We start from the raw sequence: 142,578 nt of genomic DNA on the forward strand, positions 1-142,578 counted from the left end.
GTCCTGAACCACTTCTTTCTCCACAGAGGGCTGGTCATCTCCTCCCCATACCGTGCTGCCCAGTGCAGTAGTCTGGGAGCTGACCTTGTTTGTGAAGAGACAAAAAAAGCATTGAGTACATTAGCTTTTTCCACATCTTCTGTCGCTTGGTTGCCTTCCCCATTCAGTAAGGGGCCCACACTTTCCCTGACCTTCTTCTTGTTGCTAACATTCCTGTAGAAACCCTTCTTGTTACTCTTAACATCCCTTGCTAGCTGCGACTCCAAGTGTGATTTGGCCTTCCTGATTTCACTCCTGCATGCCTGAGCAATATTTTTATACTCCTCCATGGTCATTTGTCCAATCTTCCACTTCTTGTAAGCTTCTTTTTTGTGTTTAAGATCAGCAAGGATTTCACTGTTAAGCCAAGCTGGTCGCCTGCCATATTTACTATTCTTTCTACACATCAGGATGGTTTGTTCCTGCAACCTCAATAAGGATTCTTTAAAATACAGCCAGCTCTCCTGGACTCCTTTCCCCCTCATGTTATTCTCCCAGGGCATCCTGCCCATCAGTTCCCTGAGGGAGTCAAAAGTCTGCTTTTCTGAAGTCCAGGGTCTGTATTCTGCTGCTCTCCTTACTTCCTTGTGTCAGGATCCTGAACTCGACCATCTCATGGTCACTGCCTCCCAGGTTCCCATCCACTTTTGCTTCCCCTACTAATTCTTCCCAGTTAGTGAGCAGCAGGTCAAGAAGAGCTCTGCCCCTATTTGGTTCCTCCAGCACTTGCACCAGGAAATTGTCCCCTACACTTTCCAAAAACTTCCTGGATTGTCTGTGCACTGCTGTATTGCTCTCCCAGCAGATATCGGGGTGATTATAAAACCTAAACCTAATTTCCCCAATATTAATTTCCCCCTACTGTTACTCACACCTTCTTGCCAACTGTCTGAAATGGGCCACTCTCATTACGACTTCAAAAGTTATTTTTCCTTGCACCTCAAACTCCTTTATCCTTCTTCCCAGAGCCACATAGTCTGCAGTGATCCGCTCAAGGTCATTCTTGGCAGTATCATTGGTGCCCACGTGGAGAAGCAGAAAGGGGTAGCGATCCGAGGGCTCGATGAGTCTCAGCAGTCTCTCCGTCACATCGTGAATCCTAGCTCCTGGCAAGCAGCACACCTCTCGGTTTTCTCAGTTGGGACGGCAGATAGATGACTCAGTCCCCCTTAGGAGGGAGACCCCGACCACCACCACCCGCCTCCTTCTCTTGGGAGCGGTGGTCGTGGAACCCCCATCCCTAGGACAATGCATCTCATGCCTTCCAATCGGTGGAGTCTCCTTCTGCTCCCTTCCCTCAGATGTATCATCTAGTCCATTATCCGCATTAGTACCTGTGGAGAGAACATGAAAACGGTTGCTCACCTGTATCTGCATTGCTGGTACATGGATGCTCCTCTCTTCTTCTGGAGGTCACATGCTGCCAATTTTCTTCACCGTCCTGTCCCCGCTGCGCAGCCTGCTCTGATTCTTCAGGATGTTGTGCCCGTAGAAGCACATCCTGACGTCTGTCCAGGAAATCTTCATTTTCTCTTATGCAATGCAGGGTTGATACTTGTTTCTCCAGACCTCGAACCTTCTCTTCCAATATGGAGACCAGCTTGCACTTTGTACAGACAAAGGCGCTTCTGTCCTGTGGAAGAAAGACAAACATGACACAGCCTGAGCGCTCACCATCCATATCACCTTCCTTCTAAGAGCTTCCTCAGCTGTTGCAGGAACTACTCAGAGAAGCCTGCAAGATGAAAGCCTCAGTGGGCTCTCTTCCTATATCTCTTCCTACACCTGGCAGTTAGTGCTTGGCTTATGCCCTGAAGCAGGAGGGTTGGAACCCTGACCCCCAGGTTATTTATCCTGGCTCTGGGAGAAGAGTGGGGATTGTTACCTGCTCCTGCAAACCCGGCAGCTTTTCAGTTTGAAACTTTTGTTTCTCCGCTCTCTTAGGACCAAGTCCCAGGACCTGTCTCTTAAGGAGGCCTCTTAACTGCTTCTGCCTCCAAACCCTGTTGTACCCAGTTATCTTTAACTGCCCCCGACTCCAATCCACAATCCTTCAGCAGCCCTTAAGCTGCTGGAGCAGCACCAAACCTGAAAGCCCACGGACAGTCTCCCACAATGCTCCATTTACATTAAACAAGTGGACTGAAGTGCCTCCTTTCCCTGGAAGGAATCCTGTCCCCACAGGCATCTTCTTCCGCTCCCTGTGTACCAAGGAGGGTGGGCTCCTCAGCCATCCCCCATCCCTCTGGGTCCACTAATGCTGCCCCCATTTCCTTCTTAATCTCATCCAAGATTAATATCCCAGTAACTGCAATGGGCCCTGATTCTTCCGTATCCCTTAATCCAAAAAATCCATTACCCCGGCTTGCCAGAACCCACAACTACCATCACGAGAGTCTGCCATAATAACCCCCTCCAAGCAGCTGTGCGCACTGTTGGGGAGAGGGATTTACAGGCTGCCACCCACCTGTCCGACGCAATGCATGTGAGTCATGACACCAAGATGTTCGAGGGTTTATCCCTTCACCCTCCGACTCCCTGGTTCTTCTCACGTAAACAGAGAGCTGCAAAACTAGAAGTCCGAAGATTCAGACAATTTGATGTTTATTGGGCTTAGATTCCAGCAAGCAATGATTCCAGTTTCCTTTTGTCTTTTTCCCTCAACCTACTTCCTGTTTGCCCCCAATTTATATAGTAATAGTCTCAGCTATACCTTAACCAATCATGTTACGGAAATTTAACTAACCAATCCTAACATATTGTAACATGATTATCTAACCAATTATATCCCATCACCTTCATTGGTTTACACCCAGCAAAATTAATTCTACAACAGACAGAAACAATCAAAGAAGCAGACAGATTCCATACAGATTAACAATGGAGAAGTGGGGACCATAAAGACAAAATAACAAGGAGTGAGGGTTTCACAAATACAACTATTGATAGGTGAGTTCTTGCCAGACAGGATGCTGTGAAATTAAATTTTCTTTAACCATCTTAAGATTTGTCTCTTTACCTGGCGGTGATGGGCACTATCGGGACAGAATCGCCTTTCTAACAGCCCAATACCCCCTTATTTCAATGGGAGCGGCTGCGCGGCGCTAAATAGTCTGCGGCCGCGCAGCTTACAGGGAACTGAGATGTGCAGTGGCGCAGAATTCCCTCAGGAGTAAAGTTCGTACTGCTGGTTTTTCTGGTGCCACCACAGTTTCTGTTGGGCAAATGGTGGAACTGCAGCACTTCTCAGCCAGAATGTATTTTCTGTGGGGGGAAAATTGGGTGCCAGACATGAATTCTGCATGAATTCCCCCAGGAGTAGATGGAGGGGTGTCCAGGGGTCAAGACCCACAGGATGGGCCGTGCTCTAGGCTCTGCTGGAGCCATCGTGACACAGAGGGTTGGTGGACAGCAGAGTATCACAGAGCTGTAGATTCTGCCCTGCACTCTGTGGTTCTCAACCTGGGGCCTAGGGGCCGCTTCCGGCCCAATCAGCACAGGTGCGGCCCACGTGACATCCTCAGAGACATACAAGTCGTAGATATATTGTGTGGGTGTGGCCCACGTAACACACAGAGAGCTGCATATGCACCCACAATGGCAAATAGGTTGAGAACCACTGCTATAGCCAAAGTAACAAGTGAAGGGGGCTGACCTGGATGTCTCCCTTTCTCAGTGTCTTCTGAGCTGGAATTGATTTTCCACAGGGCAAGATGAATGGCTGAAGCCATTTGCTTAAAGAAAAGAGATGCTGCTCCAGGTAAGACTTGAACTCACAACGTCAGCATCACTCTACTCAACACTGCTTTATAAGTACTATGTGTTAATCCCAGCTATAGCTGATTGACGTGCTGGCCTTCTTGTCTCATAGATGGATTTTGGGGAAGGAGACATCCATGTTAATGCCCCTAGGAAGGCAGGAAGAGGTGGCCAGCCTTCAGTGATCAAGCTGGTTCCTGCCACCAGCTGTTAATGGGAAGGTGGGTGATTTAAGCTCACCCAGCACTGGAACTTCTCAAGGGTGAGCTTAAGGTGTCTCTTAAGAAGAGGAGGAGGAAGTGTCTCTTCCATTCCTGTCTAGCCCCACCTGTCTCTTGTCCTCCTTCAGCCTCTCTCCTTCCCTGCTGGGGCGATGCAGAGACAAGCCCCCATCTGGGGGAGTCACAGAGAGGCTGTAGCCAATGGAGTGTGTGTGGGACACGGAGAGGGTTGTGACTCTGTGTGTGTGTGTGGAGGGGCTGTCAGGGAATGAGTGATGGAAAACAAAGGGGAAGTGAAAGTGAGGCCCCTGTCTGAGTATTATGACCCTGTGTGGCGCTGCCATTCCCCTTCCAGAACCTCCCCGACCTCATCTGTCATTGAACCCAGCGTTTGTAACCTGTCCTCATCACAGATGTGCTGCGTAGCTATGCCTCAGATAGCGAGTGTCCCTCTGAGACAGCAGAAGCAGATCACAGACTCACGTAGGAGCGATGGGCAGATCCCCTGTCAGAGCCGCATTCATCTGGAAGGTGCTTCACAAAACACAACACTTCCCCTGTGTAAGAGAAACACCCTCCGCACACACACCCCTCACTGCCTCCACCTTACTTTGCGCTCCGTGGGGCTGTTTGTCCTGTGGGATCTGGCTCTTTCTGGGAGGCCCAGGGTCAGTCCTAAAAGAACATTTGGGGAACAGGAGTCATCCCCATGGAAATCGCTTCACTTCTTTCTCAGGGTCACATTCTTAGCCTTGGCTTTGGGTTTGGTTTTAGCCTTGCTCCCTCCTGTCTTGCTTTCCGGGGGGCTCTTGACCACCTTCTGGGGTTTGGCAGCTTTGACCTTTGCGGGGGGGGGGGGGGTTCTTCCTTTTTTTGTCCCTACTGCAGCCACCACTTTCTTAGGACTATTCCTGGACATGGGCATGGTGGCCTTTCTGGGGATCCTGGCAGCTCTAGCCAGCTTCTTGGTGGCTATTTTCCGGCTCAGAGCCACTGGCTGGTTCTTGTGGCTTGTCCTGGGGCCCCGCTACTGCTGGCTGACTGTGAAAGAGCCAAGGTGCTGGTGATCTCTGCTAACTCCTGAGCCCCAACTGGATGTGGTTCTTGTTCTTCTGCACAGCATCGCTCGTGGAGAACAAGGACCTGCAAATGTACATTCATACTCTATCGTTGTTTGAACAAGGAGGAGTCCTGTGGCACCTTAAAGACTAACACATTGATTTGGGCATAAGCTTTCATGGGCTGGAACCCACTTCATCAGATTTGTTAGTCTTTAAGGTGCCACAGGACTCCTCGTTGTTTTTGCTGAAACAGACTAACACGGCTCCCCCTCTGAAACTTATCTTTGTTTAATCGATGAAAGCAAACTAGAGCCTCAGAGTTCCGGAACTGATTTTAGACGATGGACAGGTTTGCTCGGCGTTTGTAAATTTCAACAGGGAAAATGTTGAATGATTAAATTCATTTCACATCCCCATTCAGTGGAACTTCTGAACATACAGGAGATGGATATGAAAATATATTTCAATTAAAAAAAACACATTTAAGAGAGCACTGGGATTTGAACCAGCAACCACTTTATCTGTTGTCAAATGCGCTACCCCGGGGCTCTATGAGACGGTAGAGTATTACAGCCAGTGATCTTGACGAGTGTGAAGGAGACACTTATTTCAAAGAGCTTCTCTTACAGTCCCAGATATGGGTGGTTTTAAAAATGGGGTTTCATTACATTTTCTATCTGCATGTAAACACCACAGCTTGCACAATCCCCACAACTGCTCAGTCTCACCAGAGCACAAGTTTGGAGGGCCCACACCCAGCTCTGCGGCCTTTAACCTCTTCAGCATTTTTCCAATGCCTTAAAGCCACAGGGCACATCATGTAACTTGAACCCCATAATCTCTATATCATTCATGACTGAATTCCCAAAGAATTCCCTTCTGGCCAGAAGCAGAGAGCGCCTGGGAGTGTCGGCCACACCCCTGTGCCCTGGAGCAGAGGGGCTCTGGCAGGGGCAGGGCCCATAGTGCACAATCACTTTGTTCTAGTTTGCACACTTGCTGGGTCTGTGGGAGAATTCTTGTCTCCCATACAGCAGGCCTGGGCTTAATTCATGGCCAGTGCAGACCTGAGTTTTATGCTTAGATGTAGAAATTGCAGAATTTAAGCTTGAAAGACAGGCCAGTTCCCTCCCCTGCCCCCATAGCATTTCACATCTTTACAGCCAAACTCGAGGACTTTCTGAGTGATCTGTCCTAGTTCAACCGTACGGTGCTGGGGTCCATGTAGGACTCACTGGGTAAAATTCTCTGGACTGTTATGGCAGGTCAAGTAGGGAGAGGGAGGGGCCCACTGGAGGCACTTAGCCCCCTGCCTGGCAGTGCTTTTAAAAGGAAGGACGAGGATGGGAACCCCCTGCCACTGGAGAATGTGGCCATTGATCCCACTGCCTCTCGCACGTGAAGCGAGCGCTCAACCACTTGAGCTAATTCCACTGGACACAAGCAACTGTCCTCAGCCCCTCCTCTCATTCCAGAGGCCACAACCACCCTGCGGCTGCCCACGGCTCCTTTCCTAAAGGGCCGCTTGTCAGGCTGGTTTCTGTGAGCCAGCTAGCTCAGCTGGTGAGAGCGTGGTGGTAATAACACCCTAGGATGGCAGGTTTGTAGAAATGTTGGTGGTGACAAGAACCTGCCCCTCCAAATTCCCCCCCACACCACCCTAAGGCTTTGGGTTTGGGTGAGGGTCTGGGGTGCAGGCTCTGGGCTGGGGCAGGGGATTGGGGTGCAGGAGGGGTGCACGGTGTAGGCTCTGGGAGGGAGTTTGGGTGCAGGGGGCTGAGGGGTCAGGCTCTGGGAGGGAGATTCGGTGGGGGAGGGTGTCTGAGGTGCATGCTCTGGGAGGGAGTTTGGGTGCAGGCTCTAGGCTGGGCAGGGGATTGGGGTGCAGGAGGGGTGAGGGGTGCAGGCTCTGGGAGGGAGTTTGGGTGGGGGAGGGTGTCTGGGGTGCAGGCTCTGGGAGGGAGTTTGGGTGCTGGATGCAGACTCTGGGCTGGGGTAGAGGGTGGGTGTGGAGGAGGGGGTGAGGGGTGCAGGCTCTGGGAGGGAGTTTGGGGGCTAGAGGGGGTGGGTGTGCAGGAGGGAATTTGGGGACAGGAGGGTGTGTGTGGGGAGGGGGTGTGGGTGCAGGCTCTGGAAGGGGTCGGAGGGTTCGGTGCTTACCTGGGGTACCCATCCGGCAGTGGTTCCTAGGCGGGGCGGGCCAGGAGGTCTCCATGCGCTCCTGTCCCCTTCGCCCCCTCAGCGTCCCATTGGCTGCAGGTGCGTTCGGGGCAGGGCAGCGTGCGGAGACACAGTCCCGACCCCCTACCACAGGGATGTGCCGGCAGACACGTGGAGCGAGCGCGCAAGAAGCCTCTCAGGCCTGTTGTACTGCCGGTGGTGGCAGTGGGGCCATTTTCAATCGCCCGGGGGCAGCAGGTGGGGCTGGAGGATGCGCAGGGGCGGCAGGCGGGACCAGGGGAGAGACCTGGCCCCAAACTTTGCTGGAGCCAGGCCCCTGGGCCAGGGATATTCCTGGTGCCCAGCACCACGGGACCATATAACTCGCCACCTATGGCCCAGGGTCTGGGGCGTTTGGAGCTGACAGACCAAAGGTCTCTTCCCCTCCCCTGAGGGATGTCTCTAGTAACTGGGTCTGGCGGCTGCAGCCTGTGGGTTTGTTCCAAGGGGAAGTCAAACTGCAGCACGACAAGGACAATGTGGCCTCACACAATAGGCCCCTGGAAGAGGACGGGGCGTCTGCTCCCCAACTTGTGATGGCACTGGGCAAACCCCACCCCCTTTCTAGGACTCCAACAAGGATCTGCTCAGGCAATCGCTGGGTGTGTCCTGCCCGGCTCCCCTCTCAGACACTCCTGGGCCAGCCAGGTAGACAGGGACAGGAGCGAGGTCTCCAGAGACAAAACCCTGCAGTAACTCACCCCCCCGGGGAGTCTTTTCATGCCATGGAGCAGTGGATGGCCCATTGGAAAGGCTCCAAGCCAGGCCCTTGAAAGCCGTCCTCTCCCACTGGATGGACGAGGAAGTCTAGGAGCTGAAAATAAGGAGCAGGATCTTGGCCAGTCTCCAGGATGCAGCTTTCCATATTAACCAACCAGCCGGTGCACACGGGTCCAGAAGCTGGCGATTTCTCCTGTGGCTGCTAGATGGCCCAGTTTGGGGCGCCCCACGACAGAAAGGATGGCCTGCCCTGCTCAAAGGCCATCAGGACTCAGTGGCCAGGAGGGGCGCTTGGGGACAGGAGCTCTCTGTTGCTGCAGGAGAAGGAGACCCACAGCCTGTTAAACTCCCGAAGGTGTCAGGGAAGCTGAAGGTGTCAAAAGGGGAGAGCTTTAGACACAAGCTCAGCCAATCAGCACTGAGACTCTGAGGGGTGGGAAACTGATATTTCCCCCAGATGGCCCAGGGATGGCTCAGGTCACCTGTGGGGATCACTCTCCGAGCAGCCTTCCTGCCCCATCTCTTTGGGAGGGCTTCCCACAATGCAATGAGGGCTAGAGAGCAGTGGAGGGAGGGAAGCAGGGAAAAGAGAAACCAAAAATGATGAACCCCAATGTCCCCAGTAATTCTGAGGGACAATGGCCTAAGATGTGCGGGGGAAATTCTCATACCTTAACCTAGTGTTTTCCGTGCCTTGAATTTGCCCAGCACCAGATGGGTCAGGCTGCCTAGGTACCAAACCTCTCTGGGGCTCTTACCTGCTCCACAGGGACGTCTGTCTTCTCGCTAAATTAGCAGTGGGAAAGGGGAAAACTCCAGAGAGGCTCCTCCTCATGCTCACAGACATGACCCAGAATTCTCTCTCAGTCCTCGAGGGGAGACCTTGAGTAGGAGACTCCCTGCAGCAAAGCCATTGCCCCCACCCTGCAGCCTCTTTTACCTGCCCGTTGTCATAGACTCTCTGTGAGGTCACCGCCTCCCAACCTCCTGTGACCAATCAGCTGAGGTCCTGCAAAAGGCTATTGTGATGTCACTGCCCTGGCCAGCCCCTTTGCATGTTTGAGCTGCTCCCGCTGTGTCACACCCCCACCCCCAATCATTCAGTGTTAGTGCTGGGATCAAGCAGGCGACACATGGAAACATCAGCGGCTGCTCAATGTGCCACACTCAGCTTTGCAGAGATTTGGAGACGTTAAGGCAAGACGAGACCTTTGGATCATCCAATCATGGAATCATAGGTCTGGAAGGGACCTCAAGAGGTCATCGAGTCCAATCGCCTGCACTCAAGGCAAGACTAAGTACTATATAGATCATCTCTGACAGGTGTTTGTCTAACCTGCTCTCAAGAAGGACTGGGCCAAAAGAGCTGATTTTCAGTGGCACTCACACTGCCTGGGTCCTGGCCACCAGTCCGGCTCTGCGTTTTATTTTAATTTTAAATGAAGCGTCTTAAACATTTTTAAAACCTTATTTACTTTACATACAACAATAGTTTAGTTATATATTATAAACTTATAGAAAAAGACCTTTTAAAAACGTTAAAATGTATGACTGGCATGCGAAACCTTAAATTAGAGTGAATAAATGAAGACTCGGCACTCCTGAAAGGTTGCCGACCCCTGACCTAGGGGTTACAGTGGATGAGAAGCTGGATATGAGTCAGCAGTGTGCCCTTGTTGCCATGAAGGCTAATGGCATATTGGGCTGCATTAGTAGGCGCACTGCCAGCAGATTCAGGGAGTTATTATTCCCCTCTATTCGGCACTGGTGAGGCCACACTTGGAGTATTGCATCCAGTTTTGGGCCCCACACTACAGAATGGATATGGACAAATTGGAGAGTCCAGGGGAAGGAAACAAAAATGTTTGGGGGGGAGGGGGGCTGGAGCACATGACCTATGAGGAGAGGCTGAGGGAACTGGGCTTATTTAGTCTGCAGAAGAGAAGAGTGAGGGGGGATTGGATAGCAGCCTTCAACTACCTGAAGGGGGGTTCCAAAGAGGATGGAGCTCGGCTGTTCTCAGTGGTGGCAGATGACAGAACAAGGAGCAATGGTCTCAAGTTGCAGTGGGGGAGGTCTAGGTTGGATATTAGGAAACACTATTTCACTAGGAGGGTGGTGAAGCCCTGGAATGGGTTCCCTAGGGAGGTGGTGGAATCTCCTTCCTTAGAGGTTTTTAAGGTCAGGCTTGACAAAGCCCTGGCTGGGATGATTTAGTTGGGGTTGGTCCTGCTTTGGGCAGGGGGTTGGACTAGATACCTCCTGAGGTCCCTTCCAACCCTGATCTTCTATGATCCTAAGTCAGTCTCCTGAGGGTTGGAAAAGAAAGTGTCAGACGTGGGAGTGGGCAGGGAATTCCCACTGAACCTCAAAGCACAGAGTGACCTGTCCAATCTTATAGCCCTGGTTCCAGCTATTGAGAAAATTGCTTCTGGGCTTTTTCTAGGCTAGTTCAGATCATTTGTAGATGTGTCGTTTGGGTTATTTTTTCCCCTCTCTCTCTCTTTCTTTTAGTATAGTGATGCTAAAACTTTTGTAACTAATACAGCCAAATAATGAGATGAATAGTGAAGCAGGTTTAGCTACTTCATAAGAAAATGGGTAAATTTATTTCCCTGATTTTGAGTTTGACAGGATGTAGCTCAGATTTATTGAGGACTTCACGAGACAAACGATCATTTGCCTGAAGAGCCTTTTTTAAATTGTATTTCACTTCAACCTTTGTCTAACCCTGTGTCATGAGATTGTTTGAACAATGGCAATTCTCGATCTCTCTCAGCAGAAACGCTGAGCGTGCGAGCTAGATTCTCACTCCCAGAGGCAGAGGCTGAGACAGGGAATGAAGTTGCTGCCTGAGGCCTGCAGAGCTGTGAGATCCGGTCAGGAGTGGGGGAAGGGCTGGGAGACGGCCAGGTTTGCTCTTCAGAGCCAGACAGCTGAGGCTGAGCACTGTGAGCTCCCTGCATCAGAGCCAGAGACGAGACCTGGCCTAGGAGTGTCATGTGATCACTCCCCGAGCTCGAAAGGGGCAGGAATGACCCCCAAGAAGAATGATGGGGGGAGGGGCAGCGTCTCCCGACTGCTGTGATGACTAGGTCGGGCACAGTCAAGTGAGCCAGGGATGTCAGAGGCCACAGAGAGATAAGGAGCCCTAAAGCCCGGCTCATCACCTCTCCCCCCCACATCCACCTCACTGTCCTGTGTGGGGACGAGAGAGGCTCTCTCTGCCCCACTCACCCCACACTGTATCCCTTCAGCCTGAGCGCTTTGGGTTTCCTGCTCGCGGAGTGTCTGCTCTGACTGAACAGTCATTGTTCCTCTTGCTAGCAGGATTCTTGTTAACACAGTAGCAGCCAGAGTCTGTAGGGCCGTCCCAAGCTATTTTGGTGCCCTACAGGGGCACCAAAGCCCCCCCACCCCAGGCCTCCATGGGGAACGGAGTCTGGCCACGTTCTGCGGGAAGTGGAGTGACCCGGCCCCAGCCTGCTCTGCTCCCCTGACTCCCAAGCTTGGGGGACGGGGGGGGGGAACCGCCCCCCCCCAGCACTCTCCAGCGGTGCGGCTGGGAGTCGGGGAGCGGAGCAGGCTGGGGCCGGGTCGCTCTACTTATGGGTGAGGGCAGGCCCGACCGCTTCTGGAGTCCTCAGGGCAGTGGGGGCGGAGCAGGGGCGGGGGCTGGGGAAGAGCTGGAGCAGGGGCTGGTGCCCCACACAGCTGCGCACTTTGCGTATGGGTAAGGACGGCCCTGAGAGGCTGCACCCAAGACTGAGGCTCTATTGCGCTCGGTGTCGTATTAGACACACACATCGTGAGAGGCAGCTCCTAGGGGAAGGAGCTTCAAGTCTAACTGTACAAAGCAGACGCAAGGAGGAGTGTGTGGGTGTCGGGAGCGTCTCCGTGCTTAAGGCCGTGCTTGTAAACCAAGTTTTCAACTTCCAATATATGTGAAAAAACAACAACAGATTTTTCTTCCTCCAAATAACAGCACTTACACTTACAGTACAGGACAAGTAGCCCGAGTTCCCTGTAAGCTGCACAGCCGCGCAGCCACCCAGCAGCCTCCTTAGCGCCGCATGGGCCCTCAGACAACCCACCCGGGGGCCTGCCATGGCCGGGGAGGGGCACCCTTCCCTGAGCCCCAATCTCTCCCGGCCTCCAACCTGCGCCAATCCAGCTGAGCCTGAGCTGCCCTTGCCCAGGCCTGAACCCAGCCCTGGCCTTGCCGCGGAGAGGCGCCTATCCTGTGGGCCTGGCCCTGCAGCTGATACAGGGGGGAAGGGGGGCGCCCCCCCCCCAAGCCTAGGTGCTGCTGCGGGGAGAGACAGCTGGGAAGAGGCCTCTCTCCCGGCCGGAGCACCCGCCTGCACCATTGGAATTCCCCACCCATGTCCCCAAAGATGGGACACTTTCATCTCCAGCTCTAATGAGTTGGATACAGGATCAAATTGATACTAAGTGCAGAGACTCTCTGCGGGGGCGGGGGGGACGACGACAAAAAACAGGTAGATAAACTCCACTGTGCCTCAGACACAGGCCAGCGCTGCCGGAGTCAGCAGATATAGTGACGGTGATGGGGAAGGAGGGAATCCCTCCGACTCGCCCCATTGCCTTCCGGCCTCGCAGAGGCTGAAATGATCCATCTGTCCCACTCCTGCTCCTCCTTGTTACATGGAAATGTATTTTAAATAAGGAAAATGGTAAAAAAGTAAAATACCTGCTGCCCAGCACCACCTGGACCAGCGTGAGCACAACTGGGAAGGAGACATTTTGTCAGCAAAGGGGGAACTTGGTGACTAACAATCACTCTGCTACTGGGGTGACAGTATAAACGTGATGCTCAGGGATTGTCCAGACCAGGAAAATGGGTGTCCATTAGGACAGGCGAAAGGGGAAGGTGCCAGCTAACCCCAACCCCTGTGCCCGGGCTATGTCAGCACTGCAAACATAGCGGTGTTTACATCAGGATAGCTACCTCCAGCACGCCGACGCCCAGGGAAATCCTAGATTAGAAGACAAACCCCATGTCCATTTTCACTCAGTGAGGCGACTTGTGGTCACCCCAACTTCCCCCACTTGGGGCTGATGGAAACTCCTTGCTGGAAGGACACACACTCCAATGACTCACAGGAGAAAGGGGCATGGGACTCACCCCAGAAAAGGGCGACCTGTAAAAGGCACAAGTGGACAACACACGAGGCTGCTGAGAGAACTGAGTGACACAAATGGTGCAAACAAACCACAAGGTCACTATGTGGGAATTAGCAAATGTGTTTTTAAAAAAAGTCTTTTCTCTGCCCTACACAACGTTTCTACGCTGCGTCGCTGTCCTGTGAACACCCTGATGTCTTGTAAGGGGTGGGCCCCGGGTGAAATTTTTCCCGCACTCACAGCATCTATAAGGTCTCTCTCCCGTGTGAATTCTCTGATGTACAATGAGGTCTGAGCTCACACTGAAGCCTTTCCCGCACTCACAGCACTGATAGGGTCTCTCTCCTGTATGCCTTGCCTGATGTGTAATTAGGGTTGATTTCTGACAGAACAGTTTCCCGCATTCACGGCATTCATAGGGGCGCTCTCCCGTGTGGATCCTCTGATGTGTAATTAGAGCTGAACTCTGTGTGAATGTTTTTCCACACTCAGAGCACTGATGAGGTATCTTTCCCTTGTGGATATTCTGATGTCCAATAAGGTCTGAGTTGACAGTGAAGCTTTTCCCACACTCACTGCATCCATAGGGCCTCTCTCCAGTGTGGATTATCTGATGTTTTAAAAGGCCTGAGTGGCTAGTGAAATGTTTTCCACACTCAGTGCATGTGTTTTTTCTCTCTCCTGTGGGTATTCTCGGCTGGGCTGTGGTTTCCAGGAGGTCCTGGTGAATTCCCTGACAATTAATGGAGTTACCCACTTTCTCCGCTGGCTGGTTTCTCTGCTCCCTCTCTGGCCTCTGCTGACTCTCACAGGCTTTGCCCTGCACACGATGCCGGGACACATTCCCTCTGGAGCCGTGCGATAATCCCCCATGTGGTGCCACTTGCTCAGAATCTTCCTGCTGAGGATTCTGCTTCTTCTCCTCACTCACCATCCCAGCACCTGCTGGGACAGAGAGAGAAACCTCAGACACAGGGATGGAAAAGGGGGAAACAAACCAAAATTAGAGCTGGAGAGACAGAAAAGAAACCTAGTAGGTGGATTCTCCACAACTCTTCCCCATAGGGGAGAGAGGAGGGGAACAATTCTGCCTCCACATCCCCTCAGGGAGGGAGCTCTGCCAGGTGTCAGTCAGGATGCACAGGAAGCCATGAGCGACAGCTGCCCTGAGGATACACGGCCTCCTGGGGATACTCCTGAACCCCGAGAGCTCACAAGGCTTTTAGGGACTTCCAGCTGTTTCCTTCGGGCTTTGAGTTGGTTTAATGATCCCTCACCTGTGCAGGCACCTCTGGGGATCTCTCCTTCCTCACAGACCTGGAGATCCGGGACCCACGGCTCCTCCCCTCGTTCCAGCTGGGAGATCACATCAGGTTTGGAAACTGGACACCCTGCTCAGGGGAAAGAAAACAAGGGAGATCAGGGAATTCATGGGACGTTTTGATTACTTTAACCCCAGCCCATTTTACAGCAGGGAAATGCTGGGGGGCAGCTCCCCAGATGCAGGAGACTCTGCGTATGAGGGATTTAACTCTCCCCATCTCTGCTGGGAACACACACAGCCAGACACTGCTCAGCAAAGGGGCTCCTAAAACAAAGACAGGAATTCCACGTTCCAGGAAGTTAAGGCCCCAGCAAGAGGGGAAGTTACCCTGGACCTGCTTCTTCATCCCAGAGAGAAACCCCGAGAGAATGGGGGAGTTGTAGGAGAGCTGGGACCGGTGAGCATGGGCTGGTGAGATTCAGCGCAGTGAGGAATAGGAGGGACGGGGGGTGTCACCGAATGTCGTATCTCAGGATGTGTCTACACTTGAGACACCATGACTGGACTGCTGTAGTGGGTCAGTGTAGATACTCAGCAAAGGGAAGGTTCTGCTGTCGGGGTAGGTCATCCACCTCCCCAGGAGGCAATAGCTAGTCCACAGAAGCATCATTTTCACATAAAAACCAACTATTCTAACTACCCTACATTCCACAGGTGCATTCAGATGGCCTTGAAATGTGCTGGTTTCTATGGTCATTCATGGACGGGTTACTGGTCCCAGTATGGGGTGACTGGTTAAAGATGTTCCTGAGATTCAGCCCCACTACCCTAGGCAGCTTTTGACAAAATCATCTTGGTCTTGAAATGTTTTCTGCACACAGCTGGGGCTGAAACTGTGGTTCTAATTGTCCCTGGACAGATCACAGTCACTTGGCATCGATCTGTTAATACAGGACACCCCTGTCTTCTGCAGGAAACCAGCTCTGAAAGCCAATAGCTGCAGAATCTGGAATCTCAGAGCAGCACAAGCCAAACTGAGCAGTCGCTGACATGGAAATGCACACGTGCTGCCAGACTACATCCCTATGAACTGCGCGAGGGTTGCCAGCAATCTGCTGGCCCCGGGAAAGGTTTGCTCAAGGGGATGGGCTGTGGCCACTGAACCTGAACGACACCCATGAACTGGAGCCTGAGCCCGAGCTCCGATAGCTTTCACACAACGTGTGTTGTGCATTTTTCTTGCATCCGGCAGAAGTTCCTCTTGGAAGCTTTGCCCTTTTATACCAAAATGTTTGTGTTAAGATTAATAGTTTAAAGTTCTCTGAACTAAAAAACCCACTTTATTGCCCAGTCTGCACTTAAACTTTTTGCTAGCCTAGCTCTGTGTGATGGGGGTGTGAAAAATCACACCGCTGAGCAAAACAGCTATGCTGGGAAAAGCTCTAGGGTAGATATAGTTATGGGGGGGGGGGGGAAATCAATTAAAAAATGAAAGGTAATTAAATACCCATAAACTACATCCATGCAGAGGTCAAGAACATGCCACAATTGCAACACAACCTTAACTCTGCCCCTTCCCTAACCCTGGAGCTGGCAATAGCCACTGGAAATGGTTCAGTAAGGCTGGTGCAAAGGTTTACAAACTACCAATGGAAGTGGGGGCTCGTCCATCTCAGGAAGTCTTCCAGTGAAGACTGGATGCCTTTGTGGAGGCTGATTAGTCAAATACAAGGTATTGAGCTCAGTACAGCTGTAAGTGGATGAAATTCCTGGCCTGTGTTGTAGATAGTCCTTTCTGGCCATAGAAAGCTACAGCTATGAAGAACGACTAAGAAGAACATGCCACCGTTTGTGTTGTGTTCCACGGATCGGAATACCAGCATTTTCCTGCATGTGTGTCAGCTGTGGATGATTGGGAGCAGCTTGGCAGAGATGTGACTGTGATATGAAGAGACGTGCATGTAAAACTTGGGGGACTAGTCTGCCTCATGCCCGTGCTAAGGGCTGGAGGCTGGGTCTGTGAAGGTGCACAGGGGTGAGGTCTTGTCACCGAGATTGTCAGCATCCTGGTGACATATGTGCTAGTGATCCTCAGGGCTCAGTGAGAGCTAAGCGAAGTCTGTGACTCAGGAGGAATCCTCGGGGCGAGGGAAAGGGGTGATCTCACTTTGCAGGTCTGAGCTGGTTTGTGTGGAGTGGGATCAGTGTGTGAGTGCCGGCCAGGGGTCGGAAGTTTCTGTTTGTCACATTGGACCTAAATCCAAGTTTTGCTCTAGCAAAGAGAAGATGTCAGACTTCGTGCTGTGCTGCCCCTGTGCGCTGTTCCCAGAGCGTCCTGTAGCAGGGGAGGGCAGAGCGCTAGGGTGTGTGTCACTGGCTTGTTGGGGTGTTGCTAAAACAGGGCAGAGTAGAGGTTGCATTGTGGGGATGCCATAAGCCTTAACTCTGCATTTCCCCTCCTAAGAACCGAGGGGACAGGAACCCTTACCCAGCGAGGTCACGTTCTCATAGTTCTCCTGCATGACGTCTCTGTAGAGGGCTCTCTGAGCGGGGTCCAGCAGAGCCCCCTGCCCCGCGGTGAAATACACAGCCACCTCCTCGAAGCTCACCGGCCCCTGAAACAACAGGTGCCCCCCACTCAGTGCCTACTGCCCCAGCCACAACTCCACTATTCATGGGGGAAAGGAGCCAATCAAATGGAAGCTCTGAGGGGCTCGCAGTCAGAGGCCAACCCCCAAACCACTCATAAGAACGGCCAGCCTGAGTCAGACCAAAGGTCCATCTAGCCCAGTATCCTGTCTGCCGACAGTGGCCAGTGCCAGACGCCTCAGAGGGAATGAACAGAACAGGGAATCATCAAGTGATTCACCCGTCGCCTATTCCCAGTTTCTGGCAAACAGAGACTAGGGACACCATCCCTGCCCATCCCGGCTAATAGCCATCGATGGACCTGCCCTCCATGAATCTATCTAGTACCAGAGCATCCAGGAAACACCCAGGTGAGGGGACGAAGAGAGAGCCCCTGGTCTCTCCCAGCAGATCCATCACACACCTACTAGCCAGGGGCTGATACAGGAGATGGAGCCCTGGCAGGGTCCAGGGACAATTCCCTGGTAGATACCAACACCCTCCTCATTGCGAGGAGCTGGATATGAAGGGAGGGGCAGGGCCCCTAAGCTGCCCCTTTCATATTTCGCAGCTGCCATTGGTCAGTCGGGTCAGGCTCCAGCACTGGGAGCCTGGTCAGTGTTTCCTAACCTCACCTAGGTGGGTTGTTTCCTCTCCCACAAATTAGAGCATTTCCCCTCCGAACCGCATGGCTTTGATCCTAGAATCCAGAGCACTTAATAAAGAAGTCCCAGCAGGTTTGCCACCCCCTGGCCTCCTCCCTTTCTCCACCCTGCGAATTTCCTGCCCCGCTCCCACCTCCAAACCAGACCCAAACCTTCCCACCCCCCTGTGTATTGCTGCCCCCTCCCTCCTGCAGCAACCCACCAGCCACCCCCCAATAACCCCTACCTGAACTGGCTCCGTTGCAGCCATTTCTCTGCCCTGTGCCAAGGGCTGGAGCGAAACGTGGGCGTCGTTCTGCAGCCTGGCAGGGCGAGAAGGGCAGTTGTGGAGGTGGGAGAACAGGCTTTAGGTACGTTCACATCACGATTCCCCAGGTTCTTTCCCTGCAGACAGACCCCGAGATTCTGCCACGCTGGGCGATACGTGACAAGGAGAGAAAAGGGGATGAACTGGAGGGAATTTCTACAGACAGGGAAAGCGCAGGCGGGGGATGAAGCTTCCCTGGGTGGGGGGAAGGGGAGACTAGCTCCCTGCCCCACCTCTGCAGCCCGAGACTCCGCCCACACTCCGCCCCCCACTTGCCCCCTCCTGCTGCTCCCCAGGGTCTCTCCTCCGCCCCCTCCCCCATAGGACAGCGGGGTGAGGGGGGAGCAGAGAGGTAGGGAGATGACTGGCAGGGAGGGGGTGGCGAGGAGGGACCCGGCAGGTGGGGGGGGGAAATGAGGAGGCACGGGCGGCGAGTTGTAGGGGCTCGTGGTGCCTGGGCACCAGGAATATTCCTGGCCTGGGGCCTGGCTCCACCAATGTTCGAGGCCGGGTCTCTCCCGCGACCCCGCCTGCCGCCCCCACGCGTCCCCCAGTCCCTCCTGCCACTCCCGCACCCTCCTTCCCCTCCCCCCCACCTGCCGCCCCCACACACTCTCCCCCCCCCCCCCGCCGTGCGGCCCCCGGTCCCACCTGCCTCCCCCAGGCGATTTTAAAAGGCTCGTCCCTGCGCTGCGGCCCCGGGGGGGAGAGGGGGGCAGCAGCGCGCGGAGACCCCCTGGCCTACGCCGCCTAGGAGCCGCTGCCCGGGGGGGGGGTGCCCCAGGTAAATGCTGCATCCTCCACTCACTCCAAGAGCCTGCACCCCACCGCGTCCCCCCACACCCCTTTCCGCCCCCAAACTCCCTCCCAGGGCCTGCACCCTCTCACCCCTCCTGCACCCCACCCGTGCCCCAGCCCAGAGCCTGCATCCAGCACCCACACTCCATCCCAGAGCTGGCACCTCACACCCCCTCCCACACCCCCATTTCCTCCAAGAGCCTGCACGCCCACCCCCTCACCCAAACTCCCCCCCCCAGAGCCTGCACCCTGCACCCCTCCTGCACCCAAACTCCCTCCCAGAACCTGCAACCCTCACCCCTCCTGCACCCCCACCACTGCCCCAGCCGATCCTGCATCCAGCACCCCCTCCCACATCCTCATTTCCTCCCAGAGCCTGCACCCCTCCCCCTCCTGCATCCAAACTCCCTCCCACATCCCGCACCCAAACTCCCTCCTACACCCCCACCCCTGCCCCAGCCCAGAGCGGGGAAGGGCAGAGCAGGGGCTGGCAGAGACACGTGTTCACAGTTCCGGTCAGTGGCTCTCAGCCCCCCCGCATCTCCCCCCCCCCCCATCTCCCGGCTGCACAGACAGTTCAACCCCCGCCCCACCCCTCCACTGACCTTCCCCCCCCCCCCGCAACTCCGGCTCCCCCCTCCCCGACATCGCCCCACAGGGGACCCCCCCGGCCCCCAGCTGTGCCGGGGCCGCTCCCAGGCGCCCTTGTGCGGAGTCACTTTCCCCGGGGTCTCCCCCCAGCCCCAGGGGTTACCCCGTGTCCGATCTCTGGGGCTGTCCGCCCCACTTCCCCCCCACAGCTCCCGAGCCCGGCCCCTTCCTGTGCGTCCGGCCGGGCTGCAGCCAGCGCCCGCCCCGGGATCGCTGGGAGACGGAGCGTCCCAGGCAGCGGGGCCGGGCCCAGATCTCCGGCCGGGAGGGGACTGGGAGAAGGGGCGTGACCCACAGCCCCCTGCACCCCCGCCCCACATTGCCATCTTCTCCCTGCCCCCCATTGCCAGCCTCTCCCTGCCCCCCTGCCCCCCATTGCCACCCTCTGGCTGCAACCCCTGCCCCCCATTGCCAGCCTGTGGCTGCACCCCTTACCCCTCCCATTGCCAGGCTCTCCCTGCACCCCCCGCCTCCCCATTGCCAGCCTCTCCCTGCCCCCTACCCCCCATTGCCATCCTCTGGCTGCACCCCCTGCCCCCCATTGCCATCCTATCCCTGCACCCCCCTGCCCCCATTGCCAGCCTCTCCCTGCATCCCCCGGCCCCCCATTGCCAGCCTCTACCTGCACCCCACCCGCCCCCCATTGCCATCCTCTCCCTGCCCCCCATTGCCATCCTCTCCCTGCATTCCCCACCCCCCATTGCCATCCTCTCCCTGCCCCCCATTGCCATCCTCTCCCTGCATCCCCCACCCCCCATTGCCATCCTCTCCCCACCCCCCATTGCCAGCCTCTCCCTGCCCCCCCGCCTCCCCATTGCCACCCTCTGGCTGCACCCCCCTACCCCCCATTGCCACCCTCTGGCTGCTCCCCCTGCCCCCCATTGCCAGCCTCTGGCTGCACCCCCTGCCCCCATTGCCATCCTATCCCTGCACCCCCCTGCCCCCATTACCAGCCTCTCCCTGCACCCCCTGCTCCCCATTGCCAGCCTCTGGCTGCACCCCCCGCCCCCATTGCCAGCCTCTCCCTGCCCCCCCTGCTCCCCATTGCCAGCCCCCCCTGCCCCCCATTGCCAGCCTCCGGCTGCAAACACGCCCGGTGAGGGGCGTTTGAACCCTAACAACCGCCTGGTTCCTAATGTCCTGGGGAGCGTGTGGAGCAGCATCGCCCAGACAGTTCGGGAAGCCCCTTGTGTGATGTTACGTGTTCAAAACCAGGGACCCTCCATAGGCCACAGTTGTGACCCAGCTCTGCCGGGCTGTCCTCTGAGAGAGGAACCCGCTCCAGATCCGGCTGGGGTCAAGGGGCACTGGGGTGACGGGACAGCCCGTGTCTCTGGGACAGGCTCGTCTGGGGCTGGCTGGACCAGGGAGGAGCAGTGCAGAGGGATTGCTGCACAAGTGAGCCTGTGTCAGGCGTGTTTGTGCCCATTGCACATCCGGCACCGACCCCTGGTGCTGCTGGGTCTTGCTCAGAGACAGCGGCCTTGTCCTCCTGCCCCCAGGATCACGCACAGACAAGGCGGCTGCGCATTTTTTGTGTCATTTCCTATATTTGTACAGCTCCCAACCTCAACATCCTGGGGAGCCAAACCGACCCCCCCCACACTCATCATCAGACCAAGGCCCTTTGATCCACCAGACGCAGACCTCTGCCCCTTGAGCTGCAGCGTAACCGAGAGCAGTAGCTGTTCCCCTGCACGTGGCCCAGGCACCAGAGGGGGTGACTAGTGCCTCTGGGCAGTCAATATCGCCTAGACGAAAGAAAGTTTAGCCCAAACAGGGACGTTAGCTGGTTCAATGGGACATGAGGGTGACAGGGATGTTGTCGCGGGGCAATCAGGTTGGTCAGGCATGACTTGCCCTTGGTGAATCCATGTTGACTGTTCCTGATCACTTTCCTCTCCTCCAAGTGCTTCAAAATGGATTCCTTGAGGACCTGGTCCATGACTTTGCCAGGGACTGAGGTGAGGCGGACCGGTCTGTAGTTCCCAGGGTTCTCTTTCTTCCCTTTTTTAAATATGGGCATTATATTTGCCTTTTTTCCAATCGTCTGGGACCTCCCCCGATCATAGAATCATAGAAGATCAGGGTTGGAAGGGACCTCAGGAGGTATCTAGTCCAACCCCCAGCTCAAAGCAGGACCAACCCCAACTAAATCATCCCAGCCAGGGCTTTGTCAAGCCTGACCTTAAAAACCTCTCAGGATGGAGATTGCACCACCTCCCTAGGTAACCCATTCCAGTGCTTCACCACCCTCCTAGTGAAAAAGTTTTTCCTAATATCCAACCTAAACCTCCCCCACTGTAACTTGAGACCATTGCTCCTTGTTCTGTCATCTGGTACCACTGAGAACAGTCTAGATCCATCCTCTTTGCAACCCCCTTTCAGGTAGTTGAAAGCAGCTATCAAATCCCCCCTCATTCTTCTCTTCTGCAGACTAAACAATCCCAGTTCCCTCAGCCTCTCCTCATAAGTCATGTGCTCCTGCCCCCTAATAATTTTTGTTGCCCTCCGCTGGACTCTTTCCAATTTGTCCACATCCTTTCTGTAGTGTGGGGCCCAAAACTGGACACAGTACTCCAGATGAGGCCTTATGAATACCAAATAGAGGGGAATAACAACATCCCTCGATCTGCTGGCAATGCCCCTACTTCTACAGCCCAAAATGCCGTTAGCCTTCTTGGCAACAAGGGCACACTGTTGATTCATATCCAGCTTCTCGTCCACTGTAACCCCTAGGGCCTGGGGCCTTTTCTGCAGAACTGCTGCCTAGCCACTCGGCTAACTCCAGTGCATGCTTCTGGGACTCCCTCTGGATCTCCGTAGCCCTCTGGTGGTCAGCCTCTTTCTTGGCCCTTTCTGCTTCAACCCTTGCCTTTTCAATTTCCAAAGCTCTTTCGTGGGCAGTTGCCTCTGCCTCCCTTTTTGCTGTTTCTTCAGCCTCAAATTTGGCCATCTGTCTATTGTGTTCTTTTGCTTTTTCTTCAGCCTCAAAAATGGCCAATTCTAGCTTCTTTTGTGTGTCCCTTTCTGTCATCTCCCCCCCACCCCCAGTAAGAAAGAAACAAGAAAAAACGGTTTTGTGACTTCTTTTCCAAATGTTAATTATCTGCTAGCTATCACAGCTGGACCTTCTTCTAACAAAGCCCTTGTTAGAAAAACTTAACCTGTTTGCCTTCAGGTGAAGAGAGATAAGATCTGTATCTCTCTTCACTGCTTCCCCAGCAGTTCAAAGGAGAGAAAAAAAATCTACTGGCTTTTGGTTCCTTTGAATCCCACCTCTAACACCATGTTATAGGTTTCACCCCCACTCTGAACTTTAGGGTACAGATGTAGGGACCTGCATGAGAACCCCTAAGCTTAATTACCAGCTTAGATCAGTATACTGCCACCACCAAATTGTTTAAACAACCATTTATGAGTTATTTGGGAACTTTGTCTTCCCCCCAAAATATCTCCCTCCCAAGTACTATAACCCTTCCCTGGGTAGCCTTGAGAGACTTCTCCACCAATTTTCTGGTGAACACCGATCCAAACCCCTTGGATCTTAAAACAAGGAAAAATCAATCAGGTTTTAAAGAACAGACTTTTAATTAAAGAAAAAGGGTGAAAGGAAAACCTCTGTGAGATTAGCATGCCAGCTATTCTCACAGACAACAGATTCAAAAACACAGAGGATTTTCCTCTGGGCAAAAACCTTAGTTACACAAAAGAAAAACCCAATTTAATTCCCCCTCTTATGCAAAACGAAGTTACAAAAGGAAATATACATAAGCTAATTTATTCCTTCTCTAATACTCACTACCCTGGTTGATTCCTGGATCTTTTCACTCCGGCACAGAACTTAATGATGAGAACAAATGAAAAACTTCCCTCCTTCCTCTTGAAAAATCTTGTCCCAGCATTGGTTCCTCTGGTCAGGTGTCAGCTAGGCTAGGTGAACTTCTTAACCCTTTACAGGTAAGAGAGGCATTAACCCTTAACTGTCTGTTTATGACAACCACCTTCTGGGTTTGTCAGCAGTGACCTTTGCGGGGCTTTACTCTGCCTTTTTTGGTCCCTGCTGCAGCCACCACTTTCTTAGGACTATTCCTGGACATGGGCATGGTGGCCTTTCTGGGGATCCTGGCAGCTCTAGCCAGCTTCTTGGTGGCTATTTTCCTGCTCAGAGCCACTGGCTGGTTCTTGTGCCTTGTCCTGGGGCCCAGCTACTGCTGGCCGACTGTGAAGGAGCCAAGGTGCTGGTGATCTCTGCTAACTCCTGAGCCCCAACTGGATGTGGTTCTTGTTCTTCTGCACAGCATCGCTCGTGGAGAACAAAGACCTACAAATGTACATTCATATTCTATCGTTGTTTGAAGAAGGAGGAGTCCTGTGCCACCTTAAAGACTAACACATTGATTTGGGCATAAGCTTTCATGGGCTGGAACCCACCTTGTCAGATTTGTTAGTCTTTAAGGTGCCACAGGACTCCTCGTTTTTGCTGAAACAGACTAACACGGCTCCGCCTCTGAAACGTATCTTTGTTTAATCGATGAAAGCAAACTAGAGCCTCAGAGGAACGGAACTGATTTTAGACGATGGACAGGTTTGCTCGGCATTTGTACATTTCAACAGGAAAAATGTTGATGTTTAAATTCCTTTCACATCCTCATTCAGCAGAACTCCTGAACATACAGGAGATGCTGCTATCGAAAGCTGCTATCAAATCCCCCCTCACTCTTCTCTTCTGCAGACTAAATAAGCCCAGTTCCCTCAGCCTCTCCTTGTACATCATGTGCCCCAGCCCCCTAATAATTTTCCTTGCCCTCCGCTGGAATCTCTCCAATTGTCCACTTCCTTTCTCTACTGAGGGGACCAAAACTGGACGCAGTACTCCAGGTGTGGCCTCACCAGCGCCGAATAGAGGGGAATAATCACTTCCCTCGATCTGCTGGCAATGCTCGTACTAGTGCAGCCCAATATGACGTTAGCCTTCTTGGCAACAAGGCACACTGCTGACTCAAATCCAGCTTCTCATCCACTGTAATCCCCAGGTCCCTTTCTGCAGAACTGCCGCTTAGCCAGTCGGTCCCCAGCCAGTAGCAGTGCATGGGATTCTTCCGTCCGAAGTGCAGGACTCTGCACTTGTCCTTGTTGAACATCTGGCTGGGCCTGAGCCCCCTTCCGGGGGGCAATGGGGTTAGGCAGGTCTGTGCTGTGTCCCCTCCTGAGGGTGAGGGAGGACGGTGAGCGAGATCCCTGTGTGCAGACGATCTCCTCGCACGGTGACTGCCAGCGCTCTAGCCCAGCACTGAGTGTCCCAGAGAGGAGCGAGAAGGCCAGGCCGGGTTGGGATTTTAGAGGAGTGATGTGATGGGTGTGGAGGGCAGTTCAGGTCTCCGGATGGCGGGGCTGCTCTGCACCTCTGACGTCACAGGTGCCTTGTCACTAGTGTGCCCCTCTCCCGTCTGCACTAGCCCCTGGAGGGCCGTGAGCGCAGGAGTCAGAGCGGGTCCCTGAGGGTTGGTAGCCTCCTGCCCTGAGCCTCAGAAACCCTTTCTACCACAGAGGCGGCTGGACATTTCATCTCCGTGCTCCCCTCTGGTTGCTAGCTGATGCCCCTGCACTAGCATGATCCGCTCTCTGTCCTGTGGGACCCCTCTCGCAGGCGGAGTCTCCAGAGCCCCGTGCTAAGGGGCTGATCTGCTGTCCTAGGCAGAGGGACACGCCATCCAGGTGAGCCGATGGGCGTTGAGCTCGGTGACCAGGAATGTGCCCTGCACTGAGCTGCCGGCATGGCATGGGCTGGCCTGTGGGGGCAGGTGGGCTGCTCTGTCTCACACTCCGGCCCCTCTGCAGCTTCCTGACTGGGAAAGTGACTTTAAAAGAGCATCTCGATGGCCGTGGGGCTGATTGCTGAGGGGAAGCTGCCCGGCCCACCCCTCCTCGCACCGTCCCTGCAGCGCGGCCTGGCGTAGTTCATTGGTGCAGGGACAGAGCCCTGCTGCACTGGGGAGTGTCACGGACGAACGGCTAGACGCCACCGTTGCCAAGGAAAACAAGTGTCCTGTTAACCGCACAGTGCCCTGAGCTGAGCGAAGGAGACCCTGTGCCCCCGCCCTGCTGCCACTGACCTACCCCTGCCGGCCCCTCCCAGAGAGTAATGGGGCCATGTGCTTTCATCTGAGGTTATCCAACCCCGTGACATACGTGGGTCAATGTTGTTCCTGCCCCTGTCCCCGCACCTGCTGCTGTTGCAAACAGGCCCCGTTGCGGGGGGCAGGCGAGGGAGGGGAAAGGGAACAGGTCATGTGGGGGAGGGGAGCAATGGGTGGGCAGTACATTGAATCAGCGCAGGCTGTGAGTTTACTTTCTGCACTGTGCCCCGAGCTGCCGAGGGGCCAGATGACGCCCAGCGCCACTGTGAATACTGGCTGAATGCTGGTAACAGTCCCCCTCACACAGATCAGGAGAGTCCTTTTATCCCCCTTTTGTGACAATCGAGCACAAACCCCTGCTGGCTGACGGGGCACATGCAGCGGAGCCGGGCGGCGTTGGCGAGGAGCGGTACCGCAGCGCCGGCCCTTGGAGACGTTTTCTGCTTAGGACAGTGCACGGTGTGAGCTCTCACCGTGCAGCCTCCACGCTGGAGTAGTTACTCTCAGGAATCGCAGCCCTGATGGAATTACATGGCACAGCCCTGGAGGGAGAACTGCCAAAGAAACCCACCGCAGAAGCATTCAACTCAGAAAGGAACTGCACAGACGTGAGGGGGCTCGTTAAATGGAAATTAAAAGCAACACGCCAGGGTGAAATGCCAGCAAAGCGCACGGAGACTGTTTAAAAACACCATGCTAGAGGCTCACACTACATGTATCCCGCAAATAAAAAACAAACCAGTGCGAGGATAAAAAAAATGCCCCCACGGCTAAACAGCCGAGTGAAAGAGGCACTTTGGAAGTCAAATCCTAGTGAGGAAAATACAAAGAAGCATAAACTCTGGCAAGTCAAATGAAAAGTATAATAAGGCCAGAAAAGAATGTGAAGAGCAACTAGCTAAGGCACAACAACTAACAGCAAAGTATTGGTTAAGTCCATGGGATGCAGGAAGTCTGCCAAACAGTCAGCAAAGCCACTAGGCGATCAAGGTGCTAAAGGAGCACTCCAGGAAGACCAGGCCATTGCGGAGAAACTTCTGTCTTCAGTGCAGAGGATGCGGAGGAAATCCATACGCGTCAGCCCTTCTTTTTAGGTGAGAGATGCTAGAATCAAAGAATTATAGACCCATCGGGTTAGAAGGGACTGCAAGGTTCAGGGAGGGTGTTTGGGTTGTAGGCTCTGGGAGGGGGTCTGGGTGCTGGGTGTAGGCTCTGGGCTGGGACAGAGGGTTGGGGTGCGGGAGGGGGTGTGGGATGGAGTTTGGGTGCTGGGTGCAGGCTCTGGGGTGGGGCACGGGGTTGGGGTGCAGAAGGGGGTGCAGGCTCTGGGATGGAGTTTGGGTGCTGGGTGCAGGCTCTGGGCTGGGACAGGGAGTAGGGGTGCAGGAGGGGGTACGGGAAGGGGTTTGGGGGCTGGGTGTCAGAGGGGGTTTGGGAGCTGGGTGCAGGATCTGGGCTGCGACAGGGCGTTGGGGTGCGGGAGGGGGTTTGGGTGCTGGGTGCAGGCTCTGGGCTTGGACGGGGGTTGGGGTGCAGGAGGGGGTGCGGGAGGCGGTTTGGGGGCTGGGTGCAGGCCCTGGGCTGGGACAGGGGGTTGGGGTGCAGGAGGGGGTTCAGGAGGGGGTTTGGGTGCTGGGTGCAGGCTCTGCGCTGGGACAGGGTGTTGTGGTGTGGGAGGGGGTTTGGGGGCTGGGTGCAGGCTCTGGGCTGGGACAGGGCGTTGGGGTGCGGGAGGGGGTGCAGGGGGTGGGGCTCGGCCAGGGATTAGGAGTTTGGGGTGCAGCAGGCAGGCTGCCCTGGGGCTGGAGTGGGGACCAGAGGGGAGGATCCCCCCAGGGACAAGACACTCACCCAAGCCCCGCCAGGCTGCTGCTCAGGAGGTCCTGCCAGAATAAGCCCCCGGCTCCCTCGGATTCGACTCAGAATCACTTGCCGCGGGGGGAGAGGGGAGGCTGCCATGCGCCTCCTCCCTCCGCAGGGGCAGCAGCTGCCTCAGCCTGCCCCTGGCACCGCTCCCTTGTAGCCCACAGTGGCAGCGGCTGGCCAGGGAGCGCAGGGCGGAGCTGCAGGGGGCAGGCAGAGATGCTCGGGGGAGGCGTGTGGGGGCTGCAGGCAGGGCTGGGGGAGAAACCCTGCCCTGAACATTGGTGGAGCCAGACCCCCTGGGCCCTGAATTTGCTGGAGCCCGGGCACCACGGGCCCATATAACTCACCGCCCCTGGCAAGGTTCATCTAGTCTAACCCCTACCAAGATGCAGGACTTTGTGTGTCTAACCCACCCATCTTCTCTCTTCCGGCTGGGATCCCTTGACTGCAGCAGCTCCCCAGATGTCCTAGCTCTTCTCTTTCCCTTACATCCTTCACTTCTCTGGCCATTGGTTTGCTGCATCTCTGAGTCCTCTCTCTATATGCCCTGGCCCAGCAGCTAGTTACCCAGGCTACACTCCCGTTGCCATCCGTGGGGGTATCCTGGGCTGTCAGGGCTGCAGGTTTTGGCCCATGGTCAATGCAGGCGCTACGGCTGCTGCACACCTACGTGGTGACTCCTGCAGCCCATCGCCAAACTGCGGGGCCATATTCTGCAGGGTGGCCTCACTGGCTGAGATTCTGGGAACAGAGAAACCCTGGGTTCGAGAAGGAAAATGACCCCACCAGAACACTCTGGAAATGGCTCCCAGAGATGTCCCAGTGACACCCGACTGTGCAACCCGGGGGTTCTCTGGCAGGAGTTCTCCTGCTTCTTCATTGTCACCGTGGGCAAGAGTCTGGCAGTGGGAATGGAGAAGGGGTGTCTGCCGGCAGAGCCTTCCATGGCTTTCTGAATTGGAGCCTGACAGAGCTTGTGCCCATGGTGGTGAAGGGTCCAGATTCAATCCCCACCCGTGCCCATGGGGTCTCTGTGTGGCCATGGGTTCCCTTACCCATCACTGCAGGCTGTGCAGGAGGTGGAGGAGAACTTGGCCATGGAGGAGGCAGCATCTCTGGGTCTGAGCAGCACCGGAGCTGGGGGAGCCGGGCGGGAGCTTCTGGTACGGGAGGTTTCACTTGCAGTCCATGGAGCTGGAGAGGACAGAGCTGGGCCCAGAGTCCTGGGGCAGCTCCTCAGTTAGTTCCTGTAAGACCCAAAGGAGAAGGTCAGATTCAGGCCCCACTGACCCCAGGGCACTTCCCAGAGAGGCTGCCCAGACACAGCCAGCAGGATCCTCTGGCAACACAGCTGGGCCCTGTCCTCCCGATTCCTTCCTTCCCTTCCAACTTGGCCCTTGCCCAGCCTCTCGCAGCTGCCCCTTACCTTTCTACCCCCAGCCTCAGCTTACCCTCCAGTCCCACGATTCCCCACCTGCCCCCAGCGCTTACGGCCAGAATTTCCTCTTGGCGGTGCCCAGTCCTCAGCCCCAGGAATCCCTGCTCTCTGCTGTCCCCTCCAGTGCCCTGCCCAGGGGAGCCCCCTCCTTGTCCGAGGTCTCCTGCCCTCCCGCCAGGTCCCCACAGCCGTCTCTCACTCACCGCTGTCTTCTCCACCAGGGCCGCTTTGGAGCAGGGCCATTCCAGGCTGGCCGGCCACCCTTCTGTGCGGTGAAGCACATCGGAGCGGGGGGTGGAGGGGTGGGGGGAGGTGATGCTTCATAGAGTTTCATATAGCTTAAGGCCAGAAGGCACCATTGGATCATCTCATCTGACCTCCTGAATGTTCCAGGCCATTAAATTTCACCCACCTACAGTCTGAGTCTCTCACTGTAGGTCATTTTCTCCAGCTCTCAGATCATTTGTGTGACTCTTTTCTGCACCCTCTCCAATATAACACCATCCTTTAAAACACGGACACCAGAACTGGCTGTCACTATTCCATTATCTCTCTCACCAATGCTATAGAGAGAGGTAAGATCCCCTCCCTGCTCCTACTCATTACTGCCCTATTTACGCATCTGGGCAAGGGGGACCTGGCCATGGAGGTGGAGGAGGACTTGGCCTTGCCCTCCTTCTCCTCCTCCTCCTCCTCCTCCTCATCCAAGTCATCCTCTTCCGCTTTCTTGTCCATGACCACGTGCTCCATTCCTATGGCCAGGTCCTCCCCCTCCTCTTCTTCCTCCCCCTGCATTCCTGGGTCCTCCTAGTCTATAGCCAGGTCCTCTACCTCCTCTTCTGCCTCTTCTTCTTCCCCCTGCATGGCCACATCCTCCTCCTTCTCCTCTGTGGCCAGGTCCTCTTCCTCCTGCTCCTTCTCCGTGGCCAGGTTCTCCTCGTCCTTTTCCTCCTTCTTGTCCTCTCTGGCCAGGTCGTCCCCCTCCTCCACTTCCTCCTCTATGGCCAGGTCCTCCCTCTCCTTTTCCGTGGCCAGGTTCTCCTCCTCCTTTTCCTCCTTCTCGTTTTCCTCTCTGGCCAGGTCCTCTTGCTCCTCCTCCTCCATGGCCAGGTCCACCTCCTTCTCTTCTTCCCCCTGCATCGGCACATCCTCGTCCTCCTCCATTCCTGGGTCCTCCTAGTCTATAGCCAGGTCCTCTACCTCCTCTTCTTCTTCCCCCTGTATGGCCACATCCTCCTCCTCCTCCTCTGTGGCCAAGTCCTCTTCCTCCTGCTCCTTCTCTGTGGCCAAGTCCTAATCCTCTTCCACTTCTTTTTCCTCCATAGCCAGTACCTCCTCTTCCTTCTCCTGCATGACCACATCCTCGTCCTCTTCCATTACCGGGTCCTCTTCCTTCTCCTCCTCCTGGTCCAGGTCCTCCTTGTCCTCCTCTGTGGCCTGGGCCTTCTCCGTGGCCAGGTCCTCCTCTTCCTCCTCTGTAGCCAGGTCCTCCTCCTCTTCCACCTGCTCCATGGCCAAGTGCTCCACTCCCATGGCCAGGTCCTCCTCCTCTTCCTCCATAGGCAGGTGCTCCTCTTCCTCCTCTTCCTGCTCCATGGCCAGGTCCTTCTCTTCTTCCTTTTGCTCCATGATCAGGTGTTCCTCCAACAGGGCAACGTCCTTCTCTTCCTCTTCCTTTACCTTCTTCTTCCTCCTCCTTCTCTGTGGTCAAGTCCTCTTCCTCTTCTATGGAGAGCTCCTCCTCCTCGTCTTCTGCTGACAAGTTCTCCTCCTCCTCTGCAGACAGGTTCTCCTCCTCCTCCTCTTCTGCAGACATGTTCTCCTCCTCCTCCTCTTCTTCCTCTTCTGCAGACACGTTCTCCTCCTCCTCTTCTGCAGACACGTTCTCCTCCCCCCCTCCTCCTCTTCTTCCTCTTCTGCAGACATGTTCTCCGCCTCCTCCTCCTCCTCCTCCTCCTCTTCTTCAGACACATTCTCCTCCTCCTCCTCTTCTTCCTCTTCTGCAGACAGGTTCTCCTCCTCCTCCTTCTCCACTGTGTCCAGGTCTTCCTCCTCCTCCTCTTTTATGGCTAGGTCCTCCACCTCCTCCTCTTTTATGGCTAGGTCCTCCAACTCCTCCTCTTTTTCTGTGGTCAGGACTTCCTCTTCCTGCTTCTCCTCCTCCTCTGTCTCTAGGTCTTCTTCCTCTTCCTCTCCTTCTGTGGCCAGATCTTCATCCTCCTCTGCCTTTTCCTCAGGGGCAAGGTCCTTCTTCTCTGACTGGTCCGTGGGGATCTCTGCGTCAGAGAGACAAGGGCAGAGGGTGACTCTTGCTGGGGAGGGGGGAAGAGGAAGGACAGGGGTGTGAAGGGATGGGGAGAGAAAATTTAATGTTTCCCCCTCCCATGTAAGCACCAAAAGGCAGAGAGATCCCCACACTGCCCCTCTCACAGACCCCTCAGTCCCAGGGCCCCATGGCATAGAGATCCCCACGCTGTCCCTCCCACAGACCCCTCAGCCCCAGGGCCCCAGGGCAGACAGATCCCCACACTGCCCCTCCCAGAGACCCTCAGCCCTATGGCTCCATGACAGATGGGGCCCTTCACTGTCTCATCCTTCCTGGGAGTTGCCCCAAAGCATCAGGGACCCACTTCCCAGCAGCTCCCCCCTGCCCCACTGCAGGGGGTGGTTCTGCGACTCCCGCTGACATCATTGGGCTCACGTGGCTCAGGCCAGACCCCTGGGCTGGGATCCCCCCATGACTCTGACAGAGTGACTGGGTGTTAATGGCCCCTTGCTCCTCCCCATGCCCAGGGGGTCTCCTCACCTGCAGTGGAGGAGCACTCGGCCTCCGTGTTGCAGGGAGCCTCCAGGGAGCGGCTGCTCTCCCCTCCGGCACCAGTTGAGCTGCTGGGGCAGCGATCCCCCAGCTTCTGCCCTGGGGATGCCTCCTGCTGGCCCACGCGGCTGGGCTGAGGGCTGGCCTTCCAGCAGAAGCAAACCCAGAGCTGCATTGCCTGGCTCCTCCCATGGGCTGTGTCCTGCCTGCCCAGACTGAACTTGGGCCACCTCCATCTCGGCCTGGAAGTCGTCTCTCTCCGCTCGGCACCAGCCCTGGGAGCTGGTTTCCTCCTGATGAGCAAGGCCGAGCAGGTCCATCTCCTGGGGTGGCCGGGAGCTTCTTCCCATGCCATGGGGATGGAGGGGCAGCTCTCTGTCTGGGGATGCTGGCAGCTGCCCCCCTCTGGCTCCGGGGCCACCTGCGGAGCCTTTCTCTTGAGAATCCTCCTCAGCACGTCCATCCTGGAACTGAGCAGGGAGCAGCCGTGAGTCTGGGGCAACGCAGCCTCTCGCCAATGGGCCTGTCTGCCCCCCAGCTGGGGCGACTCCCTCTCCTACCCCTGCCCTCCGGGGGCACCTGGACTGGGCTCTGCACACACTGGCAGGGCTCACCCTGCAGGCTGCTCCCGAAGCTCCCCCGGTGTTGGGACCCCCAGGGAATCTCATCCCTTAGAGCAATGGGGTCAGTGACAGAGACCTGTAGTCAGTCTGGACAGGCATCGTCCTCCTGTAGCCCCAGGCCACACCCCCTCCCCGGCCTGAGAAGGCAGAGAACCCAGGTGTCCAGGCTTCACTCCTAAGCCACTGGCAACAGCAGACAGGTGCCCCCGTTCCCCAACCCCAGCTCAGCAGCTACCAGATCGGGGACACCCCGACATCAGCCCCCCACTCCTACCCCCGCTCTGCATAGCAGACAGTGGGCAGGCAGCTTGCTCAGGGCAGCTCCATGGGGGCGGGGGCCAGGAGGTGGGAGCAGCAGTGGAGCAGCATGGTGGGGGGAGTGGCACCCTTGCCCCAGAGGCACACAGTGGCGCCCCCCTGAGCACGGTGCCCTGGTGTGCGATTAATTCTCGTTACAAAAAATAATGCAGTAATTTGGTTTGAGCTAATCACATGCATTAACTGCAATTAATTGATAGCCCTAATTATTATTTTTGATTACAAATATTTGCACTGTAAAAAAAACCTGATAGTGCAATCTACAAGTTGAAGCATGAAGGGGCATACAAATGTTTAGCATAACTGGCACGTAAATTCCTTGCAACGCCGGCTACACTAGTGCCATGCAAATGCCTGTTCTCGCTGTCAGGTGATATTGTCAATAAGAAGTGGGCAGCATTATCTCCTGGAAATGTAAACAAACTTGTTGGTCCTGAACAAGAAGTAGGACTGAGTGGACTTGTAGGCTCTAAAGTTTTACATTGGTTTGTTTACGAGTGCAGTTATGTAAAAAAAAAAAAAAGTCTACATTAGTATGTGGCACTTTCACGATAAAGAGATTGCAGTACAGTACTTGTATGAGGTGAATCGAAAAATACTATTTCTTTTATCTTTTTTACGGTGTAAATATTTGTAATCAAAAATAATAATATCTAGTGAGCACTGTACACGTTGTATTCTGTTTCAGAGTAGCAGCCGTGTTAGTCTGTATCCGCAAAAACAATGAGGAGTCCTTGTGGCACCTTAGAGACTAACAAATTCATTTGGGTTTTAGCCCACGGAAGCTTATCCCACATAAATGTGTTAGTCTCTAAGGTGCCACAAGGACTCCTCGTTGTTTTTGTATTCGGTGTTGTAATTGAAATCAATATATTTTAAAATATAAAAAAATCCATAAAAATATAGATAATACATTTAAATTGCAATTGACAGCCCTAGTTATTGGCTTTGGATGGAGCCCAATGGGAAATCAGTAGGAGTTCTTTCCCAAACACCCACCCACTGTCCTTCTGAGCTCAGAGGGTTTAACGTTCATTGTCTGATCCGGACTCACTACTGCCAGGAGTTTGAGAAGTGTCTATCCCTTCACTGGACAGACGGGGAAACTGAGGTACAGAGACGGGAAGTGACCTGCCCAGGGCCCCACAGCAGGGCAGTGGCAGAGCCAGAAAGAGAAGCCAAAGCCCTGCAACCCCTGCTCTGAGGCCTGGCTCAAGGCTTTGCCCTGTTGCCTGCTGCTCAGTGGAGCTTCTTCCCTCAGGGGGATAGAACATGGGTCCTTAGAATCATAGAAGATTAGGGTTGGAAGAGACCTAAATCATCCTAGAAAGGGCTTTGTCAAGCCAGGCCTTAAAAACCTCTAAGGATGGAGATTCCACCACCTCCCTAGGGAACCCATTCCAGTGCTTCACCACCCTCCTAGTGAAACAATGTTTCCTAATATCCAACCTAGACCTCCCCCACTGCAACTTGAGACCATTGCTTCTTGTTCTGTCATCTGCCACCACTGAGAACAGCCGAGCTCCATCCTCTTTGGAACCCCCCTTCAGGTAGTTGAAGGCTGCTATCAAATCCCCCCTCACTTTTCTCTTCTGCAGACTAAATAAGCCCAGTTCCCTCAGCCTCTCCTCATAAGTCATGTGCCCCAGACCCCTGATGTGGCCTCACCAATGTCGAATAGAGGGGAATGATCACGTTCCTCGATCTGCTGGCAGTGCTCCTACTAGTGCAGCCCAATATGCCATTAGCCTTCTTGGCAACAAGGGCACACTGCTGACTCAAATCCAGCTTCTCGTCCACTGTAATCCCCAGGTCCTTTTCTGCAGAACTGCTGCTTAGCCAGTCGGTCCCCAGCCTGTAGTGGTGCATGGGATTCTTCCGTCTGAAGTGCAGGACTCTCTTGGCACCTGCTGACTCCACCCCAAGGGGCCCCTCCTAGCGCCTCAGTCACAAGTGCTGCTGTGCCCTGGGTAAGTGTTTAGTGCCCAATAACAGACTAGGATCGTCGTCCAGGCACAGGGGGTACAAATCTATCACAATCCCCCCAGTAACAACACAACAAGTGAGGGAGCTTATTGGGCAGAGGGAAGAAAGGCCTGGGGCTAAGGAAAGAACAGGAGCAACTAGACTAATAACCCATCAACAATAACAGCATTTACAAGGGGCCCGACCCCCCCACAACCAGCTCCCTCCCAGCCCCTGCGCAGCAGAATGGGAGTTGAGTATCAGTTCTCTAGGGGCTGATGCCGCCCTGTACTCCTTGGCCGGCTTGAAATTCACAAGGAAAACAAGCAAACGTGGGGATTCTTACCAGGTCTTCGGTCTCAGTGTCAATGGGCACCTCCCAGGCTGTGCTGCGTCTCCCTCGGCTCCACTCCACCAACAGCCAACAACCGAATGTAAACCGAGCCCTTTGTCTCCGAGCGCTGGCTTCTGATTGGCTCTGGTGGTCGCTCCCCGTGTGTTCCGTCTCCGCCCGGCATTCCGGGCATTCTGGGCAGCGGGATCCTGAGCTCCACAGCCATTGCAGTGGTGGATTAACGCACAGGGGGCCCATGCCCAGGGGCCTCGGGCAACTTGGGGGGCCCTGGGAAAATCTCATGATGCTCGGGCAGGATGATTTCGCTGCTGATTTTCCCCACAGAAATGTTTGTAATCAAAATCACTATATATATGGGGTTTCTACTAGAAGTTAACTTGACTGCGTTCGATTATACAAAATGGGAATGTAATCAGGATAGAGTATTATAAAAAAATAATTAGAGCAGTGCAAGGGATATTAGGCAAAAAAGAATTTGCGTGTGTAAATATCTGTGTGTAATTATGTAAGGTTTAAGGACCTAAACCACACTCATGGTTTGTAAAATCCTGTTTGTAGTTTTGACATAAATTAGGTTTGTTTTGTTCTGTTTTTAAATAAAAAAATAATGGCACTAAAACTCCATTTCAATCTCACATCCAAAGTTCCCTGCTGCAGCTCCGCAGGCTGGAGCCTGCACCTCCCGTGACAGGCAGGGGCTGGTGCAGAGCGTGGCAGGGCAGGGAGACGACATCTCCCATAACGGCTGGGCCCTTTCACAGCAAGGGCGGCACCTCCCCACGGTAGCACGGACCCCACCTACTCCTCCTGCTTTCTCCTGACAACAGCACCACCCTTCCCGGCACCAACTCATGGCAACTTCTGCTTCCGGACTCGCTCCAGAAATGGGAAGTCTGGGCCGAGCCTTGCAGTGGCTGACAGGACATGGAGGCAGGAGACACAACCACTCCCATGGTGCCATGGGCCTCACAGTGGCTGATCGGAGATGGAGGCAGGAGACACCACATCTCCCATGGTGTCACGGGGCCCAGCGTGGCTGAGGGGAGATAGAGCCCCGGTGAGACGCTACATCAATATCTTCATCAACGATGTAGATCATGGCATAGAGAGTGCACTTATAAAGCTTGCGGACGATACCAAGCTGGGAGGGGTTGCAAGTGCTTTGGAGGATAAGATTAAACTTCAAAATGATCTGGACAAACTGGAGAAATGGTCTGAAGTAAACAGGATGGAATTCAATAAGGACAAATGCAAAGTGCTACACTTAGGAAGGAACAATCAGTTGCACACATACAGAATGGGAAATGACTGCCTAGGAAGGAGTACTGCGGAAAGGGATCTCGGGGGGTCATAGTGGATCACAAGCTAAATATGAGTTAACAGTGTAACGCTGTTGCAAAAAAAGCGAACATCAGTCTGGGATGTATTAGCAGGAGTGTTGTAAGCAAGACACGAGAAGTAATTCTTCCGCACTGATTCTGCCTCAACTGGAGCATTGTGTCCAATTCTGGGTGCCACATTGCAGGAAAGATGTGGACAAATTGGCGAAAGTCCAGAGAAGAGCAACAAAAATGATTAAAGGTCTAGAAAACATGAGTTTTGAGGGAAGATTGAAAAAACTGGGTTTGTTTAGTCTGGAGAAGAGAAGACTGAGAGGTGACATAACAACAGTTTTCAAGTACCTAAAAGGTGGTTACAAGGAGGAGGGAGAAAAATTGTTCTTCTTAACCTCTGAGGATAGGACAAGAAGCAAGGGGCTTAAACTGCAGCAAGGGAGGTTTAGGTTGGACATTAGGAAAAACTTTCTAACAGTCAGAGTGATTAAGCACTGGAATAAATTGCCCAGGGAGGTTGTGGAATCTCCATCCTTGGGGAGTTTGAAGAGCGGGCTGGACAAACACCTGTCAGGGCTGGTCTAGATAATACTTCGTCCTGCCTTGAGTGCAGGGGACTGGACTAGAGACCTCTCGAGGTCCCTTCCAGTTTTACGATTCTATCTCCCAGCATGCATTGCTTCACTCTTCTCTCCCCTCCCACCCCGCTTCTCCTTGCAGGGGCAGCCTCAACCCCGTGACTGAGTTTGTGGCCCCAGGAGTCTCCTCCCCGCCTCGGAGCAGGCCCCCCAGGCTCCATAGGGTTTGCAGGTGGGGAGCCCCCCCAGGGTTGGGGTCGGGCTCAGGGTCCAGGGGAGGTTTGGCAGGTGAAGGGACCTGGGGGGTGTTGCCTGAGGGAGTTGGAGAACAGCAGCGAAGGGGAAGTTGGACACTTGCAGAATACCAGGGAGACAAGGCAGGTGAGGTGATACCTGTTACTGGACCAGCTTTGGAGCCACACAGGGTCTTCTTCACGTCGGGGAAAGGTGCTCAGAGCGTCACACGTACATACAAGGTGGAGCGCTCAGCCCCGAGTCCCAGTCATTCCCCTACTTCCTGGAACAGAAGGGGCCTGTCCCCACTGGCCTATAAACAGCCCCACTGTGTAACCCAGAGGTGGCTGCATCTTAGCACCAAGACACCAGCGGTCACTGCTCCAGTGGAGATGGTACACACAGACCACTGCCCCACGTGGCTACCAGAGGTCACACACTGGGCCCTGGTTGGGGGGATACATGCAGGGCACTGCCGCACCTGGCCACCAGGGGTCACTGCTGCAATGGTGGTGGTAGGGGAATGAAACAGGCCACTGCCTGAAGTGGCCACTACCACAATGGTGTGTGGGGGGGGGCTGGGAGATACCAATAGGGCACTGCCACACCAGGCCACCACCAGGAGGTCACTGCTCCAATCACTAGAGATACACATCGGGTAGTGCCCCAACTGGCCAACAGGGGGCACTGTGTCAGACAGAGAGAGAGAGGGAGGGAGGGGTGTGTGTGTGTGTGCAGAGAAGAGGAAATCAAAGGCCACTGCCTCACTTAGCCCCCCAGGGGTCACTACCCAAATAGGGGACACAGACACACACAGGGCACTGCCCCAGCTGGCCAGCAGGGGTCACTGCCCCAGTTGGGGGATACACAGAGGGTACTGCCGCACGGGGATGCAGGGATCAGTGCCTGCCATACCTGGCACAGAGGGGGAGGGGGGGTTACACACAGGGCACTGCCCCACGTGGCCACCAGGGCACATCCCTAGTGGGGAGTGACGCACACCAGGAGCAGGGCTCACGGCCACAAGGGGGTTGGAAGATACCCAGGCACTGCCTGACACCCAGGCCCCTGCCCCCTTGGGGGAGGTGAAGAACATACCTAGGGCACCGACTCCTCTGGCTACCAGTGGTCACTGCCCCAGTGCAGGGGCTGGGGTGTGTAAATACACACAGGGGACGGCCCCGCCTGGGCAACACGCGTCACCGAGATGAGTGTGGGATACGCAGAGGGCACTGCCCCAATGGCTGATATACATACAGGGCCCTGCCTCACACAGCCACCAACCCTCACAGGCGCAATGGTAGTGGTGGGGTCACATAGGCAACTGCCATCAGTGGCCACCAGGGGTCGCTGCAGCAACAATAGGGGGAATACATGCCAGGCATTGCCGCACCTGGCCACCAGGGGTCACTGCTCCAACAAGGAGGCACTGACAGGGCACTCCCGTGCCTGGCCAGCAGGGATCACTATCACAGTGTTGGGGGGGAGATACACATAGGGCAGCAGGGGGCACTGCACCCTGACACCTACCCACACATACCCCCGGTGAGCAGGTGGGTGCCTGGGTCTTATTCTGCACTTTCAGAAATGAGGCAAAGGCTAATTTTACTAAAATTTCTGCTGAAGAAAGCTCTAAGTTACAGCCCTACCTTGCCAAGCACCTGCCCAAAGCCAGAGCAGTGTCCCTGCTGCCAGCAGAGACCCCAGAACACACAGACCCAAAGGGGAAGCAGCTTTTAGGTCAAGCAGTGACAGACTCTGGGGAGGGGCTATGGGGAACCAGAGAAAGAGCAACTAACCGCAGTGGGGAAAATCATAATCTACCGGGGAGAAAGAACGGACTCTGCTAGGACATCGCACCAACTCCAGCCAGGCTGGATACCAGCAATTCGGGGCTGGAGCAGCTCCAGCCAGGCTGGGCGGGGGCAGGTGACCTCGGTCTCTGTGCTGGGCAGGCTGCTTTGGCTGCAAGGAGGGACAAGGAACCCCCCGGCCAGGGTCTTGCTGCCCAAGGGGGATGGGATCTGTGGCAATCTCTGGAGTAGCTGGTTCAGCAGCCGTGAGCCCCACGCTTGTCCCTGCCCGAGCTCTCCAGGAGCACATTATGCCCAGGTGTACGCACTGGATGTAGGCACCAGTGTAACGCTACAGAGCCACACGCTGCTGAGTGCTGCCTGCGAGAGACGGGGCGGAGTCAGACGGGGGCAGCAGATGACAGGCCCAGCCCCCACTGTATGCCACACACCCCGCTTCATCCATCTGCCTGCCTCACACACTCATCGATCTCCACATCATCCCGCTGCCCCTCCGATTGTCCATGCACTGCCGAGCACAAGGAGGCGTGGACAGGGCCCGATTAACCTTTTGTAGGGCCGGCGCCAAACAGATTTGTGGGCTCCCATGGGGGAATGGGGCATGGCACGAGGGGGGTTGATCCCCAGAGTGAGGGGCTGGCCAGGGGCAAGGCGTGGGGGGATAGGGGAGGTACAGCCACGGTCCACGCAGCCCCGCCAGAGGCTACTGGCACACCCAGCCCTGCGCTGCCAGCGTGCTCTGCCATACTACCCTCCGCCCATTACCCCCACCCCCTTATGCCTGGCAGTTCCCATGCCCAGTGCCCCTCTGGCCTGCAGAGCCCTATAACCAGCACCCCCCACTGCCTAGTGCCCCTCTCACAGCCCCCCCACAACTGCCCAGCACTCCATATTCCTGAGGGAATTCAGCACCAAATCATTAAAAATTCTGTGCACTATTTTAAAATTCTGCAAATTTTATTTGTCAATAAATAAACGTGGAAGCTGCAGCCTGGCAGGGGGAGCCCAGGCCACTGGCTGCATGGAGGTGGGAGATCACCCTGCAGCCTCCCCACTCCCTTCCCAGGATAGGGACTAGACAGTGAGGCTGCACCCGACCCTGACACATTGTAAGGGATGGGCCTGCCCCAGAAAAACCTTTGGGCACTGCCCCTCTGCGCCAGGTGCACCAGGTGTGGGAGGCAGGCTCAGCCCAGCAGGATCCAAGTGTGGAGGGGCTCAGTGTGGGGGATCCAGGTGGGGCTACCAGGGTTCTGGGTGGAGCAGTCGGGTGCAGGTGGCTCAGTGGGGGATCTGGATGCACAGGGGCTCTTTGGGGGTTGATGGGGCAGTGGGACTCTGTAGAGGGGTCCAGGTGAAGGTGCTTGGGGCTCAGCAGGTGGTGTCTAGGTGTGGGGAGCTCAGCGGGAGGGAGGGTGCAGGGGAGGTGGGGCTCATTGGGGTGGGGGTCCAAGTGCAGCTGGCTGGGGCTCTGTGGGCTGGGTGTCCGGGGGCTCATCGGGGTGGTACAGGGGAGGTAGGGCTAGTCAGGGGGGGGGGTTTCGATGGGGCTGCTTAACGGGCGAGCCTCAGCTGCTGCCAAGGGGATGCTGCATGCCGGGCTCCCGGTTTTCCCCTGCCCCCGTATCCCCCATTCCCTTCTCTTTCCCATCCCATGCCCCTTCCCCACTGCCCATCTCCTCCCCATACCACCCCCTTCCTTCCCTACTGCTTATTTCCCCCAGCCCCCCGCCCCAGCACATGCACTCCCTGCTGTACAGAGAACAGGATGGCCCCTCCCAGCACACAGACGGGGAGCACCACCAGCACTAGGATCCAAAAGGCTGCGTCCAGCTGCAAAGTCAGCAGAACTGAACAACCCCCTCTTTCCGCCGGGCAGTTCTGTGGGGACTCCCCAGACCCAGCTCCTACAGCCAATCCATCAGCACTGAACAAATACTGCAAGACTAATATCTCACAGGCCCGATTGCAGCAGAGAGCCTCTAAGCCTCACCGCGGGGAGCTTCCCCCCACCAACCCTGAACAGAATATCGCTGCCAGCCTCCAGCTCAGGGCTGAGCCTTCACTTCCTCCCATGCAGCTCTGGGAGAAAGAGCTCCTTAGGCACCCTGAAGGGGAAAAGCCACAAACAAATCTTCACGTGGCTCTCACACCTCTAGGGGCCCAGGCCAGCCAGGTATCAATCCCAGCCCATGTAGGGTGAGGAGTTCCTGCTGCTCCCTGCTGAGATACACCGACCTTGCGCAGCACTGGGGGGCTGGGGGGGCTGTCCCCTTTTGCAAGCACATACTTCCTGTTTCTGGGAAGGAAGAACTACTGCCCTAGTGTTAACTGCCTGCTGCACTGTGCCTGCATCACAATGCCAGAGCCTCCCCAGGCAGGAGACTCCTTTGTCAGCCACCTGGCCACAGGAGCAGGCTCATGTCCACAAGACACAGGTCATTCGGAGAGACTGGGCAGAGGAAGGAGCCCCATGTCCTGAGCTAGGAGAGCTAGTGCCCGAGAAGAGAGCCTCACCCTTATAGTGTTCACCACCCACGGCGGACAGGAGCGAGCAGTGGCAGTGGGTGGGGGGCAGGGGGCGGAGAGGAGCCCTGGGCCTGGCTGGCCGAGAGGAGCGAGCAGGGGACGGGGGAGGGTAGAGGGGAGAGGAGCCAGCAGGCAGGGGGGCCTCAGGGTGCATCACAAGTGGAGAGGGCTGGGCCAGGGCCCCATCGGAAACCCGGTACTGGGCGTGGCCCCTGAGCAAGGCTTTTGGGTGCTGCAGTAATGGAGCTAGGAGGTGATAAGGGGGGTTCCAGGCATCTCTAATCCCAGCCCCACTTCTCCTGTGCCCAAAGCCATGAGCCTGAGCCCACCCCTCTCAGTCTCAGACCCCACAGCCCCAAAGACATGACTGGCCACTCACGCTGTGCCCCAGTTACAGCTAGGAAGGCTCTCTAGAAAGATAGGAGTGGGAAGAGCAACCCCCTTAGCCTGGCAGGCAGTACGCATCCTTCCCAGTATGGCAGAGACCATGCCTCAAGTGGAGTGCCCCAAGGGTCGGTCCTCGGCCGGTTTTCTTCAATGTCTTCATTCATGATCTGGAGGATGGCATGGGCTGCACCCTCAGCAAGTTTGCGGATGACACTAAACTGGGAGGAGTGGTAGATACACTGGAGGGTAGAGATAGGATACAGAGGGACCTAGACAAGTTAGAGGATTGGGCCAAAAGAAATCTGATGAGGTTCCACAAGAACAAGTGCAGAGTCCTGCACTTAGGACAGAAGAATCCCATGCACTGCTACAGACTAGGGACCAAGTGGCTAGGCAGCAGTTCTGCAGAAAAGGACCTAGGGGTTACAGTGGACGAGAAGCTGGATATGAGTCAGCAGTGTGCCCTTGTTGCCAAGAAGATTAACGGCATTTTGGGCTGTATAAGTAGGGGCATTGCCAGCAGATCGAGGGACGTGATCATTCCCCTCTATTCGGCATTGGTGAGGCCTCATCTGGAGTACTGTGTCCAGTTTTGGGCCCCACACTACAAGAAGGATGTGGAAAAATTGGAAAGAGTCCAGTGGAGGGCAACAAAAATGAATAGGGGGCTGGAGCACATGACTTATGAGGAGAGGCTGAGGGAACTGGGATTGTTTAGTCTGCAGAAGAGAAGAATGAGGGGGGATTTGATAGCTGCTTTCAACTACCTGAAAGGGGGTTGCAAAGAGGATGGATCTAGAGTGTTCTCAGTGGTACCAGATGACAGAACAAGGAGCAATGGTCTCAAGTTGCAGTGGGGAAGGTTTAGGTTGGATATTAGGAAAAACTTTTTCACTAGGAGGGTGGTGAAGCACTGGAATGGGTTACCTAGGGAGGTGGTGCAATCTCCTTCCTTAGAGGTTTTTAAGGTCAGGGTTGACAAAGCCCTGGCTGGAATGATTTAGTTGAGGATTGGTCCTGATTTAGGCAGGTGGTTGGACTAGATACCTCGTGAGGGCACTTCCAACCCTGATATTCTATGATTCTATGATAGGCAGATAGACCCAGACTAGCCCATAGGAGACTGGGGGAGAGTGGGGGGGGAGGAGGCGCAGAGGAAGAGGATGCAGGCAACTGAACATGACAGGTGTTCATGAAAGGAGAGAGAGAGAGAGTTTGAGTGTGAGTTGGCCAACACAGAGAAGAGAGAGAGAGAGAGAAACCTAGGAAGAAGGAACAAAACTCAGAACAAGGAGTCACCCTCATGGACCCAACCTACTGCTAGGGAGCAAACACCACTGCTGGCCAGAGAGATGAACAGCCCCCGCAAATGGCAACATCATCTCCCTTGAATCCACAGCTAGTCAGGAAACCCTTTTTCTTGTTTTTTTGTTTAAACAAACCCACATCCAGCTAACGGGAAGTCCCTGCCTGGAGCCAGGGGGGCTGTGACCAGAGCCCTCACCAAACCAGACACTGATCTCACAGACAGTGACAACTGCTCCGCTCCCAGCTGGACAGGTCTTGCCTGGCATCAACAACGCTTGCGTTCTCGCTCGCTTTCCATCTCACCACCGAGACGGACTCTGTCCCCCACCCCCACCACACACTTCTTTTCCCTTGGTGCCAAACACAACACAAGAAGGAAAAACAAAAGTTATCACAATCTGCCGTGATGGCCAGGCTCTCCTTCTCGCATCTCCCACACCCCAGGGCTCTACCCTGAACCCCCTTCCCATGATGTTGTCAGAGCTACAATTAGAAAGCACCCCACTGCACCTGCACCCAACATAGTCAATCTGCACAGGAGACTCTTGTCCCTTCCACTAGTCTTAACCCCGCAGAGCCCCAGGCCCAGCTAGGATGCACCTTATTTTTCTTTAGTACTGGGGCTCTCGTCCTCTCCTTCCTATCCCTCTTGGACTCCATCTGTGAGAGAGGACAGGGAAGTGTTACAGACACAGAGACCCTCCCCCAGCTCTGTCTGTGCCCTGGGCTCACACCTGGTTGTCTCCCCAGTCCTTGGCGCTGTCCAGCATGTCTCCCTCCACAGAAGTCACCCGGTGTCATCTTAGACTCCATCTTCATATAGCTCTTCTCCTTCCCAGAACTCCTGCTCTGCTCCTCAGACCTGTCTGTCCTCAGCTCTGCAGGCAGAGGGGAAGGGGCATCATGGAAACACACACGCCCCATTCCAGACACCACAAGGCATCTACAGGGCTACCAAACCATGTCACCTTGTGCCAAAAACCACACCCGACCCCAAGGGAGCAAAACGCCTTTGTGAGCCCAGCACACACATACACATCAAGCCCAGCCAAATTGGGAGCTTCCCCCCCCTTCCCGGGCCTCATGGATGGAGAAGTTTGGTGGGCAGTGGGGGCCCCGAGGGACTGGCTCAGCGTGTGAATGAGGACTGGGATATATGTGGGGGCAGGACTGTGGGGTTGGGGTGTCCAGGAGGACCCAAGGTGAGGGACTAGGGGGATTAGGGGTAGAGGAGAGTAGGGTTACCAAGGTGCACTGTAGGACTGGAGGATTTAGAGAGCCCAGAGAGGACAGGTGGGGCAGGTTGGAGGGCCCCACGGGGGCTGAAAAGGGGAATCCGGCAGGTTGGGGGGTAGCAGAGAGTGGAGATGAGGGACTCGCACACTGGGGATGGAGGAGGCAATGGGGTGACAGGGACGTGGGGCCCAGCACTGGAGAAATGAGCTGGAGTCGATTGGGGTGGGGTGGGAGGACGACGCTGGGGGAGGCAGCACATTGGCAGGGCAAAGGGAAAGGCCATGGAGAGGGGACAGGGTGGGGGAGGGGAGCGCTGAGGGATGACGGGGGGCTGGGGGTGAACTAGGGGGAGTTTTGGGGGGAGGACTGAGGGGTCCCCATGGGCGCAGGCCAGGGCTGGGGGTGGATGGGGGGCTGGGGAGGCTCAGGGATGGGACAGGTTGGGGGGCTGAAGGGAATTTCAGGGCCCTACAGAGCAGGGAGCGGGAGGGATGCGGGGGCTGAGGGGGATGAAGGGGCTCTAGGGAGCAGGTGGGGGAGGGGATGAGGGCTGAGGGGGATGTCGGGGCTCCAGGGAGCAGGGAGCGGGTGGGGGAGGGGATGGCGGGCTGAGGGGGCCCCACGGGCGCAGACTCGGGCGGGGGGGCGGGGCCGGGCTGCTTGTGGCGCGCGGAAGCGCGAGGGCGACACCTGACTGAGACCAGCAGAGAGTCGCTGGGAGGGAGGAGGAATCCCACAATGCACCGGGGCTGGCAGGAGCCGCGCAGAATGGTCCCGCCCCACCCTCTGGCGCCTCTGACCTTCTCCTAATGGCGTCCTGAGCGCCGCACTCACTTCCACTTCCGGCCTCGCCCTGGGTAGAGGAGTTTCAGGGGCGGGGGCGCTGGGGAGGCGAAAGGGGGTCGCAGTGGGCGGGGCATGTGGGGGCCTGGGCGGGGCCGAGCAGTCAGGGCTGAGGCCAGACACCCGGGGGAGGCGGGGCTGGGGGCGGAGCAGGGGCGAAACTGGAGGCGGGGGCGGGGCCGGAGCAGGGGCCAGGGCTGGGGGCGGGGCCGGAGCAGGGGGCGGGGCTGGGGCAGAGCGGGGTGCCCGTCCCCCGTGGAGGTTGGCCCGGCCCCGCGCACCCCGGGGCGCACCGCACCGCACCGCCCGGCTCGGGGGCCCCGGGGCGCTCAGCCGCGGTGCCCGGTCAGGTCTAAGTGGCACTTTCAGCCCCAGGACATCGCCGCCCGGCCCCGGGCCGTCGCTGTGCTCGGTCCCGGTCCCCACGCTGCACCCGGGGCCGGTGCGCTCACGGGGGGGGTGGAGCATCCGCTTCTCCCCGAGACGCTCCCCACGGCCACGGGAGACAGAGCTCGGCCCGCCCCTGCGCGGGGATTGTGGCTGGGTCAGTCTGGGCCCCCAAGAGCGAGATGTCAACACTGGGCTTCAGCGCCAAAGGGTTTGACCCAAGCCCCGCTCCAGCCGCAGCTCCAGAGCCAGGACAAGCGAGGGCACGTTGGGGGGGAGATGTTACAGGTGCTGCCGGCGACCTTTACATCCAAAGCCATCTGTCCTCATGGGACTGGCCTCTCCTTGCACCCCACACAATGCTCCTGAAACCAGATTAGTAAATGGAACGAATTTCCATTCAGACAGAACCAAGGGCTTAGACCTCAACTGCCTTCAGTGAAGATAACAACTCTTAATTGCTCACCTCAGGGTGGACTGATTTAAATTAAAGCCTTTATAATCAACACACAGAAAACCTTGCTTTGAATCCTCTATTGGAATTGTGTTTGGCATTCATACTTCAGTCATTTTCCTAAAGACGGGGTAACTTTCCTTGGTGGGGAACCATCACAATGTCGATTTACGTCTAAATATAATCTGGACATGAAATGTGCTGCTTTGTTTGTTTGCTAACCAGGAGGATACGTCCTTCCTCAGATACTAAATCTTTTCAGCCGGCACCAGCCAGAAAACAAGTAGGCAAACATTTGACAGAACAGACAGAGAAGCCTCACTGGACGCTGTCCACATGCATGTGTGAACCAGCAGGGAGCTCTTACTGAAAAGTTCCCTCTTTAGCTGGGCATCTCGGGGGAATGGTGACTATTTTCTGCTTCCGCTCCGCGATTACAGTCAAAACCTGTGCCTAGGTTACAAAGAAGAGAAGAGCATTTCAGTCATTAAAAACTGAACAGAAAACCTGACCCTGCCACACATTCACCTGGGATCTTGCTGTCAGGGCACTACAGAATGGAAGTGCTGAGGAGAATAATGCACTCCCCAGAGTCTGTCCTGGTCCAACCGTGAAAAGACCTTTTAGTCTTACCTCACCAGAGCCAGACCATAGGAAAGGACCAGTTCATGCGGTCTCATGTTTCCAGAGGTATCCAGGATTTACAGCCAATCAGATCTGCAGTGCAATCCACAGCTAAAGGCATTCTGTGTCCAGGCCTATGTAAGCGGGGGAATGGTCCCGCTATCGTGGGGACCTTTCCTGGTTCATACACTACCCCTGTGGAATTGGCTGGCGAAAGGATCTGAGTCCTCGCTCCCACTCCCTTCACCCAGAGCCCCACCTGACTCCAGGACACACCCCTTCTACTCTCATGTGGCAGAGTCCTCGTAAGCCGGACAAGGCTGGGCCCAGGATTCCTGGGACTCGACCCCCAGTCTGGTTGTTGTACTTAGGACAGGGCTCGGGTGTCTCCACTCCGGGGTACTCTCTCTGCTCCGGACGCTTCCCTGACCCACTGATCATCGCATATAGTTCAAAGCAAACACAAGTTATTAAACAGCAAGTCATTAAAAATAAGGAGAAACTGGGGAAGGTGAAAGGAAAAGTCGTCACCCTGCTCTGTGGCACGGGGGACCCCAAACAGCTGTGGCTGGAATGTCAGGGCAGTTCACAGTCTGTTCCTCACACGTCCCAGGCCCCTGGCCAGGCCCTGGCTGTGCTGCAGGGACGCCACGGGTCGGACACTCGCTCTGGCGGTGGCCACACGCCCTCAGGGTCTAGGTGGCAGGGCCCCTCCCCCCCGTGGGGGTTACAATACCCCTCCCAGTGCGGCCTGCAAGGCCTCTTGACTGGTGGGGTCTCCCTGTGCTGGGCCCGCTGCCCAGGGACCCCCTCACTCTGCCCAGCTGCTCCCCACACCTGGCTCCAGAGGGCTCCAGCCCCAGCCCCACTCTGCCCCCACACGGCTGCTGCTGCTCTGCCCCCCGCGCGGCTCCCTGGGCTGCTCCTCTCCCCTCAGCTCAGCCCTGCTCAGGCAGCTCCAGCTCACGCGGAGGACGGGACCCCCGGCCTCCTGATTGCCCCAACACACACAGTCACCCTCACCTCCACTGCCCCCACAAACTTCCACCCCCACCGGCACCCACACACTCACCTCCACTGCCCCCACAAACTTCCACCCACCCACACCGGCACCCACACACTCACCTCCACTGCCCCCACCAACTTCCACCCACCCCCACCCACACACTCACCTCCTCTGCCCCCACAAACTTCCACCCACCCACATCCCCACCCACACACTCACCTCCATTGCCCCCACAAACTTCCACCCACCCCCACCCACACACTCACCTCCACTGCCCCCACAAACTTCCACACACACACACACTCACCTCCACTGCCCCCACAAACTTCCACCCACCCCCACCGCCACCCACACACTCACCTCTACTGCCCCCACAAACTTCCACCCACCCCCACCCCCACCCACACACTCACCTCCACTGCCCCCACAAACTTCCACCCACCCACACACTCACCTCCACTGCCCCCACAAACTTCCACCCACCCCCACCGCCACCCACACATTCACCTCCACTGCCCCCACAAACTTCCACCCACCCCCACCCACACACTCACCTCCACTGCCCCCACAAACTTCCACCCACACACACACTCACCTCCACTGCCCCCACAAACTTCCACCCACCCCCACCGCCACCCACACATTCATCTCCACTGCCCCCACAAACTTCCACCCACCCCCACCCACACACTCACCTCCACTGCCCCCACAAACTTCCACCCACCCCCACCCACACACTCACCTCCACTGCCCCCACAAAGTTCCACCCACACACACACTCACCTCCACTGCCCCCACAAACTTCCACCCACCCCCACCGCCACCCACACATTCATCTCCACTGCCCCCACAAACTTCCACCCACCCCCACCGCCACCCACACATTCATCTCCACTGCCCCCACAAACTTCCACCCACCCCCACCCACACACTCACCTCCACTGCCCCCACAAACTTCCACCCACACACACCCCCACCCACACACTCATCTCCACTGCCCCCCACAAACTTCCACCCACACACACCCCCACCCACACACTCACCTCCACTGCCCCCACAAACTTCCACCCACACAAACCCCCACCCACACACTCACCTCCAGTGCCCCCACAAACTTCCACCCACACACTCCCCCCACCAACACACTCACCTCCACTGCTCCCCACAAACTTCCACCCACACACTCACCTCCACTGCCCCCACGAACTTCCACCCACACACTCACCTCCACTGCCCCCACGAACTTCCACCCACACACTCCCCCAACACACACACTCACCTCCACTGCCCCCACAAACTTCCACCCCCCCACCCCGCACACACTCACCTCCACTGCGCCCCATAAACTTCCACCCACACACTCACACTCCTCCCCCACTCCCGAACACACCCATACATACTCTCCCCCAACACACACACACTCCACTCCCCCCACAACCTCCCTCCCCCATGCACACACACACTGCTGTGGACTGTAGTGTCACTGTTCAGCAATGTCAGTTGGTCGTGTTACTGACGGCTACTTTAAAAGGTGAGTTAAAAATGTCACCTTTACCGTACACTGTGCATCTGTTTACATTTTAGGATTGTACCATCTTCTGAAACAACTCCCGGGGGTGGGGATGGGCTCAGGGCTCCAGGCTTGATCGATGGAGGGGGAGCTCTGGGTTTGGGGCTCTGGTCTCCCACAACTGGGTAGAGACTCCAGGAACCGGGCTATAGCACCCAGGGCGGAGCGGGGGAGGGAGGACTCCGGGCTTGTGGTCCAGGCTCAAGCCACCAAGAGAGATGAAGGGAAGAGACCTGGTCTTCGGCTGCCATGTGGGGGGATCAGGGCTCCAAGCTTCAGCTGCTGGGGAGGTGGAGGGGAGTGGGGGTCTGGGCTGTGTGACTCATCCACAGGAGGGCAGGGTGGGAGGTTGGGGCTCTGGATTTCAGCCACAAGAGGGGTGAGGGGGTCAGTGCTCCGGGCTTCAGCCACTGGGGTGACAGCCCCTCCCCCAATGCACTGGCCCCCAGGCCCTCTCACCTGCTCCACCAGAGCGAAACCCAGTCCAGCGCGTCCGGCTGCAGCTCGCAGACCCCTCAGTACAGCCCCACCATCACCTGGTCCTGCTTGGGGCAGCTGTCAGGCTCCTTGAATTCAAGTTTGTAAACTACTTTGTGACCCCCCAGGTACAATGTGATATATTCTGTACATGCAAAGTATCAGTCCTTTGTGCATCCCCTCCCAGAAATCAAAATTCCTAGAGACTTTTGGTTGAGTCTCTCAGGGTACGTCTACACTTACCGGAGGGTCCGGCGGCAGGCAATCGATGTTCTGGGATCGATCCCGGAAGTGATCGCCGTCGACGCCGGTACTCCAGCTCGGTGAGAGGAGTACGCGGCATCGATGGGGGAGCCTGCCTGCAGCGTCTGGACCCGCGGTAAGTTCGGACTAAGGTATTTCAAATTCAGCTACAGTTATTAACGTAGCTGAATTTGCGTACCTTAGTCCGAAGTGGGGGCTTAGTGGGGACCAGGCCTCAGTGTTGCTAATGGTACCAGCCTCTGTCTGTATGTCTATGTGTGTGTGTGTGTATGCATAAGTTTATTGTGATGTCATGTGTGACAAGAGCAAAGACCGTTCTGGTTCAGCATTCTTGCCCTGCCTTCAGTCTGCCAACTTGCTTGGTTGACAACGGCTGGTGAACCCAGGAGCTGATAGACGTGTACTATCCATCTGTCAACAACTTCTTGAATCAGCTATTTCCACAGGTTTTCAGAAGAAGATGAGATTTTACAAAAGGTAATTCCCAGATTCTTTTCCTGCTCCTTAGATCACACATGACAGGTTGGTGCCTCCTTCATAGATTTATAGATTCTAGGACTGGAAGGGACCTCGAGAGGTCATTGAGTCCAGTCCCCTGCCCTCATGGCAGGACCAAATACTGTCTAGACCATCCCGGATAGATATTTATCTAACCTACTCTTAAATATCTCCAGAGATGGAGATTCCACAACCTCCCTAGGCAGTTTATTTCAGTGTTTACTGAACAAGTTTTCTCCCTCCTCCTTATGACACCCTTTTAGATACCTGAAAACTGCTATCATGTCCCCTCTCAGTCTTCTCTTTTCCAAACTAAACAAACCCAATTCTTTCAGCCTTCCTTCATAGGTCATGTTCTCAAGACCTTTAATCATTCTTGTTGCTCTTCTCTGGACCCTCTCCAATTTCTCCACATCTTCCTTGAAATGTGGTGCCCAGAACTGGACACAATACTCCAGTTGAGGCCTAACCAGCGCAGAGTAGAGCGCAAGAATGACTTCTCACGTCTTGCTCACAACACACCTGTTAATGCATCCCAGAATCATGTTTGCTTTTTTTGCAACAGCATCACACTGTTGACTCATATTTAGCTTGTGGTCCACTATAACGCCTAGATCCCTTTCTGCCGTACTCCTTCCTAGACAGTCTCTTCCCATTCTGTATGTGTGAAACTGATTGTTCCTTCCTAAGTGGAGCACTTTGCATTTGTCTTTGTTAAACTTCATCCTGTTTACCTCAGACCATTTCTCCAATTTGTCCAGATCATTTTGAATTATGACCCTATCCTCCAAAGCAGTTGCAATCCCTCCCAGTTTGGTATCATCTGCAAATTTAATAAGCGTACTTTCTATGCCAATATCTAAGTCGTCGATGAAGATATTGAACAGAGCCGGTCCCAAAACAGACCCGTGCGGAACCCCACTTGTTATACCTTTCCAGCAGGATTGGGAACCATTAATAACTACTCTCTGAGTACGGTTATCCAGCCAGTTATGCACCCACCTTATAGTAACCCCATCTACCTTGTATTTGCCTAGTTTATCGATAAGAATATCATGCGAGACCCTATCAAATGCCTTACTAAAGTCTAGGTATACCACATCCACCGCTTCTCCCTTATCCACAAGACTCATTATCCTATCAAAGAAAGTTATCAGATTGGTTTGACACGATTTGTTCTTTACAAATCCATGCTGGCTATTCCCTGTCACCTTACCACCTTCCAAGTGTTTGCAGATGATTTCCTTGATTACTTGCTCCATTATCTTCCCTGGCACAGAAGTTAAACTAACTGGTCTGTAGTTTCCTGGCTTGTTTTTATTTCCCTTTTTATAGATGGGCACTATATTTGCCCTTTTCCAGTCCTCTGGAATCTCTCCTGTCTCCCATGATTTTCCAAAGATAATAGCTAGAGGCTCAGATACCTCCTCTATTAGCTCCTTGAGTATTCTAGGATGCATTTCATCAGGCCCTGGTGACTTGCAGGCATCTAGCTTTTCTAAGTGATTTTTAACTTGTTCTTTTTTTAGTTTATCTTCTAAACCTACCCCCTTCCCATTAGCATTCACTATGTTAGTCATTCCTTCAGACTTCTTGGTGAAGACCAGAACAAAGAAGTCATTAAGCATCTCTGCCATTTCCAAGTTTCCTGTTACTGTTTCTCCCTCCTCACTGAGCAGTGGGCCTACCCTGTCCTTGGTCTTCCTCTTGCTTCTAATGTATTGTGGAAGCAGAGAAAGAACGGACAGGAAGGGGATTGCAATGCATGACAGTTTGTTAGCAAGAGTTAGGCTAACTGTAACCCTAATAACGCGAGATTTGTAGAAGCGAGGATTGTGTGAGGCGAGTGGGAAAGAACTGTGTGAGAAGTTGTTGCGTCCTTGTGTAGATAATGTGTAGATAATATTGTATGTGGACTAGAGTCTAAACAAGTGAGGAAAATAAGATATCAAGATGACCTATGTATAAACAAAATGCAGCTGTTGCTCATTATTGTCTGTAACAAAAGGTATAAATGCTTGCTGTAATTGTTTACCTGGGAGAGACCTGCCTAGGAGGGGGAGACCCTGTGTCCTAGTGCACTTTCTCCCTCTATGCAATTGATAGAGAGAGAATAAAGTATCTGACTTTGCTGTACCCAACCAAAGAGTGAGAACTGTGTTTTTCTCCAACAGTATTGATAAAAAGTCTTCTTGTTTCCCTTTATTCCCGTAGCCAGTTTGAGCTCATTTTGTGCCTTTGTCTTTCGAATCTCGCCCCTGCATTCCTGTGTTGTTTGCCTATATTTATCCTTTGTAATCTGTCCTAGTTTCCATTTTTTATATGATTCCTTTTATTTTTTAGATCATGCAAGATCTTGTGGTTAAGCCAAGGAGGTCTTTTGCCACATTTCCTATCTTTCCTACTCAGCGGAATAGCTTGCTTTCGGGCCCTTAATAGTGTCCCTTTGAAAAACTGCCAACTCTCCTCAGTTGTTTTTCCCCTCAGTTTTGATTCCCATGGGACCTTACCTATCAGCTCTCTGAACTTACCAAAATCCGCCTTCCTGAAATCCATTGTCTCTATTTTGCTGTACTCCCTTCTACCCTTCCTTAGAACTGTGAACTCTATGATTTCATGACCCTCCCCCTCTACAACAACCCTCCCCAGCAGCTCCCCCCAAATCCCCTACCTGAGCTGGATCCACCACAGCCATTTCCTTTCCCCGGCCTCTAGGAAGATGGGTTGATCTGGAGCAAAACGGGGTCGTTATTCTGCAGCCTGTCAGGGCAAGAAGGGAAGTTTGTGAGGTTTCTGAATGAGTGTTAGTCCATTTCACACCCCGATTCCCCCAGGCTCTGTCCTTGCAGACAGACACTCTAGACTCTGCCAAGCTGGGAGAAGCCTCAGTGACGTTATTACAGCACAGACCCGACCTCTCCCCCGGGACTAAACCCACCAGACGCTATTACACTCTCCCAGGAACAGAGTCTCTGAGCCAAACGCCAGAAAAGAGCAGAATGAAAGGAGCCGCTGTCAAGGCTGTATCCCCACTTTGAACTTTAGGGTACAAATGTAGGGGCCTGCATGAAAACTTCTAAGCTTATCTACCAGCTTAGCTCTGGTCCGCTGCCACCATCTTAAGAATTCCCTCCCTGGGAAGCCTTGAGAAACCTTTCACCAATTCCCTGGTGAATACAGATCCAAACTCCTTGGATCTTAAACAAGGAGAAATTGACCCTTCCCCCCTCCTTCCTTTCACCAACTCCTGGTGAATACAGATCCAAACCCCCTTTGGATCTTAAAACAAGGAGAAATCAATCAGGTTCTTAAAAAGAAGGCTTTTAATTAAAGCAAAAGGTAAAAATCATCTCTGCAAAATCAGTATGGAAAATAACTTTACAGGGTAATCAAACTTAAAGAGCTCAGAGGAATCCCCTCTGTCTTAGGTTCAAAGTATAGCAAACAAGATAAGCACTCTGGTAAAAGGTACATTTACAAGTTGAGAAAACAAAGTAAATCTAAGACGCCTTGCCTGGCTTTTACTTACAATTTTGAAATAAGAGAGACTTGTTTAGAAAGATGGGGAGAACCTGGATTGATGTCTGGTCCCTCTCAGTCCCAAGAGCGAACCACCCCTTAAACAAAGGACACACACAAAAGCCTTTCCCCCCCCAAGATTTGAAAGTATCTTGTCCCCTTATTGGTCCTTGGGGTCAGGTGTCAGCCAGGTTACCCGAGCTTCTTAACCCTTTACAGGTAAAAGGATTTGGAGTCTCTGGCTAGGAGGGATTCCATAGCACTGTACACAGGAGAGCTGTCACCCTTCCCTTTATAGTTATGACAGCCGCTTTGGGGGATCCCCCGACATTGTCCCCAGAACAGCCCATTCCCTCAGCAGTGCAGGGACCAGGCAGAGGCAGGAACTGGCTTTTCCTCTCTCCGCCCCTCACCTCTCCCAGGAAAGTCACTGCCCCGGGGGGCTGCAGGGAATGGAGCTGGGCAAGGCTGGGTGCCCGGAACCTCCCTCCCCACTGATTGCTCCAGCTGCCCCGTCCAGTCTCTCCCCTCTCCCTCCTGCACGAAGAGCCGGTCACAGTCCTGCATTCCCGTGGGCGTTTCCTCGCCAATAGCTACAGCCACTGCTAACGGGGTGAGCCTGGGGGCGCTGGGGCAGGAGCTCTGAGCCGTGGAGAAACTCCGGGGCAGGGATGGGGCGAGCAGGAGCCATTTCTGCAGAGTCACTTTCCAGCCTGGGCCCAGCACGTACCCCAGATCTCTCGTATCACCTGCAGTCTCTGGCTCAGGAGCTGATACCAGCAGAGCCCAGGGGGGTGGGGGGGAGGGTGTAAACTATTTCCCTGAATCAAGTCTCCTTCGGCAGCTCAGTCACTATTTCAGCTAGAGCAGAGCTGCTGTACCTGGGCACTGGGCCACCCGGGGCCTTTAACACCACAGCCCTGGGGAGGGGGTGCTGAGATGGACCATCCAGTGAGGAACACAAGTCCTTCTACCCTCCACCACACCCTAGTTTGGAACTGCTGCTGACGGCTCCCCCCATCCGTGGTAACTTTTATCCCCTCTGCCTCCCTCTATCTGGGGGTTTTCCCTTCTGCACCTACCTGGCAGGGCAGCCCCACCCCAGTCTGAACCCCTGATCCTGTCCCAGTTTTGTCCCCTCTGCCCATCCCTCCCCTCCGATTTCCCCCCTTCAGGGGGATTTTCCCTGCCTTTGATTGCAGGGAGCAGATTCTGATGGCGCGTGAGGGCAGCAACTTGCAGATGTTACTGAGCATGTGAGAAGAACATTAGAAGATAAGAACGGCCAGACTGGGTCAGACCAAAGGTGCATCTAGCCCAGTGTACTGTCTGCCAACAGTGGCCAGTGCCAGGTGCCCCAGAGGGAATGAACAGACAGGAATCATCCAGTGACCCATCCCCTGTCGCCCAATTCCCAGCTTCTGACAGACAGAGGCTAGGGACACATCCCTGCCCATCCCGGCTAACAGCCATTGATGGACCTGTCCTCCATGAACCCATCTAGTTCCCCTTTGATCACAGGACCCTGCTCAGGAACAGTGAAGTTGCAAGTTCTAATAGGAAACAGCTTCTGATACAAGGGCCGCTCCTCTTCCTCCTCCCCTCCCGTGGGGATGAGCAGCCCCCCCAACTGCCACTCTGCCCCTGGCCTCCTTCAACCCATTGCCCCCTTCAGCCTCCCCCCAAATGTCCCTTTCCCCCATCGCCCCCTTCAGCCTCCTCCAACTGCCCCCCATCGCCCCGTTCAGCCTCCCCCAACTGTTCCCTTCCCCCCACCGCACCTGGTCACCTTCAGCCCCCCATTGCCTTCTTCAGCCTCCCGCAACTTCCCCCCACTGCCCTGGCTCCACCACTCTCAGGTTCCCTTCCCCACAACCATCTGCTTCCTTACCATGGGTAACAGGGGCAGAAAATGCTTTTGAAAAAACCTTTTGTAAAGTAAAAATAAAACAAGCCAAGCAACCCCCTCCCTTGCTTTGTGCTGGGTGCCCAGCTGTGGGCTTGTGTGTGTGTGTGGGGGGGGAGGGGGTGTTGTTCTGAGCACACTCTGTTCAGGGAAGGGGTGGAGTTGGCCAAAGGGGCAGGTTGAATCTTTAGCAGAGAATTCCTTTCTCCATTCTGTTAGCTAAGCATTGCTGTTAAATGTCAGCCGACTAATGCAGCATTTGAAGCAATCTGACTATAAATCCCCTGCCCTCTCGGTGGCTCTAATTCTCACACCCTCTGCTCTTGTGATGTCACCACATGACATGGTGTCTTATTCCCATAGCGTCTTGTATATTAGACAGGAACTAAGTTTATAAGGTAAAAACTGAAGCATAACTCCTTCCCTTCCCCCTTTGGACTTAGGAAAAATAAATCCTGTCCCCTCCCCCAGCCCCAGCCCAGCCCCACCAGAGCTGCTGCGGCCAGGAGACAGGTGCTCGCTCACCTGGCCCTGAGCTGCTGTGGTGAGAGAGGGCTGGGGGGAGTCCTCTCTCCCTGGGGCAACCTGCTCCCCAAACCCCTCATTCCAAGCCCCAGCCCAGAGCCTGCACCCCCAGCCGGAGCCATCACCCCCCTGCACTCCAACCCTCTGCCCCAGCCCTGAGCCCCTCATTCCCAGCCCCACCCCAGAGCCCGCACCCCCAGCCGGAGCCCTTAACCCCTGCACCCCAACCCTCTGCCCTAGCCCTGAGCCCCTCATTCCCAGCCCCACCCCAGAGCCCGCACCCCCAGCCGGAGCCCTTAACCCCTGCACCCCAACCCTCTGCCCTAGCCCTGAGCCCCTCATTCCCAGCCCCCCCCCAAAGCCCACACCCCGAGCCGGAGCCTTCAACCCCCTGCACCCCAACCCTCTGCCCTAGCCCTGAACCCCTCATTCCCAGCCCCATCCCTGAGCCCATACCTCCAGCCAGAGCCCTAACCCCCCTGCACCCCAACCCTCTGCCCTAGCCCTGAGCCCCTCATTCCCAGCCCCACCCCAGAGCCCACACCTCCAGCCGGAGCCCTCAGCCCCCTGCACCCCAACCCTCTGCCCTAGCCCTGAGCCCCTCATTCCTAGCCCCACCCCAGAGCCCACACCCCCAGCCAGAGCCCTTAACCCCTGTACCCCAACCCTCTGCCCTAGCCCTGAGCCCCTCATTCCCAGCCCAACCCCAGAGCCCACACCCCGAGTCAGAGCCCTCAACCCCCTGCACCCCAACCCTCTGCCCTAGCCCTGAACCCCTCATTCCCAGCCCCATCCCTGAGCCCATACCTCCAGCCGGATCCCTCACCCCCTGCACCCCAACCCTCTGCCCTAGCCCTGAGCCCCTCATTCCTAGCCCCAACCCAGAGCCCACACCCCCAGCCAGAGCCCTAACCCCCCTGCACCCCAACCCTCTGCCCTAGCCCTGAGCCCCTCATTCCCAGCCCCACCCCAGAGCCCACACCTCCAGCTGGAGCCCTCAGCCCCCTGATCTGTGACATCTTGAATTTCATACAGTGACTGATCAGAATAAAGTGCTCTCAAGTGAGCTACAGACCAACAGTGGTTCATAGTAATTATTCAGCAAGTATTTTAGAAGACCTCAACCATTAGAGGAAATCATGACCTGCTAAGAGACAATTAATGGAGAGAAGCAGCAAGATTAATCCCATACATTGGATTGGTTGTGACTTATTTGCCTGATTTGAAAAGAGGCCAAAAGGACCTGAGTCTCCTCGCTGGTGATAGCCCCCTGCTCAGCCAATCAGCACTGAGACTCTGAGGGGCGGGAGGCTGAGAGGTCTCACCAGATGTCCCAAAGGACGGCCCAGGTCACCATCAGAGGGGATCATTCTCAGATCCAGCCCCACCTCTTTGTGAGGACCTCCCGCAATGAGAGCACTCCCCACCCCATCCACACACCACACACCACACACACACCTTCTTGGTAGAGGGAGGGAAGCCGGGAAAAGGGGAAAAAGAAGCAAGAGAAGAGGAGAAAGGAGGGAGGAAAGAGGAAAAGGGAAACCAAAAAGGATAAACCCCAATGTCCCCAGGGCTTCCAAGCGTCAAAGTCCTAGGCAGGAAATCAAATTTGCCCACCTTAAGCCACTGTTTTCTGGGCCTAGAATGCTGCCTGCACCAGGGGGATCAGACTGAACAGGTTCCAAACCTCTCTGGGCCTCTTACCTTGGAAAAGGGAAGTTTGTTTTTGGCAAAATCAGTGGTAGGAAAGGAGAAAACTCCACAGAGGTTCCTCCTCATGCTCACATCCGTGAATTCTAATTCTCTCTCAGTCCTTGAGGAGAGACCTCGCGAAGGAGACTTGCGGCAGCAAAGCTGGGGAGGTCTCAGAGACTGGCCTGGCCCTGCACCTTTGTCCTGCCCAGCTGATGTCAGGGTCTCTCTGTGAGGTCACCCCCTCCCCACCACCTTTGCCCAATAGGCCGAGTTCCTGCAACAGGCCTTTGTGATGTCAGTGCCACCCCCACCGCTCCCCTCCCCTCCAGTCCACTCCACTCCACTCCAAGCTGATGTCCTGCCCCTGGCCAGCCTCGTTGGGTGTTTGTTTCCCCTGGGCTGGATCTAGGGTTGCCAACTTTCTGACCCAACAAAACTGACCACCCTTGTCCCGCCCCATCAAGGACGGAACGCAAGGCTGAGTTCACTCACCAACCCCCTGAAACATGTCAGTGCCCCAGAGAAAACCGGACCTGCTATCTCCGGAGATGCTGGAGATCTGAATGGGAAAGGGACTGTCTGAATTGTCAAGATGGGGAACGAACAACAATCTACAGCAATGTCATTAACACAAACACACTCCAATCCTGCTCCAGCCAGAAGGGAAATGGGCAGGAATTCCTGCTGTCCAGCAATGGACACACTTACAGCCCCGCACAGCAGTGAGTGGGCTGGGGAGGCTGGTCTGAGCAAACAATGTGAAGTGATAATTCACTGAGAAGAGAATCATAGTGTAGGGAAGCCAGGGGCCATTAGGTAGTTGTGGCTGAGGGGTTAAGGTGCTGGACTAGAAATCCCTTGGGGCCTTCCCGTGTAGATTTGAATCTTGCCAACTCCGAAAGCATTGAACTGTTGTCATTACTGTAATCTCAGTGCTGGCACATCCCTAGTGTCAACTGGAGGTAGATCTCGTCTCCCTCTCAGGCTGTCTTCACTTAAAATGCTCCTGTAGTACTTTGGAGTATACAGTTGCTACAGTGAGTGGTGAGGTTTTCCTATTGCTCTAGCTGCACTGACAGAACAGAGACTGAATTCCCACCCCTCCTGCACAGGAGCTCTCAGCAGTTTAATTGTTCTGCAGCCAGCTTCCCATTAGAAATGCTGTTGTGGGACATTCCCAGACCTGGACATTTACCAAGGACAGAATTTGAAGAGCAAACCTGGCTCCTCCCACCGGGAGGGATTGGAGTGTTTTGTCCCTTGTGATGGGTTGGATCACAGAAAGCCCCTTGGGAGCTGCCAACCGATGTGCCAAAACTACTTCTGCCCTTGCTTTCCTGCCCTGGCAGCTTGGGACCACAGGGCCTTAGAACATTTTCAACGTGTTTCTGGGTCTCCGAATCTTTTAATAAAATCACGTCTCTGGGTGAGTTACGGCTTTGCTCCTCCCCCACCCACTGGGAGCGTCCTGAATGCAGCCAAACAGCTGTTTGTTGTGGCAGGCAGAAGGCCCTGCGAGGGAGGGGGCGGAGTTGGTTAGCGGGAGATGGGCTGGGGGGAGGGTAGAGCTTGGCTGCCAGTGGGTGCTAAGCACCCGCTAATTTTTCCCCATGGGTGCTCCAACCCTGGAGCACCCATGCAGTCAGCACCTATGATCCCCTCCCCCAAAACAAAATTCCTAGAGATCTTGGGTGCATCTCTCAATGTTGTAAATGTTACTAGCTTCTGTGGGTGCGTGTCTCTCTGGGTGGGTGTCCAGGTGTGTTTATGTATAAGTTTATTGTGATGTCACGTATCCCAACAGCAAAGAATGTTCTGCTTCAGCATTCTTGCCCTGCCTTCAGTCTGCCAACTGGCTTGGTTGACAACAGCTGGTAACCCAAGGAGCTGCTGATAGACGCGTACTATCCATCTGTCAACAACTTCTTGAATCAGTAAAAAGCAACAGAGGGTCCTGTGGCACCTTTAAGACTAACAGAAGTTAGTCTTAAAGGTGCCACAGGACCCTCTGTTGCTTTTTACAGATTCAGACTAACACGGCTACGCCTCTGATTCTTGAATCAGCTATTTCCACAGGTTTTCGAAAGAAGATGAGATTTTACAAAAGGTAATTCCCAGATTCTTTTCCTGCTCCTTAGATCACACATGACAGGTTGGTGCCTCCTTCATAGATTCATACCTGAAGAAACCCTTCTTGTTACTCTTAACATCTCTTGCTAGCTGCAACTCCAAGAGTGATTTGGCCTTCCTGATTTCACTCCTGCATGCCTGAGCAATATTTTTATACTCCTCCCTGGTCATTTGTCCAATCTTCTACTTCTTGTAAGATCTGTGTTGTATATCGACCTGGGTATGTGGCTGGTCCTTTAGCATCTGAAGAACTCTTTTGTTTGATGAAATTGGCTTCAAATAACCACTCAGCAGTAAATTCAGTGTTTTTGGTGGCAATAAAAGGACTGGCATGCCTAAGGAGACTGCTTTTCTGACTTCTTGTTAGCCAGTGGGGTGAAACAGAAGTTTACTTTGGTTGCTGGTTTGGTATCTCTTATCAGAGAATGACCACTGCTTTTTGGGGGTGCCTGCCCCATTTCTCAGCACTTTGTCCTGAATTTACTATTCTCAGTTGTGACCCACTAAGGGCTTCTCTACACTACGCAGCTCTTAGCGACAAGACTGGGTCGAAACTGTCTTGTCGCTAAATGTCAGTGTGTGTGAACGCTCTTTGCAGTATTTTGTTGGCGTTTTTGCCGACAAAATACTTCCAGCCCCGCGAGCGGCATAAGCTTTTTTGGCAGGAGAGCGCTCCTGCCGACAAAGCCGCGTTCACACCGCCGCTTGTGTCGGCAAAACGTTTGTCTTTCACGTGGGGCCTTTTTTAAGTACCCGCAAAAGAGAAAAGTTTTGTCGACAACCGTGCAGCGTAGACATACCCTTAGGCACAGCGAGAGATGGGTTTTGCTCTTTTGCGTACTGCTAATGACAGGGAGCTAACACAGGAGAAAGAAGAGGCAGGCAGGCTGACTACAGTGGCCAGGAGGAAGTGAGAAGAAACAACAGATGAGAGGTTGGAGAATGTGGGCATCAATCCTGCTACCTCTTGCATGCAAAGCACAAGCTCTACCGCTTGAGCTAATTCCCCACCTCTGGTTTGTGGGTAAGGCACCCACCAGGCAAAGTGAGGGCTCTGCGGTCTGAAGTGGAACAGAGCGTCAGATGGGGGGACGCTTATAGTTGGGGAAGGGGTCCCGAGTCCTGGATCCTAGCCACACACCTCAGCACAAAGACCAATGGTCCCTGCAGGACGTGTGTCACGGGGATAAGAGTTAGTAATAAGGATAAGCAACACACTTAAGAAGAGAACATAACTTTTATCTAACCCAACATAGCCAGGAGCAGACCCAGCTCAGGATCCTCAACCGGACTCACCCCAACTCCCGGGCACAGCGTCCAGTTAACAGCCCTCCCTTGGCCTGGCTGGACACCCACAGACACATGGCCACACGCAGCCCTTCCCTGCTTTGGCTCACTCCAAGCTGTCTGTACGCCTCGATCAGGCTGCGCTCAGGAGGCCGTGTGGGAGACCAGTTTGCAGTCCCCTGACAGAGAACTACAGTTCACATCAAAAGCTGACCTAACAATGATCCCGGGTGAATAAGTGAGCTCACCCTCCCTGGACACAATAAAAAGACATGATCCTACTGGGGTCTCTTCTATATAACCTTAGAGACTAACAAATGTATTTGAGCATAAGCTTTCATGGGCTACAGCCCACTTCATCGGATGCATGTAGTGGAAAATACAGTAGGAAGAGATATATATATATACACAGAGAACATGAAACAATGGGTGTTACCATACACAACATAAGGAGAGTGATCAGTTAAGGTGTATATGGGGAGGGGGTAGCGAAGGGCTGTGTACGGGTAGGGGGTAGCTCAGGGTGCAGGGAGGGGGTAGCTAGGGGCTGTGTGCAGGCAGGGGAGTAGCTCAGGGTGCAGGGAGGGGGTAGCTAGGGGCTGTGTACGGGCAGGGGGTAGCTCAGGGTGCAGGGACGGGGTAGCTAGGGGCTGTGTAGTGGCAGGGGGGCTCCCGGTGGAACTCCCAGCTTCAGGGGGCGAGGCCTTGGGGCTCCTGGCTTCAGCCTCCCTGCTGCTCCTGGCTTGGGGGGAGGGAAGTTTGCTGGCTTGAGTCCCGCGCCGCTCCTGGCTTCAGCGCTGGGTCTTGCTGCACCAGGTTTCAGCCGCGGGGCTCCCTGGCCCCCCTGAAAGGGCTCGCGGCCCTGGACCCCCGGCTGAAAACCACTGATCTAAACAAAACAATGTTGGTAAAACCACGGGTCCAAACAGCAATGGCCGAGTCTTGGGGTTAGTCCTCCAGCCCCAGGGGAAAAGCTTCAGCCGGCCCCTGCTGCTCCCCTCCCAACTGCACCTGTGTGGCAAGGCAAACATGGATGATCAGTGCCGCTGGCTCCAAGCCTCCCTCCCCACCCACTTCCACCGTGGCTCTTTGCCCACACTGTGCCCCATGGGGGAAGCCGGCCATGCTGCCCAAGCCTGAGCTCCATCTTCACCCCCACCTGCCAGGCTGGCTGAATGCAGAGCCATGTGGCCAATGGCAGGCAGAGATGGTGACTGGGCTCCTTCCCCTGCAAGCCAAGCCCAGCTGCCGGTGTCCTGAGAGCCCCCCTCACACGCTCCAGCAACAGCCACGAGCCGATCGGGGGCAGCGCTGGGCTGGACTAGAACACGGTTCAACAAAGAACGAGATGGGTTCCTGGAGGAGAGGTCCGGGAATGGCTGTTAGCCAGGCTGGGCAGGGAGGGGGCCCCTCGTCTCTGCTAGCCAGAGGCCGGGAATGGGCGACAGGGGACGGGTCACTGGCCGATCCCTGTTCTGCTCAGTCCCGCTGGGGTCCCCGGCACTGGCCGCTGTCGGCCGACAGGACACGGGGCCAGATGGACCCTTGGTCTGACCCAGCCCGGCCGTTCCTACGTTCTATGGGCAGGGGCTTGTGGGGCTGCAGCCCCCTAACTGTGTATCCCCCCGCCCCATAGCCAGCAGCCAGCGCAAAGCTCACACCCGCCACAGCAGCAGGGGGCGCTGCTGGTCTGGGGCTGCTCCCACAACCTGCTCCAACCCCCCCACCCCGGGGCCGGACATGACCTGGGGGCGTAGCCAGGAGCCCAGGACTCTCCGCCACATGGGGCAGCCTAGCACAGATGGGAAGTTCCGGGTCTGGCCTCCAATCACAGCCCCAGTTGCTCTCTGCACGGGCCAATCAGCGACCAAGGAACGCACATTTAACCGCCCTGCCTGGGAGGGAGACGGCTCAAATACAATGGGGGAGAAGGGGCGTTTTCGCACCAATCAGAAGCTGGAGAGATGTGATAGGCATGTGGGAGCGCCAATCAGACACCAGCGAGGAGCTGAGTGTGTCTGTGGGCGGAGCTGGCTGCACGGGGGAGGGGAATCTCCAGCCGGGCCCTTCCCGCTGCTCCCCGGGAGCCTCCCCCAGGGCAGAGCCCCCGGCCAGGCCCCGCCCTCCCGGCCCCGCCCCCGGCCCCGCCCCAGGGCGGCCCCGCTTGGGGGGAAGGGGAGAGACCCCGCCCAGGGAGCGGTGCCCCGGGCTTCGGGGGGCGGGGCCGGCGCACGGGGGCGGGGCTAGACAGGGCCTGGGGGTGGGGGGGTGGAACATGTCGCCTGCAAGAGCCCGGCCCCGCCCCTCCCTAATGTGAAAATTCCACTTCCGCCCGAATCTGGCGTCATTTCCGCCCCGCTTCCGGTGCTAGGGGCTCGCTGGGTCTGGCCCCGTCACACCCCGAGCCTGGGGCTGGACAAGCAGGTGGGGAGCAGCCTGTGGGGCAGGACTGGGGGCCAGAGCTGGGGGGCTGGACTAGCAGGTCCCAGGGCTGGACTAGCAGGTGAGGAGCAGCCTGTGGGGCAGGACTTAGTAGGCATCAGAAAACTCACACAGGCGAGAGGCCATATAAATGTTTGGATGGTGGGAAAAGCTTGAGTCGGAGATCACAGCTTATTACAGATCAGAGACTGCACACTGGAGAGAGGCCAGAGAAATGCCGTGAGTGTGGGAAAGGTTCCCCTGAGCGATCAGCCCTTACTGCCCAGGAGAGACCCACACGGGAAAGAAACCCTGTACAGGCCTCGACTGTGGGAAAAGCTTCAGTGACCACTCAACACTTACTAGAAATCGGAGAATCCACAGCGGTCAACATCAGCCAATCTCACAGGGAAGAAACCTCTTAGATTTCATTAGCTGGTGTGTAAAACACTAATATTAGAGCTTGGACATCAGAGACTCCCCCACACCAGAGGGAAATTCTCTCAATGCCCTGACGAGGGCGGCCATAGTAAGAACTCCGTTTCCTCATTCCCACGCTCAGGTGAGTGGCATTTGGCTCCCAGGGATCCAGCTGTCCAGCGCTGGGGGGAGGACACAGCAGCACCAGAGCATCAGCTGGTCAGTGACTCTCGCTCTGCCTGGTCTAAGCAAACCCCAGACAGAGGAGAGGACCCCCAATCAGCACCTCCTGCCGGCTGAGCTGATGGGCCAAAGGGGGGAGAAGGAAGAGACAGAAACTCTCCAGACACTCCCTGTCCCTGGCTCAAATTCCCCCTCCCTTCCCAGACCAGATCCCCCTTCCATGGAGATTAAGAGAGGGAAACTTGGGTCAGGCCCCACCTTCCCTTTAGACACCTGTCCCCACCCCCTATCTTCCATCAGCCCTGGGCTGGGCTCCCCCACTGACCTGGAGCTGTTCCCTGGAAGGGGAGTGTCCAGGAAAACTGGTAACTCCGCCCCTCCGTAAATCCCTCAGGGCTGGGATCTGCTAGATCTGATATTGAGGGAGCAGGAGGAGGGTTTGTGGAGAAACGGTGGATGGAATGGTTGGGGCTGGTGGAGTTGGGACGCAGAGCGAGCTGGGGGCTGGGGCTATCGAGTGTTTGGGGATCATGCGATAAGAGGAGAGGGAAATCACTGGGGGTGCGGGGGGGAGAGGTGCTGCCTCTGGTCATTCATTCCCTCTCTACCTTTTCCCTGCCCCCTCTGCATTCAGAAAGCACCAAGGAGAGGAGCTAATTTCCCCAGGGGCTTTTACGGGAGGCCCAGAGATCCCACCTGTGCCTCCACAGCATCATCCTCGGAGGTTCCCTCTGTGGTAGGAAATGTGGTCGGGATGAGCCAGCACATCCCTGTGACGCTCCACCAGATTTCCTAGTGGAAACTGACGCTGAGCATCTCATGTGTTCTCACCCCCCCGTTAGCAGAGTGAATGCTAGTGCCTGAATTCCCCCTTTGGGGCCGGATTGTCTCAGTCCCAGAGATTGTCACATTGCTCCAGGCCGTGGGGAAAAGCATTTATTATTTGTACACTTTCTACCTTATGGACCAAAATTAACTAGATGATAAAATAGTGGGACAGTAAAATGTGGTGCTTTCCCTCCAGTGCTATTGGAGGGTGATGGGGTGAGTCCGAGGGATTCCCTCCTTCCCCCTTCACCATCACCCTCCATCCTGACACAGCAACCTCTGTCCAGCAATGGAGAATTTTATCCTCTCCTCATCCTACCTCTCCACCTCCCAAAGGGTCACTTGCCACAGGGGTTTTTCTCTCTTTGGGACGGCCGCTTAGTCGCACACTCCCATATTAGTTTAGTTTGACAGGAGGTAGCTCAGATTTGTTGAGGACTTCATGAGACCAATGATCATTTGCCGGAAGAGACTTTTCTTTAATTTTTTTTTTAAATTTTTGTCTAACCCTTTGTCATGAGATTTGTGGTGTTTGAACAATGACTGTGATCGATCTCTCAGCACAGACACCGCGAGTGCGAGCTGGAGTCACGCTCCGAGGGGCAGAGACTGAGACAGGGAATGAAGTTACTGCCTGATACAGTCAGGAGTGGGGAAGTGGGGGACAGAGCTGGGAAACTGCTGGGTTTGCTCTTCAGAGCCAGAACGAGCCGAGGCTCAGAGCTGTGAACTCCCTGTGTCAAAGCCTGAGAGACTAGAAGCCGACACTAAACTCTAAAGGGTCATGAATGACACTCCAAGAAGAATGACGCAAGGAGGGGGCAGCGTCTCCCGATTGCTGAGATGACAAGGAGGGGCACAGGCAGGAGGGTGCTGGGATGTCAGCAGTCGGAGCCAGCCTTGAAGCCAGGCCCTCCCATGTCACTGAGGCCAGAGGAAAAGGAGGATCTTAAAGCCCCGCTGGTCGCCCCCTCCTCATCTACCCCCGTGTCCTCCTGTGTCAGGACAAGAGAGACTCCCTCTGCCCACTCACCCCACATTCACCCCTCTCAGCTGAGTTCCTTGGATTCCCTGCCGTCAGCGTGTGGCTTTTGTTCCTGGGTCCCAGCACCGCTCATGGCTTCTCTGCACTTTTCTACCCATTTATAAATGCTGCTGTCGCTGGGGCCGCAGCAGTGGGGGCAGCAGTGGACTGGGATGGGGATGGGGGTGGGGAAAGGAGTCTGTCTTTGTCCTTTGAAATAATAAAGTAGAATTGAGTTTCTACCACTCCCAGTGTCCTTTGATTTGCATTAACTGGCTACCAACTCCTGAGTTACACAACGCAAACATGGTCTGCAGTGGATGGAAATGCACAGAATAGAATCATAGAATATCAGGGTTGGAAGGGACCTCAGGAGGTATCTAGTCCAACCCCCTGCTCATGGCAGGACCAATCCCCAACTAAATCATCCCAGCCAGGGCTTTGTCAAGCCTGACCTTAAAAACCTCTAAGGAAGGAGATTCCACCACCTCCCTAGGGAACCCATTCCAGTGCTTCACCACCCTCCTAGTGAAAAAGTGTTTCCTAATATCCAACCTAAATCTCCCCCACTACAATTTGAGACCATTACATCCTCAACACCCCCTTCTCTTTCTCTCCAGACTATTCTTTTAACCATTTGGTGTCCCTTTTAATCTCTAGGCTCCCAGCAGTGACAAAACAGCTGTGATGGTACTGCCTGGGGCCTGGAAGTGAGCCACTGTTTTGGACTTGTTCCCAAAATGATTTGTTGGGAGGCTGCTTATGTATAGCTACCACTGAGAACAGTCTAGATCCATCCTCTTTGGAACCTCCTTTCAGGTAGTTGAAAGCAGTTATCAAATCCCCCCTCACTCTTCTCTTCTGCAGACTAAACAATCCCAGTTCCCTCAGCCTCTCCTCATAAGTCATGTGCTCCAGATCTCTAATCATTTTTGTTGCCCTCCGCCATACTCTTTCCAATTTTTCCACATCCTTCTTGTAATGTGGGGCCCAAAACTGGACACAGTACTCCAGATGAGGCCTCACCAATGTCGAATAGAGGGGAACAATCACGTCCGTCGATCTGCTGGCAATGCTCCTACTTCTACAGCCCAAAATGCCGTTAGCCTTCCTGGCAACAAGGGCACACTGTTGACTCATATCCTGCTTCTCGTCCACTGTAACCCCTAGGTACTTTTCTGCAGAACTGCTCCCTAGACACTCGGTCCCTAGTCTGTAGCAGCGCATGGGATTCTTCTGTCCTAAGTGCAGGACTCTGCACTTGTCCTTGTTGAACCTCATCAGATTACTTTTGGCCCAATCCTCTAATTTGTCTAGGTCCCTCTGTATCCTATCCCTACCCTCCAGCGTATCTACCACTCCTCCCAGTTTAGTGTCATCAGCAAACTTGCTGAGAGTGCAATCCATCCCATCATCCAGATCATTAATGAAGATATTGAACAACACCGGCCCCAGGACCAACCCCTGGGGCACTCCGCTTGATACCGGCTGCCAACTAGACATGGAGCCATTGATCTCTACCCGTTGAGCCCGATGATCTAGACAGCTTTCTATCCACCTTATAGTCCATTCATCCAGCCCATAGTTCTTTAACTTGCTGGCAAGAATACTATGGGAGACCGTATCAAAAGCTTTGCTAAAGTCAAGGAATAACACGTTCACTGCTTTCCCCTCATCCACAGAGTCAGTTATCTCGTCATAGAAGGCAATTCGGCTAGTCAGGCAAGCCCTTGGTGAATCCATGCTGACTGTTCCTGATCACTTTTCTTTCCTGTACGTGCTTCAGAATTGATTCCTTGAGGACCTGCTCCATGATTTTTCCAGGGACTGAGGTGAGGCTGACTGGACTGTAGTTCCCCAGATCCTCCTCCTTCCCTTTTTTAAAGATGGGCACTACATTAGCCTTTTTCCAGTCATCCGGGACCTCCCCTGATCGCCTTGAGTTTTCAAAGATAATGGCCAACGGCTCTGCAATCAAATCAGCCACCAACTCGTTTAGCACCCTTGGATGCTTTGCATCCGGCCCCATGGACGTGTGCTCGTCCAGCTTTTCTAAATACACCTCTACCCCAATATAATGCTGTCCTCGGGAGCCAAAAAGATCTTACTGCGTTATAGGTGAAACCGCGTTATATCGAACTTGCTTTGATGCTTTGATCCGCCGGAGCGTGCAGCCCCGCCCCACCCCCCCCAGAGCGCTGCTTTACCGCGTTACATCCGAATTCGTGTTCTATCGGGTCGCGTTATATCGGGGTAGAGGTGTAGTCCTGAACCACTTCTTTCTCCACAGGGGGCTGGTCATCTCCTCCCCATACCGTGCTGCCCAGTGCAGTAGTCTGGGAGCTGACCTTGTTTGTGAAGAGGCAAAAAAAGCATTGAGTACCTTAGCTTTTTCCACATCTTCTGTCGCTTGGTTGCCTTCCCCATTCAGTAAGGGGCCCACACTTTCCCTGACCACCTTCTTGTTGCTAACATTCCTGTAGAAACCCTTCTTGTTACTCTTAACATCCCTTGCTAGCTGCGACTCCAAGTGTGATTTGACCTTCCTGATTTCACTCCTGCATGCCTGAGCAATATTTTTATACTCCTCCATGGTCATTTGTCCAATCTTCCACTTCTTGTAAGCTTCTTTTTTGTGTTTAAGATCAGCAAGGATTTCACAGTTAAGCCAAGCTGGTCGCCTGCCATATTTACTATTCTTTCTACACATCGGGATGGTTTGTTCCTGCAACCTCAATAAGGATTCTTTAAAATACAGCCAGCTCTCCTGGACTCCTTTCCCCCTCATGTTATTCTCCCAGGGGATCCTGCCCATCAGTTCCCGGAGGGAGTCAAAAGTCTGCTTTTCTGAAGTCCAGGGTCTGTATTCTGCTGCTCTCCTTACTTCCTTGTGTCAGGATCCTGAACTCGACCATCTCATGGTCCCTGCCTCCCATCCACTTTTGCTTCCCCTACTAATTCTTCCCAGTTTGTGAGCAGCAGGTCAAGAAGAGCTCTGCCCCTATTTGGTTCCTCCAGCACTTGTACCAGGAAATTGTCCCCTACACTTTCCAAAAACTTCCTGGATTGTCTGTGCACTGCTGTATTGCTCTCCCAGCAGATATCGGGGTGATTATAAAACCTAAACCTAATTTCCCCAATATTAATTTCCCCCTACTGTTACTCACACCTTCTTGCCAACTGTCTGAAATGGGCCACTCTTATTACGACTTCAAAAGTTATTTTTCCTTGCGCCTCAAACTCCTTTATCCTTCTTCCCAGAGCCACGTAGTCTGCAGTGATCCGCTCAAGGTCATTCTTGGCAGTATCATTTGTGCCCACGTGGAGAAGCAGAAAGGGGTAGCGATACGAGGGCTTGATGAGTCTCGGCAGTCTCTCCGTCACATTGTGAATCCTAGCTCCCAGCAAGCAGCACACCTCTCGGTTTTCTCGGTCGGGACGGCAGATAGATGACTCAGTCCCCCTTAGGAGGGAGACCCCGACCACCACCACCCGCCTCCTTCTCTTGGGAGCGGTGGTCGTGGAACCCCCATCCCTAGGACAATGCATCTCATGCCTTCCAATCGGTGGAGTCTCCTTCTGCTCCCTTCCCTCAGATGTATCATCTAGTCCATTATCCGCATTAGTACCTGTGGAGAGAACATGAAAACGGTTGCTCACCTGTATCTGCATTGCTGGTACATGGATGCTCCTCTCTTCTTCTGGAGGTCACATGCTGCCAATTTTCTTCACCGTCCTGTCCCCGCTGCGCAGCCTGCTCTGATTCTTCAGAACCTTGTGCCTGTAGAAGCACATCCTGACGTCTGTCCAGGAAATCTTCATTTTCTCTTATGCAATGCAGGGTTGATAGTTGTTTCTCCAGACCTCGAACCTTCTCTTCCAATATGGAGACCAGCTTGCACTTTGTACAGACAAAGGCGCTTCTGTCCTGTGGAAGAAAGACAAACATGACACAACCTGAGCGCTCACCATCCATATCACCTTCCTTCTAAGAGCTTCCTCAGCTGTTGCAGGAACTACTCAGAGAAGCCTCAGTGGGCTCCAGGACCGGCTCCAGCATTTCTGCCGCCCCAAGCAAAAAAAATAAAATAAAATAAAAAAGCCGCGATCGGCGGCGGCAGTTCAGCGGCAGGTCCTTCGCTCCTAGAGGGAGTGAGGGACCTGCCGCCCCCGAATTGCCGCAGGTGCCGCCGCAGGTGCCGCCCCCCTCCCTTGGCCGCCCCAAGCACCTGCTTGTTAAGCTGGTGCCTGGAGCCGGCCCTGGTGGGCTCTCTTCCTATATCTCTTCCTACACCTGGCACTTAGTGCTTGGCTTATGCCCTGAAGCAGGAGGGTTGGAACCCTGATCCCCAGGTCATTTATCCTGTCTCTGGGAGAAGAGTCGGGGTTGTTACCTGCTCCTGCAAACCTGGCAGCTTTTCAGTTTGAAACTTTTGTTTCTCTGCTCTCCTAGGACCAAGCCCCAGTACCTGTCTCTTAAGGAGGCCTGTTAACTGCTTCTGCCTCCAAACCCTATTATACCCAGTTATCTTTAACTGTCCCCAACTCAGCCACCCCCCATCCCTCCAGGTCCCCTAATGCTGCCCCCATTTTCTTCTTAATCTCATCCCAGATTGACCCCTTAACTGGAATGGGTCCTGATTCTTCCGTATCCCTTAATCCAAAAAATCCATTACCCCTGCTTGCCAGAACCCACAACTACCATCACGAGAGTCTGCCATAATAACCTCCTCCAAGCAGCTGTGCGCACTGTTGGGGAGAGGGACTTACAGGCTGCCACCCACCTGTCCGATGCAATGCATGTGAGTCATGACACCAAGATGTTTGAGGGTTTATCCCTTCACCCTCCACTCCCTGGTTCTTCTCGCGTAAACAGAGAGCTGCAAAACTAGAAGTCCGAAGGTGCAGACAATTTGATGTTTATTGGGCTTAGATTCCAGCAAGCAATGATTACAGTTTCCTTTTGTCTTTTTCCCTCGACCTACTTCCTGTTTGCCCCCAATTTATATAGTAATAGTCTCAGCTATACCTTAACCAATCATGTTACGGAAATTTAACTAACCAATCCTAACATATTGTAACATGATTATCTAACCAATTATATCCCACCACCTTGATTGGTTTACACCCAGCAAAATTAATTCTACAGCAGACAGAAACAATCAAAGAACCAGACAGATTCCATACAGATTAACAATGGAGAAGTGGGGACCATAAAGACAAAATAACAAGGAGTGAGGGTTTCACAGTCACAACTATTGATGGGTGAGTTCTTGCCAGACAGGATGCTGTGAAATTAAATTTTCTTTAACCATCTTAAGATTTGTCTCTTTACCTGGCGGTGATGGGCACTATCGGGACAGAATCGCCTTTCTAACAGCCCAATACCCCCTTATTTCAATGGGAGCGGCTGCGCGGCGCTAAATAGGCTGCGGCCATGCAGCTTACAGGGAACTGAGATGTGCAGTGGCGCAGAATTCCCCCAGGAGTAAAGTTCGTATTGCTGGCTTTGCTGGCGCCACCACAGTTTTTGTTAGGCAAATGGTGGAACTGCAGCACTTCTCGGCCAGAATGTATTTTCTGTGGGGAAAAAATTGGGTGCCAGACATGAATTCTGCATGAATTCCCCCAGGAGTAGATGGAGGGGTGTCCAGGGGTAAAGACTCACAGGATGGGCCGTGCTCTAGGCTCTGCTGGAGCCATCGTGACACAGAGGGTTGGTGGACAGCAGAGTATCACAGAGCTGTAGATTCTGCCCTGCACTCTGTGGTTCTCAACCTGAGGCCCAGGGGCCGCTTGCGGCCCAATCAGCACAGGTGCGGCCCACGTGACATCCTCAGAGACATACAAGTCGTAGATATATTGTGTGGGTGTGGCCCACGTAACACACAGAGAGCTGCATATGCACCCCACAATGGCAAATAGGTTGAGAACCACTGCTGTAGCCAAAGTAACAAGTGAAGAGGGCTGACCTGGATGTCTCCCTTTCTCAGTGGCTTCTGAGCTGGAATTGATTTTCCACAGGGCAAGATGAATGGCTGAAGCCATTTGCTTAAAGAAAAGAGATGCTGCTCCAGGTAAGACTTGAACTCACAACGTCAGCATCACTCTACTCAACACTGCTTTATAAGTACTACGTGTTAATCCCACTATAGCTGATTGACATGCTGGCCTTCTTGTCTCATAGATGGATTTTGGGGAAGGAGAAATCCATGTTAATGCCCCTAGGAAGGCAGGCAGAGGTGGCCAGCCTTCAGTGATCAAGCTGGTTCCTGCCACCAGCTGTTAATGGGAAGGTGGGTGATTTAAGCTCACCCAGCACTGGAACTTCTCAAGGGTGAGCTTAAAGTGTCTCTTAAGAAGAGGAGGAGGAAGTGTCTCTTCCATTCCTGTCTAGCCCCACCTGTCTCTTGTCCTCCTTCAGCCTCTCTCCTTCCCTGCTGGGGCGATGCAGAGACAAGCCCCCATCTGGGGGAGTCACAGGGAGCCTGTAGCCAATGAAGTGTGGGACACGGAGACGGTTGTGACTCTGTGTGTGTGTGTGGAGGGGCTGTCAGGGAATGAGTGATGGAAACCAAAGGGGAAGTGAAAGTGAGGCCCCTGTCTGAGTATTATGACCCTGTGTGGCGCTGCCATTCCCCTTCCAGAACCTCCCCGACCTCATCTGTCATTGAACCCAGCGTTTGTAACCTGTCCTCATCACAGATGTGCTGCGTAGCTATGCCTCAGATAGCGAGTGTCCCTCTCAGACAGCAGAAGCAGATCACAGACTCACATAGGAGCGATGGGCAGATCCCCTGTCAGAGCCGCATTCATCTGGAAGATGCTTCACAAAACACAACACTTCCCCTGTGTAAGGGAAACACCCTCCGCGCCCACACCCTCACTGCCACCACCTTACTTTGCGCTCTGTGGGGCTGTTTGTCCTGTGGGATCTGGCTCTTTCTGGGAGGCCCAGTGTCAGTCTTAAAAGAACATTTGAGGAACAGGAGTCATCCCCCGTGGAAATCACTTCACTTCTTTCTCAGGGCCACCTTCTTAGCCTTGGCTTTGGGTTTGGTTTTAGCCTTGCTCCCTCCTGTCTTGCTTTCCGGGGGGCTCTTGTCCACCTTCTGGGGTTTGGCAGCTTTGATCTTTGCGGGTTTTTTCTCTTCCTTTTTTTGTCCCTACTGCAGCCGTCACTTTCTTAGGACTATTCCTGGACATGGGCATGGTGGCCTTTCTGGGGATCCCGGCAGCTCTAGCCAGCTTCTTGGTGGCTATTTTCCTGCTCAGAGCCACTGGCTGGTTCTTGTGGCTTGTTCTGGGGCTCAGCTACTGCTGGCTGACTGTGAAGGAGCCAAGGTGCTGGTGATTTCTGCTAACTCCTGAGCCCCAACTGGATGTGGTTCTTGTTCTTCTGCACAGCATCGCTCGTGGAGATCAAGGCCCTGCAAATGTACATTCATATTCTATCATTGTTTGAACAAGGAGGAGTCCTGTGGCACCTTAAAGACTAACACATTGATTTGGGCATAAGCTTTCATGGGCTGGAACCCACTTCATCAGATTTGTTAGTCTTTAAGGTGCCACAGGACTCCTCGTTGTTTTTGCTGAAACAGACTAACACAGCTCCCCCTCTGAAACGTATCTTTGTTTAATCGATGAAAGCAAACTAGAGCCTCAGAGGACCGGAACTGATTTTAGACGATGGACAGGTTTGTTCAGCGTTTGTACATTTTAACAGGGAAAATGTTGAATGATTAAATTCATTTCACATCCCCATTCAGTGGATCTCCTGAACATACAGGAGATGGATATGAAAATATATTTCAATTAAAAAAGAACACATTTAAGAGAGCTCCTAGATTTGAATCAGCAACCACTTTATCTGTTGTCAAATGCGCTACCCCGGGGCTCTTTGAGGCAGTAGAGTATTAGAGCCAGTGATCTTGAAGAGTGTGAAGGAGACACTTATTTCAAAGAGCTTCTCTTACATTCCCAGACATGGGTGGTTTTAAAAATGGGGTTTCATTACATTTTCTATCTGCATGTAAACACCACAGCTTGCACAATCCCCACAACTGCTCAGTCTCACCAGAGCACAAGTTTGGAGGGCCCACACCCAGCTACCCAGCTCTGCTTCCTTTAACCTCTTCAGCATTTCTCCAATGCCTTAAAGCCACAGGGCACATCATGTAACTCGAACCCCTTAATCTCTATATCATTCATGACTGAATTCCCAAAGAATTCCCTTCTGGCCAGAAGCAGAGAGCTCCTGGGAGTGTCGGCCACACCCCTGTGCCCTGGAGCAGAGGGGCTCTGGCAGGGGCAGGGCCCATAGTGCACAATCACTTTGTTCTAGTTTGCACACTTGCTGGGTCTGCGGGAGAATTCTTGTCTCCCATACAGCAGGCCTGGGCTTAATTCATGGCCAGTGCAGACCTGAGCTTTATGCTTAGATGTAGAAATTGCAGAATTTAAGCTTGAAAGACAGGCCAGTTCCCTCCCCTGCCCCCATAGCATTTCACATCTTTACAGCCAAACTCGAGGACTTTCTGAGTGATCTGTCCTAATTCAACCGTACGGTGCTGGGGTCCATGTAGGACTCACTGGGTAAAATTCTCTGGACTGTTATGGCAGGTCAAGTAGGGAGAGGGAGGGGCCCACTGGAGGCACTTAGCCCCCTGCCTGGCAGTGCTTTTAAAAGGAAGGCAGAGGATGGGAACCCCCCTGCCACTGGAGAATGTGGCCATTGATCCCACTGCCTCTCGCATGTGAAGCGAGCGCTCAACCACTTGAGCTAATTCCACTGGACACAAGCAGCTGTCCTCAGCGCCCCCCCCCCCCCCCCCCCCATTCCAGAGGCCACAACCACCCAGCGGCTGCCCATGGCTCCTTTCCGAAAGGGCCGCTTCTCAGGCTGGTTCTGTGGGCCGGCTAGCTCAGCTGGTGAGAGTGTGGTGCTAATAACACCCTAGGATGGCAGGTTTGTAGAAATGTTGGTGGTGCCCAGAACCTGCCCCTCCAAATTCCCCCCCACACCTCCCTAAGGCTTTGGGTTTGGGTGAGGGTCTGGGGTGCAGGCTCTTGGAGGGAGTTTGGGTGCAGGCTCTAGGCTGGGCAGGGGATTGGGGTGCAGGAGGGGTGCAGGGTGTAGGCTCTGGGAGGGAGTTTCAGTGGGGAAGGGTGTCTGGGGTGCAGGCTCTGGGAGGGAGTTTGGGTGCTGGATGCAGGCTCTGGGCTGGGGCAGGGGGTGTGTGTGAGGAGGGGGTGAGGGGTGCAGGCTCTGGGAGGGGGCTGGGGAATCCCTCTGGCAGCGGCTCCTAGGCGGGGCAGGCCAGGAGGTCTCCATGCGCTCCTGTCCCCATCGCCCCCGCACTGTCCCATTGGCTGCAGGGGCGTTCGGGGCAGGGGCAGCGTGCGGAGACACAGCCCCCCCCCCCCCCGCCACAGGGACGTGCCGGGAGACACGTGGAGCAAGCGCACAGGAAGCCGCTCAGGCCTGTTGTACTGCCGGTGGTGCCAGTGGGGCCATTTTCAATCGCCCGAGGGCAGCAGGTGGGGCCGGGGGATGCGCAGGGGCGGCAGGCGGGGCCAGGGGAGAGTCCTGGCCCCAAACTTTGCTGGAGCCAGGCCCCTGGGCCAGGGATATTCCTGGTGCCCAGCACCACGGGCCCATATCACTCGCCACCTATGGCTTAGGGCCTGGGGCGTTTGGAGCTGACAGACCAAAGGTCTCTTCCCCTCCCCTGAGGGATGTCTCTAGTAACTGGGTCTGGCGGCTGCAGCCTGTGGGTTTGTTCCAAGGGGAAGTCAAACTGCAGCACGACAAGGACAATGTGGCCTCACCCAATAGGCCCCTGGAAGAGGACGGGGGCGTCTGCTCCCCAACTTGTGATGGCACTGGGCAAACCCCACCCCCTTTCTAGGACTCCAACAAGGATCTGCTCAGGCAATCGCTGGGTGTGTCCTGCCTGGCTCCCCTCTCAGACACTCCTGGGCCAGCCAGGGAGACAGGGACAGGAGCGAGGTCTCCAGAAACAAAACCCTGCAGTAACTCACCCCCCCGGGGAGTCTTTTCATGCCATGGAGCAGTGGATGGCCCATTAGCAAGGCTCCAAGCCAGGCCCTTGAAAGCCGTCCTCTCCCACTGGATGGACGAGGAAGTCTAGAAGCTGAAAATAAGGAGCAGGATCTTGGCCAGTCTCCAGGATGCAGCTTTCCATGTTAACCAAACAGCTGGTGCACACGGGTCCAGAAGCTGGCGATTTCTCCTGTGGCTGCTAGATGGCGCTAGATGGCCCAGTTTGGGGCGCCCCACGACAGAAAGGATGGCCTGCCCTGCTCAAAGGCCATCAGGACACAGTGGCCAGGAGGGGCGCTTGGGGACAGGAGCTCTCTGTTGCTGTAGGAGAAGGAGCCCCACAGCCTGTTAAACTCCCTAAGCTGTCAGGGAAGCTGAAGGTGTCGAAAGGGGAGAGCTTTAGCCGCAAGCTCAGCCAATCAGCACTGAGACTCTGAGGGGTGGGAAACTGATATTTCCCCCAGATGGCCCAGGGATGGCTCAGGTCACCTGTGGGGATCACTCTCCGAGCAGCCTTCCTGCCCCATCTCTTTGGGAGGGCTTCCCACAACGCAACGAGGGCTAGAGAGCAGTGGAGGGAGGGAAGCAGGGAAAAGGGAAACCAAAAATGATGAACCCCAATGTCCCCAATAATTCTGAGGGACAATGGCCTAAGGTGTGCGGGGGAAATTCTCGCACCTTAACCTAGTGTTTTCCATGCCTTGAATTTGCCCAGCACCAGGTGGGTCAGGCTGCCTAGGTACCAAACCTCTCTGGGGCTCTTACCTGCTCCACAGGGACATCTGTCTTCTCGCTAAATTAGCAGTGGGAAAGGGGAAAACTCCAGAGAGGCTCCTCCTTGCGCTCATAGACATGACCCAGAATTCTCTCTCAGTCCTCGAGGGGAGACCTTGAGGAGGAGACTCCCTGCAGCAAAGCCATTGCCCCCACCCTGCAGCCTCTTTTACCTGCCCGTTGTCATAGACTCTCTGTGAGGTCACCGCCTCCCAACCTCCTGTGACCAATCAGCTGAGGTCCTGCAAAAGGCTACTGTGATGTCACTGCCCTGGCCAGCCCCTTTGCATGTTTGAGCTGCTCCCGCTGTGTCACACCCCCACCCCGAATCATTCAGTGTTAGTTCTGGGATCAAGCAGGCGACACATGGAAACATCAGCGGCTGCTCAATGTGCCACACTCAGCTTTGCAGAGATTTGGAGATGTTAAGGCAAGACGAGACCTTTGGATCATCCAATCATGGAATCATAGGACTGGAAGGGACCTCAAGAGACCATCGAGTCCAGTCACCTGCACTCAAGGCAAGACTAAGTACTATATAGATCATCTCTGACAGGTGTTTGTCTAACCTGCTCTTAAAAATCTCCCATGATGGAGATTCCACAACCTCCCTAGGCAATTTATTCCAGTGCTTAACCACCCTGACTGTTAGGAAGTTTTTCCTCATGTCCAACCTAAACCTCCCTTGCTGCAGTTTAAGCCCATTGCTTCTTGTGCTACCTCAGAGGTTAAGGAGAAAATCTTATCTCCCTCCTCCTTGTAACAACCTTTTAGGTACTTGAAAACTGTTCTCATGTCCCCTCTCAGTCTGCTCTTCTCCAGACTAAACAAACCCAATTCTTTCAATCTTCCCTCATAGGTCATGTTTTCTAGACCTTTAATCATTTTTGTTGCTCTTCTCTGGACTTTCTCCAATTTGTCCGCATCTTTCCAGAAATGTGGTGCCCAAAACTGTACACAATAATCCAGTTGAGGCCTTTTCAGCGTGGATTAGAGTGGAAGAATTACTTCTCGTGTCTTGATTTCAAGACTCCTACTAATACATCCCAGAATGATGTTGGCTTTTTTGCAACAGGTTACGTTGTTGACTCTTATTTAGTTTGTGGTCCACTATGACCCTTGGATCCTTTTCCGCAGTACTCCTTCCTAGGCAGTCATTTCCCATTCTGTATGTGTGCAACTGATTGTTCCTTCCTAAGTGGAGTACTTTGCATTTGTCCTTATTGAATTTCATCCTATTTACCTCAGACCATTTCTCCAGTTTGTCCAGATCATTTTGAATGTTCATCCTATCCTCCAAAGCACTTGCAACCCCTTCCAGTTTGGTATCATCTGCAAACTTTGTAACGGTACTCTCTATGCCACGATCTAAATCACTGATGAAGATATTGAACAGAACCGGACCCAGAACTGATCCCTGTGGGACCCCACTCATTATGCCCTTCCTGCCTGACTTTGAACCACTGATAACTACTCTCTGGGAACAGTTTTCCAACCAGTTATGCACCCACCTTATAGTAGCTCCATCTAGGTTGTATTTCCCTAGTTTGTTAATGAGGTCATGTGAGACTGTATCAAAAGCCTTACTAAAGTCTAGATATAGCATATCTACCGCTTCCCCCCATCCACAAGGTTTGTTACCCAGTCAAAGAAAGCTACCAGGGGTTGGTTTGACACGATTTGTCCTTGATAAATCCATGCTGGCTATTGCTTATCACCTTATTATCTTCGAGATGTTTTCAGATGGATTCTTTAATTATTTGCTCCATTCTCTTTCCTGGTACAGAAGTTAAGCTGACTGGTCTGTAATTGCCTGGCTTGTCCTTATTTCCCTTTGTATAGATGGGAACTACATTTGCCCTTTTCCAGACTTCTGGAATCTCTCTCATCTTCCATGACTTTTCAAAGATAATAACTAAAGTAAAACTAGCCCATTGGGTGTGTGAGCAGGTAAATCACCTCCCTCGCCCAGCAGCGCCCCCAGGGCAATGACCCAATGCCTCCCCACCACCACAGGGACAGAGGCTGAAAGTCCATCTGATGGCAGGTCAGGGGCTGGCGTGGAATGTGCTGGGATCTCAGCCTGGGCCCTAATGAGGTAGGTGACCCCGTCACACACAACCACACCCAGCAAGGCCTGCTCCGATTTTCTCCCTGTTTGTGAGTCCCAGCAGAGAGACCAGGGACTCATTGGTCCATGGAGAATGGGCTCTTCTACCCCAGCTGGGGGCTGCAAGCCAATGGCCAAGGGCAGCGGGTGAGGGGAGCTTGCACTAGCGCTCCTGCAGGGTCCATGGTGTGGGATAAACAGAGAACTCCAGTGTCCAGGGCTCTCCGGCCACGTGTCCATTCCACTGCAGGAGGGGATCTGGGACCAGAGCGAGGGGGCCTGGGGCAGGAGTCTGGGACGCAGCCATCGGGGAGAAGGAGGGAATTCAGCTGTGGTGGGGAAGCTGTGCTGAGCAGAGATGCTGCTGCAGATGCAGCTAGTTCCCTGGGTGCGATGTTGCAGCACTTTAACTACATGGTTAATACAGAGGTTGCAGCTCAGCTGAGTAAAGTGCTGCACCCGTTTTAATGGTGTTAGGGGCTTTGCCAGGGTATAAGACTGAGGTGCAGCTTCATCCTGGCCACACCCCTCTACCCCTGCTCCACTCCCTCCTACTCCAGCCTGTCCATGCTCCCCCCCCCCCGGAACACTCCTTGGGCCTGCAGCTGCTGGGGGGAGGCACATGTGGCACCTCTGTTGGAGGAATTTCCCAGGGTGGGGGAGGGCTTTACACCTTCCCTACAGCCCCTTTGGCACGCGCTAGCCAACATGGGAGCCAGAGCACAGTGGTGGGCTGGGTCCAGACTTCATGAATGTCTCTTGATGTAGGGTCCGAACCTGGGATACTGCCTTGAAGTGCGTAGGGGCTGGTTCTCTGAGGGGCTGGACCCCTGCACTGCCCACGGACTCCAGATGCAGTTGGAACAAGGTCCCTGCAGCCCTGTAGTTCAAAGAGATAAACGGAGGTACCCAAAATTAGGCCATTGTTGTACATTTAGGCCTTACCGCCTTGCCCATTAACAACAGTAGGTGAGCTAAGGCTCATTGTCAGTCACTGTTTATACTTGATCACGGCTGACCTGGGCCTGGTCGTAAGCAGAGGCCTGGCAGTGAAAGGTCCTGATTCTATCCCCAGCACCCAGAGACAGATGGTCCCTCAGGGATGTAACAACCCTGGGGGATATTTTACACTCATGATCTTTCCCACAGGCTGGGGGATTCCACAGTCTCATTCCCAGGGCTGAGAACCTCAGGGTTAAGTTGCACACAGTGAAAATAACTGAAATGTGACCCCTGCGTTGCACACTGTGCTGTGCTGCCCTGGGCAGATGTGGCTTTAAGCTGGTGTCCAAGCCCCTTCCCACTCTCAAGAAGGACTGGGCCAAAAGAGCTGATTTTCAGTGGCACTCACACTGCCCGGGTCCTGGCCACCGGTCCGGGGGGCTCTGAGTTTTATTTTAATTTTAAATGAAGCGTCTTAAACATTTTAAAAACCTTATTTACTTTACATACAACAATATTTTAGTTATATATTATAAACTTATAGAAAGAGACCTTCTAAAAACGTTAAAATGTATGACTGGTACGCGAAACCTTAAATTAGAGTGAATAAATGAAGACTCGGCACACCACTCCTGAAAGGTTGCCGACCCCTGACCTAGGGGTTACAGTGGATGAGAAGCTGGATATGAGTCAGCAGTGTGCCCTTGTTGCCAAGGCCAATGGCATATTGGGCTGCATTAGTAGGCGCACTGCCAGCAGATTCAGGGAGTTATTATTCCCCTCTATTCGGCACTGGTGAGGCCACACTTGGAGTATTGCGTCCAGTTTTGGGCCCCACACTACAGAATGGGTATGGACAAATTGGAGAGTCCAGGGGAAGGAAACAAAAATGTTTGGGGGCGGGGGGGCTGGAGCACATGACCTATGAGGAGAGGCTGAGGGAACTGGGCTTATTTAGTCTGCAGAAGAGAAGAGTGAGGGGGGATTGGATAGCAGCCTTCAACTACCTGAAGGGGGGTTCCAAAGAGGATGGAGCTCGGCTGTTCTCAGTGGTGGCAGATGACAGAACAAGAAGCAATGGTCGCAAGTTGCAGTGGGGGAGGATCTGGGTTGGATAATAGGAAACACTATTTCACTAGGAGGGTGGTGAAGCACTGGAATGGATTCCCTAGGGAGGTGGTGGAATCTCCTTCCTTAGAGGTTTTTAAGGTCAGGCTTGACAAAGCCCTGGCTGGGATGATTTAGTTGGGGTTGGTCCTGCTTTGAGCAGGGGGTTAGACTAGATAACTCCTGAGGTCCCTTCCAACCCTGATCTTCTATGAGCCTAAGTCAGTTTCCTGAGGGTTGGAAAAGAAAGTGTCAGACGTGGGAGTGGGCAGAGAATTCCCACTGAGCCTCAAAGCACAGAGTGACCTGTCCAATCTTATAGCCCTGGTTCCAGCTATTGAGAAAATTGCTTCTGGGCATTTTCTAGGCTAGTTCAGATCATTTGTAGATGTGTCGTTTGGGTTATTTTCTTTCCCTCTCTCTCTCTTTCTTTTAGTATAGTGATGCTAAAACTTTTGTAACTAATACAGCCAAATAATGAGATGAATAGTGAAGCAGGTTTAGCTACTTCATAAGAAAATGGGTAAATTTATTTCCCTGATTTTGAGTCTTAAAAGATTTTCTGAGATTTCAATTTTTGAATGTGCAAGTGTTTTATTGCCCATCCTGAATTGGGGGTTTTCTCTCCTAGTGAAGGCTGTTTGGTCACATACTTTGATATTAGCTTCGTTTGACAGGATGTAGCTCAGATTTATTGAGGACCTCACGAGACAAACGATATTTGCCTGAAGAGCCTTTTTTAAATTGTATTTCACTTCAACCTTTGTCTAACCCTGTGTCATGAGATTGTTTGAACAATGGCAATTCTCGATCTCTCTCAGCAGAAACACTGAGCGTGCGAGCTAGATTCTCACTCCCAGAGGCAGAGACTGAGACAGGGAATGAAGTTGCTGCCTGAGGCCTGCAGAGCTGTGAGATCCGGTCAGGAGTGGGGGAAGGGCTGGGAGACGGCCGGGTTTGCTCTTCAGAGCCAGACAGCTGAGGCTGAGCACTGTGAGCTCCCTGCATCAGAGCCAGAGAGACGAGACCTGGCCTAGGAGTGTCATGTGATCACTCCCCGAGCTCGAAAGGGGCAGGAATGACCCCCAAGAAGAATGATGGGGGGAGGGGCAGCGTCTCCCGACTGCTGTGATGACAAGGTCGGTCACAGGCAAGTGAGCCAGGGATGTCAGAGGCCACAGAGAGATAAGGAGCCCTAAAGCCCGGCTCATCACCTCTCCCCCCCCCACATCCACCTCACTGTCCTGTGTGGGGACGAGAGAGGCTCTCTCTGCCCCACTCACCCCACACTGTATCCCTTCAGCCTGAGCCCTTTGGGTTTCCTGCTCGCGGAGTGTCTGCTCTGACGGAACAGTCATTGTTCCTGTTGCTAGCAGGATTCTTGTTAATGTTGAGTCTGAACTTTTGATGAGCTTAAACTTAACCCAGACTTGATGTCTCTGTCTGAAAGTTTTAATTAAAGCTCTGACCTGCTAACTACTCATGACACCCCCCTCCCCTTAAGTAGCCATCTCCCCTTTTGTCTTTTTAAGTTTACATTTTAACCTGTTTTATCCTGTAGAATCTTGATTGATTATGCATGACCATTATGATCTGTTAATCACTTTGTTTACTTCTGTGTATAAATATTGATGCTCACCCCTAATAAACTCGCCACACTTACTCCGAAGCCTTTTAAGCTAAGGATAGTGTGAGCCCGTTGATCAACGAATTGGTGTCTGGTCTCTGACAGATTGTGAGCCCCATACCAACTCCGCACGAACTCGGGTGCTGGAGAGGTGAGTAAAGACTTGCTTTTTACCTAACAATTTGGGGGCTCGTCCGGGATTTCCTTCTGGTGCGGTGCCTCTGTCCAGTGGTCGGACCACTCATATACGAATTGGCAGGCGCCACGGGAGATTTCTCCCAGCCAATTCAATATTGAGGGGTCGTGTACTGGACAGCAGGATAAACGCCAGTTGGAGGGCTCCTGTCAGACACCATGGGTCAAGGGACTAGCGTGCCTCTTGAGAGTCCGCTGGGGATTGTAAATAAGTTATGGAACGAAGGGAAACTCCCAGTACAGACAGGAATGTCTAGGAGGAAGTTGTACACACTGTGTGTAAGGAATTGGACTGGGTATACCGCGGTATTGGCCGACCCGGAGATGAGGTGGCCTTCGTATGGCTCTTTCGAACAGGCTGCCTTAAGAGGAGTAAGGAGCCAGATCGAAAAAGACCATCCGGGACAGTTATGTTACTGGTTTTGTTGGGACACAGCAGCAGAGCTGTGGAAATCTTTAAAAATTATGGCAGTCAGGTATTCTCCCGCGAGTGAATCCCCTCCATGTTATTTCGATGAAGGGTGTAAACCACGGCGTGTTTTGACTCGTCAGTTGGTCCCCACTGCGCCTGCCCCTATTCCTCCGCAGGGGGACTCTCTCCAGAGCGCAGAGGGGAATCTGCAGGACTCCAGATCGGAATCTCTGCAGAGGGATAAGGGGGAAATGGAAGGGCACACCTCGGGAGGAGTAATTACTAGGCAAAAGATCAAGCAGATGCAGCAGGATGCATATCCCTCCCCTGAGGATAGCCCAGAGGCTGCCTCCGCCAAACCTTTTGTGAGTAATAAAGGTGTAAGTAGAGAAATGCCTTTACAGGTGCACGACCAACCTTTTGTGGACAATAATGGCCAGTTACAACATACTAATATTGTGGAATATAAAGGATGGCTAGAATGGGACTTTAAAGAGTGGGGACGGTTGTCAGGGTCCTTTGGGGAAAATCCCCGAAAGATCACAGAACTTTTAGAAAGATTGTTTTCAAGTCATAATCCTACTTATACGGATGTAGATCAGTTGTTAAGTAGAGTTTTGACCGGAGAGGAACGTAGTAGATTGTGGATGGCAGAAAGGACATGGGGGGATAGCGATGCGGTTAATACCACTTGGATGGATAGGCGGGATCAAGCCGTTGGCTGGAATCCCCTAGACTGGAGTCAGCCAAGGCTGACTCAGCTGTGAACAGATCGAGAGCGATTGTTAGAGAGACTCAAAGAAATGGCTCGTCGCTCGCCTAATCAGGCTAAGTTCATGCAGATTCGGCAGGAATCTGATGAGCCACCCAGAAAGTTCTGGTCGAGGCTATTGGAGGGGGCCCGAATGTTCACTCAGATGGATCCTGAGAGAGAAACAGACCACCCTACTCTTATTTCGTTTTTTGTGAATCAGTCAGTGCCCCCTGTAAGGGATTATTTCTTAAAGTTTCGCCCTGGTTGGGGAGGTGAGTCAGTCACTTCAGTGTTGGACGTAGCTGATTTTGCATGGGAGAAAGAAAGGGAAAGTAGTAAAAAGAAAGAGAAAAAGGAAGAATATAAGTTGATGGCTTTAGCTTTTCGCGGCGGTATTCGAGGCAGATTCCGTGGCCGTGGCAGGGGATTTCAGGGTGCTCGGGGAAGAGGGTCCTGGCAACCCCAGCCACCAGGAAATTGTTTTCAGTGTGGACAGTCCGGTCACTTTAAACGTGAATGCCCCTGGGGACGCCCAGAGGGTCCGGTCGCATCCGCAGATACTTACACCAGGGACGAATACGTCCCTGCACCACCAGCCCAGCCCGTTCCTCAGGCCTGGATCAACTACGGGCAACAGCAGCAGCTGCAGCAAACTCAGCGTCCTCAATGACGGTACCCCGGGGGCGAAGGCAAACAATGTGATGGTCTTATTTCCTTAATGTCTTTAGCCGGCTCCTTCCTCACTTTCTCCCCTCCCAGCAAAGAGCCTCGTCTAACCCTTTCAGTCCAAGGACTGCCTGTCTCTTTCCTCATTGATACTGGAGCTACTTTCTCTCTTTTAAATCATGCCCCCTCTCCCTGGCTATCCTCTGAGGTTAAAACTGCAACTGGGGTGGAGGGCAACCCACAGTCTCTGGGACTCACTTTGCCTCTAAATGTTATTTATGTTGATAAATGTTTTTCTCACCGTTTTCTTTTTCCCCCAGCTTGTCCGATCCCTTTGATGGGCCGGGATTTACTCTGTAAGCTTGAGGCTACTTTAACCTGCACTCCTGAAGGGGTAGGATTATTGATGACAGTGTTAGGAGATTCGGCCCCAACTCAGGGTAATTGGGAAACCCCCCCCTCTCTCTCCCCTGACCTCACTGACTTGCCTTTAACCCTCTGGGGAATTTCTGACACTGATGTTGGCCTGCTCCTTTCGGCAGAGCCAGTAAGGATTCAAGTGAAACCCTCCTTAACCCCCTCGTCAGTCCCTCAATACCCCCTGTCGCTGGAAGCCCGGGAGGGCATCCGCCCCATTATTGAGGGATTCATTGCACAAAAGCTAGTCCGCCCTCAGCGCACTCCCTGTAACACCCCTATACTGCCTGTCAAAAAGCCTCCTAAAAAGGACGGAGACCCTATTCGTTGGCGCTTTGTACAGGATCTACGGGTTGTTAATCAGTATGTGGTCCCTCTTCATGCAGTAGTTCCTGATCCAGCTACTATCATCAGCCAAATCCCCTGGGATGCTGAGTGGTTCACTGTTATTGACTTAAAATCAGCCTTTTTCAGCATTCCTGTGCACCCAGACTCTCAGTATCTCTTTGGTTTCACCTGGGAGGGACAAAGTTATGTCTGGCAACGACTTCCTCAAGGATACAGAGACAGCCCCACGATTTTCAGCCAATGCCTCCGCCACAACTTGGAAGGCTTCACCAGACCGCAGGGATCCACGTTAGTCCTATACGTAGATGACATCCTATTAGGTAACCGCGAAGAAGCTGCCCTCCGCATCGATGGTAAGGCACTTTTATTATACCTACACACCAGAGGCCACAAGGTAGACCCTAACAAGATTCAGTGGGTCTCACAGAAGGTCCGATATCTGGGCTTCCTGTTAACCCCAGAGGGGAGACAAATGGACCCAGTCCGCATAAAGACTATCCAAAACTGCCCTCTGCCAAACACCAAGAAACAACTTCGAGGTTTCTTAGGATTAATTGGCTTCTGTCGCCCCTGGTTGCCGTCCTGCGGGGAGTTAAGCAAACCGCTCCACCGACTCACTGCTAACCTTGCTCCTGACCCTTTGCAGTGGTCCCCAGACACGATCCAAGCCTTTCAGTTACTCAAGGACAGTGTGGCCTCCTCCATGTCTCTCCGCCCCCCCCCAATTACAGCAAACCCTTTCACCTTTTTGTCCACGAGAGGGGCGGAATTGCTAGTGGCGTCCTTACCCAGCTGAGCGGGCCCCACCATTTCCCGCTTGCTTTTTACTCTCAGCAGATCGACCCTGTCGCTCAGGGAACCCCATCCTGCACCCGGACTCTGGCAGCAGCTGTCCTGCTGATCACAAAGGCAAAGAGCCTGACCCTGGGTCATTTTACCACGGTTTGGACCTCTCATGCCTTGTCAGCCCTTCTGCGTAGGGGCACAACCCAAGTCTTTTCGGCCCATCGTCAGCAACAGCTAGAGGCCGAACTCTTAGAAGACACTAACCTAATTTTTGAAAGGTGTGGGCCCCTTAATCCAGCTACCTTGCTTCCTGACCTGCCAGTCCTCCAGGATCAGCACGACTGTGTGGAAGTAGTTCATAGCATCTTACAGATAAGGAACAACCTGTTTGACGTGCCACTGGACAACCCTGATTGCATCCTCTTCTCGGACGGAAGCTCCTTCTATGTTGATGGCAAGCGTTTCACCGGTTATGCAGTCACCTCTGAATGGGACATTCAAGAGGCCGCCTCACTGCCAGGCAACTGGGGAGCCCAAGCCGCCGAACTCTATGCCCTGGCCCGAGCTTGCCAGTTGGCCGCTGGTAAGACCGTTACCATTTTTACTGATAGCAAGTATGCTTTTGGAGTTGTGCATTGTCACATCCACCTCTGGAAGTTTCGAGGTTTCCAGACAGCTGCCGGTAAACCCATTCAGCACCTCCCCCTCATCCACAAGCTTTTGGGCACCCTCCAAGAACCCTCGGTCCTGGCTGTAGTTCACTGCCGGGCCCATACTAAAGATGATAGCCCCGTCACCCGTGGGAATGCCCTGGCTGACGCCTCCGCCAAGACGGCTGCCGTCTTACCCTTAGCCATGCCCACGTTGGCTATTGTAACCTCCTCCTTTACTCCACCGCACCCCGTACCAGTACCCGCTGCTGAACTACAGTCGTGGGAGAGCCTCGGAGCCACTCTGGTCAAAGGGACCTGGCTTATGCCGGATGGCCGAGCCTGCCTCCCTCGCTCCACGTACCCCGTGGCAGTTCGCTGGCACCATGATAAGGGGGGTCACTACGGCACACACGCCCTTGTGGACACCATCGCTCGCTTTTGGTATGCTCCAGGCATTCAACCCTACTGCCTGTCAATAGTGAAAGCATGCAGCACATGTCAGCATAATGGACCTGCTCCGCCTCTTAACAAAATTAAGGGTGGAAGACCTCCGCCTGCTGCTCCATTTCAACATCTTCAAATTGACTTTGCAGATATGCCAAAGCCTTTTGGGAAAAAGCACCTCCTTGTTTTGGTTTGCCCTCTGACTTCATGGGTCGAAGCTTTTCCTACTGCTAATTGTACTCCTGCCACAGTGGCGAAGATTCTCCTTAGAGACATTGTACCCCGTTTTGGCATCCCTCTCGTGCTTCACTCAGATCGCGGACCCCACTTTACTGGTCATGTCCTTGGCCGTTTAGAACAAGGACTGGGCATTTCACACTCCTTTCATACACCCTACCACCCCCAGTCTAGCGGGAAAGTTGAGCGTATGAATAGGGAGCTTAAGCTTACATTGGCTAAATACTGTCAGGAAACAGGGTTAAAGTGGCCTCAGGTACTTCCCTTGGTCCTGTTTCACCTTCGTACTCGCCCAACCCGTGTATTGGGATTATCCCCCTTTGAACTGCTCTATGGACACCCCCCTTTCAAAGGCGGGGCGCTACCACGTGCTGATGTTTCACTATTGGGAGGGGATCATATGACCGCGTGCCAGTTTCTCTCCCTACAGGCTCGCCTCCGTACCCTTTGGAAAGCCTCGCAGTTTTCCCAGACCGTGCCGCTGGAAGAACAGATCCACCTATTCCAACCAGGGGTCTTCGTCTGGGCCAAAAAGTTCGTTCGTGGCGACACCCTCCAGCCGAGGTTTACTGGACCCCACCAGGTTCTTTTAACAACCCAGACTGCAGTGTTCCTGGAAGGACGCAAATCCTGGATCCACCACTCCCACGTCAAGCCAGCCGTAGTGGACCACAGTGACGGACCAGCAGCTCTTGCCACCACTGAGGACACTGCCTCTGACCAGTGGACCAGCTTACCTCTTTCAGACATCAGACTTAAATTGATTCGGAAAAAATGAGAGGACCTTTTATTCTGACAACTGTATGTTTTTTATTATGCCTTTTTAGTTTATTTTCTGCTTATGAAGATAATGCTTTTATTAGATATTCCCACGAGGTTAAAACTCATATTTTAGGAAATAGAAGTAATTGCTGGGTATGTACTCAATTTCCAGTAAATGCAGAACAGGGACTCCCCTTCACACCCATTCCTCTGACCACTGCTAATATGACTTGGATGCCACCGGCTAGAGTAAAAGATCCAGTCCAACACAATCTTACATGGGACAAAACAGGAGTGCCAATTAACAGATATCTCAGGGTAACCAATCAGACAGGATCACTGTGTTTTGTTAAAGAAAAGGGGTCAACTTTTGTGGGAACAAGTAAATGCAACATATATTTTAATGGCACCGCCTTTAGTAAAAATCTTGGCTTCAAGCCTTGCGCATCCCACTTATCCCATATGTGGATCCCTCACCCCGATCCAACTTTTTCATGGGTGGGCAAGCCTTCAGAGTCAGCTTTTAAGAAGCCCTGCTCAGATCACGAGGGTGTCCAACTAATTGTTAAGGGATATACGATTGCCTTCTACAACTGCTCAAGCAGTACTACACTGCACTTTGAAAACACCACTACCAAATTGTGCCTCTGCAGTTCGCACAACGACCCCTCTGCGTTACCAGGGGAACAGTGGTCCAACGGGTGGTGGGTTACCTCCTACTTTGAGAAATGGAATACCCGAAACGCACTGTATGGAACATACTGGGTGTGCGGGCCCAAAGCTTATTACTTTCTCTCCCCTGATTGGGCAGGGTCATGTTATTTAGCATGGCTAACACCGCCTTCTCGCATCTCCCTCACTCCCCCTCATTTTCCCCACGTTCGTAACATCCGTGAAACCTTCAGAGATATTAATATCCATGATGGTTTGTCGTGGCAGCGGTGGGCTGGTCTCATTAGCTTGAGGGGTGGTGTCATCCGTCTACAGGGACTACTAGAATCTTTAACCAATGAAACTGCGACCCTATTTGAGAATCAGGCCGGGGAAATGTCCCAGCTGCGCCAGTTAGCTTTGCAAAACCGAATGGCTTTAGACATAATGTTAGCAGCCCAGGGAGGAACTTGCGCCCTCATAAATGAAGAATGTTGTGTTTTTGTAAATGACACCTACCCTGACACTTTTCAACGTACCAAACATCTAAGGGAAATGGCTAAGAACTACTCCTCTGGCCAGCCACCTTATGATTGGTGGGGAGCCTTATGGAATTGGCTGCCTGGATTTGGGTGGGTTAAAAAACTCTTGGTGGGTATTGTTGGGGCCATAGTAATCCTTATAATACTGTGTTGCTGTATTCAGTGTGTCCCCTCCCTCATAGACTCATGTGGGTCAGTTTATTCTTTTCCTACTTCAGCCAAAGGCCTTACTCTCTTCGAGTTGGCCCAGGCTGAAATTGCCAAGCGGCCCTTGGCTCCTTAAAATGAGGTGTAGCTTTTGGTAAATAGTTATCCCAAAGCTACAAATGGAGGAATGTTGAGTCTGAACTTTTGATGAGCTTAAACTTAACCCAGACTTGATGTCTCTGTCTGAAAGTTTTAATTAAAGCTCTGACCTGCTAACTACTCATGACACCCCCCTCCCCTTAAGTAGCCATCTCCCCTTTTGTCTTTTTAAGTTTACATTTTAACCTGTTTTATCCTATAGAATCTTGATTGATTATGCATGACCATTAATGCATGATCTGTTAATCACTTTGTTTACTTCTGTGTATAAATATTGATGCTCACCCCTAATAAACTCGCCACACTTACTCTGAAGCCTTTTAAGCTAAGGATAGTGTGAGCCCGTTGATCAACGAATTGGTGTCTGGTCTCTGACAGATTGTGAGCCCCATACCAACTCCGCACGAACTCGGGTGCTGGAGAGGTGAGTAAGGACTTGCTTTTTACCTAACATTAACACAGTAGCAGCCAGAGGCTGCAGGGCCGTCCCGAGCTATTTTGGTGCCCTACAGGGGGGGCTGTGTGGGGCCCCACCCCAGGCCTCCATGGGGAACAGGGGCTGGCCACTTTCTGTGGGAAGTGGAGTGACCCGGCCCCAGCCTGCTCTGCTCCCCTGGCTCCCAAGCTTAGGGGACGGGGGCAACCGCCCCACCGCACTCGCCGGCGGTGCGGCTGGGAGTCGGGGAGCGGAGCAGACTGGGGCCGGGTCGCTCTACTTATGGGTGAGGGCAGGCCCGACCACTTCTGGAGTCCTCAGGGGAGTGGGGGCGGAGCAGGGGCTGGTGCCCCACACAGCTGCGCACTTTGCGTATGGGTAAGGATGGCCCTGAGAGGCTGCACCCAAGACTGAGGCTCTATTGCGCTCGGTGTCGTATTAGACACACACATTGTGAGAGGCAGCTCTTAGGGGAAGGAGCTTCAAGTCTAACTGTACAAAGCAGACGCAAGGAGGAGTGTGTGGGTGTCGGGAGCGTCTCCGTGCTTAAGGCCGTGCTTGTAAACCAAGTTTTCAACTTCCAATATATGTGAAAAAACAACAACAGATTTTTCTTCCTCCAAATAACAGCACTTACACTTACAGTACAGGACAAGTAGCCCGAGTTCCCTGTAAGCTGCACAGCCGCGCAGCCACCCAGCAGCCTCCTTAGCGCCGCATGGGCCCTCAGACAACCCACCCGGGGGCCTGCCATGGCCGGGGAGGGGCACCTTTCCCTGAGCCCCAATCTCTCCCGGCCTCCAACCTGCGCCAACCCAGTTGAGCCTGAGCTGCCCTTGCCCAGGCCTGAACCCAGCCCTGGCCTTGCCGGGGAGAGGCGCCTATCCTGTGGGCCTGGCCCTGCAGCTGATACGGGGGGAAGGGGGGCGCCCCCCCCAAGCCTAGGTGCTGCTGCGGGGAGAGACAGCTGGGAAGAGGCCTCTCTCCCGGCCGGAGCACCCGCCTGCACCATTGGAATTCCCCACCCAGGCCTGGGACACTTTCATCTCCAGCTCTAATGAGTTGGATACAGGATCAAATTGATACTAAGTGCAGAGACTCTCTGCGGGGGCGGGGGGGGGGACGACAAAAAACAGGTGGATAAACTCCACTGTGCCTCAGACACAGGCCAGCGCTGCCAGAGTCAGCAGATATAGTGACGGTGATGGGGAAGGAGGGAATCCCTCCGACTTGCCCCATTTCCTTCTGGCCTCGCAGAGGCTGAAATGATCCATCTGTCCCACTCCTGCTCCTCCTTGTTACATGGAAATGTATTTTAAATAAGGAAAATGGTAAAAAAGTAAAATACCTGCTGCCCAGCACCACCTGGACCAGCGTGATCACAACTGGGAAGGAGACATTTTGTCAGCAAAGGGGGAACTTGGTGACTAACAATCACTCTGCTACTGGGGTGACAGTATAAACGTGATGCTCAGGGATTGTCCAGACCAGGAAAATGGGTGTCTATTAGGACAGGCGAAAGGGGAAGGTGCCAGCTAACCCCAACCCCTGTGCCCGGGCTATGTCAGCACTGCAAACAGAGCGGTGTTTACATCAGGATAGCTACCTCCAGCATGCCGACGCCCAGGGAAATCCTAGAGCAGAAGACAAACCCCATGTCCATTTTCACTCAATGAGGCGACCTGTGGTCACCCCAACTTCCCCCACTTGGGGCTGATGGAAACTCCTTGCTGGAAGGACACACAATCCAATGACTCACAGGAGAAAGGAGCACGGGACTCACCCCAGAGAAGGGCGACCTGTAAAAGGCACAAGGGGACAACACACGAGGCAGCTGAGAGAACTGAGTGACACAAATGGTGCAAACAAACCACAAGGTCACTATGTGGGAATTAGCAAATGTGTTTTTAAAAAAAGTCTTTTCTCTGCCCTACACAACGTTTCTACGCTGCGTCACTGTCCTGTGAACACCCTGATGTCTTGTAAGGGGTGGGCCCCGGGTGAAACTTTACCCGCACTCACAGCATTTATAAGGTCTCTCTCCTGTGTGAATTCTCTGATGTACAATGAGGTCTGAGCTCACACTGAAGCCTTTCCCGCACTCACAGCACTGATAGGGTCTCTCTCCTGTATGCCTTGCCTGATGTGTAATTAGGGTTGATTTCTGACAAAACAGTTTCCCGCATTCACGGCATTCATAGGGGCGCTCTCCTGTGTGGATCCTCTGATGTGTAATTAGAGCTGAACTCTGTGTGAACGTTTTTCCACACCCAGAGCACTGATGAGGTATCTTTCCCTTGTGGATATTCTGATGTCCAATAAGGTCTGAGTTGACAGTGAAGCTTTTCCCACACTCACTGCATCCATAGGGCCTCTCTCCAGTGTGGATTCTCTGATGTTTTAAAAGGCCTGAGTGGTTAGTGAAATGTTTTCCACACTCAGTGCATGTGTTTTTTCTCTCTCCTGTGGGTATTCTCGGCTGGGCTGTGGTTTCCAGGAGGTCCTGGTGAGTTCCCTGACAATTAATGGAGTTACCCACTTTCTCCGCTGGCTGGTTTCTCTGCTCCCTCTCTGGCCTGTGCTGACTCTCACAGGCTTTGCCCTGCACACGATGTCGGGACACATTCCCTCTGGAGCCGTGCGATAATCCCCCATGTGGTGCCACTTGCTCAGAATCTTCCTGCTGAGGATTCTGCTTCTTCTCCTCACTCACCGACAGAGAGAGAAACCTCAGACACAGGGATGGAAAAGGGGGAAACAAACCAAAATTAGAGCTGGAGAGACAGAAAAGAAACCTAGTAGCTGGATTCTCCACAACTCTTCCCCGTAGGGGAGAGAGGAGGGGAACAATTCTGCCTCCACATCCCCTCAGGGAGGGAGCTCTGCCAGGTGTCAGTCAGGATGCGCAGGAAGCCATGAGCGACAGCTGCCCTGAGGATACACGGCCTCCTGGGGATACTCCTGAACCCCGAGAGCTCACAAGGCTTTTAGGGACTCCCAGCTGTTTCCTTCGGGCACTGAGAGCTTTGAGTTGGTTTAATGATCCCTCACCTGCGCAGGCACCTCTGGGGATCTCTCCTTCCTCACAGCCCTGGAGATCCGGGTCCCACGGCTCCTCCCCTCGTTCCAGCTGGGAGATCACATCAGGTTTGGAAACTGGACACCTGCTCAGGGGAAAGAAAACAAGGGAGATCAGGGAATTCATGGGACATTTCTATTACTTTAACCCCAGCCCATTTTACAGCAGGGAAAGGCTGGGGGCAGCTCCCCAGGTGCAGGAGACTCTGCGTATGAGGGATTTAACTCTCCCCATCTCTGCTGGGAACACACACAGCCAGACACTGCTCAGCAAAGGGGCTCCTAAAACACAGAGACAGGAACTCCACGTTCCAGGAAGTTAAGGCCCCAGCCAGAGGGGAAGTTACCCTGGACCTGCTTCTTCATCTCAGAGAGAAACCCCGAGAGAATGGGGGAGTTGTAGGAGAGCTGGGACCGTTGAGCACGGGCTGGTGGGATTCAGCGCAGTGAGGAATAGGAGGGACGGGGGGTGTCACCGAATGTCGTATCTCAGGGCTTGTCTACACTTGAGACACCATGACTGGACTGCTGTAGTGGGTCAGTGTAGATACTCAGCAATGGGAAGGTTCTGCTGTCGGGGTAGGTCATCCACCTCCCCAGGAGGCAATAGCTAGTCCACAGAAGCATCATTTTCTGCATAAAAACCAACTATTCTAACTACCCTAAATTCCACAGGTGCATTCAGATGGTCTTGAAATGTGCTGGTTTCTATGGTCATTCATGGATGGGTTACTGGTCCCAGTATGGGGTGACTGGTTAAAGATGTTCCTGAGATTCAGCCCCACCACCCTAGGCAGCTTTTGACAAAATCATCTTGGTCTTGAAATGTTTTCTGCACACAGCTGGGGCTGAAACTGTGGTTCTAATTGTTCCTGGACTGATCACAGTCACTTGGCGTTGAGCTCTGTTAATATAGGACACCCCTGTCTTCTGCAGGAAACCAGCTCTGAAAGCCAATAGCTGCAGAATCTGGAATCTCAGAGCAGCACAAGCCAAACTGAGCAGTCGCTGACATGGAAATGCACACGTGCTGCCAGACTACGTCCCTATGAACTGCGCGAGGGTTGCCAGCAATCTGCTGGCCCAGGGAAAGGTTTACTCAAGGGGATGGGCTGTGGCCACTGAACCTGAACGACACCCATGGACTGGAGCCTGAGCCCGAGCTCCGATAGCTTTCACACTACGTGTGTTGTGCATTTTTCTTGCATCCGGCAGAAGTTCCTCTTGGAAGCTTTCCCTTTTATACCAAAATGTTTGTGTTAAGATTAATAGTTTAAAGTTCTCTGAACTAAAAAAACCACTTTCTTTTCCAGTCTGCACTTAAACTTTTTGCTAGCCTAGCTCTGTGTGATGGGGGTGTGAAAAATTACACCGCTGACCAACACAGCTATGCTGGGAAAAGCTCTAGGGTAGACATACAGCTATGAAGAACGACTAAGAAGAACATGCCACCGTTTGTGTTGTGTTCCACGGATCGGAATACCAGCATTTTCCTGCATGTGTGTCAGCTGTGGATGATTGGGAGCAGCTTGGCAGAGATGTGACTGTGATATGAAGAGAGGTGCATGTAAAACTTGGGGGCCTAGTCTGCCTCATGCCCGTGCTAAGGGCTGGAGGCTGGGTCTGTGAAGGTGCACAGGGGTGAGGTCTTGTCACCGAGATTGTCAGCATCCTGGTGACATATGTGCTAGTGATCCTCAGGGCTCAGTGAGAGCTAAGCGAAGTCAGTGACTCAGGAGGAATCCTCGGGGCGAGGGAAAGGGGTGATCTCACTTTGCAGGTCTGAGCTGGTTTGTGTAGAGTGGGATCAGTGTGTGAGTGCCGGCCAGGGGTCGGAAGTTTCTGTTTGTCACATTGGACCTAAATCCAAGTTTTGCTCTAGCAAAGAGAAGATGTCAGACTTCGTGCTGTGCTGCCCCTGTGCGCTGTTCCCAGAGCGTCCTGTAGCAGGGGAGGGCAGAGCGCTAGGGTGTGTGTCACTGGCTTGTTGGGGTGTTGCTAAAACAGGCAGAGTAGAGGTAGCATTGTGGGGATGCAATAACCCTTAACTCTGCATTTCCCCTCCTAAGAACCGAGGGGACAGGAACCCTTACCCAGCGAGGTCACGTTCTCATAGTTCTCCTGCATGACGTCTCTGTAGAGGGCTCTCTGAGCGGGTTCCAGCAGAGCCCCTTGCCCCACGGTGAAATACACAGCCACCTCCTCGAAGCTCACCGGCCCCTGAAACAACAGGTGCCCCCCACTCAGTGCCTGCTGCCCCAGCCACAACTCCACTATTCATGGGGGAAAGGAGCCAATCAAATGGAAGCTCTGAGGGGCTCGCAGGCAGAGGCCAACCCCCAAACCACTCATAAGAATGGCCAGCCTGAGTCAGACCAAAGGTCCATCTAGCCCAGTATCCTGTCTGCCGACAGTGGCCAGTGCCAGACGCCTCAGAGGGAATGAACAGAACAGGGAATCATCAAGTGATTCACCCGTCGCCTATTCCCAGTTTCTGGCAAACAGAGACTAGGGACACCATCCCTGCCCATCCCGGCTAATAGCCATCGATGGACCTGCCCTCCATGAATCTATCTAGTACCAGAGCATCCAGGAAACACCCAGGTGAGGGGACGAAGAGAGAGCCCCTGGTCTCTCCCAGCAGATCCATCACACACCTACTAGCCAGGGGCTGATACAGGAGATGGAGCCCTGGCAGGGTCCAGGGACAATTCCCTGGTAGATACCAACACCCTCCTCATTGCGAGGAGCTGGATATGAAGGGAGGGGCAGGGCCCCTAAGCTGCCCCTTTCATATTTCGCAGCTGCCGTTGGTCAGTCGGGTCAGGCTCCAGCACTGGGAGCCTGGTCAGTGTTTCCTAACCTCACCTAGGTGGGTTGTTTCCTCTCCCACAAATTAGAGCATTTCCCCTCCGAACCGCATGGCTCTGATCCTAGAATCCAGAGCACTTATTAAAGAAGTCCCAGCAGGTTTGCCACCCCCTGGCCTCCTCCCTTTCTCCACCCTGCGAATTTCCTGCCCCGCTCCCACCTCCAAACCAGACCCAAACCTTCCCACCCCCTGTGTATTGCTGCCCCCTCCCTCCTGCAGCAACCCACCAGCCACCCCCCAATAACCCCTACCTGAACTGGCTCCGCTGCAGCCATTTCTCTGCCCTGTGCCAAGGGCTGGAGCGAAACGTGGGCGTCGTTCTGCAGCCTGGCAGGGCGAGAAGGGCAGTTGTGGAGGTGGAAGAACAGGCTTTAGGTACGTTCACATCACGATTCCCCAGGTTCTTTCCCTGCAGACAGACCCCGAGATTCTGCCACGCTGGGCGATACGTGACAAGGAGAGAAAAGGGGATGAACTGGAGGGAATTTCTACAGACAGGGAAAGCGCAGGCGGGGGATGAAGCTTCCCTGGGTGGGGGGAAGGGGAGACTAGCTCCCTGCCCCGCCTCTGCAGCCCGAGACTCCGCCCACACTCCGCCCCCCGCTCGCCCCCTACTGCTGCTCCCCAGGGTCTCTCCTCCGCCCCCTCCCCCATAGGACAGCGGGGTGAGGGGGGAGCGGAGAGGCAGGGAAATGACTGGCAGGGAGGGGATGGCGAGGAGGGACCCAGCAGGTGGGGGGGGGAAATGAGGAGGCACGGGCGGCGAGTTGTAGGGGCTCGTGGTGCCTGGGCACCAGGAATATTCCTGGCCTGGGGCCCGGCTCCACCAATGTTCGGGGCCGGGTCTCTCCCGCGACCCCGCCTGCCGCCCCCACGCGTCCCCCAGTCCCTCCTGCCACCCCCGCACCCTCCTTCCCCTCCCCCCGACCTGCCGCCCCCGCGCACTCCCCCCCGCCACGGCCCCCGGTCCCACCTGCTGCCCCCGTGTGATTTAAAAAGGCCCGTCCCTGCGCTGCGGCCCCTGGGGGGGGGAGGGGGGCAGCAGCACGCGGAGACCCCCTGGCCTACGCCGCCTAGGAGCTGCTGCCCGAGGGGGGTGCCCCAGGTAAATGCTGCATCCTCTACCCGCTCCAAGAGCCTGCACCCCACCGCCTCCCCCCACACCCCTTCCCGCCTCCAAACTCCCTCCCAGGGCCTGCACCCTCTCACCCCTCCTGCACCCCCACCACTGCCCCAGCCGAGCCTGCACCCAGCACCCCCTCCTACACTCTCATTTCCTCCCAGAGCCTGCACGCCCACCCCCTCCCCCAAACTCCCTCCCAGAGCCTGCACCCCTCCCACATCCCGCACCCAAACTCCCTCCCCCCTCCTGCACCCCCACCCCTGCCCCAGCCCAGAGCGGGGAAGGGGCAGAGCAGGGGCTGGCAGAGACACGTGTTCACAGTTCCGGTCAGTGGCTCTCAGCCCCCGCGCATCTCCCCCCCCCCATCTCCCGGCTGCACAGACAGTTCAACCCCCCCCCCACCCCTCCACTGACCTTCCCCCCCCCCCCGCAACTCCGGCTCCCCCCTCCCCGACATCGCCCCACAGGGGACCCCCCCGGCCCCCAGCTGTGCCGGGGCCGCTCCCAGGTGCCCTTGTGCGGAGTCACTTTCCCCGGGGTCTCCCCCCGGCCCCAGGGGTTACCCCGTGTCCGATCTCTGGGGCTGTCCGCCCCACTTCCCCCCCACCGCTCCCGAGTCCTGCCCCTTCCTGTGCGTCCGGCCGGGCTGCAGCCAGCGCCTGCCCCGGGATCGCCGGGAGACGGAGCGTCCCGGGCAGCGGGGCCGGGCCCAGATCTCCAGCCGGGGGGGGAGTGGGGGAAGGGGCGTGACCCACAGCCCCCTGCACCCCCGCCCCACATTGCCATCTTCTCCCTGCCCCCCCCTGCCCCCCATTGCCAGCCTCTCCCTGCACCCCCTGCCCCTCATTGCCAAGCTCTCCCTGCCCCCCCATTGCCACCCTCTGGCTGCACCCCTTACCCCACCCCCATTGCCAGGCTCTCTCTGCACCCCCCGCCTCCCCATTGCCAGCCTCTCCCTGCCCCCCTTACTCCCCCATTGCCAGCCTCTCCCTGCCCCCCATTGCCATCCTCTCCCTGCATCCCCCGCCCCCCATTGCCAGCCTCTCCCTGCACCCCCCGCCCCCCATTGCCATCCTCTGGCTGCCCCCCCTGCCCCCCATCGACAGCCTCTCCCTGCCCCCCCATTGCCATCCTCTGGCTGCACCCCCCACCCCTCATTGCCATCCTATCCCTGCACCCCCCTGCCCCCATTGCCAGCCTCTCCCTGCATCCCCCGGCCCCCCATTGCCAGCCTCTCCCTGCCCCTCCACCCCCCATTGCCACCTCTGGCTGCACCCCTCACCCCCATTGCCGTCTTCTCCCTGCCCCCCTGTCCCCCATTGCCAGCCTCTCCCTGCCTCCCATTGCCACCCTCTGGCTGCACCCCCCTGCCCCCCATTGCCAGCCTCTCCCTGCACCCCCCGCCCCCCCATTGCCATCCTCTGGCTGCACCCCCTTGCCCCCCTTTGCCAGCCTCTGGCTGCACCCCCCACCCCTCATTGCCATCCTATCCCTGCACCCCTCTGCCCCCATTGCCAGCCTCTCCCTGCATCCCCCTGCCCCCCATTGCCAGCCTCTCCCTGCCCCCCACCCCCCATTGCCATCATCTCCCTGCACCCCCCTGCCCCCATTGACAGCCTCTCCCTGCACCCCCCACCCCCATTGCCAGTCTCTCCCTGCCCCCCATTGCCAGCCCCCCCTGCCCCCCATTGCCAGCCTCCGGCTGCAAACACGCCCGGTGAGGGGCGTTTGAACCCTAACAACCGCCTGGTTCCTAATGTCCTGGGGAGCGTGTGGAGCAGCATCGCCCAGACAGTTCGGGAAGCCCCTTGTGTGATGTTACGTGTTCAAAACCAGGGACCCTCCATAGGCCACAGTTGTGACCCAGCTCTGCCGGGCTGTCCTCTGAGAGAGGAGCCGCTCCAGATCCGGCTGGGGTCACGGGGCACTGGGGTGACGGGGCAGCCTGTGTCTCTGGGACAGGCTCGTCTGGGGCTGGCTGGACCAGGGAGGAGCAGTGCAGAGGGATTGCTGCACAAGTGAGCCTGTGTCAGGCGTGTTTGTGCCCATTGCACATCCGGCACCGACCCCTGGTGCTGCTGGGTCTTGCTCAGAGACAGCGGCCTTGTCCTCCTGCCCCCAGGATCACGCACAGACAAGGCGGCTGCACATTTTTTGTGTCATTTCCTATATTTGTACAGCTCCCAACCTCAACATCCTGGGGAGCCAAACCGACCCCCCCCCACACTCATCATCAGACCAAGGCCCTTTGATCCACCAGGCACAGACCTCTGCCCCTTGAGCTGCAGCGTAACCGAGAGCAGTAGCTGTTCCCCTGCACGTGGCCCAGGCACCAGAGGGGGTGAGCTAGTGCCTCTGGGCAGTCAATATCGCCTAGACGAAAGAAAGTTTAGCCCGAACAGGGACGTTAGCTGGTTCAATGGGACATGAGGGTGATAGGGATGTTGTCGCGGGGCAATCAGGTTGGTCAGGCATGACTTGCCCTTGGTGAATCCATGTTGACTGTTCCCGATCAGCCTTCCTCTCCTCCAAGTGCTTCAAAATGGATTCCTTGAGGACCTGCTCCATCATTTTGCCAGGGACTGAGGTGAGGCGGACCAGTCTGTAGTTCCCCAGGTTCTCTTTCTTCCCTTTTTTAAAGACGGGCATTATATTTGCCTTTTTTCCAATCGTCCGGGACCTCCCCCAATCATAGAATCTCAGGGTTGGAAGGGACCTCAGGAGGTATCTAGTCTAACCCCCTGCTCAAAGCAGGACCAACCCCAACTAAATCATCCCAGCCAGGGCTTTGTCAAGCCTGACCTTAAAAACCTCTAATGATGGAGATTCCACCACTTCCCTAGGGAACCCATTCCAGTGCTTCAACCCCCGCCTAGTGAAAAAGTTTTTCCTAATATCCAGCCTAAACCTCCCCCACTGCAACTTGAGACCATTGCTCCTTGTTCTGTCATCTGATACCACTGAGAACAGTCTAGATCAGGGGTAGGCAACTTATGGCACGGGTGCCGAAGCCGGCACGCGAGCTGATTTTCAGTGTCACTCACACTGCCTGGGCCTGGCCACCGGTCTGGGGGACTCTGCATTTTAATTTAATTTTAAATGAAGCGTCTTAAACATTTTAAAAAACTTACTTACTTTACATACAACGATAGTTTAGTTATATATTATAGACTTGTAGAAAGAGACCATCTAAAAATGTTAAAAGGTATTACTGGCACGCGAAACCTTAAATTAGAGTGAATAAATGAAGCTTCGGCACACCACTTCTGAAAGGTTGTCGACCCCTGGTCTAGATCCATCCTCTTTGGAACCCCCTTTCAGGTAGTTGAAAGCAGCTATCAAATCCCCCCTCATTCTTCTCTTCTGCAGACTAAACAATCCCAGTTCCCTCAGCCTCTCCTCATAAGTCATGTGCTCCAGCCCCCTAATCATTTTTCTTGCCCTCCGCTGGACTCATTCTTTTGGCCCAATCCTCCAATTTGTCTAGGTCCCTCTGTATCCTATCCCTACTCTCCAGCGTATCTACCACTCCTCCCAGTTTAGTGTCATCTGCAAACTTGCAGAGGGTGCAATCCATGCCATCCTCCAGAAGATATTGAACAAAACCGGCCCCAGGACTGACCCTTGGGGCACTCCACTTGATACCGGCTGCCAACTAGACATGGAGCCATTGATCACTACCCGTTGAGCCCAACGATCTAGCCAGCTTTCTATCCATCTTACAGTCCATTCATCCAGCCCGTACTTCTTTAACTTGCTGGCAAGAATACTGTGGGAGACGGTATCAAAAGCTTTGCTAAAGTCAAGGAATAACACGTCCATTGCTTTCCCCTCATCCACAGAGCCAGTTATCTCATCATAGAAGGCAATTAGGTTAGTCAGGCATGACTTATCCTTGGTGAATCCATGCGGACTGTTCCTGATCACTTTTCTTTCCTGTACGTGCTTCAGAATTGATTTCTTGAGGACCTGCTTCATGATTTTTCCAGGGACTGAGGTGAGGCTGACTGGCCTGTAGTTCCCCGGATCCTCCTTCTTCCCTTTTGTAAAGATGGGCACTACATTAGCTCTCTCTCTCCGCAGCAGCCCCTGGCTGGGGGAGAGAGAGGTGCCTCTCCCTGCCGTGGCAGGTCTGGGGCTGAGTTGGGGTCTGGGGAGGGTCACCCCAATAGGCACCTACTCCGTGGATGCTGCAGGGCTGGAGCACCCAGAGAAAAATTACTCGGTGCTACTCAGAGACACCGAGACAGCCAAGCTCCCCCTGGCCCCCAGAGCGTCTCACTTGCTGGTGGCCCCACTGACCAACTCCTGCCCCTCCCTCCCAGTGCCTCCCCCCACACTGCGAACAGCTCCAGAAAGGAGGAGGAGGAGTGGGACAGGGAGCGTTTGGAGGAGGAGGTGGGATGGGGTGGAGCAGGGGCAGGAAGAGGCGGGGAGGGGACTTGAGGGAAAGGGAGGAATGTGAGCAGGGCCTGGGGTGGAGGGGGGTCAGGGGAGCGGCTGCAGCAGGTCCAGGGCTAGGTTGGGGTTGGGGTCGGGCCTCCCTCCCCCGGCCGCAGCAGGTCCTGGCTGGGCGGGTTCCCTGAGCGGCTGCATGGCGCTAAATACACTGCGGCCGTGCAGCTTACAGGGAACTGAGGTGCACAGTGGGGCAGAATTCCCCCAGACGTAGATTGAGGCGGGGTCAGGGGGTCAGGACTCACAGGATGGGCCGTGCTCTAGGCTCTGCTGGAGCCATCGTGACACAGAGGGTTGGTGGACAGCAGAGTATCACAGAGCTGTAGATTCTGCCCTGCACTCTGTGGTTCTCAACCTGGGGCCCAGGGGCCGTTTGTGGCCCAAGCAGCACAGGTGCGGCCCACGTGACATCCTCAGAGACATACAAGTCGTAGATATATTGTGTGGATGTGGCCCACGTAACACACAGAGAGCTGCATATGCACCCACAATGGCAAATAGTTTGAGAACCACTGCTGTAGCCAAAGTAACAAGTGAAGGGGGCTGACCTGGATGTCTTCCTTTCTCAGTGTCTTCTGAGCTGGAATTGTATTTTCCACAGGGCAAGATGAATGGCTGAAGCCATTTGCTTAAAGAAAACAGACAATGCTTCAGGTAAAGCTTAAACTCACAACCTCAGCATCCCTCCACACAGCACTGCTCTACAAGTACTGCGCGCTAACCCCTGGAGCACACATTGAAGCGCTGGCCTCCTTGTCTCAAAGGTGGATTTGGAAGGAGGGAGGGGTTGAGTGAACCACACAAAATCCATGTTCTAGTCCCTCAGGAAGGCAGGAACAGGTAGCCAGCCTTCAGTGATCAAGCTGGTTCCTGCCACCAGCTGTTAATGGGAAGGTGACTGGTTTAAACCACCTAGGGCTAGAACTTCTCAAGGGTGAGCTTAAGGTGTCTCTTAAAAAGAGGAGGAGGAAGTGTCTCTTCCATTCCTGTCTAGCCCCACCTGTCTCTTGTCCTCCTTCAGCCTCTCTCCTTCCCTGCTGAGGTGATGCAGAGACAAGCCCCCATCTGGGGGAGTGTGACGTTATTCATATAATCTGGGACCATATAGAACATGGTTGCAACCAAAGTCCTATAGTGGCACCAAATCTTGTATAAAGGGGGTCAAATGAGGTGTCAAAGACAAGGTTATGGATTGCTGGTTATGATTATGCTGTCTATATGTGTGTATCAATTTTGTAGGTGAAGTTATGAATATTGGCTCTATACTGTCTGTATTTCAAACTTATGCTATGCTTCTGGGTGACACCCCAGACAAGTTTGTGTTAGCTCTGCCTAGCCTGCTTGATGGCCCATTAAGGACCATCAGCTATACAATTGACCCATTGAGAGAAGGCAAATACGCCTTGCAACTCAGCAAAGTATGCAGGGACTGGCCCATGTGACTCCAGACTCCATTTTGCTGTAATTTTCCACAGTAAGAACAAAGAGGTGTTCTTACACCTGGAAAAGACTATAAAAGGCAGATGCCTCGTCTCCATCTTGTCTTCAATCCTGCTTCTTACCTCTGGAGGAACTTTGCTACAAACTGAAGCTCTGAACAAAGGACTGAGGACCCATCCCAGCTGGGGATGTTCCAGAGACTTGATTTTGAACCTGCAGTTTACTTCATCACTGCTACAAGCCTGAACCAAGAACTTTGCCTTTACTGTATGTAATTGATTCCATTTAACCAATTCTAGCTCTCATCTATATCTTTTTCCTTTTATGAATAAACCTTTAGATTTTAGATTCTAAAGGATTGGCAACAGCGTGATTTGTGGGTAAGATCTGATTTGTCTATTGACCTGGGTCTGGGGCTTGGTCCTTTGCGATCGAGAGAACCTTTTTTCTTTTACTGGGGTATTGGTTTTCATAACCATTTGTCCCCATAACGAGCGGCACTGGTGGTGATACTGGGAAACTGGAGTGTCTAAGGGAATTGCTTGTGTGACTTGTGGTTAGCCAGTGGGGTGAGAGCGAAGTCTTCTTAGTCTGGCTGGTTTGGTTTGCCTTAGAGGTGGAAAAACCCCAGCCTTGGGCTGTAAGTGCCCTGTTTTACGCGATTTGTCCTGAATTGGCACTCTCCGTTGGGTCCCGCCAGAACCGCATCATTACAGGGAGTCACAGAGAGGCTGTAGCCAATGGAGTGTGTGTGGGACACGGAGAGGGTTGTGACTCTGTGTGTGTGGCGAGGGGCTGTCAGGGAATGAGTGATGGAAACCAAAGGGGAAGTGAAAGTGAGGCCCCTGTCTGAGTATTATGACCCTGTGTGGCGCTGCCATTCCCCTTCCAGAACCTCCCCGACCTCATCTGTCATTGAACCCAGCGTTTGTAACCTGTCCTCATCACAGATGTGCTGCGTAGCTATGCCTCAGATAGCGAGTGTCCCTCTCAGACAGCAGAAGCAGATCACAGACTCACGTAGGAGCGATGGGCAGATCCCCTGTCAGAGCCGCATTCATCTGGAAGGTGCTTCACAAAACACAACACTTCCCCTGTGTAAGAGAAACACCCTCCGCACACACACCCCTCACTGCCTCCACCTTACTTTGCGCTCTGTGGGGCTGTTTGTCCTGTGGGATCTGGCTCTTTCTGGGAGGTCCACGGTCAGTCTTAAAAGAACATTTGGGGAACAGGAGTCATCCCCATGGAAATCGCTTCACTTCTTTCTCAGGGCCACATTCTTAGCCCTGGCTTTCGGTTTGGTTTTAGCCTTGCTCCCTCCTGTCTTACTTTCAGGTGGGCTCTTGACCACCTTCTGGGGTTTGGCAGCAGTGACCTTTGCAGGGCTTTACTCTGCCTTTTTTTGTCCCTGCTGCAGCCACCACTTTCTTAGGACTATTCCTGGACATGGGCATGGTGGCCTTTCTGGGGATCCTGGCAGCTCTAGCCAGCTTCTTGGTGGCTATTTTCCTGCTTAGAGCCACTGGCTGGTTCTTGTGGCTTGTCCTGGGGCCCAGCTACTGCTGGCTGACTGTGAAGGAGCCAAGGTGCTGGTGATCTCTGCTAACTCCTGAGCCCCAACTGGATGTGGTTCTTGTTCTTCTGCACAGCATCGCTCGTGGAGAACAAGTACCTGCAAATGTACATTCATATTCTATCATTGTTTGAACAAGGAGTCGCCCTGTGCCACCTTAAAGACTAACACATTGATTTGGGCATAAGCTTTCATGGGCTGGAACCCACCTTGTCAGATTTGTTAGTCTTTAAGGTGCCACAGGACTCCTCGTTGTTTTTGCTGAAACAGACTAACACGGCTCCCCCTCTGAAACTTATCTTTGTTTAATAGATGAAAGCAAACTAGAGCCTCAGAGGACCGGAACTGATTTTAGACGATGGACAGGTTTGCTCGGCGTTTGTACATTTCAACAGGAAAAATGTTGATGTTTAAATTCATTTCACATTCCCATTCAGTGGAACTCTTGAACATACAGGAGATGCTGCTATCAAAAGCTGCTATCAAATCCCCCCTCACTTTTCTCTTCTGCAGACTAAATAAGCCCAGTTCCCTCAGCCTCTCCTCATACATCATGTGCCCCAGACCCCTGATCATTTTCCTTGCCCTCCGCTGGAATCTCTCCAATTGTCCACATCCTTTCTGTTCTGGAGGGACCAAAACTGGACACAATACTCCGGATCAAGTATCAGAGGGGTAGCCGTGTTAGTCTGGATCTGTAAAAAGCAACAAAGAGTCCTGCACTTTATAGACTAACAGATGTATTGGAGCATAAGCTTTCGTGGGTGAATACCCACTTAGACGCACACTCCGGATATGGCCTCACCGGTGCCGAATAGAGGGGAATAATCACTTCCCTCGATCTGCTGGCAATGCTCCTACGAATGCAGCCCAATATGCCGTTAGCCTTCTTGGCAACAAGGGCACACTGCTGACTCAAATCCAGCTTCTCATCCACTGTAATCCCCAGGTCCTTTTCTGCAGAACTGCCGCTTAGCCAGTCGGTCCCCAGCCTGTAGCAGTGCATGGGATTCTTCCGTCCGAAGTGCAGGACTCTGCACTTGTCCTTGTTGAACATCTGGCTGGGCCTGAGCCCCCTTCCGAGGGGCGATGGGGTTCAGTGGGTCTGTGCTGTGTCCCCTCCTGAGGGTGAGGGAGGACGGTGAGCGAGATCCCCGTGTGCAATCTCCTCGCACGGTGGCTGCCAGCGCTCTAGCCCAGCACTGAGTGTCCCAGAGAGGAGCGGGGAGAGGCCAGGCCGGGTTGGGATTTTGGAGGAGTGACGTGGTTGGTGTGGAGGGCAGTTTAGGTCTCCGGATGGCGGGGGTGCTCTGCACCTTTGACCTCGCAGGTGCCTTATCACTAGTGTGTGTGTCCCCCCAGATTGTGCCCCTCTCCCGTCTGCACTAGCCCCTGGAGGGCCGTGAGCACAGGAGTCAGAGCGGGTCCCTGAGGGTTGGTAGCCTCCTGCCCTGAGCCTCAGAGACCCTTTCTACCACAGAGGCGGCTGGACATTTCATCTCCGTGCTCCCCTCTGCTAGCTGCTAGCTCCGTGCTCCCCTCTGGTTGCTAGCTGATGCCCCTGCACTGGCATGATCCGCTCTCTGTCCTGTGGGACCCCTCTCGCGGGCGGGGTCTCCAGAGCCCCGTGCTAAGGGGCTGATCTGCTGTCCTAGGCAGAGGGACACGCCATCCAGGTGAGCCGATGGGCGTTGAGCTCGGTGACCAGGAATGTGCCCTGCACTGAGCTGCCGGCATGGCATGGGCTGGCCTGTGGGGGCGGTGGGCTGCTCTGTCTCACACTCCGGCCCCTCTGCAGCTTCCTGACTGGGAAAGTGACTTTAAAAGAGCATCTCGATGGCCGTGGGGCTGATTGCTGAGGGGAAGCTGCCCGGCCCACCCCTCCTCGCGTCATCCCTGCAGCGCGGCCTGGTGTAGTTCATTGGTGCAGGGATAGAGCCCTGCTGCACTGGGGAGCGTCACGGACGAACGGCTAGACGACGCCGTCGCCGCCAAGGAAAACAAGTGTCCTGTTAACCGCACAGTGCCCTGAGCTGAGCGAAGGAGACCCTGTGCCCCCCCTGCTGCCACCGACCTACCCCTGCCGGCCCCTCCCAGAGAGTAATGGGGCCACGTGCTTTCATCTGAGGTTATCCAACCCCGTGACATATGTCGGTCAATGTTGCTTCTGCCCCTGGCCCCGCACCTGCTGCTGTTGCAAACAGGCCCCATTGTGGGGGGCAGGCGAGGGAGGGGAAAGGGAACAGGCCGTGTGGGGGAGGGGAGCAAAGGGGGGGCAGTACATTGAATCAGCGCAGGCTGTGAGTTCACTTTCTGCACTGTGCCCCGAGCTGCCGAGGGGCCAGATGACGCCCAGCGCCTCTGTGAAGACTGGCTGAATGCTGGTAACGGTCCCCCTCACACAGATCAGAGAGTCCTTTTATCCCCCTTTTGTGACAATCGAGCACAAACCCCTGCTGGCTGACAGGGCACATGCAGCGGAGCCGGGCGGCGTTGGCGAGGAGCGGTACCACAGCGCCGGCCCTTGGAGACGTTCTCTGCTTAGGACAGTGCACGGTGTGAGCTCTCACCGTGCAGCCTCCACGCTGGAGTAGTTACTCTCAGGAATCGCAGCCCTGATGGAATTACATGGCACAGCCCTGGAGGGAGAACTGCCAAAGAAACCCACCGCAGGAGCATTCAACTCAGAAAGGGGAACTGCACAGACGTGAGGGGGCTCGTTAAATGGAAATTAAAAGCAACACGCCAGGGTGAAATGCCAGCAAAGCGCACGGAGACTGTTTAAAAACACCATGCTAGAGGCTCACACTACATGTATCCCGCAAATAAAAAACAAACCAGTGCGAGGATAAAAAAAATGCCCCCAGGGCTAAACAGCCGAGTGAAAGAGGCACTTTGGAAGTCAAATCCTAGTGAGGAAAATACAAAGAAGCATAAACTCTGGCAAGTCAAATGAAAAGTATAATAAGGCCAAAAAAGAATGTGAAGAGCAACTAGCTAAGGCACAACAACTAACAGCAAAGTATTGGTTAAATCCATGGGATGCAGGAAGTCTGCCAAACAGTCAGCAAAGCCACTAGGCGATGGAGGTGCTAAAGGAGCACTCCAGGAAGACCAGGCCATTGCGGAGAAACTTCTGTCTTCAGTGCAGAGGATGCGGAGGAAATCCATACGCGTCAGCCCTTCTTTTTAGGTGACAGATGCTAGAATCAAAGAATTATAGACCCATAGGGTTAGAAGGGACTGCAAGGTTCAGGGAGGGCGTTTGGGTGCAGGAGGGGGTTTGGGGTGCGGGCGTTGGGACGGAGTTTGGGTGCTGGGTGCAGGCTCTGGACTGGTACAGGGGGTTGGGGTTGGGGTGCAGAAGGGGGTTCAGGCTCTGGGATGGAGTTTGGGTGCTGGGTGCAGGCTCTGGGCTGGAGCATGGGGTTGGGGTGCAGGAGGGGGATTGGGGGCTGGGTGTGAGAGGGGGTTTGGGTGCTGGGTGCAGGCTCTGGGTTGGGACAGGGGGTTGGGGTGCAGGAGCGGGTACGGGAGGGGTTTGGGTGCTGGGTGCAGGCTCTGGGTGGGCCAGGGCGTTGGGGTGCGGGAGGAGGTGCAGGGGGTGGGGCTGGGCCAGGGATGAGGAGTTTGGGGTGCAGCAGGCAGGCTGCCCTGGGGCTGGGGTGGGAGGCCAGAGGGGAGGATCCCCCCAGGGACAAGACACTCATCCAAGCCCCGCCAGGCTGCTGCTCAGGAGGTCCTGCCAGGATAAGCCCCCGGCTCCCTCGGATTCGACCCGGAGTCACCTGCTGGGGGGGGGGGGAGCGGGGAGGGGCGGCAGGCTGCCATGTGCCTGCTCCCTCCGCAGGCGCGTCAGCCGCCTCAGCATGCCCCCGGCGCCACTCCCTTGTACCCCGCAGTGGCAGCAGCCGGCCAGGGAGCGCAGGGCGGAGCTGCAAGGGGCAGGAAGAGACGCGAGGGGGAGGCGCGTGGGGGTGGCAGTCAGGGCTGGGGGAGAAACCCTGCTCTGAACATTGGTGGAGCCAGACCCCCCAGGCCCTGAATTTGCTGGAGCCTGGGCACCACGGGCCCATATAACTCACCGCCCCTGGCAAGGTTCATCTAGTCTAACCCCTACCAAGATGCAGGACTTTGTGTGTCTAACCCACCCATCTTCTCTCTTCCGGCTGGGATCCCTTGACTGCAGCAGCTCCCCAGATGTCCTAGCTCTTCTCTTTCCCTTACATCCTTCACTTCTCTGGCCATTGGTTTGCTGCATCTCTGAGTCCTCTCTCTATATGCCCTGGCCCAGCAGCTAGTTACCCAGGCTACACTCCCATTGCCATCCGTGGGGGTATCCTGGGCTGTCAGGGCTGCAGGTTTTGGCCCATGGTCAATGCAGGCGCTACGGCTGCTGCACACCTACGTGGTGATTCCTGCAGCCCATCGCCAAACTGCGGGGCCATATTCTGCAGGGTGGCCTCCCTGGCTGAGATTCTGGGAGCAGACACACCCTGGGTTAGAGAAGGAAAATGACCCCACCAGAACACTCTGGAAATGGCTCCCAGAGACGTCTCAGTGACACCCGAGTGTGCAGCCCGGGGGTTCTCTGGCAGGAGTTCTCCTGCTTCTTCATTGTCACTGCGGTCAAGAGTCTGGCAGTGGGAATGGAGAGGGGGTGTCTGCAGGCAGAGCCTTCCATGGCTTTCTGAATGGGAGCCTGACAGAGCTTGTGCCCATGGTGGTGAAGGGCCCAGATTCAATCCCCACCCGTGCCCATGGGGTCTCTGTGTGGCCATGGGTTCCCTTACCCATCACTGCAGGCTGTGCAGGAGGTAGAGGAGAACTTGGCCATGGAGGAGGCAGCTTGTCTGGGTCTGAGCAGCACCAGAGCTGGGGGAGCCGGACGGGAGCTTCTGGTACGGGAGGTTTCACGTGCGGTCCATGGAGCTGGAGAGGACAGAGCTGGGCCCAGAGTCCTGGGGCAGCTCCTCAGTTAGTTCCTGTAAGACCCAAAGGAGAAGGTCAGATTCAGACCCCACTGACCCCTGGGCACTTCCCAGAGAGGCTGCCCAGACACAGCCAGCAGGATCCTCTGGCAACACACCTGGGCCCTGTCCTCCCGATTCCTTCCTTCCCTTCCAACTTGGCCCTTGCCCAGCCTCTCGCAGCTGCCCCTTACCTTTCTACCCCCAGCCTCAGCTTACCCTCCAGTCCCACGATTCCCCACCTGCCCCCAGCGCTTACGGCCAGAATTTCCTCTTGGCGGTGCCCAGACCTCAGCCCCAGGAATCCCTGCTCTCTGCTGTCCCCTCCAGTGCCCTGCCCAGGGGAGCCCCCTCCTTGTCCGAGGTCTCCTGCCCTCCCGCCAGGTCCCCACAGCCGTCTCTCACTCATCGCTGTCTTCTCCACGAGGGCCGCTTTGGAGCAGGGCCATTCCAGGCTGGCCGGCCACCCTTCTGTGCGGTGAAGCACATCGGAGCGGGGGGTGGAGAGGACGATGCTTCATAGAGTTTCATAGAGCTTAAGGCCAGAAGGCACCATTGGATCATCTCATCTGACCTCTTGAATGTTCCAGGCCATTAAATTTCACCCACCTACAGTCTGAGTCTCTCACTGTAGGTCATTTTCTCCAGCTCTCAGATCATTTGTGTGACTCTTTTCTGCACCCTCTCCAATGTAACATCATCCTTTAAAACACAGACACCAGAACTGGCTGTCACTATTCCATTATCTCTCTCTCCAATGCTATAGAGAGAGGTAAGATCCCCTCCCTGCTCCAACTCATTACTGCCCTATTTACGCATCTGGGCAAAGGGGACATGGCCATGGAGGTGGAGGAGGACTTGGCCTTGCCCTCCTCCTCCTCCTCCTCATCCAAGTCATCCTCTTCTGCTTTCTTGTCCATGACCACGTGCTCCATTCCTATGGCCTGGTCCTCCCCGTCCTCTTCTTCTTCCCCCTGCATCAGCACATCCTCCTCCTCCTCCATTCCTGGGTCCTCCTAGTCTATAGCCAGGTCCTCTACCTCCTCTTCTGCCTCTTCTTCTTCCCCCTGCATGGCCACATCCTCCTCCTTCTCCTCTGTGGCCAGGTCCTCTTCCTCCTGCTCCTTCTCCGTGGCCAGGTTCTCCTCGTCCTTTTCCTCCTTCTTGTCCTCTACGGCCAGGTCCTCCCTCTCCTTCTCCGTGGCCAGGTTCTCCTCCTCCTTTTCCTCCTTCTCGTTTTCCTCTCTGGCCAGGTTCTCTTGCTCCTCCTCCTCCATGGCCAGGTCCACCTCCTTCTCTTCTTTCCCCTGCATCGCCACATCCTCGTCCTGCTCCATTCCTGGGTCCTCCTAGTCTATAGCCAGGTCCTCTACCTCCTCTTCCGCCTCTTCTTCTTCCCCCTGTATGGCCACATCCTCCTCCTTCTCCTCTGTGGCCAAGTCCTCTTCCTCCTGCTCCTTCTCTGTGGTCAAGTCCTCTTCATCTTCTATGGAGAGCTCCTCCTCCTCCTCTTCTGCTGACAAATTCTCCTCCTCCTCTGCAGACAGGTTCTACTCCTCCTCCTCTTCTTTCTCTTCTGCAGACATGTTCTCCTCCCCCTCCTCCTCCTCTTCTTCCTCTTCTGCAGACAGGTTCTCCTTCTCCACTGTGTCCAGGTCTTCCTCCTCCTCTGCGGTCATGTCCTCCTCCTCTTTTATGGCTAGGTCCTCCACCTCCTCCTCTTTTTCTGTGGTCAGGACTTCCTCTTCCTGCTTCTCCTCCTCCTCTGTCTCTAGGTCTTCCTCCTCTTCCTCTCCTTCTGTGGCCAGATCTTCATCCTCCTCTGCCTTTTCCTCAGGGGCAAGGTCCTTCTTCTCTGACTGGTCCGTGGGGATCTCTGCGTCAGAGAGACAAGGGCAGAGGGTGACTCTTGCTGGGGAGGGGGGAAGAGGAAGGACAGGGGTGTGAAGGGATGGGGAGAGAAGATTTAATGTTTCCCCCTCCCATGTAAGCACCCAAAGGCAGAGAGATCCCCATACTGCCCCTCCCACAGACCTCTCAGCCCCAGGGCCTCATGGCAGAGAGATCCCCACACTGCCCCTCCCAGAGACCCTCAGCCCTATGCCTCCATGACAGATGGGGCCCTTCACTGTCCCATCCTTCCTGGGAGTTGCCCCAAAGCATCAGGGACCCACTTCCCAGCAGCTCCCCCCATGCCCCACTGCAGGGGCTGGCTCTGTGACTCCCGCTGACGTCATTGGGCTCGTGTGGCTCAGGCCAGACCCCTGGGCTGGGATCCCCCCAATGACTCTGACAGAGTGACTGGCTGTTAATGGCCCCTTGCTCCTCCCCATGCCCAGGGGGTCTCCTCACCTGCAGTGGAGGAGCACTCGGCCTCCGTGTTGCAGGGAGCCTCCAGGGAGCGGCTGCTCTCCCCTCCGGCACCAGTTGAGCTGCTGGGGCAGCGATCCCCCAGCTCCTGCCCTGGGGATGCCTCCTGCTGGCCCACGCGGCTGGGCTGAGGGCTGGCCTTCCAACAGAAGCAAACCCAGAGCTGCCTTGCCTGGCTCCTCCTGTGGGCTGTGTCCTGCCTGCCCAGACTGAACTTGGGCCACCTCCATCTCGGCCTGGATGTCGTCTCTCTCCGCTCGGCACCAGCCCTGGGAGCTGGTTTCCTCCTGGTGAGCAAGGCCGAGCCGGTCCATCTCCTGGGGTGGCCGGGAGCTACTTCCCATGCCATGGGGATGGAGGGGCAGCTCTCTGTCTGGGGACGCTGGCAGCTGCCCCCCTCTGGCTCCAGGGCCACCTGCGGAGCCTTTGTCCTGAGAATCCTCCTCAGCACGTCCATCCTGGAACTGAGCAGGGAGCAGCCGTGAGTCTGGGGCAACGCAGCCTCTTGCCAATAGGCCTGTCTGCCCCCCAGCTGGGGCGACTCCCTCTCCTACCCCTGCCCTCCGGGGGCACCTGGACTGGGCTCTGCACACACTGGCAGGGCTCACCCTGCAGGCTGCTCCCGAAGCTCCCCCGATGTTGGGACCCCCAGGGAATCTCATCCCTTAGAGCAATGGGGTCAGTGACAGAGACCTGCAGTCAGTCTGGACAGGCATCGTCCTCCTGTAGCCCCAGGCCACACCCCCTCCCCAGCCTGAGAAGGCAGAGAACCCAGGTGTCCAGGCTTCACTCCTGAGCCAAGGGCAACAGCAGACAGGTGCCCCCGTTCCTCAATCCCAGCTCAGCAGCTACCAGATCGGGGACACCCCGACATCAGCCCCCCACTCCTAGCCCCGCTCTGCGCAGCAGACAGTGGGCAGGCAGCTTGGTGGGGGGGGCTCCATGGGGGTGGGGGCCAGGAGGAGGGAGCAGCAGTGGAGCAGCGTGGTGGGGGGAGGGGCACCTGTATTATTATTATTTGCACTGTAAAAAAAACGATAGTGCAATCTAGAAATTGAAGCATGAAGGAGCATACAAATGTTTAGCATAACTGGCACATAAATTCCTTGCAACGCCGGCTACACTAGTGCCATGCAAATGCCTGTTCTCACTGTCAGGTGATATTGTCAATAACAAGTGGGCAGCATTATCTCCTGGAAATGTAAACAAACTTGTTGGTCCTGAACAAGAAGTAGGACTGAGCGGACTCGTGTGCTCTAAAGTTTTACATTGGTTTGTTTACGAGTGCAGTTATGTTTAAAAAAATGTCTACATTTTTAAGTTGCACTTTCACTATAAAGAGATTGCACTCAGGTACTTGTATGAGGTGAATTGAAAAATACAATTTCTTTTATCTTTTTTACGGTGTAAATATTTGTAATCAAAAATAATAATATATGTTGAGCACTGTACACTTTGTATTCTGTTTCAGAGGGGTAGCCGTGTTAGTCTGTATCAGCAAAAACAACAAGGAGTCCTTGTGGCACCTTAGAGACTAACACATTTATTTGGGTTTTAGTCCACGGAAGCTTATTCCAAAAAAATGTGTTAGTCTCCAAGGTGCCACAAGGACTCCTCGTTGTTTTTGTATTCTCTGTTGTAACTGAAATCAATATATTTTAAACTATAAAAAAATCCATAAAAATATGGATAATACATTTAAATTACAACTGACAGCCCTAGTTATTGGCTTTGGATGGAGCCCAACAGGAAATCAGTAGGAGTTCTTTCCCAAACACCCACCCACTGTCCTTCTGAGCTCAGAGCGTTTAACGTTCATTGTCTGATCCGGACTCACTACTGCCAGGAGTTTGAGAAGTGTCTATCCGTTCACTGGACAGACGGGGAAACTGAGGTACAGAGACGGGAAGTGACCTGCCCAGGGAACCCACAGCAGGGCAGTGGCAGAGCCAGAAAGAGAAGCCAAAGCCCCGCAAACCCTGCCCTGAGGCCTAGCTCAAGCCTTCGCCCTGTTGCCTGCTGCTCAGTGGAGCTTCTTCCCTCAGGGGGATGGAACCTGGGTCCTTAGAATCATAGAATATTAGGGTTGGAAGGGACCTAAATCATCCCAGCCAGGGCTTTGTCAAGCAAGGCCTTAAAAACTTCTAAGGAAGGAGATTCCACCACCTCCCTAGGTAACCCATTCCAGTGCTTCACCACCCTCCTAGTGAAACAGTGTTTCCTAATATCCAACTGAGACCTCTCACACTGCAACTTGAGACCATTGCTTCTTGCTCCGTCATCTACCACCACTGAGAACAGCCGAGCTCCATCCTCTTTGGAACCCCCCTTCAGGTAGTTGAAGGCTGCTATCAAATCCCCCCTCACTTTTCTCTTCTACAGACTAAATAAGCCCAGTTCCCTCAGCCTCTCCTCATACGTCATGAACCCCCTTAGCTATGCTACTGCGTGGGCTCTGGGGGTTAAGAAACTCCTCCCTCTGTCCAGGTGTCCCTGACACCAGCAGCATTCTTTCCGCTGCTTCCTTTGTGCTGCCAGGCAAGGGGAAGACACCCCCGCCCCCAGCCAGCCGGGTCATTTCCATCTGCACACACAGGCATGTTCAGCCTGAAGGCTCCTTGGATTCAAACCCTTGGCCCTTACAGAGGTAGGGGCTGAATTTTGCCTTAAAGAGATACCGTCCTTGGAGGAGTATAAAAATATTGCTCAGGCATGCAGGAGTGAAATCAGGAAGGCCAAATCACACTTGGAGTTGCAGCTAGCAAGAGATGTTAAGAGTAACAAGAAGGGTATCTTCAGGTATGTTAGCAACAAGAAGAAAGTCAAGGAAAGTGTGGGCCCCTTACTGAATGAGGGAGGCAACCTAGTGACTGAGGATGTGGAAAACGCTTATGTACTCAATGATTTTTTTGCCTCTGTCTTCACGAACAAGGTCAGCTCCCAGACTGCTGCACTGGGCAGCACAGTATGGGGAGAAGGTGACCAGCCCTCTGTGGAGAAAGAAGTGGTTCGGGACTATTTAGAAAAACTGGATGTGCACAAGTCCATGGGGCCGGATGCGCTGCATCCGAGGATGCTAAAAGAGTTGGCGAATGAGATTGCAGAGCCATTAGCCATTATTTTTGAAAACTCATGGCGATCGGGGGAGGTCCCGGATGACTGGAAAAAGGCTAATGTAGTGCCCATCTTTAAAAAAGGGAAGAAGGAGGATCCGGGGAACTACAGGCCAGTCAGCCTAACCTCAGTCCCTGGAAAAATCATGGAGCAGGTCCTCAAGGAATCAATTATGAAACACTTAGAGGAGAGGAAAGTGATCAGGAACAGTCAGCATGTATTCACCAAGGGGAAGTCGTGCCTGACTAACCTAATTGCCTTCTATGATGAGATAACTGGCTCTGTGGATGATGGGAAAGCAGTGGATTCCTTGACTTTAGCAAAGCTTTTGATACAGTCTCCCACAGTATTCTTGCCGCCAAGTTAAAGAAGTATGGGCTGGATGAATGGACTGTAAGGTGGATAGAAAGCTGGCTAGATCGTCAGGCTCAACGGGTAGTGATCAATGGCTCCATGTCTAGTTGGCAGCCGGTTTCGAGCGGAGTACCCCAGGGGTCGGTCCTGGGGCCGGTTTTGTTTAATGTCTTTATTAACGATCTGGAGGATGGTGTGGACTGCATCCTCAGCAAGTTTGCGGATGACACTAAACTGGGAGGAGTGGTAGATATGCTGGAGGGTAGGGATAAGATACAGAGGGACCTAGACAAGTTAGAGGATTGGGCCAAAAGAAATCTGATGAGGTTCAACAAGGACAAGTGCAGAGTCCTGCACTTAGGACAGAAGAATCCCATGCGCTGCTACAGACTAAGGACCGAGTGGCTAGGCATCAGTTCTGCAGAAAAGGACCTAGTGGTTACAGTGGATGAGAAGCTGGATATGAATCAACAGTGTGCCCTTGTTGCCAAGAAGGCTAACGGCATTTTGGGCTGTATAAGTAGGGGCATTGCCAGCAGATCGAGGGACGTGATCATTCCCCTCTATTCGACATTGGTGAGGCCTCATCTGGAGTACTGTGTCCAGTTTTGGGCCCCACACTACAAGAAGGATGTGGAAAAATTGGAAAGAGTCCAGTGGAGGGCAACAAAAATGAATAGGGGGCTGGAGCACATGACTTATGAGGAGAGGCTGAGGGAACTGGGATTGTTTAGTCTGCAGAAGAGAAGAATGAGGGGGGATTTGATAGCTGCTTTCAACTACCTGAAAGGGGGTTGCAAAGAGGATGGATCTAGACTGTTCTCAGTGGTACCAGTTGACAGAACAAAGAGCAATGGTCTCAAGTTGCAGTGGGGAAGGTTTAGGTTGGATATTAGAAAAAACTTTTTCACTAGGAGGATGGTGAAGCACTGGAATGGGTTACCTAGGGAGGTGGTGCAATCTCCTTCCTTAGAGGTTTTTAAGGTCAGGGTTGACAAAGCCCTGGCTGGGATGATTTAATTGGGGATTGGTCCTGATTTAGGCAGGGGGTTGGACTAGATACCTCCTGAGGGCTCTTCCAACCCTGATATTCTCTGATTCTATGATAGGGAGATAGACCCAGACTAGCCCATAGGGGACTGGGGGGACTGAGGGGGGAAGCACAGAGGAAGAGGATGCAGGCAACTGAACATGACAGGTATTCATGAAAGGCTCTCCTTTCATGAGAGAGTTTGAGTTGGCCAACACAGAGAAGAGAGAGAAACCTAGGAGGAAGGAACAAAACTCAGAACAAGGAGTCACCCTCATGGACCCAACCTACTGCTAGGGAGCAAACACCACTGCTGGCCAGAGAGATGAACAACCCCCACAAATGGCAACATCATTTCCCTTGAATCCACAGTTAGTCAGGAAACCCTTTTTCTTGTTTTTTTTGTTTTTTTTTTAAACAAACCCACACCCAGCTAACGGGAAGTCCCTGCCTGGAGTCAGGGGGGCTGTGACCAGAGCCCTCACCAAGCCAGACACTGATCTCACAGACAGTGACAGCTGCTCCGCTCCCAGCTGGACAGGTCTTGCCTGGCATCAACAACGCTTGCGCTCTCGCTCGCTTTCCATCTCACCACCGAGACGGACTCTGTCCCCCACCCCCACCACACACTTCTTTTCCCTTGGTGCCAAACACAACACAAGAAGGAAAAACAAAAGTTATCATCACAATCTGCCGTGATGGCCAGGCTCTCCTTCTCGCATCTCCGACACCCCAGGGCTCTACCCTGAACCCCCTTCCCATGATGTTGTCAGAGCTACAATTAGAAAGCACCCCACTGCACCTGCACCCAACATAGTCACTCTGCACAGGAGACTCTTGTCCCTTCCACTGGTCTTAACCCCACAGAGCCCCAGGCCCAGCTAGGATGCACCTTATTTTTCTTTAGTACTGGGGCTCTCGTCCTCTCCTTCCTATCCCTCTTGGACTCCATCTGTGAGAGAGGACTGGGAAGTGTTACAGACACAGAGACCCTCCCCCAGCTCTCTCTGCGCCCTGGGCTCACACCTGGTTGTCTCCCCAGTCCTTGGCGCTGTCCAGCATGTCTCCCTCCACAGAAGTCACCCGGTGTCATCTTAGACTCCATCTTCATATTGCTCTTCTCCTTCCCAGAACTGCTGCTCTGCTCCTCAGACCCGTCAGTCCTCAGCTCTGCAGGCAAAGGGGAAGGGGCATCATGGGAACACACACGCCCCATTCCAGACAGCACATGGCATCCACAGGGCTACCAAACCATGTCACCTTGTGCCAAAAACCACACCCCAGCCCAAGGGAGCAAAACGCCTTTGTGAGCCCAGCACACACACACACACACCAAGCCCAGCCAAATTGGGAGCTTGCCCCCCGTTCCCGGGCCTCATGGATGGAGAAGTTTGGTGGGCAGTGGGGGCCCCGAGGGACTGGCTCAGCGTGTGAATGAGGGACTGGGATATATGTGGGGGGGTGGGACTGTGGGGTTGAGGTGTCCAGGAAGACCCAAGGTAAGGGACTAGGGGGATTAGGGGTAGAGGAGAGTAGGGTTACCAAGGTGCACTGTGGGACTGGGTGATTTAGAGACCCCAGAGAGGACAGGTGGAGCAGGTTGGAGGACCCCATGGGGGCTGAAAAGGGGAATCCGGCAGGTTGGGGGGTAGCAGAGAGTGGAGATGAGGGACTCGCACACTGGGGATGAAGGAGGCAGTAGAGTGACAGGGACGTGGGGCCCAGCACTGGAGAAATGGGCTGGAGTCGATTGGGGCGGGGTGGGAGGAGGACGCTGGGGGAGGCAGCACATTGGCAGTGTCACCGAAATATCGGGTCCACCTAGCTGAGAGCTAATAACAGCCAGACAGGGATAAGGAAGAGTTGCTTTATTCTGCAGAAGAAAGGAGAGCTTTGCACCTTAGTACAAAAACTCTGTCTTACATACATGTTACAGATTCTTTATACATATTTAGATAAAGGCCCTTGCCGTGTTAACACTTGATTGGTGGTGGTCAGACCCATGCTTTTGCTATTTGGTTAGTGAAAACCGGCTTGGGACCAGCTCCAACTACCTTAAGGCCTTGAAAGGGAAGACAGTTGAAAAGTTCAGGCTACTGTGTACTTGAAGTGTTTGCTTCCCCCTAATGGCCGCTGGCTGACATAACGGCTACTAGCTGTTAACGGGGGGGTGGGTCACTAGTAACTTTTACAGTCCCCCCTTCGGGCCTGACAAACCCAAAAATTGTCAGGCCCGTTACGCAATTTGCGATCAACCTGGAGGGACAGATACTGGGTTTTCTTATGGACAGCAGAGCTTTTGATTATAGCATTACACAGGCATTTGGCACATTGTATTATTATTTAGATAACATATAGAAAGAAAAGAAAGAAAAGAATTCATTTAACAATTGTTTGAAAGAGCCCCGTAAACCATGACCCAAGGTCTGGAAGGAGGTCCTTAAAACTAAAGGTGTGATTAAGAGATACAGCACGGAAAACAACAGCAGCAATTTTAATGGCTTGTAAATTCTGCTTAATTAAGCCGGAATGATTAGCATAGAAACAACATTTTTCCCCGATGCGAGCACAAGTTCCCCCCTAATTGGTTCATATGCTTGGAAGGAGCATTGAGAATGTTTGCACTTTCACCCAGAAAGTTTCCAAGTATGTTTTTATGGCCACAGATCAGATGGTACTCCTGATGTGTCTGTAAGGGCAGTGGGCCAAGCCTGATGCTTTAGATCATTCCGAATGGCCATTAGCTGGTCATTCAGGAAATCCTGAATTTCTGAACATGCTAGATTTCACTGCAATGCTTTCCCAGCCTCAGTGATATTTAATACCATTTTTGTTAGCAACTTTTGGGTCATAGAACTAAGGGCGGAGATAACATGTAACTCACCAATTCCAGCCTGTACCTGGGTTAGCTGTGCCCCAATTTTTTATTATGTTTTGGTTTTTAAAAATATTTTAAACTTTTGCTGCACTATTGGCCCCATCCCAAAGGGATCCGGTCAAGTCTCTCTTCTTTCTAGAGGAAATAACCCAAGCCCTTTGTTGTGCTAATTTAATGGCAGCCCCCTGTGAGCAATTTGGGTATGTAGAGGTGATCTGGAAACTGGATAAGGGTAATGAAAATTTAACAGTCCCTAGTGTAGTGTTAATTACAGTTTATTGATATTCTAATACATTTCTTTGGTGTAGTACTATACCACATTCCCAAGCATGGGTCCCACAAGTTTCTTTCTGCCAGTGTATAATTTTTTGTTTTTTTACCAGGGTCAGTTTTTAATGTTTTTTGTAGGCAGGAATTTTTGGACTTTGGTGGTTCCAATGGAGCAAGTGTTCCTTCTTCTCTTTTTCTGAAACAGTTATGGTTCAGCATTATACAGGGGAGAGGTTACTAGCACATTACCCTGTAATGGTTTTGCTTTTTTTAGAAAAATTTAAAGGCACAGTAGGTCTGTCAGTGGACAAGGGAGAGGTTACTAGCACTTTACCTTGGTTTTTTTTTTTCTGCTGTCCAGAAAGCACAGCAGAGCTAGAAGGAGAAATAGGCTTATCAGTCGGAGAGCCCTCCCGAGGTGGAGGGGTCTTTTTACAGTGAGAAGCATGGGTCCAGGTAGGCAGTCCTTGGCACTTCACAGCAGTGTTGGTGGTTAACAGCACTTAGAAAGGGCCTTTCCAGTGTGGAGCCAAAGCAGTCTTTTGTTGATGGACTTTACATAGACTCAGTTTCCTTGTTTCAATGAACGGCAGGGCTGCTAGGGTCTTTGGGTAGCACTTTTTTTATCTGTGAGAAAAGAAACCTAACACATTTCATTAATGCCTGGCAGTGTTTTGCAGATCTCATAGTTCCTTGGGCACATTCAGGCTCCCCTTTTCTTGGCTGTCAGCCAAGTCTTAGCTGTGGGCAGTCCCCTTGGATGGGCCCAGCATCTTATCTTTGGACTGAGCTTGCTAGCTATTTTTTTTCCAGTTAACTCGTTCTGTTCTTTTTTTTTTTTTTTTTTTTTTGGGCTTCTTTTAACCTACAAAGGAAACTTTTACTTTTTATTTATACATTTTTTTTAACAACCAACACATACATATTGCCATTATACAGTACATTAGTCTTATTACTTAATGTATGCCATGTACACCCTTCCAGTAAAATAACTTTTATACAGAGCTTTGGAGCAACAAACCAGGACAAGCACACCCACTTTTGAGGAGTCCACTCGGTACAACCTCTGGTGTCCAATAGCTTTCCTCCTTCCCCAGCCCTCTGGCTAAAAATCTGAGGTAGCCAGAAGGATCCCATGGGCAATATGGGGAGTGGGTTAACCTTCCATGTCTTTGCTTTCAAAGACTGTTGGTAGGCAAATTTTAACAACAATTTTGGCCATAGAACACAAAAATAATTCCTATTGTGCCAATAAATGCATGGTACATTGAATGCTATTCAGCTGGCATCCGTTTTCTCTGATGATCTGAAAGACAAAAGAACAGAGGTCTACCCCTTCTGGGCAGTCAGTCATTGCTTGAAATATTTTTTTTATATACACATACTTTTGTTGATTTTAGACAAAACAGAGGAATTACCCCATATTTCCTTTATTTGTTTTATAGGCAGCCCAGGTTTCAGTGGCTTCTACCTTATTAGTTAGAAAATTGCATTAATACAGATGCTTTCTGGCTTGCTTCCAGATCCAAAGCTATCCACAGCTTAAAGATTCTTACTTAAAAAGGGACACAATTAACTTTCCCAGACTTTTGATTGCCTTTTACTTCTAACTCCTGCTTTCAAACACCCAATGATCTGAAAAAGACAACACAACCTATATTGGTAGGTTTGCATTTCTTTTACCTCTGCTACAATATACACTGCACATGTTCTGGGGAAAATGCATATCCTCTCCACAATTCAATTTCTACAACACTAGCCACATCAATTTTTACACAAGGTGTAACTATTTCTTTTTGAACACCGGGTAAAGACCATTTACTTAACATATAATCTAAAGGGCTATTCTCAGAGGGTTTTACCAGAGACCCACCCATCTGCCTGCTGACACTCTAACAGAGAATTACACAGAGAACAGAGGGAATTATGGCCTAATAGGATCCTATTACAGGAATTTCTACTAATACTGACCGCTACAGGGGACGGGACAGAAGGATCCCAATTCGACCTCAGAGCTTCATCGCACGCGATGGCTTCCACTCTGAGGAATTACGAATGAGAGGCTCAGTTCCGTTCACACACCTAACGCCCAATGTATAAGACAGAAATTCATTAACCGGTTAACCAGAACAGAACCAGAACCAGAACCAGAACCAGATAGTGTCTCCTTATCCTATTAGGACTCACCTTATCGGAGCATGAACCCCAGGGGCTGCGGTGAAGCAGAGAAAAGGGGCGAAACACCCCGTTGGCGCTGTTCCCAGTTCGCCGCAGCCGTCTGGAGTCCAATGTCCGAGCTAGGAGAGTCCCGGCAGAGTCGCCAGAAACTGTCACCGAAATATAGGGTCCACCTAGCTCAGAGCCAATAACAGCCAGACAGGGATAAGGAAGAGTTGCTTTATTCTGCAGAAGAAAGGAGAGCTTTGCACCTTAGTACAAAAACTCTGTCTTACACACATTTTACAGATCCTTTATACACATTCAGACAAAGGCCCTTGCCGTGTTAACACTTGATTGGTGATTGTCAGACCCGTGCTTTTGCTATCTGGTCAGTGAAAACCGGTTTGGGACCAGCTCCAACTACCTTAAGGCGTTGAAAGGGAAGACAGTTGAAAAGTTCAGGCTACTGTGTACTTGAAGTGTCTGCTTCCCCCTAATGGCCGCTGGCTGACATAACGGCTACTAGCTGTTAAGGGGGGGAGGGGGTCACTAGTAACTTTCACAGCAGGGCAAAGGGAAAGGCCACGGAGAGAGGACAGGATGGGGGAGGGGAGCGCTGGGGGATGACGGGGAGCTGGGGGGTGAACTAGGGGGAGTTTGGGAAGCAGGACTGAGGGGTCACCATGGGGGCAGGGCAGGGCTGGGGGTGGATGGGGGGCTGGGGAGGCCCAGGGATGGGACAGGTTGGGGGGCTGAAGGGAATGTCAGGGCCCTACAGAGCAGGGAGCGGGTGGGGGAGGGGATGGGGGGCTGAGGGGGATGTCGGGGCTCTAGGGAGCGGGTGGGGGAGGGGATGGGGGGGCTGAGGAGGCCCCACGGACGCAGATTCGGGCGGGGGGGGCGGGGCCGGGCTGCTTGTGGCGCGCGGAGGCACGAGGGCGACACGTGACTGAGAACAGCAGAGACTCGCTGGGAAGAAGGAGGAATCCCACAATGCACCGGGACTGGCAGGAGCCGCGCGCAACGGCCCCGCCCCACCTTCTGACGCCTCTGACCTTCTCCTAATGGCGTCCTAAGCGCCGCACTCACTTCCGCTTCCGGCCTCGGCCTGGGTAGAGGTGTTTCAGGGGCGGGGGCACTGGGGAGGCGAAAGGAGGTCGCAGTGGGCAGGGCCTGTGGGGGCGGGGGGGCGGGGCGCAGCGATGAGGGCTGAGGCCAGGCACCCGGGGGAGGCGGGGCTGGAGGCGGGGGTGGGGCAGGGCTGGAGGCAGGGGCGGGGCAGGGGCGGGGCAGGGGCAGGGATGGGACTGGAGGCGGGGGCAGGGGCGGGGCTGGGGGCGGGGCCGGAGCAGGGGCGGGGCTGGGGCAGAGCGGGGAGCGGCTGGGGGCGGGGCTGAGGCAGGGGCGGGGCCGGGGCAGAGCAGGGAACGGCTGGGGGCGGGGCCGGAGCAGAGCGGGGCAGGGCTGGGGGCGGGGCCGGAGCAGGAGGCGGGGCTGCGGGCGGGCCGGGGCAGAGCGGGGTGCCCGTCCCCCGCGGAGGTTGGCCCGACCCGCGCACTCCGGGGCGCACCGCACCGCACTGCCCCACCCGGCTCGGGGGCCCCGGGGCACTCAGCCGCGGTGCCCGGTCAGGTCTAAGTGGCACTTTCAGCCCCAGGACATCGCTGCCCGGCCCCGGGGCGTCGCCGTGCTCGGGCCTGGTCCCCCCGCTGCACCCGGGGCCGGTGCGCTCACGGGGGGGTGGAGCATCCGCTTCTCCCCGAGAAGCTCCCCACGGCCACGGGAGACAGAGCTCGGCCTGCCCCCGCGCGGGGATTGTGGCTGGGTCAGTCTGGGCCCCCAAGAGCGAGATGTCAACACTGGGCTTCAGCGCCAAAGGGTTTGACCCAAGCCCCGCTCCAGCCACAGCTCCAGAGCCAGGACAAGCGAGGGCACGTTGGGGGGAGGTGTTACAGGTGCTGCCGGCGACCTTTACATCCAAAGCCATCTGTCCTCATGGGACTGGCCTCTCCTTGCACCCCACACAATGCTCCTGAAACCGGATTAGTAAATGGAACGAATTTCCATTCAGACAGAACCAAGGGCTTAGACCTCAACTGCCTTCAGTGAAGATAACAACTCTTAATTGCTCACCTCAGGGTGGACTGATTTAAATTAAAGCCTTTATAATCAACACGCAGAAAACCTTGCTTTGAATCCTCTATTGGAATTGTGTTTGGCATTCGTACTTCAGTCATTTTCCTAAAGACGGGGTAACTTTCCTTGGTGGGGAACCATCACAATATCGATTTACGACTAAATATAATCTGGACATGAAATGTGCTGCTTTGTTTGTTTGCTAACCAGGAGGATACGTCCTTCCTTGGATACTAAATCCTTTCAGCCGGCACCAGCCAGAAAACAAGTAGGCAAACATCTGACAGAACAGACAGAGAAGCCTCACTGACAGACACCCGCATGGATGCTGTCTACATGCATGTGTGAACCAGCAGGGAGCTCTTACTGAAAAGTTCCCTCTTTAGCTGGGCATCTCGGGGGAATGGTGACTATTTTCTGCTTCCGCTCTGCGATTGGAGTCCAAACATGTGCCTAGGTTACAAAGAAGAGAAGAGCATTTCAGTCATTAAAAACTGAACAGAAAACCTGACCCTGCCAGGGAGAGTAACCCACACATTCACCTGGGATCTTGCTGTCAGGGCACTACTGAATGGAAGTGCTGAGGAGAATAATGCACTCCCCAGAGTCTGTCCTGGTCCAACCGTGAAAGGACCTTTTAGTCTTACCTCACCAGAGCCAGACCATAGGAAAGGACCAGTTCATGCGGTCTCATGTTGCCAGAAGTATCCAGGATTTACAGCCAATCAGATCTGCAGTGCAATCCACAGCTAAAGGCATTCTGTGTCCAGGCCTATGTAAGCAGGGGAATGGTCCCGCTATCGTGGGGACCTTTCCTGGCTCATACACTAACCCCGTGGAATTGGCTGGTGAAAGGATCTGAGTCCTCGCTCCCACTCCCTTCACCCAGAGGCCCGCCTGACTCCAGGACACCCCTTCTACTCTCGTGTGGCAGAGTCCTCGTAACCCGGACAAGGCTGGGCCCAGGATTCCTGGGCCTCGACCCCCAGTCTGGTTGTTGTACTTAGGACAGGGCTCGGGTGTCTCCACTCCGGGGTACTCTCCCTGCTCCGGACGCTTCCCTGACCCACTGATCATCACATATAGTTCAAAGCAAACACAAGTTATTAAACAGCAAATCATTAAAAATAAGGAGAAAGTGGGGAAGGTGAAAGGAAAAGCCGTCACCCCGCTCTGTGGCACGGGGGACCCCAAACAGCTGTGGCTGGAATGTCAGGGCAGTTCACAGTCTGTTCCTCACACGTCCCAGGCCCCTGAACAGGCCCTGGCTGTGCTGCAGGGACGCCACGGGTCGGACACTCTCTCTGGCGGTGGCCACACGCCCTGAGGGTCTAGGTGGCAGGGCCCCTCCCCCCCGCGGGGGTTACAATATCCCTCCCAGTGCGGCCTGCAAGGCCTCTTGACTGGTGGGGTCTCCCTGTGCTGGGCCCGCTGCCCAGGGACCCCCTCACTCTGCCCAGCTGCACCCCGCACCTGGCTCCAGAGGGCTCCAGCCCCTGCCCCAATCTGCCCCCACACGGCTGCTGCTGCTCTGCCCCCCGCGCGGCTCCCTGGGCTGCTCCTCTCCCCTCAGCTCAGCCCTGCTCAGGCAGCTCCAGCCCACACGGAGGACGGGACCCCCGGCCTCCTGACGGCCCCAACACACACAGTCACACTCACCTCCACTGCCCCCACAAACTTCCACCCACACACACCCCCAACCACACACTCACCTCCACTGCCCCCACAAACTTCCACCCACACACACCCCCACCCACACACGCACCTCCACTGCCCCCACAAACTTCCACCCACATACACCCACACACTCACCTCCACTGCCCCCACAAACTTCTACCCACCCCCACCCACACACTCACCTCCACTGCCCCCCACAAACTTCCACCCCCACCCCCCACCCACACACTCACCTCCACTGCCCCCACAAACTTCCACCCACCCACACCCCCACCCACACACTCACCTCCACTGCCCCCCACAAACTTCCACCCCCACCCCCCACCCACACACTCACCTCCACTGCCCCCACAAACTTCCACCCACCCCCACCCACACACTCACCTCCACTGCCCCCACAAACTTCCACCCACACACTCCCCCAACACACACACTCACTGCCACTGCCCCCACAAACTTCCACCCACACACACCCCCAACTCACACTCACCTCCACTGCCCCCCACAAACTTCCACCCCCACCTCCACCCACACATTCACCTCCACTGCCCCCACAAACTTCCACCCCCCCACCCTCACACAGTCACCTCCACTGCGCCCCATAAACTTCCACCCACACACTCACACTCCTCCCCCACTCCCCAACACACCCATACATACTCTCCCCCAACACATACACACACACTCCATTCCCCCCACAACCTCCCTCCCCCATGCACACACACACTGCTGTGGACTGTAGTGTCACTGTTCAGCAATGTCAGTTCGTCATGTTACTGACGGCTACTTTAAAAGGTGAGTTAAAAATGTCACTTTTACCGTACACTGGGCATCTGCAGGAAGTTTTGTTTAAATTGTAGGATTCTTTTAGTAAACTCAGTTTCTCCCCTTGCAAGCCACTTCTGAACATTTGTGTGCATTTATAGTAAAGCTACTTAACTGTGGTCAGTGTATCAAACAATTGTGATTAACACAAAAACCATAAAGACGGAATTAATTTTTAAGAAATGGAAAAGACAAAACTCAGAAAATACTAAATTGGAAAATCCCCAATAATAAAAGAGATTTCATAGGGCCCTACATAGGTGTATACCATCTTCCGAAACAACTCCCGGGGGTGGGGATGGGCTCAGGGCTCCAGGCTTGATCGATGGAGGGGGAGCTCTGGGTTTGGGGCTCTGGTCTCCCACAACTGGGTAGAGACTCCAGGATCCGGGCAATAGCACCCAGGGCGGAGGGAGGGAGGGAGGACTCCAGGGTTGGTAGTCCAGGCTCAAGCCACCAAGAGAGATGAAGGGAAGAGACCTGGTCTTCGGCTGCCATGTGGGGGGATCAGGGCTCCAAGCTTCAGCCACTGGGGAGGTGGAGGGGAGTGGGGGGTCTGGGCTCTGCGACTCATCCACAGAAGGGCAGGGAGGGAGGTTGGGGCTCTGGACTTCAGCCACAAGAGGGGTGAGGGGGTCAGTGCTCCGGGCTTCAGCCACTGGGGTGACAGCCCCTCCCCCAATGCACTGGCCCCCAGACCCTCTCACCTGCTCCACCAGAGCGAAACCCAGTCCAGCGCGTCCCGCTGCAGCTCGCAGACCCCTCAGTACAGCCCCACCATCACCTGGTCCTGCTCGGGGCAGCTGTCAGGCTCCTTGAATTCAAGTTTGTAAACTACTTTGTGACTCCGCAGGTACAATGTGATATATTCTGTACATGCAAAGTATCAGTCCTTTGTGCATCCCCTCCCAGAAATCAAAATTCCTAGAGATTTTGGCTGAGTCTCTCAGTGTTGCTAATGGTACCAGCCTCTGTCTGAATGTGTGTGTGTGTGTGTGTGTGTGTGCGTGCGTGCGTGCGTGTGTGTGTGTGTGTGTGTGTGTGTGTGTGTGCATAAGTTTATTGTGATTTCATGTGTAACAAAAGCAAAGACCGTTCTGGTTCAGCATTCTTGCCCTGCCTTCAGTCTGCCAACTTGCTTGGTTGACAACGGCTGGTGAACCCAGGAGCTGATAGACGTGTACTATCCATCTGTCAACAACTTCTTGAATCAGCTATTTTCACAGGTTTTCGAAAGAAGATGAGATTTTACAAAAGGTAATTCCCAGATTCTTTTCCTGCTCCTTAGATCACACATGACAGGTTGGTGCCTCCTTCATAGATTCATAGATTCTAGGACTGGAAGGGACCTCGAGAGGTCATTGAGTCCAGTCCCCTGCCCTCATGGCAGGACCAAATACTGTCTAGACCATCCCGGATAGATATTTATCTAACCTACTCTTAAATATCTCCAGAGATGGAAATTCCACAACCTCCCTAGGCAGTTTATTCCAGTGTTTACTGAACAAGTTTTCTCCCTCCTCCTTATGACACCCTTTTAGATACCTGAAAAGTGCTATCATGTCCCCTCTCAGTCTTCTCTTTTCCAAACTAAACAAACCCAATTCTTTCAGCCTTCCTTCATAGGTCATGTTCTCAAGACCTTTAATCATTCTTGTTGCTCTTCTCTGGACCCTCTCCAATTTCTCCACATCTTCCTTGAAATGTGGTGCCCAGAACTGGACACAATACTCCAGTTGAGGCCTAATCAGCACAGAGTAGAGCGGAAGAATGACTTCTCATGTCTTGCTCACAACACACCTGTTAATGCATCCCAGAATCATGTTTGCTTTTTTTGCAACAGCATCACACTGTTGACTCATATTTAGCTTGTGGTCCACTATAACGCCTAGATCCCTTTCTGCCGTACTCCTTCCTAGACAGTCTCTTCCCATTCTGTATGTGTGAAACTGATTGTTCCTTCCTAAGTGGAGCACTTTGCATTTGTCTTTGTTAAACTTCATCCTGTTTACCTCAGACCATTTCTCCAATTTGTCCAGATCATTTTGAATTATGACCCTATCCTCCAAAGCAGTTGCAATCTCTCCCAGTTTGGTATCATCTGCAAATTTATAAGTGTACTTTCTATGCCAATATCTAAGTCGTCGATGAAGATATTGAACAGAGCCGGTCCCAAAACAGACCCCTGTGGAACCCCACTTGTTATACCTTTCCAGCAGGATTGGGAACCATTAATAACTACTCTCTGAGTACGGTTATCCAGCCAGTTATGCACCCACCTTATAGTAGCCCCATCTAAGTTGTATTTGCCTAGTTTATCGATAAGAATATCATGTGAGACCCTATCAAATGCCTTACTGAAGTCTAGGTATACCACATCCACCGCTTCTCCCTTATCCACAAGACTCGTTATCCTATCAAAGAAAGCTATCAGATTGGTTTGACATGATTTGTTCTTTACAAATCCATGCTGGCTATTCCCTATCACCTTACCACCTTCCAAGTGTTTGCAGATGATTTCCTTGATTACTTGCTCCATTATCTTCCCTGGCACAGAAGTTAAACTAACTGGTCTGTAGTTTCCTGGCTTGTTTTTATTTCCCTTTTTATAGATGGGCACTATATTTGCCCTTTTCCAGTCCTCTGGAATCTCTCCTGTCTCCCATGATTTTCCAAAGATAATAGCTAGAGGCTCAGATACCTCCTCTATTAGCTCCTTGAGTATTCTAGGATGCATTTCATCAGGCCCTGGTGACTTGCAGGCATCTAACTTTTCTAAGTGATTTTTAACTTGTTCTTTTTTTAGTTTATCTTCTAAACCTACCCCCTTCCCATTAGCATTCACTATGTTAGTCATTCCTTCAGACTTCTCGGTGAAGACCAAAACAAAGAAGTCATTAAGCATCTCTGCCATTTCCAAGTTTCCTGTTACTGTTTCTCCCTCCTCACTGAGCAGTGGGCCTACCCTGTCCTTGGTCTTCCTCTTGCTTCTAATGTATTGTGGAAGCAGAGAAAGAACGGACAGGAAGGGGATTGCAATGCATGACAGTTTGTTAGCAAGAGTTAGGCTAACTGTAACCCTAATAACGCGAGATTTGTAGAAGCAAGGATTGTGTGAGGCGAGTGGGAAAGAACTGTGTGAGAAGTTGTTGCGACCTTGTGTAGATAATGTGTAGATAATATTGTATGTAGACTAGAGTCTAAACAAGTGAGGAAAATAAGATATCAAGATGACCTATGTATAAACAAAATGCAGCTGTTGCTCATTATTGTCTGTAACAAAAGGTATAAATGCTTGCTGTAATTGTTTACCTGGGAGAGACCTGCCTAGGAGGGGGAGACCCTGTGTCCTAGTGCACTCTCTCCCTCTATGCAATTGATAGAGAGAGAATAAAGTATCTGACTTTGCTGTACCCAACCAAAGAGTGAGAACTGTGTTTATCTCCGACAGTATTGATAAAAAGTCTTCTTGTTTCCCTTTATTCCCGTAGCCAGTTTGAGCTCATTTTGAGCCTTTGCCTTTCTAATCTTGCCCCTGCATTCCTGTGTTGTTTGCCTATATTTGTCCTTTGTAATCTGTCCTAGTTTCCATTTTTTATATGATTCCTTTTATTTTTTAGATCATGCAAGATCTTGTGGTTAAGCCAAGGAGGTCTTTTGCCACATTTCCTATCTTTCCTACTCAGCAGAATAGCTTGCTTTTGGGCCCTTAATAGTGTCCCTTTGAAAAACTGCCAACTCTCCTCAGTTGTTTTTCCCCTTCGTTTTGATTCCCATGGGACCTTACCTACAAGCTCTCTGAGCTTACCAAAATCCGCCTTCCTGAAATCCATTGTCTCTATTTTGCTGTACTCCCTTCTACCCTTCCTTAGAACTGTGAACTCTATGATTTCATGACCCTCCCCCTCTACAACAACCCTCCCCAGCAGCTCCCCCAAAATCCCCTACCTGAGCTGGATCCACCACAGCCATTTTCTTTCCCCGGCCCCTAGGAAGATGGGACGGTCTGGAGCAAAACGGGGTCGTTATTCTGCAGCCTGTCAGAGCGAGAAGGGAAGTTGGTGAGGTTTCTGAATGAGTGTTAGTCCATTTCACACCCCGATTCCCCCAGGCTCTGTCCCTGTAGACAGACACTCTAGACTCTGCCATGCTGAGAGAAGCCTCAGTGACGTTATTACAGCACAGACCCGACCTCTCCCCCAGGACTAAACCCACCAGACGCTATTACACTCTCCCAGGAACAGAGTCTCTGAGCCAAACGCCAGAAAAGAGCAGAATCAAAGGAGCCGCTTTGGGGGATCCCCCGACACTGTCCCCAGAACAGCCCATTCCTTCAGCAGCGCAGGGACCAGGCAGAGGCAGGGACTGGCTTTTCCTCTCTCTGCCCCTCCCCTCTCCCAGGAAAGTCACTGCCCCAGGGGGCTGCAGGGAATGGAGCTGGGCAAGGCTGGGTGCCCGGAACCTCCCTCCCCACTGATTGCTCCAGCTGCCCTGTCCAGTCTCTCCCCTCTCCCTCCTGCACGAAGAGCTGGTCACTGTCCTTCATTCCTGTGGGCGTTTCCTCGCCAATAGCAACAGCGACTGCTAACGGGGTGAGCCTGGGGGCGCTGGGGCAGCAGCTCTGAGCCGTGCAGAAACTCCGGGGCAGGGATGGGGCGAGCAGGAGCCATTTCTGCAGAGTCACTTTCCAGCCAGGCCCCAGCACGTACCCCAGATCTCTCGTATCACCTGCAGTCTCTGGCTCAGGAGCTGATGCCAGCAGAGCCCAGGGGGGTGGGAGGGAGGGTGTAAACTATTTCCCTGAATCAAGTCTCCTTTGGCAGCTCAGTCACCATTTCAGCTAGAGCAGAGCTGCGGTACCTGGGCACTGGGCCACCCGGGGCCTTTAACACCACAGCCCTGGGGAGGGGGTGCTGAGATGGACCATCCAGTGAGGAACACAAGTCCTTCTACCCTCCACCACACCCTAGTTTGGAACTGCTGCTGATGGCTCCCTCCACCCGTCGTAACTTTTATCCCCTCTGCCTCCCTCTATCTGGGGGTTTTCCCTTCTGCACCTACCTGGCAGGGCAGGCCCCCCACTCTGGTCTGAACCCCTAATCCTATCCCAGTTTTGTCCCCTCTGCCCATCCCTCCCCTCTGATTTCCCCCCTTCAGGGGGATTTTCCCTGCCTTTGATTGCAGGGAGCAGATTCTGATGGCGCGTGAGGGCAGCAACTTGCAGACATTACTGAGCATGTGAGAAGAACATTAGAAGATAACAACGGCCAGACTGGGTCAGACCAAAGGTCTACTAGCCCAGTGTCCTGTCCGCCAACAGTGGCCAGTGCCAGGTGCCCCAGAGGGAATGAACAGACAGGAATCATCCAGTGAGCCATCCCCTGTCACCCAATTCTCAGCTTCTGACAGACAGAGCTAGGGACACATCCCTGCCCATCCCGGCTAATAGCCATTGATGGACCTGTCCTCCATGAACCCATCTAGTTCCCCTTTGATCACAGGATCCTGCTCAGGAACAGTGAAGTTGCAAGTTCTAATAGGAAACAGCTTCTGATACAAGGGCAGCTCCTCTTCCTCCTCCCCTCCCGTGGGGCTGAGCAGCCCCCCCAACTGCCTCTCTGCCCCTGGCCTCCTTCAACCCATTGCCCCCTTCAGCCTCCCCCCAAATGTCCCCTTCCCCCATCGTCCCCTTCAGCCTCCCCCAACTGTTCCCTTCTCCCCACCGCACCTGGTCACCTTCAGCCCCCCGTTGCCCTCTTCAGCCTCCGGCAACTTCCCCCCACTGCCCTGTCTCCACCACTCTCAGGTTCCCTTCCCCACAACCATCTGCTTCCTTACCATAGGTAAGAGGAGCAGAAAATGCTTTTGAAAAAACCTTTTGCAAAGTAAAAATAAAACAAGCCAAGCAACCCCCTCCCTTGCTTTGCGCTGGGTGCCCAACTGTGGGCTTGTGTGTGTGGGGGGGGAGCGGTGTTGTTCTGAGCACACTCTGTTCAGGGAAGAGGTGGAGTTGGCCAAAGGGGCAGGTTGAATCTTTAGCAGAGAATTCCTTTCTCCATTCTGTTAGCTAAGTGTTGCTGTTAAATGTCAGCCGACGAATGCAGCATTTGAAGCAATCTGACTCCAAATCCCCTGCCTTCTCGGTTGCTGCAGTTCTCACACCCTCTGCTTTTGTGATGTCACCACATGACATGGTGTCTTATTCCCATAGCGTCTTGTATATTAGACAGGACCTAAGTTTATAAGGTTAAAACTGAAGCATAACTCCTTCCCTTCCCAATTTGGACTTAGGAAAAATACATCCTGTCCCCTCCCCCAGCCCAGCCCCACCAGAGCTGCTGTGGCCAGGAGACAGGTGCTCTCTCACCTGGCCCTGAGCTGCTGTGGTGAGAGAGGGCTGGGGGGAGTCCTCTCTCCCTGGGGCAACCTGCTCCCCAAACCCCTCATTCCAAGCCCCAGCCCAGAGCCTGCACCCCCAGCCGGAGCCATCACCCCCCTGCACCCCAACCCTCTGCTCCAGCCCTGAGCCCCTCATCCCCATCCCCACCCCAGAGCCCTCACCCCCCTGCACCTGAACCCTCTGCTCCAGCCCTGAGCCCCTCATCCCCATCCCCACCCCAGAGCCCACACCCCAGCCAGAGCCCTCACTCCCCTGAACCCCAACCCTCTGCCCCAGCCCTGAGCCCCTCATTCCCAGCCCCATCCCAGAGCCCACACCCCAGCCGGAGCCCTCACCCCCCTGCACCCCAACCCTCTGCCCCAGCCCTGAGCCCCTCTGCCCCAGCCCCATCCCAGAGCCCGCACCCCCAGCTGGAGACCTCACCCCCCTGCACTCCAACCCTCTGCCCTAGCCCTGAGCCCCTCATTCCCAGCCCCATCCCAGAGCCCACACCCCAGCCGGAGCCCTCACCCCCTGCACCCCAACCCTCTGCCCCAGCCCTGAGCCCCTCATTCCTAGCCCCATCCCAGAGCCCGCACCCCCAGCCAGAGCCCTCACCCCCCTGCACCCCAACCCTCTGCCCTAGCCCTGAGCCCCTCATTCCCAGTCCCATCCCAGAGCCCACACTCCAACCCTCTGCCGCACTTCAGCCCCCTCCCACACTCTGAACCCTTCAGCGTCACCCCTGCCACACACCGTCCACGTGCAGAATGAATTTTGTGATGTGCAGCAATATACAGGTGATGTGTCACATAACAAAATTGCACTCATTGGTGCACATCACAAAATTCATTCCGCAGACGGACATAAAAAATTTGAGGAAACACTGCTCCTGACTTTCAACCTATCTGTTGAATTTCATACAGTGACTGATCAGAATAAAGTGCTCTCAAGTGAGCTACAGACCAACAGTGGTTCATACTAATTATTCAGCAAGTATTTTAGAAGACCTAGAACATCGGAGGAAATCATGACCTGCTAAGAGACAATTAATGGAGAGAAGCAGCAAGATTAATCCCATACATTGGATTGGTTGTGACTTATTTGCCTGATTTGAAAAGAGGCAAAAAGGACCTGAGTCTCCTCGCTGGCGATAGCACCCTGCTCAGCCAATGAGCATTGAGACTCTGAGGGGCGGGAGGCTGACAGGTCTCACCAGATGTCCCAAAGGACCAGGGCCGGCTCTAGGATTTTTGCCGCCCAAAGCAAAAACAATTTTGGCCGCCCCCCCCCCGTTTTTTAATTACCCCACCCCCGGCCCCGCCTCAACTCCGCCCCTTCCCCAAATCCCCTGCCCTGCCTCCTGCCCCCAGGCTCTCAAGCCTAGGAGGGAGGGAGGGGGAGAAGCGGCGCCCGCGCCGCGGGCACTCGGAGTCTCCCCCTCCCTCCCAGGCTCTCAAGGTTTGAGAGCCTGGGAGGGAGGGGGAGACTCTGAGTGGCCGTGGCGCGGGCCCCGCTTCTCTCCCTCCCAGGCTCTCAAGCCTGGGAGGGAGGGGGAGCAGCGGCGCGCGAATCAGCTGTTTCGCGCGCCGCGGCCGCTCGGGATCTCCCCCTCCCTCCCAGGTTTGAGAGCCTGGGAGGGAGGGGGAGCAGCGGCGGGCGAGTGGCAGCAGCAGCGGAGGTGAGCTAGGGCGGCCAGGGCACATTTTTAGGGGCGGCATTCTGGCGCCGGCCATGCCGCCCCTAAAAATGTCCCGCCCCAAGCACCAGCTTGTTTTGCTGGTGCCTAGAGCCGGCCCTGCAAAGGACGGCCCAGGTCACCATCAGAGGGGATCACTCTCAGATCCAGCCCCACCTCTTTGTGAGGACCACAATGAGAGCATCCCCGCCCACACACACCCCACACACACCCCTCCTTGGTAGAGGGAGGGAAGCCGTGGAAAGGGGAAAAAGAAGCAAGAGAAGAGGAGAAAGGAGGGAGGAATGAGGAAAAGGGAAACCAAAAAGGATAAACCCCAATGTCCCTATGGATTCCAAGCGTCAAAGTCCTAGGCAGGAAATAAAATTTGGCCACCTTAAGCCAGTGTTTTCTGGGCCTAGAATGCTGCCTGCACCAGGGGGATCAGACTGAACAGGTTCCAAACCTCTCTGGGCCTCTTACCTTGGAAAAGGGAAGTTTGTTTTCTGGCACAATCAGTGGTAGGAAAGGAGAAAACTCCACAGAGGTTCCTCCTCATGCTCACATCCGTGAATCCTAATTCTCTCTCAGTCCTCGAGGAGAGACCTCGTGAAGGAGACTTGCGGCAGCAAAGCCGGGGGGGGGGTCTCGGAGACTGGCCTGGCCCTGCACTTCTGTCCTGCCCGGCTGATGTCAGGGTCTCTCTGTGAGGTCACCCCCTCCCCACCACCTTTGCCCAATAGGCCGAGTTCCTGCAATAGGCCTTTGTGATGTCACTGCCACCCCCACCCCTCCAAGCTGATGTCCTGCCCCTGGCAAGCCTCGTTGGGTGTTTGTTTCCCCTGGATCTAGGGTTGCCAACTTTCTGACCCAACAAAACTGACCACCCTTGTCCCGCCCCATCAAGGACGGAATGCAAGGCTGAGTTCACTCACCAACCCCCTGAAACGTGTCAGTGCCCCAGAGAAAACCGGACCCCTGCTATTGGAACGAGATGCTGGAGATCTGAATGGGAAAGGGACTGTCTGAATTGTCAAGATGGGGAACGAACAACAATCTACAGCAATGTCATTAACACAAACACACTCCAATCCTGCTCCAGCCGGAAGGGAAATGGGCAGGAATTCCTGCTGTCCAGCAATGGACACACTTACAGCCCCGCACAGCAGTGAGTGGGCCGGGGAGGCTGGTCTGAGCAAACAATGTGAAGTGATAATTCACTGAGAAGAGAATCATAGTGTAGGGAAGCCAGGGGCCATCAGGTAGTTGTGGCTGAGGGGTTAAGGTGCTGGACTAGAAATCCCTTGGGGCTTTCTCATGTATGTTTGAATCCTGCCAACTCCGGAAACACTCAACTGTTGTTATTGCTGTAGTCTCAGTGCTGGTGCATCCCTAGTACCAATTGGAGGTAGATCTGGTCTCACTCTCAGGCTGTCTACACTTAAAATGCTCCTGTAGTACTTTGGAGTAGACAGTTGCTACAGTGACTGGTGAGGTTTTCCTATTGCTCTAGCTGCACTGACAGAACACAGAGACTGAATTCCCACCCCTCCTACATAGGAGCTCTCAGCAGTTTAATTGTTCTGCAGCCAGCTTCCCATTAGAAATGCTGTTGTGGGACATTCCCAGACCTGGACATTTACCAAGGACAGAATTTGAAGAGCAAACCTGGCTCCTCCCACCGGGAGGGATTGGAGTGTTTTGTCCCTTGTGACGGGTTGGATCACAGAAAGCCCCTTGGGCGCTGCCAACCGATGTGCCAAGACTACTTCTGCCCCTGCTTTCCTGCCCTGGCAGCTCGGGACGCCAGCACCCTGTCTTGTTGAGCCAGACACGCCCGTCTGCTCCAACACAGACCCAGGGTCTGAATTACTTGCCCAAAGCTGCAGGCTTAACCTGAAAGCAGCTCACAGAAGTTCAGGTTCAGCTGTTTGTCCTCTATGACCCTAAATCCTTTTCATAGTCCCTGCTTTCCAGGCTACGGTTCCCTAGGCTCTAGGTATGGCCACCAGCCTCCATTCCAGCTATAGGGCCTGGCTTTTGGCTGTATTAAACTGCATTTGTTTTACTAATCCCAGTTTACCAAACCATCCAGGCTGCTCTGTACAACAACCCGTCATTAGCATTATTTACCACTCCTCCAAGCTGTGCTAGCCACAGACTTTATCAGCAGTGATTTTATATTTACTTCCAGATGGTTAATTACAAAGTTGAATAGTGAGGGTGCAACAGCCAATCCCTGTGGCGCCTCGTTAACAGCTCCCCCATTCAGTGATGATGCCCCTTGGACAGGTACAAGGTCAGACTTGGGGTCACCCATCAGGAGAAGGGGAGCAGGGGGATTATTTTACTGTTTTATAATGCACCTAATTTTTTTATTCACAGGCTCCACCTACAGTGTCTGTCACTCTTGTACCTGGGCCCTTCTGGGACAATTCTCGTCTCATTTACACTGGAGCCAATCCAAAGTGAATCCAGGCCATCCCTCCCAGCCTGCCCATGACTGCTGTCTGTGGAGATCTAGCCCAGGGAACAGCCTCACTCCGCCATGGTTGGGCTGGTTCCCCGATTTTTTGCTTCTGTGGAAACACTCCCAACGGCCTTTCCCCTTCCCCGTCCTGCACATGCTGCCCTGGCTGGGCAGATCCCGTCTGTCCAGGGCTTGCCCCTGTCACCTGTGCACTCAGGGGATTCAGAGCTCGCCAGTAATCCAACAAATCCCCTTGTTTTATTAGCATTGTGTACAGGCCCCACTCAGGGACCAGCCGCATTGTGCCAGGTGCTGTCCACATACAGAACAAACAGACACTCTCTGTTCCACAGAGCTGCAATCTGCCTGCTTCCCGTCTCCCGGCAGGAACCGCTCTTTGCTACGGCTTGGGCCTGCTTCCACTGCTCCCTGGGGGATTGGCAGTTTCACTGGCTCAGGCTGCGCTGCCCCTTGCTGCCTCATCCGAGCCAGCTCAGACACTGTTTGGGGCTCTTCTGAAAGGTCTTTGTGTAAAATCCCAACGATTAGATGTGTCGCTTTGTTCCCCCCCGCATTGTTATTTGTTTGTACTGCCACTGGCTGCACAGCCCTCAGTCTGAGCCTGGGGCCCCATTCTGCTAGGCACTGCCCAGCCACACAAAGCTCTCCCTGCCCCAAAGAGCTTCCACTGAGTCATCGTATCGATCCCACAGGCCCAACGCTCTGCTCCTTCCCACAGGGCCTTAGAACATTTTCAACGTGTTTCTGGGCCTCCGAACCTTTTAATAAAATCACGTCTCTGTGTGAGTTACGGCTTTGCTCCTCCCCCACCCACTGGAAGCGTCCTGAATGCAGCCAAACAGCTGTTTGTTGTGGCAGGCAGAAGGCCCTGGGAGGGAGGGGGCGGAGTTGGTTAGTGGGAGATGGGCTGGGGGGAGGGTAGAGCTTGGCTGCCAGTGGGTGCTAAGCACCCGCTAATTTTTCCCCATGGGTGCTCCAGGGCTGGAGCACCCATGCAGTCAGCACCTATGATCCCCTCCCCCAAATCAAACTTCCTAGAGATTTTGGGTGCATCTCTCAATGTTGTAAATGTTACTAGCTTCTGTGGGTGCGTGTCTCTCTGGGTGGGTGTCCAGGTGTGTTTATGTATAAGTTTATTGTGATGTCACGTATCCCAACAGCAAAGAATGTTCTGCTTCAGCATTCTTGCCCTGCCTTCAGTCTGCCAACTGGCTTGGTTGACAACGGTTGGTGACCCAAGGAGCTGCTGGTAGACGCGTACTATCCATCTGTCAACAACTTCTTGAATCAGCTATTTCCACAGGTTTTCGAAAGAAGATGAGTTTTTACAGAAGGTAATTCCCAGATTCCCAGGCGCTGATTGGTGGGGCTGCTGGTGGGCGGGAGGTGCTGGGGGTTGGAGGGGGGTAGTGGATGGGGGGCTGCTGACATATTACTGTGGCTCTTTGGCAATGTTCATTGGTAAATTCTGGCTCCTTCTCAGGCTCAGGTTGGCCACCCCGTCCTAGGGACTGGTGGGGGCCAGCGTTGCAACAGTCAGTTCTCAACGTTCCGTTTTGATTTGAATGTGGGCATCTTTCAGTTCCCCTTCTGCGTCAGCCTTCCACGTTCTCTGGAGGCAGATTTCCATTATTTGATCTTTCAGCAGACGAGTATGGGTGAATTTCCATGGATAGAACCTAAAGGGAAGATAACAAAACTCCTGTAAAATTTAGATTGATATCTCCATCAATAGTATTTCCCTTGAAGTTGACCCTAAAGTAATGCACATTGGAAAAAATAACCCCAACTATACATACAATATGATGGGGGCTAATTTAGCTACAACAAGTCAGGAAATAGATCTTGGAGTCATCGTGGATAGTTCTTTGAAGATGTCCACGCAGTGTGCAGAGGCGGTCAAAAAAGCAAACAGGATGTTAGGTATCATTAAAAAGGGGATAGAGAATAAGATGGAGAATATATTATTGCCCTTATATAAATCGATGGTATGCCCACATCTCGAATACTGCATACAGATGTGGTCTCCTCATCTCAAAAAAGATATACTGGCACTGCAAAAGGTTCAGAGAAGGGCAACTAAAATGATTAGGGGTTTGGAATGAGTCCCATATGAGAAGAGATTAAAGACTCTTCAGCTTGGAAAAGAGGACACTAAGGGGGGATATGATAGAGGTATATAAAATCATGAGTGATGTGGAGAAAGTGGATAAGGAAAAGTTATTTACTTATTCCCATAATACAAGAACTAGGGGTCACCCAATGAAATTAATAGGCAGCAGATTTAAAACAAATAAAAGGAAGTTCTTCTTCACACAGCGCACAGTCAACTTGTGGAACTCCTTACCTGAGGAGGTTGTGAAGGCTAGGACTATAACAGCATTTAAAAGAGAACTGGATAAATTCATGGTGGTTAAGTCCATTAATGGCTATTAGCCAGGATGGGTAAGGAATGGTGTCCCTAGCCTCTGTTTGTCAGAGGGTGGAGATGGATGGCAGGAGAGAGATCACTTGATCCTTGCCTGTTAGGTTCACTCCCTCTGGGGCACCTGGCATTGGCCACTGTCGGTAGACAAGATACTGGACTAGATGGACCTTTGGTCTGACCCGGTACGGCCGTTCTTATGTTCTCATGTTATGTTATGTTCTAATTCACTCATTGCCTTCAAGTTGTGAATCTAAACCTTTTATCTCATGTAATGATTGGCTAATGTATGTGTATTGAGACAATATCTATCTCAGACTTTACATGATTGAAACACACATAAATGAGATCAAATAATGCAGAAGAAATAAACCTTAAGCTATTGAAAGGGATACAGCTCCACTCACATCCCCTGGCTGTCATCTTGGCAGTTCTCTCAGAAATAATCTCATGGAGATAGACTTCAAAACTCTCTACAAATTCTACTATACCCCCATTGAGCTATATACAATAGATGTGTAAATTCCCCCCCCACAATTCCTTTCCAGGAAAGGGATAATACATTAGCCAAATAAACTGTAGCCTACACTGGTCATGGGTCTCCGTGTGATTTCTTTGTTATTGCGTTGCTGGCCCAACTTCTGACTGGATGTTAGAAATAGTGTGGGAAATTCTTCATTTAAAGTTTACTGGTTATTTTCCCCATGCTAATAAATTCCAGATATTGAAATAGTTGAGAATAAGTCAACATATTTGCAGCTGCAAATCCATCCTTCCAGACCCTCAAACCTTCTCGATGACAATATTTTGTTCCTTTTACTGGGTTCTCTGGGAACAGAGGTTTATTGGTTTTCAGCTTGGCCCCATCTGTTCCCAGAGTCCCAACATTCTGTGCACAAAGGAGTGGGGTTAATAAATAATGAAGCAGTTTTGCAACTAGACCCAGGCAATGACCAAAGAAAATAGAAACTGACCTTTGCTGTTTCCATGTCTGCCCATTGGCAGAGGAGGCGTGAGATCCATGGGGTGAGAGTCAGGCTAGGAAATGTAGCCAGCGACTGTGCTAGGATGGGAGGAATTACACATCTGGTGGATGGAGGTTTCCTGTTAGAGAACAAAAGGGGAGAACCTGTGATGTGCTCTGTCCAAGGAAGGTTATGAGAAAGAGGGAGCAGGGATCCTGGTGCCTCTCCCCAAGGAAACCTCAGACAAAGCATCTCCTCTTGGACAGGAGCAGCAACCTTCACACTAGCAGTTACAGCCATCTTTAGGTTCATAAATTCATAGTTTCAAAGGCTCTGAGGTCAGCCCTGATCATCTAGTCTGACCTCCTGTATAACACAGGCCCTAGAACTTCTCCAGAAGAATTCCTGTTTCACCACGGTCCCATGTGTCTTCAGCTGGGTCTAATCATGGGGGTAGAGTTCAGGGGTAGAGTGTTTAACTGCAGATCAAGTGGTCCTTGATTCACATCCTAGTGCCCCCTTTGAAGTCTTTGTTAATAAGCAGCAGGTTTCACAAAACAAAAGGAAGTATTTTTCACAAAATGTGCAGTTAACCTGTGGAACTCTTTGCCGGAGGATGTTGTGAAGTCCAAGACTTTAACAGATTTCAAAAATGAACTAGATAAATTTATGCAGGAGAGGTCCATTAATGGCTATTAGCCAGGATGCATAGGGATGGTGTCCCTAACCTCCGTTTGCCAGGAGCCGGAAATGAGCGACAGGAATGGATCACTTGATCATTCCCTGTTCATTCCCTCTGGGGCACTGGCTACTGTCGGAAGACAGGATACTGGGCTAGATGGACTTTTGGTTTGACCCAGTCTGGGCGGTCTTGTGTTGCTTATGTTCTTGGTTGTATGAACCAGTGCTGGCTATTAGAGGAGCAGATGGCTTCAAAAGACCAGTCTCTTGGATCTGTGAATTCTGGGCAAACTAATTCCCTTCCTTTAGAGAATGACAGAAAACCCCATTTCCTCCTTCTTTCTACTCCAGGCTTCGTTCCTTTTTCCAAAGACTCGCCTCTAGGGAGCACAGAGAGATCCACGTGCACAAAGAGTTCGTCCAACCTGCAGCAATCGAGGCATGCTCTGTCCTCAGCCAGCAAGAACAGGCCTTGCCAGAGAAGCCCCAGAGAAGCAAATGCTCATGGACCATCCTATCAGGCATGAAAAGACTCTGTGTCTGTAGCCAGTCTGACACCTCGATGGCAGATAACGATGAGAAGAGAACAGTTTCCTCACCAAGAAGGTGGACGCACTTGTCCCTGAAGAAGAAAGCAGCTGAGACCCAGGTGGAGTCAGAGGAGGTGAAGCTGCAGGAGAATACAGAAAAAGTCGAACTGGATCTTACAGGTGAGGATTCAATCCACATGGTTAGCGAGGAGCATGTGAGGAATACTCACACCAGTCACTCTACAAGCCTTATACATCAGGGCTTCTCACGGGACAGTGATGGGAACCTCAGACTCTGGAATCCATTTAGTGCCGGATCCTCCTGGAGAGGGTGGCAGAGGTCCATCGCTGAGGTGGGGAGAGCTGACAGTGTCA

The 142,578-nt window shown here is 53.9% G+C and overlaps 1 protein-coding gene across 1 annotated transcript; it reads right to left on the bottom strand.

The window, feature by feature from the left end:
- Nucleotides 1-13,316: 13,316 nt before the first annotated feature.
- On the bottom strand, nt 13,317-111,244 carry LOC135873750 (zinc finger protein 436-like). Its single transcript, XM_065398382.1, has 10 exons — nt 111,056-111,244; nt 110,188-110,255; nt 109,059-109,205; nt 96,925-97,000; nt 95,895-96,021; nt 94,149-94,167; nt 93,059-93,431; nt 92,746-92,971; nt 14,446-14,559; nt 13,317-14,113 (listed from the first exon to the last, which is right to left on the bottom strand). Exons 1-10 carry the CDS (start codon nt 111,242-111,244, stop codon nt 13,317-13,319), a joined length of 2,136 nt encoding a protein of 711 aa, XP_065254454.1.
- Between the last annotated feature and the right edge of the window lie 31,334 nt (nt 111,245-142,578).

The sequence above is a fragment of the Emys orbicularis genome, chromosome 2 (assembly GCF_028017835.1).
Source record: "Emys orbicularis isolate rEmyOrb1 chromosome 2, rEmyOrb1.hap1, whole genome shotgun sequence".
Lineage (NCBI taxonomy): Eukaryota > Metazoa > Chordata > Testudines > Emydidae > Emys > Emys orbicularis.

What these genes read in the sequence shown, in the direction of transcription:
- LOC135873750 (XM_065398382.1), bottom strand. Translation starts at nt 111,244, where the DNA reads ATGGAGGAGGAGGAGGATGTGCTGATGCAGGGGGAAGAAGAAGAGGAC. An exon ending in TGTCCCCTTTGCCCAGATGC is followed by an intron (nt 110,256 to 111,055) that starts GTAAATAGGGCA and finishes TGGGTCTTACAG; the next exon opens with GAACTAACTGAGGAGCTGCC. An exon ending in AGAGAGACCTTATAAATGCT is followed by an intron (nt 14,560 to 92,745) that starts GTGAGTGCGGGT and finishes TCCCCTGAGCAG; the next exon opens with GGTGTCCAGTTTCCAAACCT.